Below are 144,179 nucleotides of genomic sequence, written 5' to 3'. Positions count from 1 at the left end.
TGTATTGGCTATTGGTTTTTTAACTACACTGGATGTGCACTTTGGAGAATTGTCCAGACTGTGACTTTACTCAGTGTGAGAGCTAAATATTTATCGCACAAAGCTGTATTTTTAGATCAACCAAGTGAATGTTTCCAGGTGTGCTTATGTTTCCCATGGAAATCAATGCTTACCTTTAACTGAATTGTGCCCTTTGTGCTCAAGTATATGTCATGAACTTAGCCCTTTTTATTTTTATTTTTTTAAAAAAGTTCAGCTTCTATACACAGCAAATAGCTGTTATGCTCTTTATGTAATCCTAAACCAAACAACATGGGACCTATACACAATGTAACAAACTGATAATAATAGGTTTTTATTTAAAAGAAAAAGCTCTGCATCTCATGAAACTCTAAAGATGCTATTCTACCTTATCAATTGCTGTGCAAATGGTATGTTGTTCCAGCATCCCTATGGCTGGAAACTGGAATAGAGATGTCAGACTTTGCTCCCTGCCAAACCAAGCACCTATGGTTAGGGATCATACTGTAAACTTTTCCATAATGTTGTGATGATTATGTATTGCATTCAGTTTCATTGGGCCAGTCACTGAAAGATAAGAGCATAAGAACATAAGCAGTCCCAAGCTGGATCAGGCCAAGTCTGATCCAGCATGGCATCTAGTCCAGCACTCTGTTCACACAGTGGCCAACCAGCTGTTGGCCAGGGACCAACAAAGCAGGACACTGTGCAACAGCACCCTTCCACCCATGTTCTCCAGCAACTGGTGTATATAGGCTTACTGCCTCTGACACTGGAGGTAGCACATAGCCATCAGGGTAGTAGCCATTTATAGCCTTCTCCTCACCCCCAACCTTTTAAAGCATCGAAATTGGTGGCCATCACTACATCTTGTGGTAGTGAATTCCATAGTTTGACTATGCGCTTCCTTTTATTTGCCCTGAATCTCCCACCAATCAGCTTCATGGGATGATCCCAGGTTCTGGTATTATTGGAGAGGGAGAAAAAAATGTCTCCCTGTCCACATTCTCCACAGATTCTACATCCTGACTTGGAGGGTGCTGAGATTTCTCCATTCTCGTTTAAGATCTTCTTCTGGCCACTGGTCTGTAAGTACCAGCTTCTAACTTACATTTTGCTCTCACTTCGATGCTCTTACTTTTAAGGCAGTATTTTAATAGGTGCCATAGTTTCCAATGCTGTAACCTCAGCAGCAGCTGCATTAGCTTTTCACAGACTCTGAGTCACCGTTCAGAGAAACAAAAAGCTTTTTTTAAAAAAAAAATAGAATCCTTTGGGGAGCAAAATGTGTGTCAGATGGTTGGAAAACGTTTGGTTAAAAGATTCGCTAAAAATCAGACTGTCTCAAAAATGGAGCCTTACACCAAGCGGTTTCCTCCCCTTCGTGAAACAACATAAATAGTTTTTAGCTTAAATAAGGCTGACCATTTTGATTATTTCATCACTTCTTCACTGTGTGTTTGCTCAGCTGTGCTGCCACTTCACTTTGCAAAACTGGGTAGCAACCAACTTCTGTTAGCTTGCATAGACATGGGGAGGTCTACCACAATTATAGATGACTAATACTCTCTGTACAACATACCTGGCATTTAGTATGCACATTACAGTTGCAAACCAACTTCTAGAGTCGCTCTTAAGTAACTTTTATAGTGAACTGAGTCCATTGTTTTGGGTTTTAAATTAATCTATTTGATGTGCTCATTGAAGAAAACTGTCCCAACTTGATTCAGGTTAAAAAATAAATATTTATCAAAAGGAAAGTACAAGAAGAGTGTTTTAATCTCCTGTTACTTTAGATTTCAAAGCCATTGTAATCTGCTTCTTAGAAAAAGACAACACAGAATTTATGAGTCACATAAGGGACTTTTATTGGGTCCACTGGCTCTTGTTTGGGAGGGACTCTTTGCTCAGGGACAGAACAGACATTACTTTAAACCTGCATCTAGCAGCTATGTCTTTTCTCTCTTCATTATTACTCTAGAGTAAGCGCAGGGCCCTGATTCAGATCAGGACCCTAAATTGGCTGGGGGAGGGGGCTTTTAAGATCTGGATTGGATCTGCTCTAGAGTAAAAATGAACATCGCTGCTAAACACAGATTTAAAGTAATGACTGTTTTAGCCTTATGTAGCCTTATGTGCTTTGAATGCATAAAGATCCAGGGTCATTTTATGGCATCTCCACTTAAAATGCATCAGGACCAAAGCAGACATGATATCAACTGTGTCTTTGCATTTAATGTAGATGGTGTACAAATGCAAATAGTACCAACTAGAAGGGGTAACAATAATTATTGGGATTGTGGCTGAAGGAGAGTGGAGTTTAACACTTCCTTCCCCTGCTGGTGTCCTGACCAAAATCACTCATCTGATAGGCAACTCAAGTCTTGGAGAGTTGCTGCCAGGACTGGGTTACGTGGTTCTATAATTTGCTTTAGTATAAAGTACTGTCATATATTCAGATGCTGTTATAGTTCCAAAATACTTCATATTTTAAAAGTTAGAACTGACTTGACATTTTTAGTGTGTGTATCATTAGGAAGAACACAGTGTATACTGGTACATACAGCAGGTTGTTTCTGGGTGTGAAGCTGAAGGCATGTCTGCACAGCTCTGAAATGAGATTATTCAGTACACACCCAGTTAAGGTAATCCACATCACATATCGATGGGCAGAATACTACAGGCTCTGATCCAGAGAGAGGTAGAAGTGCTTATTTCAGCAAATGGGACAAATTGTCCACAGATTATTTATGTGTCTGTATTTTCAATGAGACATCCCTGTAATTCACTTTCTCTGGTTTGGGTACACTGCAGTGTCTCCATATAATTACTGACACTTGTTAGTGGGAAACCTAGAATTTGGTAAAGCAAAATGGTGATGACAAAAATCACTCTCATATATATATATATATATATATATATATATATATATATACACACACACACACACACACACACACACTAAATGGCAGTTATGTCTCTCTCATTTATTTCCCAATAAAATGATGCAGTAAAACTATTCAGACATACCTGAAAGGTTCCAGTTACTATAAAAGTTAATAAAACAATCATAATTTCCATATTGTTTCCAAATTTGGGACCTTGCACGATTCCATTGGGATGTTGCTTTGTACCATAATTCCACTCTCCCCATTTTATTTCAGACATAATTGGGAAGGAATGGCCTTCCTCACTGCTAATTAAAAAGGCCATAGTGAGTTGAATTTCAATAGCTCCAAGATATGAATACCATTCCCAGCCCCCAACCCTGAAGGTGCCATTTTTATTGTAGTCTTGTGACTGTCAATGCTCAAATCTACACTAAAATTTAAAAATTACACCTTATTTGAAAGTTTGCCAGAGTTTGCCTTCATGAGAATGAAAAAATTCTGGGATTTAGTTTTCTTCTTCTTCTTTAGATTTTAGACTGTCATCCAAAATAGGAATTCAAAATACATATTTTACTAAGTGCACAATCCTATGCATGTAGTCAGGAAAAAGCCCTACAACTCTCACCAATGCCCAGCTAGCCATGCTGGCTGGGGAATGCTGGTAGTTGTAGGACTTTAATCTGTCTACACATGTATAGGATTGTGCCTTGAGGCATATTTATGAACAGCCATATAACTAATACCAATCTGGTGCCCTCTATATGGTTTGCACAGACAGGGCCTGTTCAGAAAACACAATAAGCCATGGTTAGGCTGCTAACCCTCTTGCAGCAAATGGTTAGTGAGCTTGTTTAAATTGTGGTTATGTAGCCACTATGGCTAGAAATGGTTTACATGACATGCTAAGTCATGGTTAACACGACACACTAGTATATCTCAAAATGCTTAAGCACCATGGCTTAACATGTCAGAATAGTCTTATGATGGGCTTTTCAGCAATAAATTTGTTTATAGCATCCTGAGACTATTCTCTCTCTTTATGTTCATCTTGGATGCTCACCCACCTTGCACCTCTAGATGGTTTGGTTTACAATTCCTACAATGTGACCATTGGCCATGCTGGCTGAGGCTAATGAAGGTCATAGGCCAAAACATCTGTAAGGCACCTGGTTGTCTACCTCTGAATGAATCTGTTAAGTTTCTTATTGTTTATTTTAGGAATTCTTTAGGATTGCTCCAGAGAGAGCATGACAGTGAGTCTGGGGAGAGCAGCCACATGGTCCAACTCCTCACTTTCACTGGCTAACCAGAAATGAACATGGCTAAGCCAGAACAAAGTGGGGACAGGGAGGCAAAAGTGTGCAGCATCTCTGAGGTTCTGTGGCTGCTGGAAAAGTGACCAGGAATGCAGAGGAAGAGGAAAGAAGAGTAGGAGGAACATTAAGGCTGAGGGACCATCAATGGCTTCAGAACAGAGATGGAGATTATGTAGGACTGTAAGATTACAAGGAAGAACAAAGGGGAATCCAATCCTCTTCCTTTCTCCATGATAAGACAGGCCTCTCAGGTCTGAAGAGGTCAACAAGAGATTCCTGGCCATTTCCTTGATGTAATAGGAGGCTGAGAAAGCTCTGTGGGGTTGCAAACAAGAGGAGAACATCACAATATTGATTAATGTTTGATTTAAAATTTCTTTTCATTTACTTTATTTTGCCATCAGCTTCTGAAAGGGAAAGAGTTCAACACATTGACCTTTTCTTTTTCTTTCTTTCATTTCTTTCTTATTATTTTTATTTAAAAAGTTATTGCTTACAGAGCTCAATTTCAGATTTATCAGCTAAGTGTTATTAACAATAGTCTTGAGACCAGATCTGTTTAATTTCTGTCATATAGGAATTTTAGTATTTCAGCCTACTGTAAGGCCAAATGGACTATCCAATGTTTAGGAATCTTCTGACACAAATCCAGCAGCTGGGAATAATCAGATAGTACTGTGGGCTGAACATGCATGTAACCTTAGTTCTCCCAGGGGATGCACTTATAGCAGGGCTACTGAACGCATGAGTGTTAAAGTTGGTTCACTTTTCTTTAAAACAAAATACTTTCCAAATATCTGTCAGACCCCCAACTGTTTTTCCAGAGGGGGACTGTTGAGTAGACAGACAAACAGAAATATGAAAAGAAGAAAAAAGTGACTGAATACTATAATAATATCAAGATGCCTTAAATGTGTTGCTCACTTTGCTCCTCTTTGTCTGTTCTCTCTCTTGACAGATAAGCATTTCTGTGATCATTCTTCAGTGGTTAGAAACCCACAACTCCTAGTAAGTGTGTTGTAAGGATGGGTGAATCAGGCCCTTTCTGTTCTGTGTCACTTTTGATTGCATTCACTCCTCCGTCTGTTCCATCCCTTCATTCATCTGAGGATTTAAAACAAATTCCACATGAAGATTTGCATTGAAATATGCATTTTGAATATTTCCTCTGAAATTCCTACGTGTGTTTTCTCTCAAAATGTGCATTTTTAAATACTTCTCGGTATGGTTTTTGTTTTGAGCTGAGAACTGTATCAGACCATCTGGGAAGTGCAAACACTGGTGGGTAATGAAGTTCTGGTCTACACATTAGTCCCGAACATGTGGCTCAGGTTCATTCATAATGGAATGGCAAATACTGAACTCCTTAAGCATCTCTAGGATGCATCCAAATGGGGTGATTTCCCAAGCTTCACATTTGGGTCTTTAACAATAAACAGGGACTATGAGGTACCTCTTTTGAAAAGCATTTATCTAGGGTGACTGTATGGAAAGAAGGGCAGGGCTCCTATATCTTTAACAGTTGTATAGAAAAGGGAATTTCAGCAGGTGTAATTTGAATGCATGCAGCAAGTGGTGAAATTCCCTGTTCATCACAACAGAAAAAGCTGCAGGAACCCTGCCGTCTTGACAAGACACTACTCCCCATCTGCTGTGTGGTCTTTTGTCAGGGTGTCTCAAAGTCCAGTGGAGGATCACCTGCAGCCCCATAGTGAATATATGTTGGAGAAGACAAAAATAAATGCAGAGTGCACCTGGCCCCTTTCATATGGATAAGCTGAAACATGAACAGAAAGATCATCCATATAATATCTCTGAAACTAAGGGCTTTGCCTTTCTACTTCAATAATGACATAGACTGCCCCAAGGAATAAGATGATATCAGAGGGAGCCAGTCCTATAAAGTATTCATTGGCTAATAAAAACAAGCTTAAAATATTGTGGAATGAACAAAACATTTGATGAAGGAAAAGGCCTGATGGCCGAAGTGTTAGCTAGGGATAAGCTCTCGCTTGCTGTTTAAGCTTGAGGCATACATTCACTTCCGTTATATTTGTTTAAATTGCTTTGAAATTAGACAAAAGGAGTTTTCCCGTCACCTGCTAGTTACATTAACTGCATGTCATCCTTTACTGAGTGATATCCAGCACACATTTAGTCACATATATTTAGTGCCACTCCAATCCATACATGAGCACTCGTTTAATGTGTTCTGTATATTCTGTTGTATTCGGAACAGACCTCCCAAGTGCATTTGAAAATTCCTTAGACTGAATTTTGTTTTCACCTTTAGATCCACTGTTGAGCATAAACAGAATGCGCTACTGAAATGGATCCTGGGAAATCATGAACTAAGTGCCTTCAGGGTCTAAACTTAAAAGATGTAATTTAGAAATAAACGGCTAAACATCTCAAGACTGTGACCCCAGGTGGAATCCTAGCATGGGGACTTCTAGGCTGGTGAATGTTGATGTGGGGCTCTCTATAAAGAGCTAGATAATATTCAAGTCCAGCCAGGGCCAGCAATACCATTAAGCAGAGTGAGATAAACTCCTCAGGTGCCAGCTGTTGGTGGTCTCCCCTTTATTGCAGGACAGAGCTATCCTGTTCCCCTAAAGTTGCCTCTCGCCGGAGGTGTGGTGGAAGACACAGTAGCCTGCTGCCAGTGTTAAGTAAAGCACTTCCTTAAGAGCCAAACTAATTGTTCTGCTTATCATGTGTATGAGGGGGTGTCTTCACGGTGCTGTGTCCTTTGGAAACCCCGTGTCTTCCCTCCCCCAGGGTAGCATTGGGTATTCCCAATGTTGAGGAGGGAGTGTAGGGTTTCTGGGCAGCCATCGAGGGACTGGAGCCACCCTCGCCGTCTTCATGGTGGAAAGCGGCCAATCGCAGGTCACCTTCCACCAGGCACTGCCTGGCCAAGAGGCGAGGGACTGTCTTGATGTCATCTTGTACATCCTCGCCTCACTTCAGAGAAAACGTAGGGGTAAGTCCCTGACTTTTTTTCACTGCAGTTTCAGCAGAATGCCCTAAGGTGGGTGTGCAATTGTAGGTGTGTCATATAATCGATGCCGCACCACCACACACCCATCCTGGGGCTTTGGGGGCATTTAGACAGCCCCATGGTGTGCTTGGCCCCAATTCAGATCAGGACCATAGCAATTTGGGAGGGGGGATTTAAGCTCCACCCTGCCCATTTACCCTGAAAATCCACCCTCTCGTTGGTGGGGTGGGGGAGGGGTTATTTATTTATTTTTAAAAATGGTGCCTTTGGAATCCATCTCATGCTCTAAACCAGGATTCAAGAAAAGTATTCAAAAATGGTTGTGGTATATGGGTGATAGACAAGAGACATTCTCTGCTGCTATAGAAAACTATAAATCCTTTAACAGTTCTTTTTGTATCAAAGGCTCATTTGATACAGAAAGCTAAGATTCAGAACTTATGTTGTCTAAGATCCCAATTATTGGAAAGGTCTAAAATTAGGGTATTTTTACATATGTGTCAGATCTCAGGACATTCAGTTTACCTCATAACAGAGAATAGCACTTTAGGAAAAAGTAACAGAACAGAACATGTGGAAGTTCTGCAGCTGCTTCGTGCAGGTGAACATGTTTTGGGAGGGAGGTTCCAATAATAGCATGAGTGTGTATGTTTGCTGAATGCAAGCTGAATTTACTAGCTATGACATGAAAGTCCTGTCACAAAAATTGGTAACCGTTTTTAGTGCCTTTTTTATGCTTTTTACTACTAGAGAAGGCTTTTCCAACTTGGTGTCCTCCAGATGTCTTCCATGCTGGTTAAGGCTGATGGGAAATGTACTCCAAAACAACTGGAGGACAACAAGTTGCAGAAGGCTGCACTAGAGCTTTTCTGAAATAGTCACAATATCCTTTTCTAGTTACAGTTAATTCATAATTGTGTTCATCCAAATGTCTTGACATGGCAGTGGCTATCCAAGAACTATGTCTTGAATGTGCAGTAAATGATCCTTCCTCTTTCCTGTAAAGTTCTCTATAATGTGATCAAAATTCTATTAGATGCTGAACTTGGTGTCTGTAACATGTACAAAAGAAGCAGCCTGATTATGGTAATTCATCTCAAATGACTTACTTTGCAGTCATATTGATTTTAGTGAGAGTGTTCTGGAGAGCCTTGCATCCTCCTGATATAAAATCTGTGAAGTGTGCTCTGCTAGAACAGGCACATTTATTCTTAGCTTTCACTTTACTTGTGGAAACTACAACATCATTTATAGGTTTCCATTTTTGTCCCTCTGCATTTATACGACGCCCTAGAAGTGAGATATTGTCCAAGAGTGGAAAATCGCCTGGCATTCTGGAAATAGCTCAGGTTCTGGCAAACATGCAAGCCCATCACTCTCTAACACAGAGCAGTATTCCAAAGTCCAACATGAAAGCTTGGGACAAGGCAAAACCTTTTAAGGAAACCTGATTTCAGAAATCCATTTTAGCCCATGTTTTCGAAGATACCATTACTAAGGGCTCAACTTACATGTTGTATAAGAAACAACATCAAAGCCCATTTCTTTTCTCAAAAGCAGTCTTGCAGTGTGATTTAGAGGAGGAAAAGTGGTGGGAGAGGAATGCTTCACCATGACTGGAGATGTATGGATTTTGTTAAATTCTTTCTGTCTGTGTTTCACGGATTGTCAGGGGTCTTTCATTCTGTCATCTGCTCGTTGATGGGATGTACAAGAATTTTGCTCCACTTATGCTGAATCACATTAGCGATAATGCACATTAGTACAATTAGCGCTAATGTACAGCAGCACAAGTGCAAATTTGCACAAATCCAACCCCACCTCCAGTTAAAAAATTGGTCTGAACATCTGCAGAATCTGCACAACTGGGAAAAGCCAGCCCACTGCAAAACCACAGGTCAGATTCATAGAAATCTGAATTCATTCAAATCCATTGCAGATTTCTCCGACATACCTAAATTGACACTCCTGCATGGTTTCAAATGCATGTCCTCCCTCTCAGACATGTTTCTTGTCCGTAACTTCATGGGTAGCAGAGAGACTGGTGGAATGGGAGGGGGGGAGGCGAGGCAGAGAGAGAAAGGGAAGATCTTACAAATATTAAACTTTTGACTCCTTGGAATAGAGCAAATTAAGGCCAGATCTACACCTTATGTCAAATAATTGTTGATGTTGAATAAAAAGCAGGAAATAACACCATGAAGGCAGTATATGGAATGTGGGTTGTGCCGCAACAGTTATCAGTGCACTTCAATATCAGTATAAAGCAGTAGTGTAGATGTAGTCTATTTATCACCTGACCCATTTGCTGCATTATTACTGCAGACCTTCTAAATACTTAAAGCTGAAAAGTCTTCTGATATGTCTGCAACAACCTAAGCAGTAGAAAATCCTTTTCTAGCCTCTACAAATTATAGAAGAGGTGATGGGTGGGGATGGGGAGAGAATATACATCTGTTCAGACTTGCATGTCATTGTACATTGACACAGAGGCGCTCCCTGTCATCACTCTCATATCTCAGTATGAATGAACAGGAAAGCATATAGGGAGGATGCTATGGTCAGGGCAGTAGAAGAAAATCCCTAGACACTCTCTCTGAGAATTTCATGTTTTACAAACCCTATGATAAAAAAAACTCATCCTCCCACATTTCAGCTGGAAAGGCAGCCCACAATTCCTCCCACCTCCCACCCCCGCCCGGCTCTCTTGAGCATATCCTTTTCTTGGTTCTAACACATTGCACTAGTTAAATATATGCATTCAGAATATTAGTCCAGTCCCTCACACTCCTGCAAGACTGAGGAAAATAACTGAGAGTGGGAATACAGAGAGCCCAGCTCAGTTCTACAAATCTAAGAGGGCTTCCAGGGGAGAATAAAAAAAAAACCATTGGTATGGTGTGTGTGTGTGTGTGTGTGTGTGTGTGTGTGTGTGTGTGTGTGTGTCTTTAATTAATGTTAGCCTCGTTCTGGGGCAATTGTGTATTTAATTAGTCCAAAAATGTTTATTTTCATGTATGTTTGGCTGCTTATCTAGCATGCAGAGCACAGACATCCCCACAGTCTCCAAAAGAAAAGGTTGAGACAAGTTGAGAGGTCACAGGGATCATGAGGATCAGAGCGAAGTCGCTATAGTAGTTGTTGAGTACCTTTGCTGGCCATCCACCACCATTGTGCTTCCACCCACCCAGCAGAGCTGCAACCTGAGCTTCCCCTTCTATCCTTGCTGCTGCCTCCCTCCTTGCTCCTGCCTGTCTGTCTTCCCTCACTGGAGTTGATTTGAGGGTGCTAGTTTTTCTGCCTGGAGGCAAAGAGAGTCATAATACAGTGGCCAACCAGTTGCCTGTGGGAAGCCCACAAGTAGGACACAAGTGCAATAGCACCATCCTGCTCATATTCCTCAGCAACTGGACTACAGAGGCACACTGCCCCTGATAATGGCGGTTCAATTTTGTGAAGAGACTGGGTAGAGGGAAGCCTGGGCCTCACTTCACATAGTAGGCAGGAGGCAGGTTTAGCTTTCCTTTCACATGGTGCCCTTTTACTTTGTTCTATATAAGCAAATGGGTGTGATTCAATTTGGCATGGGAAAATACTGCAGGTCTGGGGTGGCCCAGTCTCCATCTACAAGGACATTGTGCTAGAGTCAATCTGTGTACCTAGGGATCTCTGCAGTTTACAGGGCCTTGGTCTACACATATCCTACCCAACATAATGGTAGATATTTTGCTAATACACCATAAAGTCCTCAAGAAATATACAACAATTTGGGTGATGAAAGCATTCACAACTAGGTCTCTTTGAATTTTGGATCCAGTCATCCAGATTAACTCCCAAAGGTTCCAAGTTAAGACTACTCCTGTCACCTCTTTCTCCTCAGGCTTGCTGCCTAGGTCTCTAGCATATCATCACTACTTGCCCATCATGGAAACAGTGATATCTGTCCAGAGTGGGCATAACCAACTTAAGAATTCATTTAGGCTTCTGTCTAGATGACATGAATAGTCAGAAACATCTGGAAATACAAATGTTGTATACACAAGGCCATGGTGATTATGTACATGTTGTCATGTGGGTTTCAGTGGTATGTTAGGCAATATATTTCTCTGTCAAATCCTTTGTGACGCCTATAGTTTAATTTCTAGAAAATATTTTTGAAACCATTTTAGACAACATTTGCTTGGGTTCTATTAATTTCTCTTTGGAATGCCAGCTGAAGGTGTAACACATAGAAAGCTGAATAGATTGGTGCTCTTGGCTACTTTCATTAAACCATTCTCTTTTAAGTCTTAATAATAAAAAAGTAATTTTGCTTCAATTATGACAGAGATGGGACTCGACGCTTGCTGAGCTTCATGAGGTAGTGTGATACAGTTTAACCAATTACAGCTGCATTCACATAGCACGACAGCAATTTTGGCTAAAGCTTAAAACCTGCATCTCATTGTGTTCTATCAGGAAGCATCAATTTATGATTACACTATTCATTTTCTCCTTATTACTTGAGTCCTCTTATGATGTACCATCTGGAACAGCTTAATGAACATCATGCAGTAGAGAATGCAGCTTATATGATCACAATTATTGTTACCAATTGCACATGAAGTCAGCAACCTACTTCAGCCAATTATATATCTTTACACATATAACTGCATAGTCAATCCATGATGTGGAAGCGAGATCACCCACAACTGCCCCACTCCCATGTCTGCTTGATCTCCACCCCATGGCCTGGCTTATCTCTCCATGTTTCCTTTAATGTTAAGTAACTTCTACTCAAACGACATCCAACACAAATCCCACCCCTTCCCAATTTGTCTGGGTAAACAAAGCATTTTATCTAGTTTAGGCATATGAAATAATGCATGGTGTAGAGAAAGAGAATTAGGAGGGTGTTTTTTCTCCCTCTCTCATAATACTAGAACCCGGGAGGGGGGGCAGTCATCCAATGAAGCAGAATGGTGGGAGATTTAGGGAAGACAAAATGAAGGACTTCTTCACACCACGTATATTTTTCCACAGGCTGTACAGAGGGAGATGAGAGGGGAAGCAGGGCCATTCCACTCACCCTGCTAAATGGCCCTTTTTCTTCTATGTCATGTCTTTTTAGATTCTAAGCCTGTGGGCAGGGTCTGCTTTGTTTTACATATTGTATGCAATCTGTGCTGGAAGCCACTGCAGCAGAAGAGCAGGACAAATATACTTAGTAAATAAATAGTGAAAATTAGGGGTGTGCACGGACCCCCCGCTCCGCTTCTCTTCCAGATCCGTGATTTGCGGATCGGGCCACTTCGCTCTGCCCCCGCTCCCCCTATGTCCACTCCGCTCCTCTGCGGAGCTCCGGATCCGGATCGGAGCTCCGTTTCCCCCCCCCCCATAGGCTTGCATTGAAAGCTAAAAAAGTATACAACTTTTTTTCTGTTAAAGTTAGAAACCTCAAGTTTGGCACCATGACACCTCATGGAGGTATACACACGCACGCCAAGTTTCAAGCCAATCCCATCATCCCCTGATTTTGGGAGAATTTTTGAAAATCGGGCACCCCATTCATACCCCTTTCGATAGCGCCGTCAATTTGCATGTTAGAAACCTCAAACTTGGCACCATGATAGCTTATCCAGGGATACACATGCACACCAAGACTCAAGGCAATCCCATCATCCCCTGATTTTTGACGGGGCTCTAACCTTTTAACTCACCCCAAATCAAGTCCCATTTTACAACTATGTCAATTTGCATGTCAGAAACCTCACCTTTGGTCCCATGACAGCTTAGCCATGTGTCCACATGAATGCCAAGTTTCAAGCCAATCCCATCATCCCCGGATTTTTGGGGAATTTATGAAAGTCGGACACCCCAGTATCTGAAGATAGCTCAATGGGGCCATTTCAAAGGAAATCCCAACATGCCATGAATTGGGGAGTAGAGATCAACCTAAATATGAATCTTCTTCCACACTTGAAAAATTGATTTGGAACTTGAGCACAGGAAGGACTTCTCCCCTGAGTCAAAGCAAGACACACAAAAACCATCCCTGCGAGGTGGGCAGGGGAGGAGGGAGGGAAGGCAGGCAGGCAGCAGACATTTCTGGGGGCACAAGAAAGTGAGCCAAGGATCGTTTCAAAGCCAGTAATGCATATAAAATGGAATAAATAAATAAATAAATAAACAAAGGAGGGGTGGAATTAAAAGCAGCAGTGTTGCTGAATAAACAACAAGAAGAATTTTTTAAAAAAGGCTATATCTGTCTTTTACCAGTAAGAGGGGAGTGGACGTGCCCAAGGGGAGGGGGAATCATCTGCCAATTTGACTGCTCCTGTCTAGGTACCAGTCTTTAAGAAGCAAACGATCACTTCAACTCATGTTAGGCATTCTCTCCAGTGATTTACCTTTGGAGGGCTCTGATGGCCCTCCAAGGACAGGAGAGTGCACAGGGCACGTCCACATGCCCTAGGGGAGCTCATCCCCTTGCACCACATCTATTCAGTTGTTCCCCAAAGTTAGGGTGGGTAGCAGTGCTGTGTTTTCTATCTCTTATTATTGGCTTAGTATATGATTTCAGGTTGTGTTTGTGCATTTGGTGGGGCTACTGTTTTAAAAAACATTGGGAAAAGTCCGTTCAGACTAAGAAAGAGAAGTTCCCAGAATCCCAAGTTACCCATTTTACCTGTCCCCTCCTCCAACTTTGGGATCATGTGATCATGACCGGGAGTTGACTCTGCCCCTCAGCCCTTCCAAAAAGGTACATTTTCCCGCTGTTTTACCTGATTTTTCCAAAAATTCTAGCAAGCGAACCGCAGCACGCAGAGAGCCTAGAGTAGGCTCAAAATGACCCCCAGCCACGATTCTCTAAGCACAAGAAGTTTCAGAAAGATAGCTTAAAAAACAACACAGTTATCCCCTATTCTTTTCCGTAATGCAATCCTATGGGCGAAATTTTTCAAAATGGCGATCAGATCGGTCCGCGAAAAGAGAAGCGCTCCGCGTATGGGCGCTTCTCTTCGCCGTGCTTTTACGGGTCCCCGGTCCGCTTCTACTCCGCCTCTGGGCAAGGCGGAGCAGGCCAATTCGCTTCTGATTCTCCGCTTCTAATCGGAGCAGAGCACATCCCTAGTGAAAATCCAGACAAGATAGAGGTGTTGTTGGTCAATAGACAATAGGAGGTGCTATTACACTCAAGTCCTGCTTGTGGGCTTCCCATGGCCATTTCCGTGTATCTTGTAATGTCAAGTTCTGCCCATTTGGACATACACTATAAACTTATTGAGCATGAGATCAAGAAAATTCCTATATGAATAACCTTTTGGGCAATGGTTTTTTTTTCTAAAAAAAAGTTATTTATATATTTAATATATTTACTTGTCTCCTTCAACAGAGCAGTTTTCCCAAGTCAGCTTACATTATAATCCAATATTAAATTATAAGAATACCTTACATTTACACAAGAACCAGTTACAATAAAATAACATTTCAAATATCCAACAACAGTAAATATATTAATATTGTTTCAATTAAAAGCCAGAGAGATGTATTTAGTTTATCATAGTATAATTTAGGTCATTTAGAGAGCTGCTTTTTATATGGCTCTTTCTACATGGATCTACAGCTTCAATCTGAAAACTTGCCTCATTAATTTTTTGGACTAAAGAACTAGCTTCTCTTAGAAAGAGGAACTAGGGCTAAACTCATCTAGATATTTCAAACAGAATTAAGAATACAAAAGTAGAACAGTCATCTGGAATATTATATTAAATATAACTATGAAAACTACTTAGGCAGGTGTTTGGATTAAAATACCTCAAATTTTCATTTAGTAATACTTATAAGTATTATGAAATATGATATGACTCAGGGGGTGGAGTTCGTGGGTGGATATCACTTTTTCTTTTTTTACATATTTGGCTTGGCTTGTGTTTAAGAAGCTGTACTGGTTAATAGGAATAAGTGAGACATAATTTCCTGTATTCATACTGAATGTTGACATTTTGGGTCACTTTTTCTAAAGGAGGAAGAGGAGGAGGAGGAGGAGGAAATATTATATGCTATTTACTAGGGGTGTGCAAAGTGGGCCTCTTTATTTGAATAATATGGGTAATTCACCCCTCCCTGGATCTGCATGTGCAAGTGCAGGAATCGATGGGTCCTATCTCAGGCCACTTGCCTGGCTTTATGGGTGAGCACTCTCCAAAGCCAGGTGAAACAGGGCAATCAAAGAAGCTTGTAAGTAGGGATGTGCTCCACTCCGATTAGAAGTGGAGAATCTTGGGGTAGCTCAGGGTAGATTAGGCAGGTGGGTCTCCAAAGGCAAACCACATCCTGACACAGGATCCTCACAGTTCCCTAGGAGCAGGTCCTCCGGATATGCCAATCAAAGAGGCAGAGCGACTGGGCAGGCTGGGTCTTACAGCCCCAGCCCCACCCTGTCTCCTAAGGCACCAATACCTATGCATGTGTGGTGCCTTCATCCTTCTCCTCCCACCTGGCAACAGTTGCTTCCCATCCAAGCCGTTCTGGCTGGGCGGGTATCAGGTTTACTTGTAGAGAGAAATGCCTAATGAATCAAGTGCAGTGGACAATGAAATTGGGTCTGTTTTTCTTCAGTTGGCTTGATTATGCGGTTCAGATGATGATCAAAACAAACCGTATCCTCCCTGTGTGGAAAATACATTTATATAAGGTATGCAAAACAGGATATGACAAAATTTTGGAGAGAAAGCACAACCCTGCTTGTGCATAGAGTTCTGGTATAAATCAGCTTTTGAGCACAGGGATTCATGTCGGAAACTGTGCCGATTGGTTGTTTCATTCAGTGAATGGTAAGGGAATACGGGAAACACTCAAGAAAAGGAAGAACATCATGGATTTACTTTGTCAAGAAATGACATTGTAGTTACTTGCACTTAAGCAAGAACATTTCCTACAGTGGTTTCCTTAAGGAATATCAGAGCAGTCGTTCCTTAATGTGTTTCTTTAATGAATATATAGCAGTCTTGGCCTGAATGGAGTATATTCTGCATTTACCACCCACCTCTGCCAAGAAGTGTTCTGATTCAGGATAACCCTTTCTTGGCATGTATTTATCTACAATAAAAATTAGGATGTCTGTCTGTCTGTCAGCATGAACCTTAGATACCTGAAACTTGCCATGCATACTAAGGGAACCCTAATGGTGGGCACCTCAGGGATATTTTCTTACGCCTTCTACTCCAGATCTCCTTGTGTTCACAGGGAATGTCTGCAAGGACAATGTAAGTGAGTTCCTGATCACATCAGGTTCTGTAACCATGCTCAGCGTGTGTGAATCACCCTTGGAAACGTTTCCTTTTCTGTGAAGCTTTTTGTAGAACCCCCTAGTCTCAAAGTCCTATTGCAGGGGTGGGCAACATATTAGCCGCATGTGCCCCATCACCCTCAAAAAATCAGAAAAAAAGGAAGAACATTTATTTATTTATTTATTTCATTTCTATACCGCCCAATAGCCGAAGCTCTCTGGGCGGTTCACAAAAATTAAAACCATGAAGAACATAATAAAACAACCAGCAATCTAAAAACACAAATACAAAATACCATATAAAAAGCACAACCAGGATAAAAACATGCAGCAGAAGTTGATATAAGATTAAAATACAGAATTAAAACAGTAAAATGTAAATGTAAGTTAAAATTAGTTGTTAAAATACTGACAGAATAAAAAGGTCTTCAGCTGGTGACGAAAGGAATACAGTGTAGGCGCCAGGCAGACCTCTCTGGGGAGCTCATTCCACAAACGGGGTGCCACAGCAGAGAAAGCCCTCCTCCTAGTAGCCACCTCCCTCACTTCCTTTGGCAGGGGCTCATGGAGAAGGGCCCCTGTGGATGATCTTAAGGTCCGGGCAGGTACATATGGGAGGAGGCGTTCCTTCAAATAACCTGGCCCCAAGGCGTTTAGGGCTTTGAATGTTAGTACACATTAGCAGAATGTTACAGTTTGAATGTTACAGTTCACATTAGCAGTGAACAGTAATGGAAGCTTACTAAGGATAAATTTTGCTTGAAAACAAGTTGAATTTGTCCTTAGTAAGCCTTTGTAGTGATGTTCCATTGTGTTGTTGTTTTTCTGTTGCTCACCATGGGTTGGGGGTGTCATGGAGAATTGGCCAATGGACCACCCTAAAATTGCCACCTCCTGTCCTATTGTAACTAAGTATGCATAATCACAATAATAATATATTTTCCCTTTTTTATCTCTGCCTCCATTTCCCTCCCCAATCTGTTGTCTCCCTTGTGTCTACTTTCTAAATCAGGGGTAGGCAACATGGTATCCACAGAAACCAGTGCGTCTTCAGATCTCTTTCTTGGCACCCATCTACTTATTATTTTCAAATAACAAACTTCCTTACTGGCAACTGGGATCTCTCAAAGCCAAGTGAAATCCTCCAGCTGCTCCCATCTTCTTTTCCCATGAATGAGTTGGACCAAATGTAGGGCTACTTCTCATCTTCATCAGGTGAGGCTGTGGATGTGCTGAACCGGTGCCTGGCTGTGACAATGGACTGGATGAGGGCTACTAAAGTGAAACTCAATCCAGATAAGACTGAGATGCTGTTTGTGGGTGGTTCTTCTGACAGGATAGTGGGTGTTCAACCTGTTCTGGATGGGGTTGCATTCCCCCTGAAGGAGCAGGTTCGTGGCTTGGGGGTTCTTCTAGAACCATCTCTGTCTCTTGAGGCTCAGGTAGCCTCGGTGGCACGGAGTGCCTTCTCCCAACTTCGACTGGTGGCCTCAGTGCTAGCAGTGGTAGCAAAAAAGTGGATTTCTGGGAGAAAGAGTGGAGAATACAGGTTGTGGAAAAATTAGGAGGGGGAGCAGTAAAGGCTTTGTGGTGCTGCAGGTTGTGTACCCCTGGGGTAGAGAGATATGTCCTCTCATTCTTTGTAGGGTGCCATCTATATGGATGAAGCAATATACAAATATAAATTATTATCCAGACAAAAAATTAATATTCTAGCTACAGTACTAAAAGTAGTGTATAGCTAGATTTGGCCAACCATTCTTTTTTTTCCCCTTAACAGTCTGTTTGTTAATTTCAACTATTCATTTGTAAATTAATGTCTGGATTGGAACTCCTTCCTCCTATTTCTGTAGGTTTGAAGCATCCACAATTTATTCTATTCTTATCAAAATGGATGAGGCATACGACCTGCTTCTCTCAACAGGCTGGAACAAGATTTGATTTAATCTTGAAAACAATTAAAAAGATAAGCTTGATCTTTTTTGTTTTCTTCAACAGAAAAAACCAAGACCTAATTTCACAACTGCTTTTGTCTTTTATATTGAAGTTGCTTCGTTGCATGTTAACAGTCCTGGAATCAGACCCTTGGCAACCACACTTTGCTCAGGTCTCTTAACATTTTCTAGAAGGCAGGATGCTTCTGCTGATTTATACATTCCTGGAAATGTTAGACCTGGCCACAGCCATTCATACTTTACTAAACTCCTCCAGACCAGACTGTTGCAATGCACTCATCATGGGTCTGTCTGTCCTTAAAAAACAGTCTGGAACCATATGTTATTATTTTCCTGGTTTTGGGTGGAAAAAAGTCCGACCTTTTCTTGTCACTTGTAACTTAGGTCAACAATGGGAGGCTAAGAGGTCAGAGGTAAATTATATAGTAAAAAAGTTACAGCATAAGTTAAACCGATTGACTATGCCTTTTAGAATCAGAATGATTCAAGCTTAATAAGAGAGTGAATTGAAATCATGTTTTCATATTTTCTTTAATATCTTCTACAAAAATAAGGTAAATTGCAGAGAGTGCAAAAACCTTACAAAGTTCAAGAAAGCACAACATGTCAGAATATGAATGCATAAACGAGTGCAGAAGTTCTGGGACAAAAATGTGGATGTAATAAGAACAACAAAAGTGACATTGTGTCCATATTTTTTCTATTATACATGACAGTATGTTCACTGAATGCTGGATGCCTTCTGAAAGGGGCTTACATGAATTACAAAGCCAGCTGCTTTGAAGATGCATACACAGAAATCATTTAAAGTTAAATCTTTCACTGAAGTTCTCACTGATTGCTGTGAATGATTTGACCAGACTACCAACAAAGCAGCCTTTTAAAAAGTGAATATCTCCTCTTTGGGGGTCAATTCTCTCAAATATTTCTTGCAAACATTTTATTGTGATTAGTGCTTCCCATGTAGATCTAGGCCAGATCTACTCCAAGCAGGATACAACGCTTTGAAAACGGTTTGAAAACTGTATATGGAGTGTGTCCCAACAGTTGTCAATACTGTTATAAACCATTTTAATGCAGTAGTGTAGATCCTACCCTAAACTAAAACCATGTCTTTGTTTTGGGAGTGGGGGAATGAATTTCCAAGATGCTCTCCACCATGTTTGATGCTAGAAACTATAACTTCCACAGGGCAATTTGAAAAGATACATACATAAGGCATCATTCACGGTAAGCATGTATACACTGACATTTTGAACCCAAACAAAACTGGAAACAATCAACAGTACTTACAACTTAGCAACCATGCACCCATACATTCCCTTGGTCGTTCAGGCCCAAATCTAGATGGAGAGGATGGAGTGCCCCACATTGTCCTGGCCCTATATTGCTTTATGAAGCATCTGAAAATTGCTTTATTGCTAGAGGCATCTTCCTGTGAGTTGACCCATGTCTGTTTCTTGCTTGTAAGCAAGCGCAATTTATGGCACTGTACAGCATCATTACTGATCACATGGTATGACTGTTAAGTCATCAGCCTGATCTTCCAATGTGCTGGCTTTGTGGAGCTTAAATTAACATGAGATAAAGTTAAATGTGGTCATAAACTGGCAGGTTTGGGTTTTTTTAAAAAAAATCTGTGAATTTATTATTATACTGTTCTGAAAAACAAACAAACCACCACAAACTATAAAAAAGCAGAAACCAATCATTTATTGAGTAGATGTGTACACATGAGAATCATAGAATCATAGAATAGCAGAGTTGGAAGGGGTCTACAAGGCCATCTAGTCCAACCCCCTGCTCAATGCAGGAATCCACCCTAAAGCATCCCTGACAGATGGTTGTCCAGCTGCCTCTTGAATGCTTCTAGTGTGGGAGAGCCCACAACCTCCCTAGGTAACTGATTCCACCGTCGCACTGCTCTAACAGTCAGGAAGTTTTTCCTGATGTCCAGCTGGAATCTGGCTTCCTTTAACTTGAGCCCCTTATTCCGTGTCCTGCACTCTGGGAAGATGGAGAAGAGATCCTGGCCCTCCTCTGTGTGACAACCTTTTAAGTATTTGAAGAGTGCTATCATGTCTCCCCTCAATCTTCTCTTCTCCAGACTAAGCATGCCCAGTTCTTTCAGTCTCTCTTCATAGGGCTTTGTTTCTAGACCCCTGATCATCCTGGTTGCCCTCCTCTGAACACGCTCCAGCTTGTCTGCATCCTTCTTGAATTGTGGAGCCCAGAACTGGACACAATACTCAAGATGAGGCCTAACTAGGGCCGAATAGAGAGGAACCAGTACCTCACGTGATTTGGAAGCTATACTTCTATTAATGCAGCCCAAAATAGCATTGGCCTTTCTTGCAGCCATATCACACTGTTGGCTCATATTCAGCTTGCGATCTACAACAATTCCAAGATCTTTCTCATTTGTAGTATTGCTGAGCCAAGTGTCCCCCATCTTGTAACTGTGCATTTGGTTTCTATCCCCTAAATGTAGAACTTGGCATTTATCCCTATTAAATTTCATTCTGTTGTTTTCAGCCCAGCACTCCAGCCTATCAAGATCACTTTGAAGTTTGTTTCTGTCTTCCAGGGTATTAGCTATCCCACCCAATTTTGTGTCATCTGCAAATTTGATCAGCGTTCCCTGCACCTCCTCGTCCAAATCATTAATAAAAATGTTGAAGAGCACTGGGCCCAGGACTGAGCCCTGCGGCACCCCACTCGTTGCCTCTCCCCAGTTTGAGAAGGTTCCATTGATAAGTACTCTTTGAGTCCGATTCTGTAGCCAACTGTGAATCCACCTAATAGTTGTTCCATCTAGCCCACTTTTAGCTAGTTTGTTAATCAGAATATCATGTGGTACTTTGTCAAAAGCTTTGCTGAAGTCAAGATATATGACGTCCACAGCATTCCCACAGTCCACAAGGGAGATTATCCTATCAAAAAATGAGATCAAATTAGATGTCCCTGTACTGTATATTCAGAATAGCTAACTTTTGAGTGAACCTACATGGGAAGGCAGTGTAGCTTTTTCCTTTTCTTCTCTCTCTTCATCAGTGACAGTGATTCCCTTTGCCTTTGAAATGACCACACTCTTTATCTGTTTACAGTTTCCTGCTATCCACCCTCCACTGTCAGAATGCTGACAGGAAGAGTGCAATGCAAAATACTGGAGTGCTGCTGGCCTTCTAGCTTCAGAATGAAACTAAGCATGCCCGCCATAACTTTGCCAGCAATTGCTGCCATAGGGGCAGAAAAACATTTCATGGGACAGAAAACCTTGATAACTTTTAAACCACTGCTTAGGATTTCACCCAACCAATGAAAAGCACACCTCCTCTCCAAGCCTGAATAAAGTACATCAGTAGTCTCCCCTGGAAATTGAAAGACATATATAGTATATGCCAAACTGCAGCCTGAGTAAAAAGTATGAATGTGTCAATTTTCTGCGCTTTCTAACTTGCTGAATCTATCAAAATTTGAATCAGGATGGACTGAGGTCTTGCCTGATTGTAGACCTCATCAGGTAAATTATGGATGGTGTCATTTTTATAAGCAGTAGAATTTTGGGACTCTTAATGATGGAAATGTTTTTCGGTGATTCATCTTAACTAAAGGGGCATTTTAATTATTTAAGCAGTCTAACTGTGAACCACTAAGGGCATAACACCTTCTTTGGTAACAACAGTAATAACTTTACTGGCAGTTGGCAGACTGTCAATAACAGGCCTCAGTCACAAAGTAACTGGCATTAGTTAAAGATAATTTTTTCACTTCTCCCAAATAATCTTTATAAACATAACAATACTTAGGGTGACCAACTGTCAGGATTTCCCCGGATTTGTCCTGGTTTTTGTTCTTTCCATGGTGTCAGGGGGGATTTTCTATAATTTTCAATAATGTCCTGGAATGACACACCTTCCCCTTTAAGGCTGCCATTAGCAAGGCAGGAGGGAATGACATGCTTTCTTGAGGCACATCATTCCCCCACCCTGAGCTCCAATTGAGGTCTTAAAGGGGAAAGTGGGTCATTCGTGGACATTATAGAAAAGGCCCCCATTGGAGTGGATGGTGGTGGTGCAGAATGAAATCCTTTCCCCTCCTCCACTCCAATCGGGTTCTTTAAGGTGGCGGGGGAATAACGTACTTTCTGCAGGACTCAGAAAGCTGCTTCCCCACACACACACTAGGTGTCCTCTTTTTTGGTTTCCCAAATATGGTCACCCTACAATACTACATTAACTACATTGCATGACTGACTTATGTATAAGTGGTACACATTTTAAACATTATTTACCTCAGGACTTTGAGATTCCCTACAACTTTCAATAAGGCTGAGCTTATTTTAACAACAACAACAACCTTAACCTTCAAGTGTCCTTCATTCTGAGCAGCTTCCCAGAATTTGTATTTTTATTTGAAGCTAGTTCTGCTCTGAAAAGTCCCTAATACTCATAGCTCTTGAGTCTCCCGCAGTCTTACAACATCTGGATAACAAGTGCAATTTTGACAAATTGTGCATGCCCTTTGCAATGTTACAGACATAAGGATTTTATTGGAGGGAAAAGCTGGAGATTGCAGCTGATGAAGGAAGACAAATGTATATTAAGCCAATAGTGAGAAAAACCTTCCTAAATCACAACCCATGAAACAGCTCCATTGAGTAGACTATAAAGAGTTGTCAGAATATATAAGCCCAGGTGTTTTAATTTAACTCTTAAATTAGTAGTGTCTTATCATTATGAGTAATTCAGGCATGCAAATCCTTGAACATGTATGGATGCTGAAACAAGGTCAGAATCCAGATTTGCCAAAAGCAAAGACTTTTGAAAAACACAAAACCAGATGTGTAGGATGCTTGCACCAGGATTGTTTCTATATCACCCCATTTGCTTCTTTTATCACAGAGTAGTGATAGTTGAAACATCTGTAGAGCTTTCAAGGATTACTTTTTTTACCTGACAGAATTTGGATCTATCTATCTATCTATCTATCTATCTATCTATCTATCTATCTATCTATCTATCTATCTATCTCCACAAAGACAGACACAGGGGACAATAAAACTAACAGTGTAAAAGTAAGAACAAAGTAAAGTTCTAAAAGCTGTAGCAAAAATAAAAGTTTTCAATTGAGCTTTAAAAAAAGTAATTGTGCTTTAGAAAATAGACCAAACAGAAACAGTTATTTCCTCATTGGGTGATTTCATTTTGGCTCAAACACTTCAATATGTTGTTCTTCAATGTATCAGAGCCCATCCCAACCTTTCCTTTTGCAAGCAAGTGGCTTAATTTCAGTGCCAACCATTTCTATTTTTCACCCAAGCTTTTCAGTCTCAGTGACCATAGCTGGCTGCCTATTAAGTCACATACAAGGTTATGTTACTATCATATAAAGCCCTCAACACCTTAGTACCAGGATACCTAGCAGACCACCTTTAATATCAGTAGAGGAGGTCTTGCTGGTCATTCTGAAATGGAAAGAATGCCACCATAACCCAGGCAGTAGGCCTTCCCTGTAGCAGCTCCCACAATTTGGAAAACCATCCCTCATTAGTTCAGTAGGCAGAAAATGTGGCATCTCTAAAATGTGGAATCTTTTAAACCTCTGTCTCTAGGCCCCATCTATATGGGGGATTTACTCCAGTTCTACTGTGCCTCACAAACTATTGTGGCACACGAAGTTCACTTGCCCGAAGGCAAGTGTGCATTTTCATGTTGTAAAATCTACATTTTTGCAAAGTCATTTTATGACAGAATTTCATAAAGCTTCAGTGCCATTTGGGAGTCTGTGTGACCTCAAAAAACGTACCACCTTTGCTTAATATTAATGCTTTGTTTCCCTCCAAAGAAGCCTGTGCTTTGGAATGACTCTCCAGTTCTTCCCTGAAAACAGCCTACCAAACTCAGAAGTAATTCTGTTGACTTCCACTGCACTTACTCAACACAGAGCCGAGAGAGGTGGGGAAAGCTATTGTTTTGAATCTTCGCCTATCCAGAGGTGCAGAGATTCACAAAAATGTAAATGAGTTTAAAAGGTGCTTTGTTTTTCTCCAAATGACCTGCACTTTGGGATGGCTTGAAATCTCCACTTCTGCTCTGAGAACAGCCCACTAAACCTACCTACTCAGAAATAATTTCCAGTGACTTCCACTGAGGTTGCAGCTCTAGAACTGTGGAGGCTGGGCGGGGGATAAAAAGGAAAGGGCTGGGCTGGGGGGACTACTGAATTCTCCTTCTCTAGCCGGGGAAGGGCCTCTGTGGAGCCTGACATGGCACTGCTGCCACTGTAGAAAGTGGCACTGTGGATCCTCTGTTGCATCATCTGCTCATGACCCCAGTTCCCCTGCCATTGCCTCCACCATCCACTATCCATTGGAAGACTACATCTATAAAGGAGAGCCTGCTCGAAGAGCATAGGGGTCCCCCTGTGGTGTGCTGGGTTTATAATGGAAAGAGCTGACACACATACAACAGGCTCCCCTATACAAAATTTTGATATGGGGATGGGGACAGACAGCAGGGACGGGGTCAGCATGTTTAGCTGCACTCCCCTCCACTCCTACAGACTTGCTAATCACAAGAGGGGGGTTAAAGCTTCTGTCTCTTTTCAATCAAATTTCAAACTGCCACCCTACTCTGTTGTTGTTTTTGCTAAGCAGTTTTGTAGTTCCCATTGCATATCCCTTTCCCTTTGAGTTAGGGTTAGGGCCTAAGCCATTAGAAAGTACTGAACAAATGCTGGCAATTTTCAGAGAAAACATGTTGGCCTAATGATTGATAATTGTCGAAAAGTTTTAATAGTGCCATCAAAGAGCATCTTCAGATGAGTGACTTATTGCACATTCACAACTGGCCACTCATGGTTCTTTGCGAGACATTTTGATGACACAGCGATTCTCCTGTGCCTCTCCCACTCCTTCTGTTCTTTTTTTCCATCACAAAATAAGACCCAGAAAATCCATTGGGGATTTTTTTTTTTTTTTGCTATAATGTTACCTGTTGTCATTCCCTGCTGTGTGCAGAAGAAGCCGTGTGATAAAACACCCACTGAATAGGCCATGCGGTTGTTGCTTGCTTCCTCTTTCTTCCCTGTGTGAAGAAAGAGGAAGATCTTCATCCCTATGGTGGAACAGAAACAGGAGGTAAAGTGGCAGGAGGGAAATGTGATTTCCACCCTGTCTGATGATCCTATAGTCTCCATCATCATGAAATTGAATTAGTATGTGGTGTTGGTCTTGTAGTCTTGGCTGCAAAATCCACTGATCTTTTACCAAAACAGAAGCCACGCACACACAAATCTTGCTATTGAGCAGGCTAACAATGTGTCATTTAGGGTAATCTACTGGCATTTTTATTCTCTCTATTCTTCAAGACATATGGGAAGAGCATTGAATTTCTAAAACACAGCACCAACATGAAAAGTTTACAAAGTTCTGTTTAATATTAGATACTGAAAATCTTCCATTTGCTTCTATGTAAATGACAGTTTCTGAATTGCATTTGGTTAAATCAGAGAAACAAAACATTCTTCTTGGGCCTGATTACAGAGATGAAGGCATGGTGCGCATTATGGCCATGAGTTGTTTTCATTCTCCACATTCATATGCAAATTATGCATTCATCATCGGCTTAGCTGAAGAAAAATAAAACAGATGCCTGAAGTGCTTTTTATCATGTATACAATCTAAGCATTCATACCTGGAAGTTCTTTTTGTGCAATACTTTTTTGACACTTTTGATTGGTTTTATATGCAGTTGCCCATGTACATACTATGCTTGCTTGGAGCTTCTGGCATTTAATAAGGTTTTTATTTAAGACAAATGCCATCTAGGTCTGTTTTTCATTTGGACTTTGAATATATGACACTTAAGTTAATGATGTATTCATTTTCCTTTTGTATGCCATCCAATATATTTATCCTGCAGATCTGCTTGTGATTAGAAATTAGCAAATAATTCATAACACATTCAGTTTGGGAAATATTTGAAAAGAGACTGTGAGAGTCCCAGATGTATTTATAGTAACCCATTAAGGGTGCAATCCTATGCATGTTTATTCAGACAAAAGGTCCCACAACTCCCAGCATCCTTTAGCCAGCATTACTATGGCTTTAGTAATTTAAGCAAATAATCATTTTGGGCTATAATTTGCAGGCAATTTTCTTGAGTACTTTGTAGTATCTACAAAGTCAGCTAGTAATTCTTTATTCTGCTGCAAATCTAAATGCTATATCGCTCAAGATGAATGGTGACCCTGTGAATAAAGCTCAGTTTCCCCATCCAAAGCAATGATGTTTTACTGAAAATGCCTGAAATTACTATCTCTTCATGGATGGGCAAGAATAAATAAACCAACTTATCAATTTGCCAAGAAGCAAGGTTGTCTTCCAAGGTTCTGCTTGGTTATTTGCAGCAATGAAAATGTAAGTGTGACTGACTTTTTTCCCTAGGCAAGAATTGCAAATCATAGAATCATAGAATAGTAGAGTTGGAAGGGGCCTATAAGGCCATCGAGTCCATCAGTGCAGAAATCCACCCTAAAGCATACCTGACAGATGGTTGTCCAGCAGCATCTAGCGTTGGCAGCCATATCAAGTGGTAACACTTCCTCACATTTACCACTCAGTAAATCAGTTATCTCTATTAGTAATCCATGGCTGGTGGCATTGAGTAGGGAAGATATTCTCCTGAATCTTTAGTTCTGAAACGAACATCCAATTTCACTATTTCTGGAGGAGTGCTCAGGCATTTTTCAGGTGAGTGAAAAGTGTCTGCGCCCTCCTCATAGCCCAGATCACTGCCAACTGCAATTCACACACACACACCGCAAAAAAATCCCCATTCCAAGAGGCATTCTCTGGTGAGGAGGATCGCAACTGCCACATAAATGATAGCCTCCACTGGAGTGGTATCATATTACAACTCACACTTCAAGTGATACTCTTTAGTGCACCTTAAACAGCCCTGGATTAACCTTTAAGCAATCTAAGCACGTGCTTAGGGCACCAAGGAAAGGGGGGCACCACACCGTTACCATAGCTGTAGCCATTTAATTTTAAGGAATTCCAGATTCATAGAAAGGGCCTAGTGGCATATTCTAAGAAAATTTTGCATTTGCGTTTCCCTACCCCCTTATAACAGTTTTATTAAAAAATGCATTAAAAAGTGATGAAAAATTGTATTATTTTCTCTTCTAAGCTACGTCCATTCAGGCCCCCATCAGAAAACTGATTCTAAGTCCCCTTTCAGAAACATTTCATACCACTCAGAAGAACTTAGTTCTACATCGTAAATGCAACAATAATTTTTAATTAAGAAAAGCAAGAGTGAGTAAAGCCTGCACATGCAGACATGCACTCATGGAAACTCACACATGGTAGGTGAGATGTGGTAAAGCATGCCCAAGGCTTATTCCTGTAGTCAACTATATGCCCAAGCCATGTATGAATTAGCCAAATTCTTTAGATTCTGGTTAGTAGTAATGTTGGTGTCATGCATGAAAGTAAGGGTTGCTTATGTAACATTCCTATGGCACCCTTCTTTGAATTCAGTTATTGTCTTCAGCTAGCCTTTTAAAGAAATGCCATATACTCACGCTCCCCCCACCCTGCCCACAAAGAAATGGCACAACACTGAACTAGTTTGTGATTCATCTGTTAGTGAGTACAATAAACTTTGCTACTGAATAAACACTGTCTTTAAGTGAAAAGAATGAAAATGGTTTTAGAAAAGTGCCATTTTGTGGGCTGTTACTAGATAATCCTTGAATATATTCCATCTCCCAATAAAAAGAAGGGGTATTCTCTGCTTTCAACACAGTGGATATCTTGACACTAGTTTTACAAGGTAACTGCATTGTTATGGGAAACACATTTCAATTAGTGCCAGCTTAAGAAAAAAATTATTAAGATAGGGTGACCATATTTGGGAAACCAAAAAAGAGGACACCTAGTGTGTGTGTGGGGAAGCAGCTTTCTGAGTCCTGCAGAAAGTACGTTATTCCCCCGCCACCTTAAAGAACCCGATTGGAGTGGAGGAGGGGAAAGGATTTCATTCTGCACCACCACCATCCACTCCAATGGGGGCCTTTTCTATAATGTCCACGAATGACCCACTTTCCCCTTTAAGACTTCAATTGGAGCTCGGGGTGGGGGAATGATGTGCCTCAAGAAAGCATGTCATTCCCTCCTGCCATGCTAATGGCAGCCTTAAAGGGGAAGGTGTGTCATTCCAGGACATTATTGAAAATTATAGAAAATCCCCCGACACCATGGAAAGAACAAAAACCAGGACAAATCCGGGGAAATCCTGACAGTTGGTCACCCTAATTAAGAGTCACCAAAAGCAGAATCTCAGACTGAAGAAAATGCAGCATGCTCTTGTGTCTTTCCAGTTGCTCTCAGGTGCAAAAGTCTGATGAAATGAAGTACAGAGTTTCACGATGGGACATGTACCTCAGCTGTCCCTGTTAACTGGAGATGTCCCTATGTTCTGGTCTCTGTTGTTGTCCCCATTTTGTTCCAGTTTGTGCCTTTTGAGCATGCCTAGTTGAAACTACTAGTCTCAATCACTAGTGTTTTCACTCTTCAAGGTTCATCTTCCTTCTTGACATTTCTAAAAATAAGATGAGTCCTGCTGCATCCGACCACAGGCCTATCTTGTCTGGCATCATGTTTCCCACAGTGGCCAGCTAGATCCCCATGGGAAACCCGCAAGCAGGACAGGAGTTGATTTGCCTGATTTATCTGCAATTTAAAATAAATAAATGAAATGCTCCGCAGCACTCTGTTATTGATGTTTCCTTGCCTTCGTCCCAAAGGGAAGTAAAATGTTGTCTCCACAGGGAAGTGTTTAAAGATTGGCAAAATTGATGGGAATTGGATAGTACCAGTCATCAGGTCTTTTCTCCTTGACCTACATTTTTTTTGCAAGTTATTATTATTATTATTATTATTATTATTATTATTATTATTTATTTATTTATTTATATAGCACCATCAATGTACATGGTGCTGTACAGAGTAAAACAGTAAATAGCAAGACTTACAATCTAATAAAATCATAGTAAAACAATAAGGAGGGGAAGAGAATGCAAACAGGTACAGGGTAGGGTAAGCAGGCACAGGGTAGGGTAAAACTAACAGTAGAAAGTAACAGTAGAAGTCTGCACAACATCAAGTTTTAAAAGCTTTAAGAAAAAGAAAAGTTTTTAGTTGAGCTTTAAAAGCTGCGGTTGAACTTGTAGTTCTCAAATGTTCTGGAAGAGTGTTCCAGGCGTAAGGGGCAGCAGACAAAAATGGACGAAGCCGAGCAAGGGAAGTAGAGGCCCTTGGGCAGGCGAGAAACATGGCATCAGAGGAGCGAAGAGCACGAGCGGGGCAATAGTGTGAGATGAGAGATGAGAGAGGAGAGATAGGAAGGAGCTAGACCGTGAAAAGCTTTGAAGGTTAACAGGAGAAGTTTATATTGGATTCTGAAGTGAATTGGAAGCCAATGAAGAGATTTCAGAAGCGGAGTAACATGGTCGGAGCGGCGAGCCAAGAAGATGATCCCCTCCCACCTTGTTCAGGTACACATTAACCCCTTAGCTCCAGGTTCGGTGACCTGTAGCCCGATTCTGCTAACAGTTTTCTCTTGTAAATTAGCTGAAATTTATGATGTTCAAAGCTAGGGCCATTTTTGGCCTCTCTTTGCCAATAAACCCAAGAAGAAGGAGGAGGAGGAGGAGGAAGAGGAGGAGGAGGAGGCATCAGCGCATGAGCATGATAGCCCTCTTCGGCTATTATTCCTCAGCAGTTGGTATTAATTGATGCCCCTGATCCTAGAAGTAGTTAGCCATTATGATCAGTACCCTTATCTTCCATGGGTAACCTAATCTCCTTTAAAAGTCATCTAAATAGGTGGCCAAATTCCATAGTTTATGCAGTGTGTGAAGAAGTACCCTCTATTCAGCTTCATTGGATAATCCTAGGTTCTAGTATTATGTAACTAAATTTTACTAGAAATAATATTTTAAAAAAACTAGATTTAACTTGAAGTTAAATTTCTCTGAGTGTGCATGCATCTCTCTGAATGGATGCACAAGAATACTAAAGCACCATGATGTTTGGCATTTCATACACTGCAACAGCTCGGGTCTGTTTTGAATTTTTAAATACAAGTTTTAAAAGTTTATTTTTAATTGTTGATCATAACACTATTAAGCGTTTCCTAGTATATAGGACAATCTATAGTATATCTTCCAAAATCACTTTCTTGGCTTTAAAATCACATTGAATGAGATATTGCAGAATGAATCAATACAGTATGCATTAGCAGCAGGTGAACTTCTCCATAAATGTGGAAGAGCTAAACCATTTTATGTGGCTTAGGCTTCACTTTCCCTGGCTGCTACGTCCAGGGAGGAATTATGACCATGCCTGCATCCAAGATCACATCAAACTAGGGTGGCCACTTATGAATCGCCAAAAAAAAGAGGAAATGGATCACCAAAAAAAGAGGACTAAAGAGGACTGGGATTTGCATAAAATTTGCATGCGTAGATTTGTATGTACAGATGAACATTTACTACTACTTATTAGAATTTGAATAAAAATTCATTATATCTCAGCATACTGCTAAAGACTGACCTGGTGATCGGTGCGCCTGCACATCCAGGTGCTCACTGGGGATGCGCAACAGTTCTTATGGTCTATCTTTAAACTGGAATTGGACAGGACAGTCCTTCAGAAAGAGAATGCATTCTAAGAGAGAACAGACCTCTATAAAAGAAGACACAAGGCCACCCTACGTAAAACTGTGATTCAGCAACCAGTCAGCCTCTCTGGCTACTAGCTTGGCTGTGCTACACGTATAATGTGGAGAGAAAATGCTCACTTTTGTGCTGGCCCTTTTTATGATGTTGCTGTTATGGAGGAGATTTGTCAACTTAACAGTCTTTTAGCATTTAACAAAGCTATAAAGACTGATATCTTCCAGCAGGCCTATCCAGTGGAATTTTAGGATGCTTTTAGGATGTTTTAACAATGTATACTATGTTTTTAATCAGTATTTTATGTGCTTTATACTTACTGCTGTTCCCTGCCTCAATCAAAATGGAGAGGCAGGTAAGAAATAAATTTAGTAGTAGTAGTAGTAGTAGTAGTAGTAGTAGTAGTAGTAAGTTATATGATTGCTGCAGTAAAAGATAATTACAAATGTTAAAGCGAACAGAGATTTAGCTCAACTACAAGCCCACAAAGCATTCCCAGGTATGCAGCCACGTGAAGGAAGCAATGCCTGACCTAGTTTGGCCACGCTTAGAGAGAGTGTTTGTTGGCACTAATTTGTGTGACTGTATGGCAGGAAAATGTGCCACCATGTCCGTTCAAATTGACCCTGGAAAGTAGTAACTCTATTCATGGATGGACTGGGTCAGTAGAGACTTTCTTAATATGCCCGCATCCCCAGAGATGAGAAGGTCACTCTGTCTGGATATATTTTCAGCTGTGTAAAACAGCCCCGTGTGTGTGTGTGTGTGTGTGTGTTTCCTTTTCCATTCCTAGATTCATTTTTCTGTACTGTATTTGCATTTCCCTATACCATGTAATCAGCTGGTTTTAATTTACATTTATTGCTCTAGAATAAAAGGATTCAGTTTGAAAGGAAAAGGATAAATGTGTGGGAAATTCCTTTTTTGATTGAATAGTATTCTCAGTATGCAAATACACCACTGAAGTTTTCTAAAGGAAACCACCCTTTTTCAAAGGCCTACAGAAATAGCTGGGAAGCGACTTTTGAAGCTGTCGTTTTGATGATCATCGATCCAGGCATCGCATGCTCATGTTCTCTCAGTGTGATATTCTATCATCTTCACACATTTTTAGAGACCATACACTAAACTGAATCTCACAAATATGCACCAGTGCTATATTACCACAATGTTTCACTTTCCAGTTCCCACATATAGTAATGATGATAAGGATCTGATATGTTGGCTATATCCATGGATTTTGTGGAAATTACCACACACAGAAAGGAGATTGTTTCGCAAGGGTGGGAATTGAGAACTTGGATCCAATATGTAATATTTCCAATCATTGCTATTTTTGTATTACTTTTATTATAAGTGGCTTCAACCTAGTTAGTAAAGAGTTATTTATATATGGTCATGTGACTAAAGACTGTGATACATTTTTGCTCATTGTGCAGCAATTTGTAGAGTTGTTTTTTCACAAGCATGCCAGATCAATCCAGATCCACAGTGGATCCAGGGCCAGCCCTACCCTTAGGCAGAGTGAAGCAATTGCCTCAGGTGTCACATGCAATTGCCTCCTGGTCCTTCCTCCTGAACACCTTGTCTATATCCCTCTGTATGTCACACAACATGTCCTGGCCCCATCCTAAACTGGGCTGCTGCCTCAGGTGTGGTGGAGAATATTGTCCCATCAGCAGTATTGAAGTAAGATTCAATTGCCTAGCCTGCCGTCTTCTGTACATGGGATTAGGAGTTGGTACCAGCTTGCCCTTCATTTCAGGCAGCAAAATGTCTTGGACCAGTCCTGAATGGACCCAACTCAGCACAAGCAAAATGGCACTATCCCTATGTGTTTGGGATAGCATTTCTATCTCATCCTTCTTCCTATGAGATCAGGGAGGCATATATGGATTATCCCATTTTATTTTCATAACAACCGATTAGGTAAGTTGAATAGAACTTGTCCAAGGGTACTCAGTGAGTTTCACAGTTCAACAGGGTTTTAAATCCAGGTCTTCTCAGTCTGAGGTAGGATCTACACTAATGCTTTATAATGGTTTATAATGGTATTGACAACTGTTGGGGCCTGTGACACATTCCATATACCATTTTCAAACAGCTTTCAAAGTGTTATATCCTGCTTGGTGAAGATCTGTCCTAAAACCAACACTCTAACCACTACCATACATCCTGGCTGAGAGCTAGCAGAAAGGATATGGATAAATTGTCATCACTTTGTTTTCCATTGCATATATGCATGATGTTGTTCCCTTAAAGAAAAGTGAGTTAGACAATAGTCCCACCGAGTGGTGGCTGGTAGCTCAGATTTTTGTGGGGCTGTGAATCCACTCCAGGTTTTAGTCAGAACTCTAAAGGAGTTATCTAAGATGCTGAACCAATTTTGGCAGTAGGTTTCAGCACTTTGGATAGTTCCTTTAGAGTTCTGGCTAGTTCTGATGGAAAGCCAGAATGGATTCACAGCCCTACCAAAATTGAAGGTACCAACCTCCATCGGTCCCCGCATATGCGGGCTCCTTGGCAAACCTTTGCACATTAAGTGCAAAGGTCAGGTTTCTACATATGTTTGCCTGAGCATGTTTAAAAACTTCCCCCTATGTGGGGACAGTCTGAGCTTGGTTTGCATGCAAGCTCATCCCCCTCCCCACTTTAAGCCCCTGCTTGTTCAGGCAAATGCCTGAATAGGGCTACAGTGGCAGCAGCACCATGATCAAGGGAGCTCCGTGTTGTACACAATAGAACCCAGAAGTGCTGCTGTTGCTGTATCCCAAAGCTGGCAGCTCACGTTTTAGGTTGCTTAAGGAAGTAGGTCAGTCAGATGATCCACAATTTGTTAATTGTTTCATTCTGTTAGTAAGAGCAATATAAGGCAGCAAGAGGAGAGTCCAAAATCAACCTAGTTCTTCTGACAGATCATGTGTTTTGGCTTATAATCTGAGCCAGGTTTATGTTATAGGATGAAGCTTGGAAATACTACCAATTCATGATTGCCTTTTCACCCCAGATGTGCTTCGGCAGCCATGAATAATAGTTTCCCTATAACTGTGTGTGCAAGCCTACATCCATGAGAAAGTGAACAGAGGGAAGCAGGATGCTGTAATAGTATCTAACCAAATGTCACTGACACATTTCCAAACAGTTTTTTCCTCTTCATCCTTGTCATTGATAAAAGCCAGAGTGAAGTGAGTCATAATTAAGAGAGTTCATTTAACTGTTCTCATCAAACACATCTGTAAAAGACTCTTAAAGAGATCCAGTCCCTCTAACTCATGCTTGTGGACAGCCTACTAACTAACTTTACAGACACCTCTTCTTCTTTTTATCCTACTGCTGGGTGATGTATGTATATGCTTTTGCGGTGGAACAAAGTGTGTCTTCTGTCTCACAGAGTAAATAAGTGGAGCCACGGTAGGCTCACATATACACAGATTCAAACCTATAGGAGATACAACTGAAGGGAGTGGATGTGTGATCTCAGAGAGCTTTCCTAAAATTGTTCCAGGTTTGGAACTCTGCATATAGTTAATAAGATGACAACAAATATAGGATTATTTTCAGTTTTAGCAAACCTGATAAAAAGCATGCAAAGACTGCACTGAGAATTCCAAATTTAGCTGCCAGTATTTCATACAATGAGGAGCTATGGATATGGAGGATTCTGGCATGATTTCAGATGCTTCTCAGGTTGGAAGGTAAGGGTGCAGCATCAATGGTGTGGTTCCTGGTTCTATGTGGCTCTTCAGTATTGTATGCACTAGAGAAAATATGTAAGAAGACTATATGGTGGCATTATTTTCCATGCCAATGCTAATTGAATGAAGAAGGGTGGCATTGGAGTGGGAAATAAACACATTATACCCCCCATATTCTACACATTGCTGAAGCAGCTTTATAAAAACAGCAACAATACTTCCCAGGGAACATAGTTTCCAGTTTCTGGCATACTACCTAGTAGGGGTGTGCACTGGCAAAATGATTTGGTTTGAACCCTGATTCGGCCATCCACAAAACAGCCTGATTCAGAGTCCATCTGTCTTCTTTGACTGGTGGTTGCTTTTCCTTCACCTGCAACCTGGTTGGCATGCAAAGCATATATTCAGCTATGGTATCTCCCCAACATATTTAACAGCTGGAAAATGTATGATCTGTCCAACACAGGAGACATCACAATCTCAGTAAGGCACTTATGGCCACCACCATCTGAATTTCTGAACTCAGGAGATACATCACATTCTCTTTTTATGCTCAATTAGACACAAAGATGAAAAGGATAATTTGCAAGAACTAGTTATATCATTCCAAGCAATATACATTGCACTGATCAGCGCAATGGGATAGCCTTGCCTTTCCTTCCTTCCTTCCTTCCTTCCTTCCTTCCTTCCTTCCTTCCTTCCTTCTTTCTTTCTTTCTTTCTTTCTTTCTTTCTTTCTTTCTTTCTCTGCAATGTTGGTACTTGCATCCTGGCCCTCAGAGAACTCTCCTATTGCTGCAACGACTTGAGTGTTTGATAATGATACATGATCAAACTGTTCATAGTTTTTCCCTCTCTCACATGTTGGCTCAATGCCACCATTTACTGTTAATCTGTAATGATCATTGATGGTTCCAGGGCTGACACAGAAGTTGTGTTAACTGACCTAAATTTAACAGGAAGAACAATTATTAAGTCCTCATGGAGAATTAAGTGCTGAATAGTATAGCTTGCTGGTAAGTAGATGTTTCTTTTCTTATCTCCTGCCCCTTCTGAATGTTAACGTGTGTTATTTAGAATAGTTAAATGCTATTTTATATAAATTGTAACATGAACTCTTTCATGAATTAATCAGAATCAGCTGCCACACATATGCAAAGACCACCTTTCTGATAGAACTATTCCCTACTATTTCTGCATCTCCTAACGTGACATTAATTACCATGTACAATAAATTTGTTTCACTTTGTTTTGATCAGAATTTACCCAGTTCCCACCTTCTGAATCATACACTGATTCGAATGCAATCACGGTCAAAATTCAGATATTTCTGAGCTTGCAATGTGATTTGCGGACCAAAAGAAAAAAGAAAAAGTGTTCATTGACATGCATGTATCTGAAGAATGTGCATGAAAAAATGTGACCTTTGGAAAATTGCACACAGATGCTTTAATCAATGGGAGAAGAATGTGTGTATTTCAAAGATTGAATGCATATATTTGGGGAAATATGCATGGAAATATGCACAGATTTTCATCTGAAAAGAAAAAAACAAAGCTCATAATCTGATACTAACTTGAGTGGGAAAAATCTTTGAGATGAAATTCAGAGAACTTTTGGCAGATGTGCATTTTGCTGATTCTACCATGATGATGCAACAGCTAATTTTTAAGTATCACTTTTAAAAGATTTTTTTTAAAGGAACTGCTAGATCTCTGACAAGTTCCTCCCTTTTTCTTAAACATCACATTTGCCTGCTCCAGCCAAGGCTAGGCCAGATATGAGGGAACCCTCTCAGGGTAAGCACATCACCCTTGTGCCTTCCTGATAAACTTACCAGACAGCAGCAGATAACGTCATTTCTTTCCTTTCCTTTTGGCATTTTGCAAGGGGTTAAATATACTATAAAACATAGTCCTAGCAAAGCCTGTACCCCCCCTTCTTTTGAGCAGAATTCCTCTGAGTCCCAAAGTAGCAGGTGGCTGAAGCCTCTTCCAAAGCTTTCCTTCACAGTGTCCTTACCAGCTAGTAAAACATTTTAAAAGAAAGAAAAGGGGATGCTAAAACAACCACCCTCAGTCCTGTTGAGCCTTCTGGGGTCTGTAGTCTCCAGCATTTGCCCTCCCAAGATGGCCATAGATGCTGAGCCTATTTCTCATGTGTTCCATGTGTAGGCTCAAATGTACACTGAGAGCCTGAACAAGTGGAGCCTATGCCATAATATTCAGAGTTTCTTGAGTTTCTTAATGCACAGTGCAGTTCACTAGGGATGGGGGAGAAATCTGTTCAGTTTGCATTTTAATGTGAATGGACCTAATTTTGCAATTCCTATCCACTATGTGAACTGAAATTCAGTCAAACTTCAAAATTCTCACTTCTATGGATTATCCAATTGAGTTTCCCCATTTTTTAAAAAAAATGCATACAAAATGTATATATTTGGGGGGGAAATGTAAGAAATATATTATATTAGAAAAATCAGAGGTTACGGCTATTAATGGCTACCAATATACCTCTCAGTACCAGCTGTTAGCAAACATGAACTTGTGTGTGTGTTTGCTCTTGTGTGTGTTTGGTCTTGTGTGTGTTTGGGGGGGGGGTCTACTGTATTCATGACCTGCTTGTGAGCTTCTCATTGGCCATAGCTAGACTTAAGGTTTATCCCTGGATCGTCCAGGGGTCAAACCTGTTCATCTAGGTGACACACAGGGGATCCAGTGCTCAGGCAGGGGCGAACCCTGGATGATCCCAGGATAAACCTTAGGGCTAGCTGTGGCCATTGTGGCATTTGTTTGGCCTCTGTGGGAAAAGAGTGCTGCACTTGATACACCTTTGGTCTGATCCAGCAGGGCTCTTGTAATTCTTTCTTTCTTTCTTTCTTTCTTTCTTTCTTTCTTTCTTTCTTTCTTTCATGTTTGATCAAATTGCACAAGCGTGTTGGTAATGTAGAGGGGTATAAAAAGGCCATGGAACTGAAAGCTGCCACACACCGCAAACATAATTCAGAATATATATATATGGAACAATGGAGAGTTCCTACTTCAGACTCTAAAATCTGGGGTGAAATTTGGATGAGAATTCCAGGATGATCCCTAAAAGTAAATGTGTGTAAGACACAAAAGTATTTGTTCCTAGGGACCCAAGAATTGTTATTCTATCTCTGTGGGTTGCATTATGTTCTTTCCTTCCATGAGTTCTTCTTAATTTAATAATTACTATTCCAAGCAATGACTTTATTATACATTTTTGCTTTGAACCTCAATATTTCCAGGCGAGGTTTTCCAAATGGTTTGTGTTGCTGCATGAAGCAGATTTAATGCTGCCTTAATTAGCCACCAAAGTATTCTTTTCCACAGAATCATGCTTTGGAAGTCTAGTGGTCTGTTTGCCTTCTCTGAAATCCCAGAAGGGAGGCTTGAGAGAAGCAGCAATCCAGAATTGATTATTGCGGTGAATGTTATTTGGACGTAGCAACATACTGTTGATACCTCAAGCCCTCTTCCAAAGTCATTTCCCTATGTGTTCAAAGAACACGAAGAAGGAGAGCAGGGGGCATGCATCACACCAACCCTGTCCCCCAACGTCCCAATCGGCTCCATGCCGAGCTCCACGCATTGTGAGGAAGGTCTGAAGGAGAAATCTTCCCACATTCGTGAAAGGTGTTTAGGCTTACCCATATAATTGACCCCATGCTCATGCAGAGTTCCTGACTGTGGAGGATTTGAAGAAAATGTTAGGGGTGAAGCAAGCAGAAATGAGGACAGTGGAGGCAGGGGCAACACACATATTCTCTGAACATGTGGGAAAATAACTTCTGAAAGGAGCTACAGTATGTGGGAAGGTTTTTTGTTTTTTTGTTTTTTGCAAGCCATGAAACTTGTATGAGACAGTGGATTGGGTGAGGGGGACAAAACTGCAGTTACCAGAACAGACATTGCTTTTTCATTTTTATTCTAGAGTAGGTGCAGAGGGCCCAATCCAGGTCTCAAAAGCTCTCCTCCCCATGTTAAGGTCCCAATCTGGATTGGGGCCCTTGCACCTACTCTAGATTAAAAATGGGGAGAAGGTGTACTTACTAGACATTCATTTAAATAATGTCAGTTTTCTGCTGTTGGGGAACTAACTGCTACACAGGGAATGGAAATATGGCAAATAAAATCATTAGAGATCAGAGCTGAGGGGCAGCGGAGGTGAGCAGGAACAGCAATGTTTCTAAAATCAGCCTGTAATAAAAGACCTGTCCTTTTAGTCCCATGGAATTGTATGATGTAAAACTAAGAAAGCCTTCAGTCATACCAGAACTAAAGGGTCACAGGAGTGTCCCTTGGGATAAGAACATAAGAATACAAGAAATGCCAAGCTGGATCAGACCAAGGGTCCATCTAGTCCAGCACTCTGTTCATACAGTGGCCAACCAGCCGTCAACCAGGAACCAACGATGCATGACATGGTTCACCAGCACTCTCCCAACTATGTTCCCCAGCAACTGGTGCACAGAGACTTACTGCCTAGGATACTGGAGGTCAGAGAAATCTTCAATGGATTCAAATGAGCTTGGATTTATATGAATCCATCCAGTTGATTCTGCAGCAGACCAGCTTTTTCCAAATTGAATAGATTCCATGGAGTTGCTGACTTGTTTTTCACTTTTGGGGGGATTTTTCAGTTTTGGGGGGAATTTGCACAAATGTATAAGTACGCATTTGTGAATAAATGAAATTCTCATACAAAAAAGTCTGATTCTGTCTAGGAGTGGAGAGCTGAACAAAAGTCTCCTGACAATCTGCAAAACACAGACAGAACAGATTTAACAAAATCTATAGAACCCTGAGTGCCCATTTATATAAACTGAGTCACATGAAAAAGGTCCCATCCTTATAATCCTCAAAATTTTATTTTTTAAAAAATGACACCAGTTGAACTAATACCTTTAAATGTGGCATCCACCATCTGTGTGAAGAGATCTACAATTATGGCAATCCAATGAAAATGCCACAGATACAACTTGTTAGAAAGTGCTGAAAATTGACACATTTGCCATTCTCCCACTTTTTAACCCATCCTGCCAGCTACTAATGTTAGCAACAAGCAGTCATGGGAATCCTCACAGGAGGATTCCTCTAGCAATATAGCATAGGCTTAGATGCTTTGTAAGGCAATGCAGGACCAGAACAATGTGGGGTATCTTTGGTGGACCCAGCCATATTCATCTTCCCTAAAAAAAACAAAAAAACAAAGGAAATCTGTGGGTACATGTATGGGAAGTTGTAGGCAAGCAGAAATTGTGACCTTGCACAACACCTTTACTGATTGCACATCTGTTAAAGCATCAACCTTAACTCCTGATTTCCTGGCTTTGTGGAGCATGACCAAAATGAGATAGCCTTAACTCTGGCCTTATACCGACAAAGTTGTTTAAAATAATTGAACAATGAATTATTTCCGGTTAATACAGGAGCATGAGGCAGAGTAGCAAATCCCCCCACACACACTGCCTATGTCATGATGATCAAGTTATTTTGGCACCTGAGGCAGAAAAACCCACAAACATTTCTCCCCTCTGTGGCAAATATAGTAAAAATACAAATTTTTTCATTGTCTTTTCATGACGCCAACATTTTTCTGCATGAGGCAGCCACCTCAGTCTACCTAACAGTAGAGCTGGCCCTGATCATGAGATGTTTCTGTTGTGAAATCTAAAGTAGCAAAGTCTTTCTTTTTTAGCCTGGCATGACTCAAATACAAGACATGATTAAGCCCTGTGGCCGATCATGCCTTATTGTTAACCTTTTAAACAACAAATTTCACTTTCTCTGAGCCTGAAGCCATCCAAAATGATGGGGAAGTGCAGGCTTTAGAAAAGGTGAGAATTTCCCTCTAAATAATCCCCAGTGAGACAAACACAAATCGCTGCTGATTTTTCACATTCCTCCTGACCACTTTCAAAGTTCGCTTATGTTACCCTCTAATCATCTCTCAGTGGAGGGCCAGTGATTATAGCCACAGGAACACCCTCATTGTTTCCTTTGATGAAGAACCAGAAAGACAGGAGGAAACTGAGTGACAATTGTTAAAGAAACACTAGAGCCTCCTTTGCAAGGTTTGACTGTGTTTTGGTGTTGGGTGAACAGCTATGTAAATAAATATTCTCTGCTTCCTCTCATTATGTTCCTTTCACATCGGAAGCCAGCGTTTGAACGCCATCAAGTATCTTTGATTTAGAGAGCATCAAGTCTAGAGTGCTAAGTATGATTATAGCTCATAGCTGTTTATCTCAGCTAATGACAAGAGGCCTTGCTGTCCTGATTGCAACAAAAGTAGCAATTAAGAAAGCGCATTGCAGAGTATATATCACATAATTACCATTTTCCCATCCAGACATTAGTTTGATGCCCGTTATTATCATTTACTAAAATTATATGCTATCTGACTAACACTCTGCCACTTCTCTAATTTACAGCCATGTCAGCACATTGAAACATTTGGCTTTGAAGGAACTGTAAATAGCCATTAATATATAGGTCACCCTTTACATTTCCTTTGATGTTAATATATCATCCTCTGTTACGATGTCAGAACCATTGTTCGGTAGCACCAGCTAATGGACATTGTTCACAAATGCTACCAATTTTGGATGTCAGCAGACACAATGGGAACACAGCAAGCATTACAAAACTTGGTGATCACCAAACACTGGGCCACATCTACTATTGGTACAGATTGATTTAGATGTCATATTTTATATTTTGAATGTATTCTTCTTCCCACTGGATTTGGAGTTTGATGAAATTATGAAATACTTTCTGTTAGTCTGGCTAGACTACTGAGTGGACAATAGGTTGGATCCAAAGGTTCCAATAGAGAACTTCGTCCAATAGAAGAAGGGTGCTTCAAGTTCTCAAATTCATTGTTACTATTGTACTACTGTAAAACTATTGTACTACTTTCAACTCTATGATTCTGTTACTATTGTAATACTGTAACTAATACTATAGCCCCAGAGAAAACCCATGAATGGAAAGAGTCATGCATGCACATTCCACTGTCCTGATTTATCATGTGAGTTCTCAGTATTCTATTACCAGGGGAAGCAAGAGAAGATTTCTTTAAGATCCATTGCTATCCTATTTACTTTCTTCAACATAAGTGAAATTATTTATTTACATGTATATCCCATCTTTTTCCTTCTTGCAAAGAACCCAAGGAAGCATACATTTTATCCTCACAACAACCCTGTGAGTTAGGTTCAAGCTGAGAGTAAGTGATTGGCCCAAAGTCACCCAGTGAGCTTTATGGCCAAATGGGGACTAGAACCTGGATCTCCAAGTCCCAGTTCAACACTATAATCACTATACCACACTCAATGAATGGCTGTTGATAACTCATATGAAAAAATGAAGAACTGTGCTTTGTGACAGCATTGCAATTAGAAAAATCTGACCATTACTTCCCCGGCAACAGCCCTGCTGGAATGTGAGGTGTCTCATTGCAAACGTTTCTCTCTCTCTCTCTCTCTCTCTCTCTTTCACACACACACACAATTTCACTCTCGCCATCCCTCTCTCATGCACAGATGTACACTGCCTGTCATAATGATGGGCACTTCACTGGTTTGAAATAATTGCAAGGATATTTGTTCTAATTAATGGAAGTGAGAGCATGATAACAGTAGCTAGATTTACCCAAGTGCAGGCAGACACACAGCAAGCTTCAAAAACACTTCAGACCTAGCAGAAATAATTGCCCTATTATCCAAGACCTGAACCTTTGTTAAGAAGCTTATGTGTATATCATGCCAAATTATGTGGCGGTTTTATATAATATAAGGGATAGAGATGTTTACTTGGAAAGGTTAAAGGGATAAAACTCCATTTGCTTGTGATCTCTTTGGAACCAAGTTCATTCCACTAGTAGTGAAATAACCAAACATTTCATCTTTTGGTGACTTAGGACTTAGTTCTATGCACACTTACATGGAAACACACTCCATTGAATAGAGTAGGACCGCCTCTTCCTCCTCCTTCATTCCATCCATGTGCATAGAGCTTTACAGAATATAAAAGGACCGATCCTTGCCCCAAGGGGCTGGCAACCTAAACTTTTTACTTCTGAGTGAGCTTATATAGGATTACTCTCTTAACTGCCAAGTTCCAAATGATGTTGAGAGTTCAGTAACAAATATATCCATGATTTCTTTTTTCAAGGGAACAAGGGATTTTGATCTAGGTCATTGTTTTATTGTATTTTGCAACTTAAAACCTTGCTATAAATCACCTTGGGAGGGTTCACCCTAAAAGGGAACTTATATAGCTTTTTACATAACTAGCACTACATTTTTCAGAAAAACCAACAAGTGCTGAATCAGATGAAAGGTTTATATCATACATTACTCTGGGGGTTGGATTCAGACTGGCTGCTCTGGAAATGGAAGGACTCCATTCACAGAAAAGGCTGAAATTCAGCAAAGGCTCCCTAATGGAGGAAGGGGGCAGTTTTCGCCAATTTCCCCTGCAGTCTTCCATTCTGCTTCTGGAGTGCCCCACAATCCTACAGAACAGATTTCTAAGGAGCTGGCGGACTCCCGGTGGAAGGAAGGATCAGCAAAAATCACACACACCCCTTTGGCAGCAGTGAATTGTAAGTCTTGATCCAATGTTCTGCCTTTAATAGTGGCCAGTTTACAAAAAAACCAAAACCAAAATAGTAATGCAAAACATTAATAAATATGGCTTTTATCTAGAGAAACACAGGTGCCAGGCCACTCATGCAAGGGAGTTTCCTGACCCTTCCTCCCCACTGCAGCCTTCTCCATGCCCCAGAAAGCAGTTCCTGAGGGTCAGAGGCCTGCCTGGAATTGTGTGAGGTGGAGCATGGCAGAGAGTTGTATGAGAACAGGTGCATCTTAATGGGTTCTACCGGCTAGTGTCTACTAGCTCCTGGAATTGGCATAGCTCCACCAGCTATGTGGGGAGTGTGAAAAGTATGACACTGGTCAACCTCAAAGCTGAAGTTGTAATCCCTTATACTTGCTGTGTTTAATGCAAAATGAGAGCAGCAGAGGAAATGGTCCTTGTGGTGGGATTAGCAGCCATCGGCACTGCTGCTCCAGCACTGAGGAAATGTTCTCATAGACATTCCTCACTGGTGGAAACTGTGGTCTGTATAAGGAACTCTGGGGGAGAGATTGGAGAGTGGAAGCAGTAAGGAAATTGTTGGGGGTCAAATTAAGTGGTGAGGGCACCCACTGAGGGTGCACTAAAGGTCACGGGAGACCACATGTACCCCATGGGTTGTGCAATCTTGCCATAGAGGACACCAAGCATAACTTCCATTTGCACTAGGTGAGAAGTGGGATGTAAAAATAAGCAGGACATTTGAAAGCAAGTAGGGGCAGACCTTGATAGATTTAATGGTGGCACCACAAGCCTCCACTTACGCCAGCACCACTAAAGCTGTATAGCAGTTTTGGGCAACTTCAAGAAGTTCAAGGGCCATTTTCATCTGCCAGACCTCCCTTGCGCAGGACACACCTACCCCCTCCACACCCCACAGTGGGGGAAAAATGAAAAATAATAAAAGAGGGGGAAGGAGTTGGGGGTGGGGTGGGGGTGGAAAACCAACCAAGCAAACAATCCAAAAATGAAAAATTTAAAGTTTATATAAATCAAAGTAAAGGGAAAACACAGTGCAAGCTAAGCAAACAGTCAGAAACAAACAAACAAACATAGAACCCAAGCTAAATCCCAATCCTCATCCTATATAAATAAATAAATAAATAAATGAATAAATAAATAAATAATATATCTCCTCCAAAACACAGCTGCAGCACAGAACTAATTCCTATCTCCACGAAGTCCAACCCCACAAAGAGAGAAAGGAAAAACTGTGTCTGGGTGGGTCTGCATTAGCACCCCCTCCAACATTGGGAATGGAGGATGCTTCACATGAGGTGATCACTTCTCATCATGATTGGGAGTTGAATCTGCCTATCATCGCTTGAAAAAAACGTTGCCCCCTCCCGCTTTTAGCCATTCTAAACAAATTAATAGCAAGCAAACCTCAGGATGAAAAAGTCTGAACATCTCCACAAATGACCCCCAACCACCACTCTCTAAGCACAGTAAGTTTCAGGGATGTGGATTTCAAAACAAAAAAGTTATATGCTAATATTTTCCGCAATGCAATCCTATGGGGAAAAATATCCAAAATGGTGGGCAGAGCGCTTCGCAAAAAGCGGATCGATCCGCTTGTGGTTGCTTCTCTTTGCTATGCTTCACTAGCCACCTGACTTGCTTCTCCTCCACCTATAACAGAGGTGAAACACCTTGCTCCGCTATCGCTTCTAAGAACCAAAGAGAAGCGGAGCACAGCCCTAATTTTTTTTTACCAGGAAAGCTTTGAAAGTTCCACCTTGAATATTAGAGTCAAACATGGAAACAGGACAGAGGAGATGCTTGTATTACCTTTTCTTCCTGCATTTCTGTAACATTAATGCCACTCACAAACTGCTGTTGGGTCCCTTAGCATACCTTGCTTTATTTTGTTTTTTCTCATACCAAAATCCAGTTTAAGCTTCTACTGGGAAGCCTGGGCGTGAGTCCATTTGAGGTTTTTAGGAATAGCAAGTGGCTCAGTTTTCCCCATCATTGCAAACCACTTTGCATCATGACGTTTGCAACAATATAAATAATGTGTATGCATATCAAGATAGCTCTCGTATTTGGGAAGAGCAGGGATTGTGTTATTTACTGAATATTAAGAGAGAAGATCTGACCAATCAGACAGTTGTCCCAAGCACTGGTCTAGCAACCAGAAAGGTACACATCAGAATTGCTTCTTCCACCTGTAGCTTCAGCCTCACTCAAACCAGTTGAGGTGGCTTCTTCTTTCTTTCTTTCTTTCTTTCTTTCTTTCTTTCTTTCTTTCTTTCTTTTTCCCTTTTTTTTGGTCTGATCTATTTCTAGGTGAACCTAAACAGGGAGTGAAGGAGTGCAGGCTCAAAATTTTTGAATACCATTTCAAACATTTGTAGTGACGATCCAAAAATTCTAAACCTGTGCATGGCGGTTGCAGATGAGCAGGAAAGTGCAGAGGCCTTTTCAGAAGCTACTACGCAACTAATGGCTGTGCAAATTGGCTCTCACCCTGCTTGTGAAGGGGAAATAAAAACTAGGATGTAGGCAATGGAGTGAGGAGTACCAATGCATACAAATAAAAAGGGCAGGGAGGGAAAGTATGAAGCTTATCCCTAGAAAAATTATTACTGTGTCAGGGAAAGTGTCAGCCACAATGAATGAATGAATGAATGAATGAAAGAAAGAAAGAAAGAAAGAAAGAAAGAAAGAAAGAAAGAAAGAAAGAAAGCATCCTCAGTGTTTTTCTTCATACAGAACCTTATTTCTAAACTTTAATATTCAGATTAATGTAGAGAATTTAATAACGATTGTTAGGGTTTGTTGTTGTTGTTGTATTAAATGCTTTTTTCAGAAACAGAAGAAAAAGTAGAAATTATGGAAACTTTTGTATCATATACTCTATATTAAGGACATATTAAGGAATACCATTTTAGATTTCATTTGGGGAGCAAGTTTCATAGCAAGCTTCAAAGATCTATTCTTGGGACATATTTACAGTATGTAAGATTGAATTGCAAGTATGACTGTTTTAAGAACATTTGGTGTCCTGAGAAATAATCCCATGTCTGAAAAATGGGGAGTGCCCCCTTCCCCTGTGCTTCCTAAATAGTACCTCTCTTTATATTTGTGGACTGCTTCAGAATATGATACACATGTGATTGTATCTTTGGGGTATAATAATGTCAGAAAAATACTTCCAATACTGGGTTAATGTTGTAAAAACACTTTTCTTGATCAACTTAACTTCAAAAAGTTTAGGTATGGCAGAAAGGCTTAGATTTCTTTCCCCAATGTGCTACTTTCTCAGACATTAAGATTAAAAGATGAGACTTGCTGACTCAAAATAAATACCTACTGGCATTGTCTCGAAAACTTTTAATCAGAGCAGTGAATTAGATGATGGATTTACAGCGTCTGGTTTCAGGAATGAAGCAGCTGACAATTAACATACAGCTCCTTCTCGTGCCTCTTCCCTTACAATGCAAGGGATGGGCAAATTGGCCAGACTCATTCTGTCTCTGTTTTCTGCATGTGAGGCTTGGAGAATATTATACCTTGTAACTGTGCAATGAAATGTTGCAGAGATGCTGAATGATCTGCCAGTATCTAAAGAGAAGATGGGGGAAATAGCATATGATCTGTAAACAGGGCAGGCTGTTCTAGCATATTTTGTTTTACAATCCCTATTATGGCAAGTTATTTTCCTTGTCACATGAAGGCTTGCTACGCTTTCTGAAAATAGCACCTTTATAGCCTAATACTAAACCTGTCTGAGCTAGTGCATATGGATGGGATAGAGCTTTAACCGGAGTTACAGCAATGATATGGAATCATCTCTTAATGTACATGTTCAAGTGCACAAATTTAGTAGGACAGCACCAAGTGGTTACCTGACATCAGAGGAAACAGCCATTTGAGATTAATTTTGGCCCCATTTCCTTTAAACTGTGGAAATCTGCCACTTCAGGATGAATTAAACTATCAATACTGTATATTTATTTATGAAACAGGCTATTTATGAACAAAAGCAACAAAGCAGAGAATATCCATTCGAGGTCGCACAGTAGCTCTATTGTGGTTAAGTGTTTTTGGATTCCCCCATACTTACAGGATGTCTAGAATTCAATCTATTCAGGATTCTTGATTATAAAAACATAAACTGACAAACCCAGACAAGAATTACTAGTAGTATATTTAAAGAGGATCAAAAAATAGACAAGGCAGTAAGGCAACCAAGCAGCTGATGACAGGAATACTGTTAATACATTAGCCCTGTGCACTGAGAAAAGTTATTTGTCTCAGAGAATATTTAAATAGCCACAGACAAATGCTGACAGGTGTTTTTTAAGAAACTGTGACTGGAGGTATATGTGTCTTTATCACTGTTAACATCTATTGTAACTGCTAGCAGTAAGCCTTACTGAGCCCCCTCTTCCAAAAATGTATCATCCTTCCAAGAAGGAACTTCAGGCTTCATCTGATGATCTGAATATTTTGGGTTTAATAAAACCAGGTTCAACTGGCTTGACTTTTCCCATACTTATATTTGCCCACACACATTAAAAAAAATCAACCAGCGCTAGGCAATTGCTGTGTTTCTTCCAGCTATATTTAAGCAAATTAGGATACAATCCTATGCACACTTACAGCACAATCCTATGCATGTCTACTCTGTAGTTTGATTTTCCCCTTAATTAGTAATATTAGTCTACAAATTGCAGCAACCATGCCATGGAAAAGGGAGTGGGTCAGCATGTAGAATCCACACATCATATTGATTGATACATTGACTGATTAAATTTATATTGCCAAAAAACAAAACTTTTCTTGTCACCACCAAGAGGTGCTAGTGGGGGGTGATGTGATATAGAAATTCTTGTGTTGTGAAAAAAATGAAGCATGTTGGCCTTAGAGGAGAAAAAATCTAACAGCCATATAGTGCAATACCTTTATTAGACCAACTCAAAGACCAGCAAAAATGTCCAAGCTTTCGAAATCTCCAGATTTCTCCAGTGGGCAACATGAATCTTACCTGAGGATGATGAAACATTTTGCCTGATGAAGTTATCTGGAGGTCTTGAAAGCTTGCACATTTTTGAGATATCTGTGTTGGCCTATATGACTGTTGGATTTTGTGTGTGTGTTATAAGTGGCTTCAAGTATATGCATGTACTCACTACACAGAATGTCCATCTGCTTCCACATTTGGTGTAACATGTGGACCAGACCTTATGTTCTTCCTGATGCAGATTGTGGCAGGCATGCTTGCCATAATTTGCATATATATATATATATATATATATATATATATATATATATGTGTGTGTGTGTGTGTGTGTGTGTGTGTGTGTGTGTGTGTGTGTAGATAGATAGATAGATAGATAGTGCTGCAAGAGGAGCCGAAGTGAGTCTTGACAAAATAAGCCACCACTCTAGGAACATAGGAAGCTACCTTATCCCGAGTCAAACCACTAATCCATCTAGCTCTTGTTGTGTACACTGACTGGCAGTGGCTCTCCAGGGTTTCCAGGCAAGGATCTAACCCTACCTGGAGATGATGGGGTTGAACCAGGGGCTTCCTGCATGCAACACATGTATTCCACCCCTTTCACTGTATACCCTTGGGAGAAGAGAGGCCCCATACAGCACTAATCTCAACTTTCTATGCCCACTTATAAGCACTGACATCACCCCAAGGGAACACATCACCATTCCCCAATGCTGTTCATGTAGCTATAACCTCTACTCATATGAGTCCTATGAGGTTAATCAGAATAAAATTTGCAAAAATATAACTGAACAAACATGCCTTTAGTAAATATTTAAAATTTTATGACACACAACAATTTCCCAGTACAAGTAAATGCAACCATTAGTCCTCCTGAGTTTGAACAAAAACATGGAGTTCTTGCTTGCAGCCAATCCCAAAGTGTCTTTAGTTTTTGCAAGATGCTTGATACTTAGGTAGTTCTTTTGTAGATTTCTTAACTTTAGACCACAAGACAGTCCACAATTAATAACTTATACATTGTAGTTCGAGATATTAGTTCTCATACAAGATGATAAGAGCCCAAAATCATAAATCTATTCTCTAGCATTCATCTAACTATATTATTATTATTATTATTATTATTATTATTATTATTATTATTATTATTATCTTAGCCTTCCTTCTGAGTGAGGACTTGAGCCCAAGGGGGGGGTGTACATAGGCACTGAATATCCCAGAAGCATTGCCATTGCCTAGGAAATATAGCCTTATCTCTGGGGTATAGCCAATAGTGGCACTTCTGTTTGTGGAAGTGTCCCTACCTTTTTTGCTGACTTACCTAATTCCCCATCTGAAAAGTTGCTCCTGAGGAGGGCTAGCCCTTCAAAAGAGGAACGGCTATGATACAGAGGGACTGTAACAGTAGATAGAATAATAATAGAAAACCAGGTGTCCAGAAAATCAGGTGTCTAGTCTTACACAAGCAGAAGTGCTTTCCACTATAGCAGGGGTGGACAACTCGTGACTCTCCAGATATCCTACAACTCTCATCAGCTCTACCCAGCATGGTGTGGGATCATTGGTGTGCGGGATTTTGTGATGGCCACCAATTTGGATGGCTTTAAAAGGGAGTTGGATAAATTCCAGGAGGAGAAGGCCATCAATGGCTACTAGTCCTGATGGCTAAGTGCAACCTCCAGTATCAGAGGCAGTAAACCTGCATACACTAGGTTGCTGGGGAACATGGGTGGGAGGTTGCTGTTGCACCATGTCCTGCTTGAGCATCCCTGGTCAAAAGCTGGTCAGCCATTGTGTGAGCAGAGTGCTGGACTAGATGGACCCTTGGTCTGATACACCATGGCTTTTCTTATGTTCTTATGAGTTGTAGGCCAAGACATTTGGAGGGCCACAAATTGCCCATCCCTGCACTAAGGCAAGTCACCATCAGATACCACTCCCTGAGCCCAGACTGACTGGAAAATTGGGAAGAGGTATGCTCAGAAGGACATATGAACTGGACCATCCTAAACTTACTAAAAGGAGGATTGTTCTGAGAGCTGATTGAGAAACTATATCTCTTTCATTTTGCGTGTAAGAATGATAGGTGCTTCTAATTTTAATCTTGATAGAAAACACTGTGCCAAGTCCAAAAGACTGAGGCCCTAGTTTATAATATACTCGTCTTCAGGATTTTCTGCTGCTCACAATCTCTTGCATGTCTGTAAAAAATTAACTACATAGATGTAAACAATACCAATAGAGTTCTGACAATCCATGTATTAATGTGCCCCGTGTGCACATAAAACGTCCTTAGTCCTAGAAATTTTTTTTATTATGGTATAGTAGTTTTAATGTTGCCTCCAATGTTATGAAGCAAAGAGAATGGCCCAGTGAAGTGTATAAAGTTATTTTAATCACTGTGGTGCTCTGAAAGGTATCATGTTATCTTTAGAAGATCAGAAGACTCTTAATCCTTTGGCTTAAGGAAACACTGGGTACTTGGCACTTCTTTTCACAATCTCAGCTTGCGTTCTGCTATGAGGTAGTATTAAGTTGCCAGTCCCAAGGCCCAAAAGCAAGAATAGAAGAAACAAGATGGCATAAAACATGCCAGTGTTTGCTTGTAGGGTTGTTGTTTTTAATAGGTCAAACATATATGGAATATTTGCTATTTTGAAAGGGACTTCAACATCTGTCTTTTGCCAGCCTAAGTTCTCTGCTGATGTACCATGTAGATTATCATCATAACTAAAGTAAATTAACCTTATATCTTAGAACATTATAATTAACATTGAGCGTTATCAGATGAGCATTTTATCACACACTCATTACTGTCCACTTATGGATGTTCGCAAGTCCTTTTGACAATGATGTCTGCCTCCCATGTGTCTCCCATTCTTTCTGGCTTTCTTTCCATCACAAAATAGACACCAGTAAATTTCTTCTTCTTCTTCTTCTTCTTCTTCTTCTTCTTCTTCTTCTTCTTCTTCTTCTTCTTCTTCTTCTAAAAAAAAAATGTGCAAACATTTCCTGCTGTGTACAGGAAAAGCAGCATGATTAAAAACAGCCACTGAATGGGCTACGTGGTCATTGTTTACTTCCTCTTTCTTCCTCTGTGTGAAGAAAGAGGAAGTATTGTGGGACAGAAGTGTTGTGGGGGGGGAGAAGTGACCATAAGGAAATGTGATTTCCCCCCTCTGATGATGCCCATTATCATGATTTACATAATTAATGAACCATACCATGCGGCTCTTCCTCTCCCCAGAATGACCACCATTGCAACCATTCCATCCGATTCTGTCAGAGGGAGGAATGAGACAGGAAGGCTCCTTCCATTGGCTTGACTGGGACTCAGGCCTGCATTAGGGTTCTGTAATGCTGGGCAGCTGCTGAGGGATCCCAGGCTCAGAAGGGCCTGTGCCTGCTGTCCTCCTCTCAACACTGACATCACCCATCTCCTGGAGAGCACAGCGGTGAAAGCAGGGAGGAGAACAATCAGGGGCCTTCAGCACCCAGAAGTCTGGCACTGGCCCTGATTTGGCTCCCCCTCTCCCAGATCTATATACCATGCTGTATCCACAGCCCCTATTGCAAATTGCCTTGAATGTGAGTGTGGGGAGGGAGGGCAGAGGACACCATACCCCCCCCCACAAAAACAAACCCAGGTACTAGCCCTGATTGGTAGAAAGGCGCATATATATATATATATATATATATATATATATATATATATATATATTAGGGATGTGCTCTGCTCCGATTAGGAGCGTAGAAGCAGTAGCGGATTGGCCTGCTCCGCCTTACCCAGAGGCGGAGTAGGAGCGGACCGCGGACCCCCTAGAAGCAAGGCGAAGAGAAGCGACCATTTTTCGGAGCTCCGAGTTCAGGCGGAGCGCGCCGGTCGCCATCTTGAAAACATTTCGCCATAGGATTGCATTGCGGCAAATAATCGCGCATAACTACGTTGTTTTTGAAGCTATCATTCTGAAAATTCTTGTGCACAGAGAGTCGTGGATGGGGGTCATTTTGAGACCACTCTCACCTCTCTGCATCGTACGGGTCACGGGCTATATTTTTGTGAAAATCGGGTCAACCGCGCGGCTCAAACTGCGTTTTCGGCTTTTCGCCCATAGGATTGCATTGAGGGAAAGAATCGGGGATAACTGGGGGGGGGGTTAAGCTATCATTCTGAAAATTCTTGTGCACAGAGAGTCGTGGATGGGGGTCATTTTGAGACCACTCTCACCTCTCTGCATCGTACGGGTCGCGGGCTATATTTTTGTGAAAATCGGGTCAACCGCGCGGCTCAAACTGCGTTTTCGGCTTTTCGCCCATAGGATTGCATTGAGGGAAAGAATCGGGGATAACTGGGGGGGGGGTTAAGCTATCATTCTGAAAATTCTTGTGCACAGAGAGTCGTGGATGGGGGTCATTTTGAGACCACTCTCAACTTTCTGCATCGTACGGGTCGCGGGCTATATTTTTGTGAAAATCGGGTCAACCGCGCGGCTCAAACTGCGTTTTCGGCTTTTCGCCCATAGGATTGCATTGAGGGAAAGAATCGGGGATAACTGGGGGGGGTTTAAGCTATCATTCTGAAAATTCTTGTGCACAGAGAGTCGTGGATGGGGGTCATTTTGAGACCACTCTCAACTTTCTGCATCGTACGGGTCGCGGGCTATATTTTTGTGAAAATTAGGATTGCATTGAGGGAAAGAATCGGGGATAACTGGGGGGGGGTTAAGCTATCATTCTGAAAATTCTTGTGCACAGAGAGTCGTGGATGGGGGTCATTTTGAGACCACTCTCAACTTTCTGCATCGTACGGGTCGCGGGCTAGAATTTTTTTAAAAATCGGCGGGAAAAATACCTTTTTCAAAGGGCTGAGGGGCAGAGTCAGCTCCCGGTCATGATGATCCCAAAGTTGGAGGAGGGCATAGGCAAAACAGGTAACTTGGGATTCTGGGAAACTTCTCTTTCTTCATCTGAACGGGCTTTTCCCCGTGTTTTTTAACACACCTCGCAGGGATGTTGTGTGTGGGGTGCCCGATTTTCAAAAATTCGCCAAAAATCAGGGGATGATGGGATTGCTTTGAAACTTGGCGTGCGTGTGTATATCCCCATGAGGTGTCATGGTGCCAAACATGAGGTTTCTAACTTGAACAGAAAAAAAGTTGTATAATTTTTTAGCTTTCAATGCAAGCCTATGGGGGGGGGAAACGGAGCTCCGGATCCGGATCCGGAGCTCCGGGCGGAGCGGAGCGGAAGTGGGCGGAGCGGGGGCGGGGCGGAGCGGCCCGATCCGAAAAATGGCGGATCTGCAAGTGAAGCGGAGCGGGGGGTCCGTGCACACCCCTAATATATATATTCATCAAAACAAAATCAATTGCAGGAGAACATTTTAAAAAGACATAAATGGGAATTAAAGTCCACTTATTCTCATTAAGAAGTAATAAGTGTTTGGAGACTAGCTCTCACCTGGTACATTTTCTGATTGTCCAAAAGAAGGGATTTATTTATTTATTTATTTATTTATTTATTTATTAAACTTATATACCGCTCCCATAGCCAGGGCTCTCTGGGCGGTTTACAGAAATTCTAAAATTGAGGTAAAAACAAGTATACAAAATTTAAAACTCTAAAACACAGAACATACATACATAAAGCATTAAAAACCGATTAAAAAACTAAACATGTGGGTAATTAGGATGTGCCGCCATATGCCTGGGCAAAGAGGAGATCTTGGAGTATCAAATGATTTGCAACTCAGTCTGTCAGGGCCATCTCCAGCTTCTGTTCAGGGTGTCACAAGGTGCTGGGGCTCGAACTGGAAGCCTTTGGTTCTGTGTGCCCCATGCGGTGAACTAGTGAACTGCACATTGCAGCCTCTACATAAGCAGATCAAGTACGCCAGTATTTATTTATTTTAAACAATTGTATCCCACTCTATATCGTTACCCTATATGTCCCACCATTGGATCCTCCTGGCCAAAATGAGTATGAGTGTTTGTGTGGATATAATAAACAAGGCTGTCTAAAAAATTCCCTCTCAATAAGACCATTAGGTTCAGGATCTTAAATTATGAAGTTGTACAACTTCCCAGTTGGTAGATCTTGGGGTAGTAGTAAAAAAAGAAAGAAAGAAAGAAAGTATGTCTGTAATTCCTGAAATATGCCCACTCTGTTGAGACCGCTTCCAGCTCCATGATTTTATGAAATAGCTTTCAATTCCACTGACTTCACTGAAAGTCAACATTGTTATCTCCTAGTTCTTTAGTTTAGTTGAGTTGTGAATTGTGCTGTCCATTCATCTGCTTCATAGAAGAGTACTGGTGAAGAGAAATGGATCCCACTTTAATAGCAAACCTGAGTTTACAACAGGAACACAGATGGTCTCAAAAAATTACATTACCTCTGAGTCTTCAAAGTATAGCCATGATTTCACAAACACACATTGTTCTACTCACGATTAAATACATATGGTAACAAAAGGTATTAATTTTTTTTTCAGTCAAAGAAAACCATACTCTGCTTTACTATTGCAGTAATAACAGCTAGTCTCAAGGGTATGAAGATTGCTTGGCTAAGATGCTAACCAGATGCAGTAATATCAGGTCCAGAAAACACACTTGGAGTAGTATTGCCAGAATGCTTAACAATGGACTTTAGGTAATGCAATATATATGCAATGTGTGTAAAAATGTTGGAGCTTGTATGGTGGAATTCATCTATGCACTTCGAGGAAGTGATAAGATCATATCTAATTGAATTACAGAAATTACATGGAAAACACCGTTGGAAAAACCCAGTGGTTTTGTCCGGAGACAAAGATGGAGCCGTTGAGTCCTACTAAAAACAGCTCTACGGTACATTCTGCTCTTCATCAGGAGGCTGTGCTGCTATTCACAGTAGAGCATTATTATTTTCTAAAACACTTTCGTAGATCATTTAAACTGGAGAGAGAACCAGTAGGTCCAGATGGTTCACAGAAATAATTCCTTGTGCTACAATGTAAGTGCAGGACAGACAAATTGTAGTTTCCAGCCTATCTCTGCAAAACTCCTAAGAAAAATAAAAGGCTCTGGGTTGCTTCACATGTTCACTTTATTCTTTGCTTGCAATAATCTGTTTTTGTGATGTGCTAGACTAGACATGTGATATATAGGGTGGCCGACGCCATGTCTCCTCTTGAACAGAGAACAGTCCTCTATTTGAAGAGCTGTCACAGGACTGCCCTCTCTTTTGAAGGTATCCTCTATCTGAAAGGCTGTCCAGTTCAAATGGTTTAAAGATGAAGAACCATCAGAAGGAACTGCTGGGTCCTGAAGTTGTCCATCAGCAGCATCTGGACAGCAGACAGAGCAAGGTAGCCTTCCAGACTTTGGTGAGATGTACTGTATTTGTATTTATACTATAATCATCATTTCTAAATTTGCATCTATACATATAAATTATGCATATTATGTCCTCTTTGGTGATACATTACCTTTTTGGATAATTCATCAGTGACCAATCTAGTTGTGACGGTCTGGGAAAACAATAAAAAATTTGGGGTGAGGAGAGGAAAAATTTAGAAGGGTGGAACCTTCCTATTTTTTAAAAAAATAAAATCCAAAAATCCATGAAAAAAAGTGGTGGGAAGGATCCCAGACTCACACAGACACATTTGGTACATAGCCATTGTGACCGATCCAAAACATTTATTTGCTATAGCTGATATAGTTCATGGTATCTTACCATAGTGTCCAGAAAAGAGAAAATTAATGGTGATACTCTAATATACACAAACATTTTAAGGGAACTTTAAAAAATGACACAATTTAAGCTGGTGTCAGTGTGTGCACATAATGGAAACAATTAAAAGCTCATGATCCAAAAGAAATAAGGGAGGCATTCCTATTCATGGAAAGATTGTTTTTGGAAAGAAAATACTATGAGGGAAAATAGAAGGAACTTCTTTAAACATTTTACATGAAGATTTCCATATGTATTTGGAAGTGGGGAAAATTGATGGGATTGTAGTATAATTTTTCTAAGGATAATGATTCCTGTGCATATTTTTCCTAAGTTCTTTGCTAATATTTCCCAGGTTAATGGCAGCAAAGAGTTAGGAGGAAGCCAGGGAATGAAAAATATAATCCACTGAAATGCTCTTGATTTATCTCCCTTAACAGGGCAATCCTATACATGTCAACACAAAATCTACTCATGTCGACTCAGAATCCTGTACATGTCCACTAGAGACAGAAAAAGTCCTACAACTCTTAGCATTCCCCCAACCAGCTGTGCTAGTTGGGGAATGCTGGGATTGTGGGACTTTTTTCCTGTCAAAGTAGGCATAAGATTGTGCTCTAAATATATTTATTTCCTGTTAGTGAGCTCCCCCATCCCATCCCCTGATATTCTTTTCTTGAAGCAACTGGATTCTATCATGGATTCCAACCATTTATGGCCTCTTACATAGGGATGAGCAAATTCATTAGGGAAATAATCTGAGCCTATTGGATGAATTTTCCAGATGTTGATTGGACATTCAGAAAGAACTGAAAGGTTCCAGACCGGGTGGGGCAACTGTCACCTCTCCTCATGTATTGGTAAAAGTAAAAGGCATCATAACTTGCAATGTCAGGCCAACCTTAATCCTTTCTAGATCATTCCAGTGTTCCGTTTATATCTGCTGGCATTTTCCCACAAATACTGGTGTTTGTGTTTTGGGGGATGGGGGAATCTCCAAAGACCTTGCCAGAATCTGTTTTTAAGCCATAGTATAATGCTTAATAGAGTGGCCATGTAGCCTACTTTACAAAGGACGGTCCTCTATTTTGAAGGCATATCTGTTTGAGCGCTGGCGCGTCCAAGTCCAGTTTAATGATAAAGAACCATAAGGAGGAAGAGCTGCAACCTTGAAGTTGACCAGCAATAGCATTTAGACAGTGGACTGAGCAGACAGGCAGATGTCTCCACTGTGGTGAGATGTCTCATTTTTCTATTTAAATTATAGTCATTATTTATACATTTGTACATGTGAATTAGAACTCCCTCCTCCAAATCTGGATCTCGGACTGAAAGACCCAGGAAAAGTGTGGGTGCACAAAGGATAAGTTGTAAGCAAGCACAATTTGTAACATTGCACAACATCATGACTGGTCACAGGGCACATCAGATAAGGCATCAGCCTTAGCTTCCAATTTCATGGCTCTATGGAGTTTGGACCAGGGTGAGAAAGCCTTATCTTCTGGTCTTTTTAAACTGGCAGGTTTTTTCATGATTGAATAGGTTTTCATTACAGTTAGCATACAAATGTATATGTATAATAAGAAAAGATTATAGGACAACTCCAGGCACTCTTGAATGAAACGGATTATCTAGATCCATTTCAATCGGGCTTCAGGCCTGGTTTTGGAACAGAAACTGCCTTGGTCGCCCTGTGGGATGACCTCTGTCGGGAGAGAGACAGGGGGAGTGCGACCCTGTTGGTTCTCCTGGACCTCTCAGCGGCCTTCGATACCATCGACCATGGTATCCTTCTGGATAGGTTGTCTGAGCTGGGAGTTGGAGGTACTGCGTTGCAGTGGTTCCGCTCCTACTTGGATGGCCGATTCCAGAAGGTGGTGCTGGGGGATTATTGCTCTGTGCCGTGGCACCTAAGCCATGGGGTTCCACAGGGCTCTATCTTATCCCCTATGCTGTTTAACATATACATGAAGCCGCTGGGGGAGGTTATCCGGAGATGTGGACTGAGGTGTCATCAATATGCGGATGATACCCAGCTCTACCTTTCCTTTTCATCAAACCCAGGTGAGGCAGTGGCTGTTCTGAACCAGTGCCTGGGCACGGTAATGGACTGGATGAGGGCTAATAAACTGAAACTCAATCCAGACAAGACGGAGGTACTGTTAGCGGGTGGTTCTTCTGTCCGGCGAGGTGATGTTTGCCCTGTCCTGGACGGGGTTGCACTCCCCCTAAAGGATCGGGTCCGTAGTTTGGGGGTGCTCTTCGATCCAGAACTGTCACTTGAGGCACAGGTGAACTCAGTGGCAAAGAGCACCTTTTATCAGCTTAGGCTGATATACCAGCTGCGCCCTTATCTGGACAGAGATAGCTTAGCTACAGTTATCCATGCTCTGATAACCTCTCGTTTGGATTACTGCAATGCGTTATACGTGGGGCTGCCTTTGAAAACGGTCCGGAAACTTCAACTGGTGCAAAACAGGGCAGCAAGGTTATTAACAGGGACTGGCCGGCGAGATCACATTACGCCAGTCCTTTTACAACTTCATTGGCTGCCAGTCCAGGTCCGGGCCCAATTCAAAGTGCTGGTATTGACATTTAAAGCCCTAAACGGTTTGGGGCCAGGTTATCTGAAGGAACGCCTCCTCCCATATGTACCTACCCGGACCTTAAGATCATCTACAGGGGGCCTTCTCCGTGAGCCCCTGCCAAAGGAAGTGAGGCAGGTGGCTACTAGGAGGAGGGCTTTCTCCGCTGTGGCACCCCGGTTGTGGAACGAGCTCCCCAGAGAGGTCCGCTTGGCGCCTACACTGTACTGCTTTCGTCGCCAGCTGAAGACCTTTTTATTCACTCAGTATTTTAACACTTAATTTTAACTTAAATTTAAATTTTACTGTTTTAACTCTGTATTTTAATCCTATATCAACTTTGCTGTGTGGTTTTATCCTGGTTGCGCTTTTTATACTGTATTTCGTAATTGTGTTTTAAACTGTTGGGTGTTTTACTGTGGTTTTAATTTTTGTGAACCGCCCAGAGAGCTTCGGCTATTGGGCGGTATAAAAATGTAATAAATAAATAAATAAATAAATAAGAAAAAGTATTATCTGTTGAGGAACCACTTCCCATCAAACCCAAAATGTCTACATTGATATGGAAGATACATTGCCTACCTAGTTCAATTCGTTTGTCTTTAGACCACCTTGTGTTTCTACCTGTCAGAGGTTGAATAAAAAAGAAACATCTAATTACACTTACAATTCCCTGAGGCATTTCAATTTTCCTTTCGCACTCCTAAATGTAGTTTTTAATTAAAACAAGGCATTTCCATCCCAGAGCAGAGCAATAGACACGTGTAAGCAATTTGAACCACAAATGTAACTGGTCTGTACTTTCCATTTTCTGCTGTTTGAGGGGAAAACAACAACACTTTCCTTATAAACACTGGCTATATGTTTGCATCCATATGCACAGGGAGAAAAATGAACAGCCACATATGTCTGGGTTCAATAGGTCTGAGCTCACTTTCTGTGGCAGAGCCAAGCCACATATATGTGAAATACAATGTGTACAGATTTTTGCCCTGTATTGAATCCAGCCATAGCATAATGGTACTTATAAAACTGTAGCACTTGGTTCCACATGGTCATATAGCAGCTCACAAATGTCTCTGCTTAAGACTGCAATTCTCTGCACACTTACCCAGTAATAAGCTCCTTTGAACTCAGTGGTGCTTACATCTGAGTAGACCCATATATGCTTGCATTGTAAATCTGCACCACACTTTGAGAAAAAAATCCAGAGAGAGATTTTCTACTGTAATGGAAATGTTTCAGTGATTTATTTATTTATTTATTACATTTCTGAACTTTCCAAAAGCCATGAGCAGTTCACAACAATTAAAACCATTGAAGTGCACTGACAACTGTTGGGGCCCATTGACACATACCATATACTGCTTTCGGGCCACTTTCATAGTGGAATATCTTGCTTGGTGTAGTTGAGCCCAGAGTGTCTCTGAGAATGTGCTCAGCCCAGGAATTTGTGACCAGTCCCACAACCAAGCTCATAAATCCTTTCACACAAAAATCCACTCTTCATCTCCTCCCACACAGAGTTCTTTTTCAGTCACTTAATTTAGGGAAGGAAAGCTTTTTAGGGAGCAATCCTATGCAGCTTTAGACAGAAAGAAGTCCTACAACTTCTGAGAGCTGTAGGACATCTTTCTGTCTAAACCCGCATCGGATTTTATCTTTACCTGTTATTGTTAGTCAGAAACTGTTATCAATCTACTCCAAATCACTCAGAAGTCTTCCAGTAGAACCCGATCTACCGTCTGGCCACCACTCCACTTTCTGCTTTAATGTTTGAAATGGAATTTGTGGATTTCAAATGCAAGCTATTTCTGTATATATCTTTTTTCCTCCTGCTTCTTAGTAATGTATTGTACAGTAAAGCTTTGTTTATAGTTAGATTTATAAGCCACATTTCCTCCATAGAGGCAATCAGAGTGACTTACAAGTGAACTAAAAGCATAACACAAACATCATAAAGCACATTTAAAATGGATTAAGAAAATTTTAAAGACTGAAGTAGCAGCTAAATCCAAGTGTGAACTAGCCTTCAGTGTGGAAGGTTTTTAGACATATTTAATACACCTTGGGTTCTATTTCAAAAAGACAGGGGGGGGGACACTGAAAACAAACTATGAATAAACAGTTGCAAAAAAAAAGACTTGCAAAAAAAAGTGCTATGGCGATATATAGAATTAATTTGAATGTATTTCGAACCCATGCTTCAATGGTACTGGAAAGGGTGAAGGAATTCCTGCATTGAGCAGGGGGTTGGACTCGATGGCCTTGTAGGTCCCTTCCAACTCTGCTATTCTTTGATTCTATGATTCTAATCCAACACTGGAGAAAAATGCTGGGCAGAGTGATGCAAAGTTGTGGATCCACTGGCTGGAGGGGTTTTAACAGGGCAGATGTTCCCTCTGAGAAAGGAAAAGAGATCCAGCCAGGGGCAGGACATTCACCACAGAATCCCCAGTACACATACAGAAAGTTTCACAGGTGCCACTCCCCCCCCTTTTTTTATTGTAAATATCAACAAAAAGAACAGAAAACACATCATGTAAAGAAAAAACACACACATCACATATATAGGAATATCATCATTTTTCATCATGTGTACCGTTCATTCAAACAACGGCAGTGGAGGGGGGGAGTTATACATAAGTTTCAAGAAAAACAAACTAGATATCCAGGTATTTATCCACTCACAAGTTGTGCCTATACAACACCGGTTCAAAAGTTGATAGTGTTATTAGGTCCTCAGACCACTGCATTACAGGAGGTGAGCATTTGTCCTTCCAACGTGATAGTATATGGTTTTTGGCAGCTTTAGTGCTAGCAATGTTTTTGCTAATGGTAGGCCCCAAAATGAGAGTGGAGAGAGCCTTGTACTCAATGGATCCAAAGCCCCTTCATTCCCCTGAGGGTTCTGAGTTCTTGATCCCACAGCTATGGCAGCAGCTGGAGTAGTTAATTTTTTTTTACATTGAAACCAATGTAGTGAGGGGGAGAAAAAGGAAGGAAGGAGAGAAAGAAAGGAGAAAGGAAGGAAGGAAAGAATTGGCAATTAAAATCATCTGGAAGTGCCAGATTGTCAGCTATTTCAACCTAGAAATGAACAAATCTGTCAATTTCGGTTTTTCTCCATTTAACATTTTCCCAATCTTAAGATTGAATGGTCTTGAACTTTGAGAATTTCTCCCATCTCTAGTCAAGTTTGTCCCAAACTAAGATTTTAATTTTTAGTTACATGAAAGTTTTAATTACAGGGAAGTGTACATTTCTCCTAACACATGTATTTTGTATATCTTTTGCCTAATAAATATACATTTCTTTATATGCAATTTCCCTAATACAATGCATCACTGAAAATTAATTTTTCTCTAATATATGCATTTTTTGTATTCATTTTGTGATTGAAGAACTCCATCCCAAATTTCAGAAAAGTGCAAATTTTGAAGGATAACCGATTTTCAGTTCACACAGTGGCTTTAGAAGTATGAAATTAGGTAAATTCATATTAAAATACAAAGCGAATGAATTTCTTCCCAATCTTTACTTCAGTGCCCCCCCACACACACACACATACACTTAGGACTGCTATCTAATACATTATGATCGGTGGTGTTTTATTACTTTTTCTTTAGCATCTGTTCTAAGCTTAAGCCAAATTAAATGTCCCATTGTCCATCTTGGATCTGCAAAGATAGGATGTGACACATACATGGAGTTCTTGTCATTAGAGTAACAGAAATCAGTTATTTCACAAGGATAGAAGATGGCATTAGAAAAGACCTCTTATTTTGCCAGATAGATGCAATATTCTGAGGTCCATAGTTACAGTTCCTTCTGCGTCATTAGATATCTGTCCTGTTTACTTTTGGGGGCGGGGAATGAAGGGGGAAGGAGGGGTAGAATGAATGAATGAATGAACCACCCTACAGAAATAAAAGACAATAGCTCTGTTCCATGTCCATTGAATTAATTTGCTAAACATATGGTTGGAAATAGAGCTATAGAGAATACTGGCTGTTCTTGCCTGCATGAAAATTTTCTTAATATTAATTTAATCAGGAATTATTTTCCTGCATATCAGTCTGTGTGAATAAATGGTGCGGGATGGTAAGCACAAATACCAAACCAAGCATTGAAAGATATTGTTTTTGAAATGTATTGCTGCCCTTTGTCTGTGTTCATTCAGGCTAGATGTTTTCCTGAGGAAATTTGTACTGAGCTTCCTTTTTTCCCAGGTCAGTCATAGACAGATTGAGCATCATTCACTATCTCCAAGCTTCATTTCTAATTCAGAGTATTGACTATTTAATCAAATAAGGTGTTGTTTAAAAAAGAAGTGGATAATATATCTACAATTCAGTCATCAATGCTTTCATTTGCTTTTATTCTTGACTTTGGACTCCCAGATTTATTTTTCAATGTTTATATATTTGGGGGAATAGCATCTTCCCTTCTGGTCTTTTTTGGTTGTTCTAAGCAGTTTTAGGCTTATTTCACAATCATCTAGATGCCAACTGCTAAAAAAAAAAGGTCTGGTAATGTCTTTCCAATATTCTGCCCTTAAACATTAAGGGCACATTTATACAGGCTTTGTTAATGGGACTCAATGAACAACTGATGTATGGCCCCACACTGCGTGATCCTCAGCCCATGCTGGTCCTCTGTGCCAGGGGTACACAACATGCAAATTGCTCTGTCCTCACTGCTAGCAGCATTGGGGAAAATGTGATCTGTATGAGGATCAATGGTGTGATACTCTCATAGGGCAATGTTCTCAGTCTGGGAGAAGGTTCTGCTCTTTCTAGGAATACTGCCATAATTCTGGATTAAAGTGCTGTTTAGTGCTCAGCTTGGACAAGTCCCCAGGTTCTTTGATGTCTCCTCTAGCAAAGCAGAGGAACTCTCAACACAATCAAAAGAGCTAAAGCCATTAGGCCTTCTTAACAGAAAAGGATCTTCAGATTCAGGGTGTAACTTTGGACCAAGCCCCACCTGGCACTTCTGGAAGGGATTGTCCCGCTGGGAACTGAGAAAGGATAGCCTCAGTCCCAAGTACTAAACCTTGTCTACAGATCACTGAAGGAGAATTTGAATTTCTATGTCTTTGAACAGAACCAGAACCAATAATTCCTAAATTTGCATCTCTCTTTAAAATGGACTTGGACTGGACAGCCTTCAAACAGAGGACAACTTCAGATAAGAGAGTAGGGTTGTGCATCATTTTGGGCCCAAATCCAAATTGAAGCAGGCTGATTCCGATTGGACTGAGGCTAGGGTGACCATATGAAAAGGAGGACAGGGCTCCTGTATCTTTAATAGTTGTACCGAAAAAGACATTTCATCAGGTGTCATTTGTATATATAGGGAATCTGGTGAAATTTCCTCTTCATCACAGCAGTTAAAGCTGCAGGTGCCCTGCTCTCTTTTAAATCTGGTCACTCTACTATAGCTCATGCCCTTTAACTGTTGTGATGAAGAGAGAATTTCACCAGGTTCTCCATATATACAAATGACCCCTGCTGAAATTCCCTTTTCTATGCAACTGTTAAAGATACAGGAGCCCTGTCCTCCTTTTCGTATGGTCACCCTAACTGAGGCAGTCCAAAGCACTTGGGGCCACTTTAGCCCAACTCGGGGCAATGGTAAGCCCTTGTCCATGCCCATCCTCAATGAGAATCACCATTTTAAATGAAGATGGGGGATCCGTCATTTCATAGATCTATGGTCACAAACTATGGCAACTGAAGCAGGTCAGCTGGGCCAAAGGCAGCCTGAGTTGAATCGGGGCCAATTTGGGAGCTCTAAATCAGCCTCCAAAGTGAATTGCGGGGGGATCCATGCATCAAGCAGCCCTCTGGCAGCCCTTCTGTAAAACAGGACACAAGAACACCCTAAGAAGTGATTCTGCCAGTTTTCCACCTAGAGCCCTCTCTAAGGAGCTGATTGTGTTTCAGGACAAGCAGCTACCAAAAGTATGGTGAAAGGTAATTAAAGAGTGCTACACCGCATAAGGTTTTTGCCTTGATATGGAGCCAGCTGGCATGGAAGCGCTGGGAAAGAAAGAAAAAAAACGTTGCTTCAACTCCTTCCCCTTGAGCTACTAAAATCTTATCGACTAAAATAAAAATGCAAAAATGGCATTTTTGCAGGTGTTCCTCAGAGGATACAAATTAGCCTTTTGCTATTGTATGCTTAGGGAGGTTTGGGCTTGTTTGCTGAACGAGACAACGCAGTTCCACCCGGGATTATTACTAAACCAGAAAAGGGGAAATGGATAATGCAGGTTTTGTTTAGCAGTCTGTCTGATGATTTTACAAAGGAAGGAGTTCGACCGCTTAGAAATGAAGGGAGGACATCTCAGAGCGGAGGCCTAGCATCCTCTGGGTCTGGATCCAGGTAACCCTGCAGTACCACCAGTCCATGTTCAGAAAACAAGATTTGGGGGCTTGATCTGATGATCTCTTGAAGCAGTTCTGGCTCCAGGTTTTTGAGGGGCCATGAGCAAGATGCCCTCAGTGCGCACCCCCTTTAGTGAGTCTACCTTCTTGCCACCATTATAACCAGCTCCTCTTCCTCTTCATTGCTACCCCTTGCTTGCTTGACAGACTGAGATCCAGTGAGCAAGCAGGCAGTGGCATCAACCACTCCTCCTCCTCCTCCTCCTCCTCCTCCTCCTCCTCCTCCTCCTCCTCCTCCTCACATCACCATTGTCTTTGCCAGAGTGAGAGGGAGGTGCACAAGTAACTTGCAGTGATAAAGAGGAGAAGGTCCAAGGAGTTCTTATTAGTGGGCCCTTACTGGGATGTGGGCCTTCAGGAGATGCCTGACCATGCTTTCCCTTAATGCTGGTTTTGTCTGAAAGTGCTGTTTTCTCATGACCACCCATACACCTGACATGGGTTTTCAAGGTGCTTCGATCATGTGATTTTAATAGTTATCTGTGAACTGCTTAGGAATTTTAATATATTTAGGGGTATATCAATATCACAAATAAATGAATGAATAAATAAAAATGTGGTTTGAATCTTTTTTATTATTATTTTTAGATGTTTGGAGGAAAGTAAATATTAGGGGTGTGCACGGACCCCCCGCTCCGCTTCACTTGCAGATCCGCCATTTTTCGGATCGGGCCGCTCCGCCCCGCCCCCGCTCCGCCCACTTCCGCTCCGCTCCGCCCGGAGCTCCAGATCCGGATCCGGAGCTCCGTTTCCCCCCCCATAGGCTTGCATTGAAAGCTAAAAAATTATACAACTTTTTTTCTGTTCAAGTTAGAAACCTCATGTTTGGCACCATGACACCTCATGGGGATATACACACGCACGCCAAGTTTCAAAGCAATCCCATCATCCCCTGATTTTTGGCGAATTTTTGAAAATCGGGCACCCCACACACAACATCCCTGCGAGGTGTGTTAAAAAACACGGGGAAAAGCCCGTTCAGATGAAGAAAGAGAAGTTTCCCAGAATCCCAAGTTACCTGTTTTGCCTATGCCCTCCTCCAACTTTGGGATCATCATGACCGGGAGCTGACTCTGCCCCTCAGCCCTTTGAAAAAGGTATTTTTCCCGCCGATTTTTTAAAAAATTCTAGCCCGCGACCCGTACGATGCAGAAAGTTGAGAGTGGTCTCAAAATGACCCCCATCCACGACTCTCTGTGCACAAGAATTTTCAGAATGATAGCTTAAACCCCCCCCCCAGTTATCCCCGATTCTTTCCCTCAATGCAATCCTAATTTTCACAAAAATATAGCCCGCGACCCGTACGATGCAGAAAGTTGAGAGTGGTCTCAAAATGACCCCCATCCACGACTCTCTGTGCACAAGAATTTTCAGAATGATAGCTTAAACCCCCCCCAGTTATCCCCGATTCTTTCCCTCAATGCAATCCTATGGGCGAAAAGCCGAAAACGCAGTTTGAGCCGCGCGGTTGACCCGATTTTCACAAAAATATAGCCCGCGACCCGTACGATGCAGAAAGTTGAGAGTGGTCTCAAAATGACCCCCATCCACGACTCTCTGTGCACAAGAATTTTCAGAATGATAGCTTAACCCCCCCCCAGTTATCCCCGATTCTTTCCCTCAATGCAATCCTATGGGCGAAAAGCCGAAAACGCAGTTTGAGCCGCGCGGTTGACCCGATTTTCACAAAAATATAGCCCGCGACCCGTACGATGCAGAGAGGTGAGAGTGGTCTCAAAATGACCCCCATCCACGACTCTCTGTGCACAAGAATTTTCAGAATGATAGCTTAACCCCCCCCCCAGTTATCCCCGATTCTTTCCCTCAATGCAATCCTATGGGCGAAAAGCCGAAAACGCAGTTTGAGCCGCGCGGTTGACCCGATTTTCACAAAAATATAGCCCGTGACCCGTACGATGCAGAGAGGTGAGAGTGGTCTCAAAATGACCCCCATCCACGACTCTCTGTGCACAAGAATTTTCAGAATGATAGCTTCAAAAACAACGTAGTTATGCGCGATTATTTGCCGCAATGCAATCCTATGGCGAAATGTTTTCAAGATGGCGACCGGAGCGCTCCGCCTGAACTCGGAGCTCCGAAAAATGGTCGCTTCTCTTCGCCTTGCTTCTAGGGGGTCCGCGGTCCGCTCCTACTCCGCCTCTGGGTAAGGCGGAGCAGGCCAATCCGCTACTGCTTCTACGCTCCTAATCGGAGCGGAGCACATCCCTAGTAAATATTATTGGCAAGGGAAATAGCTTGCTATCACTATTATTGAAAGATCATGGGTTTTCTTTTTGTCTTGTAGAAACAATCTTCCCTCAAGTACAAGATGCATAGTGGTGTTTGTGGACATGCTGACATGTGAATGATGAAAACTGTTTCTGGTTCTTCTACAAAGTAATATGCAAGGCTTGGAGCTATAACTGTTACTGCAAATTCAGTGGTTTAATAAAAACACATTGGAGTTGTGGTTTTTTGCTTTAGAGGGAGCCAAGACAGGTGATCCCCTCTTGGCATGCTTTAATTGCAACATTACTTCTATTTTGGATTTTAAAGAAATCTCATGAAGGTGCAACAACAGCTCCTAAAATATTATGATCAGTGAGTGTTGGCTGTGAGCTGCTGCAGTGTTTTCTATACCTGTGAGTGGGCTTTTCTGATTTCATTGGGACTAAGAACCAAATGGCCCATTATATTCTGCACTCCTTTGGAAGTGGAAAAAAAACATGCTTAAGGGTGCAATCCTATGACAATAGCTGGCAGCCTCCAAACATGGAAGCTGCTGGGTAGCCAATGAAGGGCGACTGGAGTGCAGAGGGAATCTTTTCCTCTGCTCTCCAGCTGCCCTGCATTTCTGCTAGGGAAGGAGTCTGGGGCAGCCACAGGAAATGTCAGATGGCCAATGCCCCAGTCTCCTCCCCTCCCCTTCCCAAAGTGGGAGAGGTAGCTGGCATGGCTCCCTCCACACTGGCTGCAAGAGGGAGGGGAGCATGGTTCCATGGCTATGAGGTCAGAGCTAGGGCTCTGATCTTGTAGCCAGGGAAACAGACCATCCTATGTGCCTCCCCCATGCCCAACACTTTCTAAGGGCCATAGGATTGTTCTTTAAAAGAGTAATCCTCTGCATGTTTGGACAGATGAAAGCCCTACAACACCCAGCATGGCTGAGGCATGCTGGGAGTTGTAGGACTTTTTTCTGTCCAAACATGCAGAGGATTACACCTTAAACTAAACACTTTTATTTTGAAGGGAAAGCAGATCGGGGGGGGGGGCATTGATCCAGATCAGTGTCCCACACCATTGCTTTTCCTTCAAAATAAGAATAATCAGTTGAATCATGTTTTGTTTTTTTAAAGTGGGATTAACATAATGTGTCATTTGGCCCTAATTGTTTTGAATTTTCAAGTTCTATGTCTTCTTTTGGGGGCTACCTTATACACTAAATTGCAAGATGCCATTAGGCTGCTGAACTTCAAACTGGGAGGGGATCTAGACTAGTATATGAAACATTGTTTTTACAGTCATTGAACATTTTGTTTTTGAACGATTTAAAATGTAGCAGTTTTTAAAACGTTTACTTACTTTTCTCTTTCCGTGGGAATGCATTCCTTTTGGCCACACTAAGAAAAGAAATCCATTTGTTCTTTTTCCCCGTCTGCCAATTTCCCCTCCCACTTCCTCTTCTCTCCGAGAATCCCCCACTTACAAACGATTTCCCCTCCCAAAAGTGAAACTAAAAGTGGCTGCAAAAAAGAGGCTTGAAAGAAAAAAACGGTTCCAACTTTGGGCGCATAAATTACATAAACACGCCCCCCAGGAATGCAATTGGCTAATTAAGAACTACAGGAAACCCATTTAATACGATGAAATCGGCCACATCATACCAAATAGAACGACTTATTTCAGAGAATTTCAAAATAAAAACCGGAGAACAGACAACAATAAAACATTCACAAACTGAATGTCATGTGGCCAAATACTACCAAACGCACACTTAAAAATGGTAAGACATGTTCTAACTTGACTAGTGTAGATCCCCTCTCATAGGGCTTTGTTTTCTTGGTTATGGCCATTGATTTCAATGCATTGAGTTCAATACAGTTGTGGAAACATCTCGTGGTTGCAAATGTAGCCGTGGTGAGTTATTGTTTGTAATTGAACTCATCCACTCAAATGCCACTGCCTGCTTGCTCACTGGATCTCAGTCTGTCAAGCAAGCTTTAAGGTGGATTCCTGCATTGAGCAGGGGGTTGAACTCAATGGCCTTATAGGTCCCTTCCAACTCTACTATTCTATGATTCTTTTGTGCACGTATAGAACACCCCTCACCACCACTCACACTCAGATTCCTTTATACCAGGAGTGGGGGACGTTTTTAAACCTGAAGGCTGAGCTCAATTCCAGTGGGTGGTGGGTGGTGGGTGGAACTGAACGTAAAGGTGGTGGCGTGAAAGGCAAAAGGGGTGAGGTCGAACACACACACACACACACACACACACACACACACACACACCAGCATATTGCTTGTTAAAGCTCTTACAACCAGTAATTAAGCTTTAAGAGAAGCATTTCTACTTTTTAGAATGGGGAAAACTGCCCAAAAGCATCAAACTACCAAACAATTTTTGGGGTAGGGCTGGGGGAAGGAGAGGTTGTCATCTGGAGGTGTTGTCATCTGGCGAACCCTAGAAGGCTGGATTGGGGCCTCAGGAGGGCCAGATTTGGAGTTGAAGTTTCCCACCCCTGCCATATACTCTTTCATTAAGAAAGGAGTAAGCTTACATAGCAGGGAGAGATCCATGTGGATATCACTGCTTCCATGTTCATTAAAACAAATTAACAAACAAACAACAGTTGGGTGAGTGATCTTAGACCAGTGGGCTGTCCTGTGCACACATGCAATGGGGCTTTGGGTTGAGTTGGGTACTGCTTCTGCCAGGTCCATGTCGTCAGTCAGGTTCATCTTCATAACCAAAAGATCCTGATTGATGACGTGGACCTGGCCGAACCAGAACCCAACTCAACACACGCTTCTTAGATAGTTTCCTGCTAATAGGAAACTAACACATGATAGTTTCATGTGCCAACCTACACTTTAAATTAAGCAGAATTTTAAAATGCTTTGGAGATTCAGCGGCCGAACAGTAAGGTACTATATTTATGTGGCTCTTCTTCGTGAACATCTCTCAGTTAAGACCATTGTGTGGTGCTGGGTCGAACCCACAACCCCTTCCCCTTTTGCAACCTCTTTGCTTCCCTGCAGAAGAGGCAGCCAGTTTTTCTTTCTGAAAAAGAACCGCTGAACGACTTAACCAGGACTTCCTTCCTTGGGGCTTTCCAGTGCTGCTGAAAGCTGACCAAGCCATTTTTGGTTGTTGTTGTTGTTAGTCATTTTGTTATTATTAAAAGTCCTTTTAAGAAGGAGAAGGAAAGTAACAACAGCAGCCTTTCACTCACCTTTTAGGAAATTTCTTTTAACCCCCTTCCCCCAATAAATGGCTGAAAATAAATAGATCAAAAATTTGGCACACTGCTAGTGTGAACAAGTCAATGTATCAACTAATTGAAATGTTTTATGAGTTCACAGTATGAATATTTCCCTCAGTAACTAACATCTTCATTTTTTAATGACTTCAAATGTCTGGCAGTTTATGTGACATGCCTAACTCACTCATTTTGTGAGATCATGTATATTACACAATTAGGGTTGTGTTTGTCTTGATCCATTCAACTTGCCTTCATGTTGAATACTGGTTTCTTAGATACGTATGCAAAAGATTTTTTTGGCCACTCTTTTGTGATGATTGCATATTTTGCTCAGTTATAGTCACCACAGCTTACAACAATGTGTATTCCAGTGATAGTAGCCAGGCCCTTTTTAAGCCTCTAAGGGGCCCAGGGACTTGAGATCTTTCTTCCTTGTCATTTGTCTTATGTCAATACCATATTTTTTCCTCAATTGGCATGTCATTGTTTGACAGTGTTCATGTGCTCCCCTCCATGAGTGAGCCATAGGGCAATTGCCTTCCTTGTTCCCATTTAAAAGGGGGCTGAGAACAGCACATGCTCCTATAGTGATTCTATAACAGGAGTGGGAATGTTTTCCTGCCCAGGGGTTAATTTCCCATTTGGAAAGAGTCTTGGAGGCTGCATTCTAGCAGTGAGTGGAGATAAGGAATCAGGTGTGGGGCCAAGACAGAGTAGGCAGGGCCAAAGCAAAGTGGGTGGAACCAGATGTAATTTCTACGAATTGGAGATTTTACCACCAAGTATATAAAGCACAGCTCAATTCTACTCAGGAGAAAGCCACAGAAACAGAGCACAGAATTAAGCTATAGACTTCTAGAACACAAGACCCTGATTTCCATACCTTCCCCTCACAGGACCAGTTTAAATATCTTTACATTTTAAATGTATTTTAAAAGCAGAGCATTTAAAGGTTAAATGCCTTAAAATCCCCCCTTATCTCTGACTGCTGCACTGTACTGAAGGAAGGCCAGCAGAAAAATTGTTCACCAGATGAAACCGCGATTGGAGATAAGGGCAGAATTTCCTGCAGAAGGAGGGAAGGGAAGGGGGAAAGGCCTGCCAAAGAAACTAAATGGATCGATGGAGAGCACCCATGGGCTGAGGTTCCCCATCTGTGTTCTATTACATTGATTCACAGTCTGCAGTCTTTGGGAAGACATCCTTGGAGTTTTGGATCTTCCCCTTCATGGAGAAAGAGAAACTTCTGCAGACCTTGGGTTCTCCAACATCGGAACTTTGACATTAGTACAAGCAAAAGGGGGGCATTCTGTGGTTGTGCTGAGGCTGGATCTAGGGAAAGCCTGGTTCTGCAGGATCCATATCCTTCCCATTCCCCTGACACATCCCTGAATTGTGAAACGTGTGCCAACCCTGTGAGAAATGTTCTTAGAAAATGTAAAGCAAACAAAATCAAGGCATCCCTTTTAAAGTTGGCCTATTGTGGGTCTGGTGTACTCAGGTCCATCTGGCATCAAGGGTAGGTATGCCCAGGCACCTGCCAAGGGCCCATGGTCCAACAGGGGCCCACTGACTTGCTCCTCCTCTTTATTATTGCAACCAACTTGTTTGCCTGCCTCTGGCTCTTGGTGGTAAGGAGGAGGAGCAGTAAATGTCACTCCCGAATAGCTCACTGCTCTCTATCAGGCAAGTAAGTGGTAGGGGAAAGGAGGGGAAAGAGGATAAGAAGCAACAGCAGCTGGTGATAATGGCAGTGAGAGGGTCAACCTGCTGAGGGAAATGGGCCTGAGGAGGGTGCCTTCTTCAAGGCCTTAGTGTACTTTGGAATGGGTAATTCTACTGAAAACATCTGGAACGGCAATGATTCCCATAATCCCACTCCACATTTCACTACAGAAACAGGCCATATTTAAGGAACAGGTAAAAGGCTGGAGCTTCGTTTATTCTATATATGTTTTAAATTTATATATGTATTTTCCATGTTATGCTATTAGTCTTCAAGCAGGCTAAAGCATGTCCATCTAGTGCACAGGGCCCCAACCTTTCTGAATGCATGGGCACATGTGGGAATTTGAGAAACTGTTGTGGGCACCAATACAAAACGCTTCCCATGGAGGATGCCATGAGGGCCCAGCTGATCAAAAGACAAGTAATTCATGTGAGAAACTGAGTTCAAGCAGAGGAGATGTCTGAACTCCAAAGCCAATCCACATATTTGACCTTGCAGAAGCATAAGAAAATGGCTTCTGGATGCATGCATTGAATTCAATGGCAATTACTTCTGAGTTGGCCTACATAGGATTGCTTTGCTCACTATAAATACATACACACACCTCTTTCCCCAGCCCCAAAAGGAAGAAAAATGCTCCCCATCCTAAAAAGGAAAGAAAAAGTTTTCTGTACCTTGACCCCAGGCTCAGCCATTCCATTCCGTACCAGACATTTTTAGCTCTTCTTCTGCCTTCAGAGCCTTAAAGTGGTCGGTCTCTCTCTCTCTCTCTCTCTCTCTCTCTCTCTCTCTCTCCAGAAAACACCTTAAACCACAGCTCTAACCATGGTGAATAGGGCAAAAAAAATTATACACCGTGGTTAAAGGCATGGTTTAAGGTGTCTTCTGAACATGGCATCTGCATATGTGTGTATATAAAGAACAAGAGAAGGACCTCGGAAGGGAAAGAAAAAGAGGAAGGCTACAGGAAGGAGGAAGAAATAGTGAGAGAAATGGTGACAAGGAGAGAAAGAGCAAGGCCAGAGACTGGGAGGGATGGAGAAATAGTGAGAGAAAAGGGCAAACTTAGGAGGGAGAGAAACAGCAAACCTGGCAGGGAGAGAAATAGCAAGGGTAGAGGCTGGCAAGGAGGGGGAAATAGGAAGTCAAAGGGGTAGACAAGAGAGAAAGGGTAAAGAAAAGGATGGAGGACAGAAACTGTGAAGCTAGAGGCTGGGCATGGGGAGAGAGAGAGAGAGCAAAAGGGAAAGTTCTGTAGGAGTGGAAGAAGATTGTGCAGGGTCAGGAAGCAACTCTTTCCTTCTCTTCCTGTCTGCTGTACAGCAGATCAGCAGCAGGTTATGGAACGGGAAGGAGAACCTGGCACCCTGACGTTCAAGGTTTTTTATTATTATTATTATTAAAAATACGTTTAAGGGGGCAGGGAGTGGAGAGTTTTATGGTTGTGTTGCGGACCACTGATCCACTGGACACTGTTCAAGATATGTGGGGAGAGAAAAACTTTGTGTATTTACTGCAGGTGGCAAGTTCATATCAAAATGGTGGCTCTTTGCCCAGATAAACAAATCAGTCATATTTCCTCTCAAGAAATCTGGACCATTTTCAAGCATTCATTAGTCTGTATAGCCTTTGAATAGTTCTGGCTCAAATTCTCTTACTCTCTAGACAAGACATAGAAACCCTAGAATGATTTGGCTTAATTGAATGGACTCCTGGAGAGGTGAAACAGTTGCCTGCAGTTCCACATGGTTCTTGGGTAATGAGGGAAAAAATCCGACTGAAATCCCATTTGCAGACGTTTGGATAAAGAGCTAGAACGTAACAATCTTCTCAAATTTAAGAGTTTGCTAGTTAAAGTAAATGAGACAGTAGTCTGACTTGGACCAAAACACATCCATGTTCAAACATTATGCATCCACTGATCACACAGTGAATAAGACAGAGAAGAAAAATGTGGAAGACTTTGAAGGGGGAACGTTGGCAGTTGCTCATATGTAATTAAAAAAAAAGTGTGCCTTTCAATTAAATATTTCCAAGGAGGTAAACAATAATAATACTAAAGATACATACATGAGTTGCAAACAATAAAGTTATACAGTGTTTAAAAGTAATGTATTAGTGCTGTGTCAAAGATTTCTTCCACATTTTTGTCAACCATTCGGATTCGATTTGATAGAAAGATTTGTTTCAAAAAGAAATTGAAAGGAGAAGAAAATTTCAAACAAATTACCATGGGTTGGGTTCAGGTTTCTTCTGCTTACCTTACCTAAGAGGTGGCCATGCAGTGTACATGCGTGTCCCATCTTTCACTGCGTAAACATATGTATCTCAGGTGGTCTGTAACGTCTTCAACTTCCCACACTTCCATTAAAGCTGAGGTGAAGACATCATGAGTTAGTTTCTTCCGTAGGGCTTTTTCAGATCAGGAAGTGCAGGCAGCAAGTTTCAGTCAGAACCACGATAGCTCCACACCTTGGATAGCTCTTTCAGGGTTCTGACTGAAACCCAGAGTGGATTCACCCCACCCCACCCCACCCCACTGACTTTGGAGCCACCAGGCTCGTGATTCTGGCATCCTTCTTTTTTTTTTAAAGACATTTCTGTGTGAACAGAATAATATTGTTATTAATACAGAACTTTTAACACTTGACCATTAGAATTGTCCCACATACTGCAGGAACAAATCCTTTATCTTGTTCCATTTGACTCTTTGACATGTATTATGGTCAATGGACTAACAGAGATGGTTTCTGAGTAGCCTGCAAAGGTAGCCTCAAGTAAAACATATCACAATAGTCTCATCTGGATGTTGCTGCAGCATGGATAACATTGGCCAGGCTATCTTTGTCTGGAAGGATGTATCAGGTGACAGACAAGCCTAAGATGATGAAAAATGCTTTGTGCCATAGACAATCCAAAGTTAAGGCCAGATCTAACATCACTTCCTGGCTGTGATCCTGAGGGGGAACTGCAACTCCATTCAAGTCACATCCCAGACTCTGGGATGTGACTTGGTGGGAAATTGCTGAAGAACAGGACCATGCACACTATTTTCTGCTTCACTACAGAAATGCTCCAGCTTTGGTGACTTGAAAGTGATCATTCACATGGGCTGTATATGTACATTCATATATGTTGAAAGGGACTGGATACCACAATCAGAGCCTGAGAAAGTTTATGACCTTAATGTTAATGAGGTCTTTGCTGACCAATGATATAGATAAATGCACCCCCTTGAAGTTCAATGACCTAATAGCTGGTTGTTAATAAAGTCAATCTGGTTCAATGGAGAGTGTGTTGGATTCTTACCCAGGATAATTCAAGTTCCTTCCTCAGCCATAGATTGTGTTGCTTTGAGTAAGTCACTGAGTAAGTCATTGTCAAGCCTCAGTACTACTGTGGGTGTCACCAGACAACCTCTGCCAGTCACTTGCATAATTGCTGACACGAGTTGTTTGTAAAGTCTGAAAAAGCTCTTGCACAAGTTGTATGAGCTGTGGGTGCAAATTCAGCATATTCAACTTTTCTATAGAACAGGAGTGGGGAACTTCTGACCCGCAAGGTGTCAGATTCCAAATCCCATCAGCCTCAGCCAGCATGGTCAATGGCCGGGGATGATGGAAGTTGTAGTTCACTTACATCTGAACAGCCAGAGGTTCCCCTTCCCTGCTTTAATTGGCAGACATAACAAGCAAGCATCACTGACTGGTTGCGAAAGAGTCAGCACAAGCAGGCAGTGTCTGCCATTTACAATGTTTGACCCTGCTCTCATTTTCCAGTGGGATTAGCTGCAGCGTCACAGGCAAAACTGTTTAAAGAAGAACACAAGTAAAGTACAATTGCAGAGTAATTGTCTAATGTCTCCACCCTGTAATATGAAACAGTAATGTGTACTTATTATTATTTTAAAAAATCATTAAAACTTCCACAGTTTACGAGACATCAGCATATAATATTACTAACACCTAGGTTTTAAAAAGTTAATTATACCTTTTCAAGATTTCCCTTGGTGGCCCTGGTCACATTCATGTTAGGGGCAAAACAAAGAACTCTTCAGAATGTGTGCAAGTAACAACATGACGGGCAAGAAACTGTCTCCCTTCCACCAGGATGAGATTCATTCTGCACCCTAGGCAATGTTGTCGATAAGCAATAAAAGGGCAGCGTTCTACTGTGATGAGATTTAAATATAACAAACATTCTGCCAATGTGCTGAAATGCCACACAGGTACCTTTTTGCTCATTCAAAGAATAAATGTCTCCCTTCTTTTATGTGAAAATGGCAAATATGTTTACATACAGTTATGTTATTATGCAGTTTTATGTTTTTTCTAGAACAGCCTTCCCCAACATGATGCCCTCTAAATGTTTTGGACTTCAGCTCCCATCAGACCTAACCAGCATGGCCAATGATCAGGATTGTTGGGAGTTGTAGACCAAAACATCTGGAAAAGACCAGGTTGGGGAAAGCTGTTCTAGAAGCCGAATAGCTGGTTGCTAGGGAGAGCAATGGTGTCTCTGTGGGCAAGGGATATCATGATGTGATGGAAAGGGATATCATCTTCATGCCCAGTTTCTGGACTCCTTAGAGGCCCTCCAGATATTGAAAGATTACATCAGGTGAAAACAGGCTACTCACTCACACACACTGCATGCTGTGGCCTTGGTTCCCACTTCTACACACTGCAGAAACCTTTCCCTATTAGCTGACATAAGAAAGAGCTCTACAGGCACGATTATATACACATATAGGGCAGAATCCAACAGGGCACTCATGCCTCCACCGATTCCCTTCTGCAAGCACTGGGCTCCACCAATTCCGTTGCACTAGCAGGACCCACTGCTTACACAAGGCAGGTTTAGCGCTTCCCAAAGAAAGCCTGAACTGAGTGGAAACACTCATTTCTGGAAAAGGCAGGTTGGAAGAGTTGCCTTATGTGATCTCCGACAAACTGCTTCTTTCCAGAAATGAGTGATTCCACCTATTTCAGGTTGCCCTAGAAGTGCAATGGAATTGGTTTTGCACAAGCAATTTGGGCTATTTGTGCAATGGAATTGGCAGAGTGTAAGAGAATTAGTGAGGCTTCAGTGGCCTATTGGATTCTGCCCACAGAATGTATTCATGCATGGGACGACCTGGCCCAATCAGGTTCCTCCCTCAGGTTGAGGAGCTCTATGCACATACATGACTTTTTTCAGAATGCCCCTCATGCCAGCTATGCCCGTTATGCATTCTTTCAACATGTGGAGCGGGATTGTACAACTTTCTTATAGCTATAAGACAGAGTTACACACCATAGGGACAGATTCTTTGTTATGATAGACTGTGCAAGAACTACGAAGCTGAGCAAAATCAAACAAGCCATAGCGGTGACATTCATGTCGGGAAGATGTTTTGCAGTTTGGGCTCCTGTTAATTTAATATTTTATTCCCTGCCTCACAAAAGGATAATCAAAATTTTTGATGTAATCCAAATTGGTTTGGCCAAGAAAACTGTTATGTGGCTGAAGAGTTTACGTGACTCTAAACACAGGGAAATGATAAAGTGCACTCCGAAGCACTGGAAAAAGCTGTCTACTTGGGTACTGCTGATTTTTCTATTTACTTCCTTCTCCAGATTGCAAGTAACAAAAGGGAGGGGGGGAGATAAATAAATCCAGACATAACTTGTACCATTGCAAAGGAGCAGGAAAGACAGCAAAGGATCAGAAGCAAGAGTTCACAGGAGATAAGCAGTGACCATTGACAATCAAAATAAGTGTTATGCAGATCAGTATAAGAAAGAAAGAAAGTCGATCTATGAAGAGGGTATTGGGCTTGGAATGTCAACATTGGCCCAAGTTGTCTCCTACTTTGCTTTTTCCCATAGAAAAGATAGACAGCCATTGTCCCATTGAAGAAAACTGACATGAACTCAGCAATACTATTGTGCTCATGGCTACACCTGTCCCCTGGTGATTCCAAGAGCCTGGAATGAGAAGTAGGTATTCCTCACTTGCCTCCTCAGTATCCTGCTGTAGAGGTCTCCCCTCAGCCTGGGATGTTTGCCCTCAACAATTCCAAACTTGGAGTTGCCTTGTCCCAGTGATTACCAAATTGCCACAATATATGAAATCAGTATGGGGAAGGCATGAGGCATTTTTTCCTGTGTGTACTCCATTAATGGTTATCCATCAAGATGGCATCTGAGGAGGTAAAAAAAATCATTTTACAAAAATCCAGAGGGAACTTTAGCCAGCCAGCCATCACCTGGTTGTCATCTTGTCCTGTGTTTATGGTAAACACCTGACATTAAGACAGCCTTAATTCAGTTTTGGCAATGGGAAATTAACCTTTGGGTGGAAGTTTCATCACATAGGGTCAGATCCTGCTCCCATGTTGACTTGTACATTTAGAGAAAATCCATTGAATTCAATGGGGTTGTTTATTGATTTATGAATAGACGCTGAAGCTGCAATCCTGTATGTACTTTCCTGGCAGTCAGTCCCACTGAACTTAATGAGACGTATTTTGTACAAACATGCATAGGATTGCCCTGCGAATTTCCATTCTTGAAATTTCAAATCCACAGTAGAAGATTGATCATAAATGTGACTTGCAATGAAATCTTGGCTGTAAATTGGTTAGGTTACTCTTACACTTTATCTTGCACCAGTTGAGTGTATCTTTTAACATCAACACAGAGCTTTTTCTTTCATCAACATATATGCAGCCTTTCAGCCAAGATCAAAATAATCATAAACCAATTTCTTTGTACTCTTGACCAAGTTGGTGGGTTTTTTAAAAAATAATTTCTTCTTTGATATCCATTTTTTCCAGAGCTGTCTCCTCCCATGCGCTGATAGATAGAAATGTAATTTCCTTATAAATTTCTTCCTTTGTTTTCAAGATGTGAAGAAAAATAGTTTAAGCCTCTTCAAAACAGCACTAGAAAATAAGATTACATCAGTTAGGATGTAGTGTGAGATTACAAATGTGGCGATATACATTGTGCATATGTTGATCTTACAGATGGTGTTTGCATAAGATGCCGACAATGTGTTTGGAAGGCTATGTGGAATTTTTGAAGAAATGTGCACAGAGAAACCCCAAAGAGCAACACTCTCAATGTGATGGGCAGAAACAAAATGTTGTTCATAGGAATTAATTCTTTACCTTGGTGTATTATAAAGGAGCAGTTCCAGTTCTTCCCTGCAACCATAGCATTCACATAATTTAGATGTCAAAAACACTATAAAAAGGGGGGCCGCTGGCCAGGTATCCTACTTTACAGAGGGGGATTTGGGGGGGCTGGCAGAGGACAGTCCTCTGTTTGATGGGATGGCCAGTTCAAGTCTGGTTTAAAATCAAAGAAACATCAGGAGAGCGAGCAGGAAGGGGCATTGAAGTTGCCAATCAATAATTAGTACATAGACCAAGCTGAAAAATCTGGCCTAAAGGAAAGAAGACTGCTACACAATCCCTGAGATTGATGGAACTCAACCCACACAGGGGGTGGGGTGGATTTTATCCTTTTACATTTAATTCCAGCTTTTTCTTTGTGTTGACCTATGGTCCCTTCCCAGGCTACCACTCAGGAAGGAGGAAGGAAGATATCACCACCACACACGCTCCACCCTTGTAGGTGTCTCACCAGTACCCCAGAAGGGTCAAGTCCTCCTTGCCCAAGTGGGGTAAGTCTCGACCTCACTAGAAAAAAGGGTATTCTATTTACACTGTTCTGCTTTATTCAGAGGTTTTTGATGTTGTTTTTAAAGCAATCTAAACACATTCTTCGGTTATTTAGATTACCCAGCCTGGATACTTGTTTTGATTTTCCATAATTGATCTCAAATTGTCTTTATCCTAATTGGTATCACATTAGAGTTATTAAAATTCTGAACATGATGCCTTCTTTACTGCCTCTTTTAAAAAGCAAATTGTAGGTAGTGATTTTAAGCCAGAATTCAGGAGGAATGGAAGACAGGACAGAGTGAACTGGTCATGGTGGGGAGGATAAAGGATTGGAATGTGGGAAATCCACAAATCCTGACTAGAAACAAGCAAAAGTCCACTTGCCCAGATACCATTGAATAACAAGTACAGCTAAACTGCACAGTTCTGTCATTAAGAGCCTGATCCTTAGGGTGCCTCATGCTTCTTCTCTTCATGCTTCCTAACCAAAAAGTGGAAAGTGGTGCCTCTCCCTTGCAATTGAGTGATATAAGTTCTGTCTGCACTTGGAGTTCACATAATATGGTAAGATTTACATTATACCAAACTTCAAAAGGGGTAGGGAAAATCTGTTTTTTCTGCAAGTTTGTACCATTATAGATACTATGCTGAGATCAAACCAGTTTTTACTAGTTCTATTAAAGTGAACTCTAATGTGATCTGCTACTGAATTAGCTCTTCAGGTATCTGAATGTAAATTTTATTTATTTATTTATTTATTTATTTATTTATTTATTTATTTATTACTTTTTTATACTGCCTGACAGCCGAGGCTCCCCGGGCAGTGCACAATTAAAACCATAAAAATACAACAAGTATACAATAAATTAAAATGTTAAAAGATAGAAGTGCAATATAAAATCAGATAAATTACAGTCCAGGGAAATTTAGGAGGTGTTAGCTATATCACTTTCCACCTCCCGAACCGCACGAGGCAGGGTTTTCCAGAGCATGGGTTCTGCTACAGACAAGGCCCACCATCAAGGTTCTTCATGATGACATTCTGTTCATTTCAGAATGAACACCTCTGCTTAAAACATCATAGTACTGGGAACAGGAGAAAATTGTGATTGATCTCTTTTAAATAGTAAAAAAAAAAAAGTATTATAGTATTTCGCTATTGCATACTCATGATCTTTCAATTAACTTAATTTCACAGGGAATGTACAATTCTCAAAACCCGTTTGCCAAACAGACTTTCAATGCAATCCTATGCATGTCTTACTCACCAGTAAACCCACTGAGTTCAATGAGACTTACTTCCAGGTAAGTGTGTAAAGACTTGCACCTTTACAGCTGAGCAGACATGTATGTGAACCCACTGTTACTTTGTAGTTATGAATTTACGGAGGAAGAAAAGACAAGTAGAATTTAAAACACGAGTTGCTTCAACATTCTATAAAATTACTTTTTTTTTCATATTTTTGATACTGCAAGCTGTTCTAGACATTCCTATTTCCTAATAGAATTTCCAGAGAGTCGAAGCAGGAACTATCTGAATGAAGTTGTTGTGCTTTCAAAATTACTGGCAAGGTTAACTGAAATGTTCCCAACATTCAGTCTAACTGATTTCTGGAAGAGTACAGTTAAGTACTTCCTTTTATATAATATTTGACATAGAGAAGCATCACTGTGGTTTGGCCAGAATGCGGATATAATAAAAAAGGAAACCTGAGTCTATTGCCTGGGAATGAGGGTGTAATATGCTTGGTTATACGAACCGACGCAATTTCGCACTGTTGAATCGACACATGAACAGAAACTCAGTTATCCTTCCAAATGTGCACTTCTTTGATATTTGCAATGGACTTCTCCAAAAATCTACATATAAAAATGCATATATTAGGGAAATGTGCACACAAAAATGCGTGTTTGTGAAAATATCATTGAAAAATAGCATTATTAGGTAATTTGCTTGCAAAAATGTGCTTAATAGGCAAAATTGTATACTAAAATGCATGAATTAGGAGATTTTTTTTGCATTTTTATGCAAACTTTTAAAAAAATCTCTAAGTTTGGGACAAACCAAATGTATGATTGGAAAAATGAGAAACTAAGAGAAAACAAAATTGACAAATTTGCCTATTCCTACAGTTACCCAAAGGATTGTGTACGTTTTTCAAAACACCTTCAGAATGACTCTTCAGGGGGCAATATAATATTTACTTATACTATCATGTTCCAATTAAGAAATTTTCCTACAGTTGGCAGGCCCCATGAACGTGTATAGTCTAATAATAATAATAATAATAATTGTTACCCGCCTCTCCCTCTGGATCGAGGCAGGGTACAACACAAATGCAGACACCATAAAATACATATAATTGATTAAAATATTTTAAACAAATACATTATTAAAAGCAGCACATTATTAAAAGGCATCTTAAAATTCAACTGGATAGGCCTGCCGGAAGAGATCAGTCTTTATGAAGAGGCAAGACCCAGCTCTACCAAGTGTTTGACAGCTTGTTTAGGGAAATAACCCACTTGCAATGCAATCCCAGGTATGTCTACTCAGAAGTAACCACCAATGCCTTGTTTGTTTGCTCACACCCTCCCCCAGATAATTTTCCATCCATGAGGGAAACCATATAGGGTTCCCATATCTTACTCATTATTTCCAGCAGAAGTGGGAAAGCATTTGATTCCGCAAAGTGGAAGAATTTCATGGCTGCTTTTAATTAAAACAATGAGCAAAAACACCCTCCCCGCACTAACTTCAGGAAACAGTTATGCACATATTCCAATTAATGTCTAGTTTGACACGAAGTTTGTGAAATCTAAGAGTGCCGGATTACAAAAGAATGAATGGTATTTTCTACGGAAATGGTAGGGAAGAATAGAGAAACTAGAAAGAGTTTTTCAGAGATTGGAAGGGGGAATGGCTGAGACACCGGCCACAGCTAGACCTAAGGTTTATCCTGGGATCATCCAGGGTTTGCCTGGATCCCCTGTGTGTCACCTAGATGAACAGGTTTGACCCCTGAACGATCCAGGGATAAACCTTAGGTCTAGCGATGGCCACCATTGCCATGCTCTGAGCCCACTTCACCGTCATACGTTTTGTAAGTTTTTATAGAGTGTCAAAAAACAGTAAACCCTTTCTGAACAGTGTTCATAATGGAGCATTAATTAGTATGTATGCAACAGGAAATGATGGTCCTTTCAACTCTTCTAATAGCTATGGTATATCCCCAGTTTTCCTCTTTCTCCAAAACTGGAAATGAGTTATGGGTTTTTCTTATTTGTGTTTTTGCATACACTTGGAAGTCCACTACCAGTGTGGTACCAAGGGCAAGGATTCAGAGCCACTGGCCCATTTCACATAACTACTAGGCACATGTTAGCCATGGGGAAATTGTGTGAAAATGTCCTGTCTGTATGCTGACATCCAGCCTATTTATGCACACCCATTATCATGTGCAGCAAAATCCATCATTAAGTGCACATTGTTAAAAATGCAGAAAGTGGTATTTTTGCTGGCATACCAATTAGTGACCACTTCCATCAAACTGTCTCAACACTGAGGACCAATTAATTAAGTGGATACCATGTGCCAGTAGATACATGGTACCTACTTAAAATTTCCCCTCAAATAGTCACTGCTATGGGTTGAAAATGCTCCCCACAAATCCATAACCCACAGGAGCATCAGCCCAGATTTTTTCCCTGGCTCAAACCCTGTCAACTCGGGTCCTAGCAGAAAAATACACAGATCAGACTCTGTACCACTGGTTGCAACATGAACCACTGATATGAGTACTACAGCCATTGGTGTAGACAAGGAAAGTCATGAGCATAAGAAGGGATAAAGAAGAAGGGGGAATGATAAAGAAAAAAAGTGGGGATTGGGATAAGAGCAGACAGTCAAGGGCTAGGGAAGAAAGGAGGGTGGGCAAAATCAGGGGAGAGAGAATAAATCCGTATTTGGGAAGTTTCAAAACACACAGCTTGCTCTATAAAAATGTCCTAATAGCCCAGAGGAACCTTCTCCAATCATTATAGTTGGAGATGATGGGAGCTGTAGTCCAACTCATCTGGAGAGCACCAGATTGGGAGAGGCTTGTTCTGCTGGAAGGGACTTCTCAGGAGTTCAGAGTCTCTTCCCGGTGGCTTGATATAAGTGACTCTCCTCAAAACAATCCACTCTTTTTGCCAAGAGATAGTGATGGGGTGCCTACCCCAGAAAGCAAGGCCAGCTCTGACAGATAGCATGCACTAGATATGGAAAGCATGCATGACCATTTAATGAAGGCTGGAGAAACCTACAAGACAACATTATACAATGATTTCTACTTTCAACTGGAAAATGTCCATTGGATTCCAACCCATTATGACTATCTTTCAATAGCCTTCTTTCTGTCACAGAACAGTATCCTTAAGTATTTCTGATTAAGCAGCTTCTAGAGAAATGGAGAATGTTTTTAAGATCATTGCTTTTCCGATGACAGTCTTTAATGGTATCGCTTCAGTCTGGATATCCCAGCAGGCCTGCCACTGTTCCTATAGCCTGAAATGACATACACAGATGTGGCTCTAATGTTGCAAGTTCCATATTAGTCTACCAAAGAAATGTTCTTATTTACAGGAAACACATTTTATTCAGTCGAGCAACAGGGAATAAAAGAAACATTCCAAAGTTCAGTGCTGTAAAATGGGAGGAGACATACAGTAGTTGTTTATGGAGGACATGCTATGGGATGTGGAGGTATATATTTTCAAGGGACGCAATCTTTCCTACTCCTACCCTTTTCTCCACAGAACTAAGAGCCATTGTTCCCTAGTTATCTGAATAAATTACCTATGACTGTGCACGAAAGGTACAGACAGCTAGCTCATTGCCTCTTGGGATTTTTTCTGACGTGCTTTTTACCGAATGAACATGTGGCAACAGCATAAAAGAGTGAGTGTGAATTCCAGAGATACTGTTAAACCAACTGATCCACTCAGATAGTTTGGAAATGTCCCAAGCTGACAGATGGATTCCAAAACAACAGTTTTTAATTTGATTAATTAGATTGCTTTAAAAAAAAACACTGTATAGCTGTTCAAGTTAATTTCCTGAGTTCCTTGCTCTCCTCTTGAAGAAATGAGAAGTGAGGAAATAGCCTAGATAAACATAGCTAAATATGATGGAATATTGTAGCACTTTTTTTTTCGTTCAGATTTGTGGCGCATTAGATCTTCAGATATTTTTTAGAAGAGGAGCATTGTATTTCATAGGAGTGCTATTCCTAATAATTTGTGTATGCCAGCTGTAAGTGATTAATAGTAGATGTGATTAGTTCTGTCTGTGTTGTGAGATAACTGTGAATAATGGAATGTATTCTTGGAAGTGAAAGAAAGCTGCCATAAGTGGGTTAGTTAGGTATTTGAAGCAGAAAGCTGCTTAGCTTAGCAAAGATACATTCATCTAGGAGTTACTGGTGTCAATGGCCACATTGAGTAAAATAGGAGTAGTGGTATGTCCAGGTCCAAAACTTAGGAAGAGGTTAACCACATAAGGGTTATTTTAAAAAGCAAAGGTTTGATCTAATTGCCCAGAGAGATCATGGGAGAATGTGAAGCCTACCAAACATGATTATCTAAGCTCTGCAAACCATGCTTGCCAGATAGATAATGATTGCTTTGTTGGTTGAGAGGAATAGAACTTTTACTACAAAATAGGCTAGGCACAATTTCTATTATGCTTCTAATCATCCTAATTGCATTTTATCTAGTAATGTGTTTTGCCTGTTTTATTGTTACAAAGTTTTGTTATTCTCTAATACTGTTTGAGCAATAAATATATATTTTGTGGTACACTTTGTGCTGTCTGGCTTGAGAGGGGTTTCAGGGACCACAACTATATAAATTAATTCTTGAAGCCCAAAACACCCAGTAAAGACTCGTAAATCTATCACTGTCATTGAAGCCATTGTATCTCTCTTGATCAGGTGAATCTCGCATACACTCATTCAAATTTGAGAAATAAGCTAGTCAGTTGGAGCGAAAATGAGTTACTCATCTCAGTAGTTACTCATCCCCGAGAATTAAATACATTTACAACACGAGTCCATACATGTCTACTCAGATGTAAGATCCGTTGAGTTCATTGGAGCTTACTCAAGGGTAGGATTGCAGCTTTAATTACATTCATTTTTGGCCAATGTTAAAAAGTGCATCACTAATGTTGCCAGACCTTTTTGTAAATTTAAAACTCAATGGGACTGATTTCTGAGTAGACATGTATAGGATTGTCCAGAAAAGATTGTCCATTTAGCTTATCATAATTTTTTCTAATTATAAATTCTTAGAAAGAAATAAGCATATGTATCAAACCCTTTATTTACATCATATCTAGAGTCAGGGCATTTATTGTGAAGCTGATACAATAACATTTGTCCTCATAAATTCTTCTTCTTTTTTACCAGATTTAATGAAGACAATATGGGCTATTGAATTGACACAATTAGCATTCATTGTTGCTGACATGTCATCACTAGCCAAGAGCAAATTAGCAAAGAATAAGAAGACTCTTGCATAATATTATGGTGCTTCTGAAAATCCCTCATGTGTGATTTGACTACTAAATTGGGTTTTGGTGAAAATTCTTTATGAGCATCCTCTTGGCAAACAGGAAGAAACCACCCAGAAGGCAGATGATGCATTGGCACTGGGTGCAATCTTTCAGATTTCCTTCATTCAGTGGTGGATAGGGAGTAGTAAGAAGAAACAACAAGTTTCCAAAGACCCTGGGGAAAAGATCTGCTGCCCCACACATAGCATGCTACTCTTAGGGCTTATATATAGACTCACAGGCTCATCTTTTGCCCAAAAACTCAATTGGCCAGCAGCCAAGTGGGATTGAGACAAAACAATCCACATCTTGCCTTCCTTATTTAAGCAATATGGGACAGTCTCCCTTGCAGCTTAACGAATCTTATTGGTGTGTGGGGAAGGGAGGAATTGGCTCAAACCTACATTCTCTGAAGCCCGTTCTCTCTCTTTCTCTCTTTGGGCCGTGTATTGAAAGGAAGCTTGACATGGGCAAATAAGTCTGTTTCTGCATCGCTTTTGCAAGCGTTCACCCATAATTCCATTCTGTCCTATTTCACTATTCGTTTGCATTTAAAGAAAAGAAAAATTCACACACAAACGTGCATTTAAACATGTATTTATAAGCTTCATTTCTCAGTGTGTAGCAGTGAAATTGTGGAATAAAGAGCTGGGGGTGGAGGGTGGCCACATCTCCATCTCCACTTTGAACCCTCACACATTCTTTGGAACACGTGAATAAGGGATTGGATTCGTTGAACACTTGCTGTCCTTCTGCCTAGGTGGCAGCCCTGGCTTGCCAAGGACTGGTGCCTGCAGGGATAGCCAGTCGCATTATGAACCTGGCCAATTATTAAGGTCTACAGGAGAGGCCCTCTTCTCCACCTGACTTCTTCTAGGAAAGTTTTGGGCCAGGGCGTAGGGGTAGGGAAGAGTAAAATGACAGGACCAGGGACCAAACGAACCAGAGAATCTGTTGCTGCCCAATCTCTGACTGCATTGGGGATTTTATGTCATGTGACCATTACACAGACTGCAAAGTGATAGCCCCATGAACAGGCTGTGGAGCTCTCCCTATTCATCATCACAGAATACACCGAGCCAGAGAGGGAGAACGCACATCAGGCAGCCAATAAGAAGAGAGGTGAAAATGTTAACAGCTGTTTGAAAATTCATGGAAGCACATGTTCAAGCTTTGAACCACAACTTGTGTTGTTTTTGCCCACTATATTCCTCTTAATTAAGTGACATATTTGGAATTTAATTGCTACATCTTTTTGTACAGAGAGTGTAAAGTAAGAACAAGTTGTTCTCTAGAAGTCTGTGACAAGAATAATAATGCACTAACTCAGGAAATAGCAGAGACAATGTTAGGTTTCTCTAGAGGGAAAGCCTGAACGAAAGTCATGTTGGTAGAAGAGAAATGAAATAACAACCATCATGGACCATAAGAAAGGCCCATATTTTCTCTGCTCTGATCCTTGTGCCCAGCAGTGGGCTGCATGCATATGTCTGAGCACATCTTCCACAGCAAACAGATAGTGCCAATTGCACGTCGGAAGAGAAGAAAAGAAAAGGGTACATGAAAGGAGTCAGTTCCTCCCTTCTTAGATATTTGATACTGGGTCAGATCTATAGGTGGCCTACTGCAAATGGAATGCCTCCTTCCATTCACATAAAGGATTGTGCAATCCTGGGGAGGCTTCCAGTGGAGGAATGGGTGGAGATCCTCTCTGCAGCCCACCATGCCATTTCTCACACTCTCCTTTTCCAGAGGATCCCCCAATCCAACAGAGAATATTTTCAGGGGGCACAGGAAGAACGAGATGTCAGGGGAAAAATTGCCTACTCCCTACACCCATCTCCTCCAGTAGAAGTGTCCCATAAGTAGGGATGTGGAAGTGTCCCATAAGTGGAAGTGTCCCATAAGTAGGAAGTGTTCCATAAATAGGTCTGGCCGATGCTTCATCTGAACTGTCTGTGCATCTTAGAGAATGCCCTAGAATCTTCTAGAAGTTGCAAGAGCTGAAAGACCTGCCAGCCAATGTTAACAGAATCACTGAAAGGTTAATAACACTGTTCTAAGTGATAGTTGTATTTCTTGCCTTTTCATTAATTGTTTGACAATATTCCACTGGGGAATTCCGTTGTTGTTGTTGTTTGCATTTACATACCACCCCATGGCCAAAGCTCTCTGGGTGGTTTACAAAGATTAAAAGACTGGACATTAAAAATCAATATACAAATTTTAAAACCATAAAAATATAAAAACAGCTAACATTTTAAACAATTTTTAAACTCTCAGCCAGGCTAAAGACATTTAACATATGCTGTTAAATGCCTGGGAGCAAAGAAAAGTCTTGATCTAGCACCAAAAAGGCAAGTGTTGGCATTAGGCAGACCTCATCAGGGAGATCGTTCCACAATTGAAGAATCATATTTTAAACTTCATTGTTGCATATGCCTTACTGTTTAGTTCCATAAAATTCTGATTTTTTACATAATTAACTTATTTTAAGAATTATTTTTAATCTAAAATGTCAAGAATTCAAAGATTATTGTTTAATGCATTGTGAGATGAGCATTACAAGCTACCATGATGTGTATTTCCAAGACAAGAAATATGAATTCTGACAACGGTGCTATTTCTAAGTAAGTAGTTTTCAATGTGGAATAATGTAAAGTGAATTTTGGGAAAGATGTGAAGACTTTGGGAAAGATGAACTGCCCATTTGTCTTTCCCAAAGGCTCCAGAATATCTAGAAATACTAAGCTGTCTCAACATTTTAAAATACTGAAAAAGAGGGGGGGGGACAGTTGTGTTGGCTGGCTGGCTGATACTAGTCCATCAATTCACCCTACTAGGTGAGAGAAAGATGTGTAAAAGCTGGCTGGGTTTTAATTGTTGATTACATTCCTTCAATATGAAAGCACCATGGCCACATGGAACAGAGTAATCACAAAGGAATAAGCCCTAAGTAAGAGGATCAGCAGACATCCACATCAAAAACATTGATCTGCTGACAGGCTTGAACTTGTCTGTCATATCTGAGCTTCACTTCTTCCTGAGAAGGACGATGATACAAAGCAGGGTCCGGAAACGATTCTCACTGTTGAAGAAATCCCATGGGAAAAAAGTCAGTCAGTCTACCCCCTCAGCAGACACAGGACATGCTTGCTGCCTTAAAAAAGCTATGCTTGTGGGAAAAGAAACTACCCAGACCTATAACCTATGAGAACTGGGATGTTAGAAGCATTTCTACAAGCCTTGTCAACTATTTTTTCACACACATTTTTTTTATTGTGTCTTCTTAAATCACTCAATACATTAATTAAATCCAGGCATAATCCCTTTCCCCCCTTATCTATTAGTTGTGTGTTTCCCTGCCTGTCTACTGAACAGTAACCAATGATGTGGAAGGGGAAGGGGAGATACTCAACACAGTGACATCAGAAAAAGTATTACTGTATTACTGTACTAGAAGGGAAGAACTTAGCAAGCTGCCTGATACCAACCCAGACCACTGGTCCACCAAGCTCAGAATTATCAATGCTGATTGGCAGCTGCTCTCCAGTTTTTCAGACAGCAAAGTTCCCCACCCTACCTAGAGACTCCAGGGATTAAACCTGGAGCCTTCTTCATGCAATGCATGTGCTCTGCCATTGAGCTCTGGCCCTTGGGGGTAGGGGGTTGCTGTTTCCAGCAGTCCCACATTTCTTGTAACAAGAATTATGGAATGATCTCCCCAATGAGGTTCCTCTGGTGCCAACATTGGTATCTTTTCGGCACCAGGTTAAGACCTTCTTCTCCTCTCAGGCATTTGGTAGCACCAGGTTAAGATTTCCCAGGTTAAAGTTTTTAATTCAGGTCCTGGATTTCTTATTATCGTTTGTTAAAACTACAGAATAATTAAATTTTGTTTTAAACTGAACAGTTCTAATTTGCTGTTTATAATCTTCTTTCTTTTTACTGTTTTATTCCTATGTGCACCATTCCAGAATCTATTTTAGCTATGGAGCGGTGTATAAATATTGTAAATGAATAAATAAATAAAATTGCTTGGGGGGTGCTGTTTGTTTATAAGACTGTATGTAAACTGTTTTATGTTATACAATATTGTGTTTCTAAGACTTTTATCTTTTTAACTGCCCAGAGAGCTTTGGCTATTGGGTGGTATAGAAATATAGTGAATGAATGAATGAAAAGGATTTCCATCCCCATTTTAAATATTAATTTTCTTGTAATTGAATAAGACAAATAAACTAAAATAAAAAGTCAACTCTGTCTCTTGTTCTTGTTTGAAAGAGCAATAAAAAAGCACTTTGCCATTTCATTAAGCCACAAATATCTACTTCCAAATTAAAACATGATGAAACCACTTGCCATAATTTAGTATTAACAGGCACATTTTTGAAGAGTTAACTATGCTATCACTGTTACCAGAGAGGAAAAAAAAACTGGGAGCCACACAGTTCAACAGAGTGATATCGAATACAAATGAAAACAAATCTTCACTCTTGGATGGCTAGAGTTCATCTCATAACACAATTTTAGACACGAACCAATAAATGGCAATTACAAAAAGTGAGATAACAATTACAATGCATCTCTGTGCTGAGCTTGAAAAATCAGCAGGGATTCTTCTGATGATACAAGAGATATGTTCATACTTGTCCAGGAAAAGGTTTAAGCTCATGTCCCTCCTTCTTTTATTCTGTTTTGTGGATGGGACTGCCCAGCTGCTGCACCTAAGCTTTTTACTCTGCATTTGCACATTCTAGAGCCAAGTACGAGAATTTGAAACTTCAGTCGTCTTCAACACTCACTTTCTAGCTGCATGGGCGCTTGCTTCCTCAAGGTGCAATCCCAGGCAGCTACCTCCGATGTCAGTGGAACCGTTAATCCATTCTGGGTTTCAGTTAGAACGAGCCAGAACTCTAAATGAGCTATCCAAGGTGCTGAACCCTGTCCCCAAATTAGGTTCTGCATCTTGGGCCATAGCTAGACCTAAGGTTTATCCCTGGATCGTCCAGGGGTCAAACCTGTTCATCTAGGTGACACACAGGGGATCCAGTGATCAGGCAGGGGCGAACCCTGGATGATCCCAGGATAAACCTTAGGTCTAGCTGTGGCCTTGGTCAGCTCCTTTACAGTTCTGGCTGGAGCCCAGAATGGATTCACAGCCCTTCCGCCAACCTCCACTTCAGGCAGCTGAGAGAGACGTGGGAATACTAACGCTGAGTCAAACGTTCTCTTTAGATACCGCTCATCCTGAATTTGAGGAGTGAGGGCTGAAGGGGTCTTTTTGGAGGGGGGAAAGGGGTCAAACTCATTGCAGCTGTCACTGGTTTTCTCAGAGCACTTTCCAGTGGCCGCCAACTGCCTGCTACCATTTTTCTCCCCAAATGCTCTCTGGAACAATAATACATGATGAAAGAATAGCTCAAATGCTCCACCACCACCACCGATCTCTCGATCTCTCTCTCTCTCTCTCTCTCACACACACACACACACACACACATATTGAATAGATTGTGAGAGTGGTTGTGGGGTCATATGGGCAGATTCCCCACATTTTATTCCGTTTTTTGTTCCTGCGGTTTGTATCACCATGTATTCTCCTCCTCCTAGATTCTGGGTTCAGCTAGAGATCTGTGCAGGCCTTTGCCTACACATCTGTAGGCTTGAAGTGACTCACAAGCATTCGTACAGCTGAATTGTGCAAGCCCTGCCCACAATTGTCCCCAAACTGCAGGCTGCCAATCAGAACCATGGAGGGCTTTGCAAATGCATTCAACTGAACACACTTTACAAACTTCCCATATTTGGAAATGCTGATAAGCCAAGGTTCCCAATCACAGAGCATTTCTACTAAAGGCTTTTATTGCACGTTTGGGATTAGTCACTCACAGAAGTTTCCAGGTCCTTTACATGATGTCGTCAACCTCCACAGTGTCTCTGGCACCTGTTGAGCTTTATTCCACTATTTAAAAGACTGGAGTTAAAATGATAAGAAAGTTGAATATGAGTTATTGGCAGTCAGGGCCGGCACTACCATTAGGCCAACTAGGCAGCCGCCTAGAGCGTAGACCACAGAGGGGCGCAGTACTGACCTTTAAGGGCCATCGTTTTATACAAATTAGCTGTTTTAAGAAAAAACATAATAAGTTCAAGTTTTGTGCTTTTTATTTTTTTCTACAAAACATCTGTTCTTAAAAATCAAAGTTGGCAATTTTGGGGTGTGTGTATGCAGGTAGCTCGCCTTGCCTAGGGCGCAAAATAGTCTGGCACCGGCCCTGTCGGCAGTATGGAATGATGGCATAATTTAGCCAATAGATGGTGCTGTGTAATGAAACAGATAGAACAGAGTGAAGAAAAATGTTTTTAATTCAAGACAAACCACGTGTCTGCCACATATAGAACCCTAATGTAATTCCTGAAAAAGCCCAAGTAAGGATGTGGGATTTCAGCCTCATGTGATGAACCTCTAAGTCCTTCATTGCCCATCATTTATTTCATTATAACATCCCTCAACTGCTCTCCCCCTACTAGGGTTCAAAACATGTGCTTGTTCCAGAGTGCAACCAGGAACATCCCTGCCATGAAGCAGAGTGAGGCAGCCACCTCAGGTGGCATGTACCTGGGTGGGCGTGGGTGATGGGAGGAAGAGCTGTGTGAGCCACACCGCCTATCATGTGCTCCATAAGCTAGCTTGCTGCCCTCAGGTGTGGTGGAAGACATTGACATGACACCAGTGCTGAAGTAAAATTCACCTGCCTATCCAAGCTGGCTTACATACATGGAATGGGGGGTGGGGGGAGCTTGCAATGTATGGTTATAGTCCAATATAAAATTGATCCTGGGCAAAAAATAACCTACCCATGTTAACACCTTGCTTAAGCTACTGTTGATGCGTCAACATGGGGGACGGGGGCAGAATTTTCACTAAATTGCCCCTCATAGACAGGGTCTATCATTTTAGGCAGACCCTGTTCAGATGACACAATAAGCATTTTGAGCTAAATATTATGGTTTATCATGTGGAGTGAACCATTCCTAACCATGGTAGCCACATAACAACAGTTCAAACATGCTCAGTAACTATTTGCTGCAAAAGGGTTAGTGGCCCAACCATGGCTTATTGTGTTGCCTGAAGAGGCCCACAGTCTTCCAGAGCATGGGACGGGATGAAAATTGTTCTTTCCTTGAAACAGACAGTTGCCACTTTAAAGAGCCATTCCATGCTGCATTCCACCCTCCCAGTCTCTTGGAAGGAACTTTGACAAAAGGCAGAAAGTTATGGAGTAGGCTGTGCAATGCCAGGAGAGAAGAACCACAGTTGCCACTTCGCAATTTGCAGCACTTTGCCAAATGAGGAAAGGATCCCACTGAGTAGGTGCCAAGTGAGCCTCCCTGGGAATAACATTCCCCAGGCCAGGTGCCACAACTGAGAAGGCCAGACCTCCATTGTTTGCCATGAAACACATTTCAAGTTTGACTGCTGGTAATGGGGTGTTGTGTTTGCACTAGAGTGTCTCCTCCTCCACAACAACTTTTGCACCTAAGGTGGAACCCTCGAAAAATTCGGGCAACATTAGTTTGCATCTGGTCACATCGCTTTGTCTGCATGGGCAACCTTAACAGGCAGTGGCCAATTGTGCCCCAAAAAATCCCAAATGCAGCCTCGCCCAACCTCACAACCTCCAGACATGTTGAGTTGCAGCTCTTCCACAGCCACCATGTGTCCAGCACATCTGGGGGAAGACCTGGTTTAAATGACTGTAAAAACGCCACGTGGTTACTTTCTTGTCGCTTGCCTGTGTTCACCACCCGGACCGAAGGTAACTTGAGATCCAGCCGTCGCGCACATGGCACTACCCACGTGGGCGGAGGAATCCCAGGCGTAAAAAGAGGGGCGAGACGTCGAGCGCGTACCTCCACAACTAGCGCCGACGGCGCGCTCTGCCGCCACGCAGTGGGCGCGGAAGAGGCTCACGCACCGCCCGCTGGGGCCGATTCACGCCCCCTTTGTGGCGCGGGGCGCTCCGTCCGTGTCCCCATCAGCTCCTCGCTCCCCGCCCAGAAAGGAGCTCCGTCGCTCCCGCCTGCTTCGAAGCGCGCCGCACGAGCGGCAGGAGGCGGGGAGCAAGCGCGGGGCATGCTTGGCGCGGGGCGCTGGGGCGCGCGCGTCCTCCTCCGGCTGGCCTCGAGGCAGGAGTTGCCGCGTTCGGGGGCAAGGTCTGGAGGCTTGATCTGGGCTGCGGAAACGCCTCCGTCGAGGAGCGAAAGGCTTGCTCCTGCCTCCCGCCCTCCCAAAGTTTCTGAAGAGCGGCGCGCGCGAGGGAGACCCGAGCAGCAGCGGTGAAACGCTCCCCGGTCTCTGATATCACCCCTGGCTAATGTGGCTCCCTCTGTTGGCTTTTAAGCAAGAGATCTTGGATTTATTTCCTAACGGGGGAAGGGGATGAAAATAGTTGGATAGATTCCCGAGCTCCCTTTTCGATTGAATTTCTTTTTTCCCCTTCGCCCACCCTTTTTCTAACGCCCCCCTCCCCCCAATCCGGAGTTATGAATTTCAAACCTGAGTGTTACGGGAGAAGAATCGCAGGCGTTGCTCAAAGGCAAAGCAAGCGCCTTCGGGGTAGGATGTGAGCGGTTGGCTACCTACTCCGGGGCTGCGGTCGAATCGAAGGAAGAAGCGACCCAGGAGGTTTCTTCAGCGGAGACGGGCGACGGGTCCGCGCGTGGGAGGGGGGACTCGGCGGCTCTTTCCGTCTGGAAGACAGGATGGACTTTGCCGGCAAATGTGCCTGATGCCCCTGCCCAACGGTAGGTAATATCGAGCCTTGCATGGTCACAGGGGGACTCCCCAAAGCCGTCTCTACTCAGGGAGGCGGCGTCCCGCGCGGCTGCTGTTGTTGTTGCTTTTGATGTTAGCACGGGTAACAAAAGTCACAGCACGGCATTTGTTGTTGCTTTTGATGCGAAGGTTAAGCTATTCCGGGGAAAGAAGGGGAATGGATCGCAGAAGGCATAGGACTTGTAAATTACCTCTTTTTTTCCTGGCTGGAAGGGTGAAAGAGAGAATTGGAAAGTTCTCTGGTTTTGTTTTGGGTTTGCTGGGTGTGTTGTTTCCCCCTCCCTCCCCTCTGTCAGCCGCTTTTGTTGTGTTTGAAAAGCCAGAATGAAATGTTGTCTGGAAACTTACTTTCAAGGGCTTGGAGGAGGGGCTTCTTACTTTCTTTCTTTCTTCCCTTCCCAGTGAATATATAACTGTAATGACTCCGTGAATTAAGGGGCATTCTTCTCTAATAAGAAGCATGTGCCCTCCACATTACGCTAGGAGTAGAAGGCACAAGCCCTGCCTGTGTCTTAATAACATAACATGTACATCCTTCTGCTGCCCTGTCTGGGGCTGGGAAAATAATCAGCCTTCCTCCTCTTTTTCCTCACCACCTACACATTCTCTCCCGCCTTAGTGAGGGCTCAGGAAACCTGAGGCCACCTTGGGGATAAATCCCTGGACTTGATCCCACAGCCCCTTTCCAGGCAAAATGCGCACATGAATGCCGGAGTCTGGCTAAATGTTCTGCAAGGACTGATACAAGAGGCTTCCGTGCCAGACCGAAGGTGAACTCCCTCTGTCCAGCTTCTCAGCCAGCGATATAGCAGATTCCATGCATCATCACTTACAGCATACAGGGACCACTTCCAACGTTTTCTCGCTAATCATGCTTCCTCTCTATCCCTTGCGTCTCTACCTAAGCAGTAATTCTTAGAAATCTCTAGGGGGCAGCAAGCCACAATATCAACAGGACGGGGCAAGTTGAACTTCATTTTAGAACTGTTTGAAAATGTTTGCAAAAACCGCAGTTCCTTTAATCTGGCATTTACTCTTTTTTTCATCTTCTCATTACTGGAGCGCTAGGAAGACATTTGCAGCTGCAGGATGTCCTTCAGAAATTGGGATGCATCATGCTTCTGACATTCTTTTTCAGGCACTTTACCAACCAATTTATCTTCTTTTGGTTCTGCTGCCAGGTACTTCTGAATTATAACAGTGTATAGTATATCTGTTCCAACAAAGTTTCTTTCCTTCCCATCTGTTGTCACATGATAGCACTTCATGCTCTGTCATTTGCGTCCCCCATGTGCTATTAATGAGAACATTGGTAATCGTTTACCTTCGATTGTTTTGGTACCTGCTGCTCAGTACCCTTGGTGTTGCTTGTTCATTGCTACAACAGTGTCATAGAATTGTATTATTATAGGCTTGTAAGGGACCAAAGGTCATGTAGTCTAACCCCTACACCTCCTGCCTCTCTACAGGTACTGCCTACACAAAAACGACCACAGTGTGTGCCTCAAGCAGAGAGCTTGTGAAAACATTTCAATCATCTTATTAGTTTACTAGCAAACTGATCCACCTTCGCATGGATTGGAATAATCCTTAGTTTGATACAGCAAAGCCTTCAAAGAAATGTATGCAGGTGTCAGAGTTGGATACATTGTGCCTGCCCTATCTGAGTGAAGCCACTGACATGCACACCCCAATGATCCTCCTACCACGCAAGCCAATTTCCTCTCCTGCAAAGATGCACCCCTATAGCACCCCCCCCCCCAGAGATAACATAAGAAGAGCCATGCTGAATCAGACCAAGGGTCTATTTAGCCCAGCATTCTGTTCACACAGATGAGCTAACCAGCTGCCCACTGGATACCCACAAACCAGGACATGAGTGCACCAGCCATTTTCCCAGCAACTGGTGTACATAGGCATACTGGCTTTGATACTGGAGGTAGCATATAGCCATCAGGACTCGTAGCCATTGATCTCCTGCTTCTCCTTCCTCTGACGGGGTCAGCCCCATAGCAGTGGGGGATGGGGGTGGGCAGGTGTATAACACTGTCCCTTAGGTGGCAGACTGCAAAGCTACATGCTGGTTAGGGAAGCCTGCCCCTAGTGGCTGAAGTTACTACTGCAGTTTCTGCTACATGGATGCATATTAAAATTAATGCATTTTATTATTATTTTTAAAAACTGCATGCCCACCCCAATGAACCTCTTAGCATGCAAGCCAATTTCCATGTGTCTAAGTTTCATAGTCTTGGATTTATGGCACTGGCAGACACAGAAACTCTTTTATTATTATAGATTACATTTGCATTCCACCCGGCCTCTGAGCTCAGGATCACATACATAGATTTGCCTCCATTTTATCCACACAATTTTGAGGTAGGTTAGGTTACTCTAAGAAGTAGTGACTGATTCACCCAATGAGCTTCCTAGCTCAGCAAGAATCTGAATTTGGGTCTGCTCAGTCCAAGTTGAACCCCAAATCCACCATATCCTGCAGCATCTATAGTGCTAGTTCATTGCCTATTCTCCCTTAACCTTTTGAGTTTGGATAACTTTCTCACCATTTAATGTCAGTTGGCCAGAGAAAACTGAGAGAACTGAAGTGATGTTTTCATTAGGAAACTAGTTAAGTAAAGGCTATACAATGCTGTGGCATCATCTGCTGGACTGAGCACAGCTGGTTGGAAAACCATGCTGAAAGAGTGCTTAGCATTGTTTCATCATCAAATTAGAGGCTTCAAGTCAGGTACTTCACAGCTTTGTCCTGAGCTCTGCACTGTTCATCATTTCTATCAGTGATTGGGGGGTCAAGTGAATCCTTATCAAATCTGAAGATGACTAAAAACAAGGAAATCTGAGAGAGACAGCTAACACCTCAATACACAATAAAAACATTAAAAATGATCTTGATGAAACGGAAAACTGGGTAGAAACGATCAGAATAAAATTCAATAGAGACAAATGTGAAGTATTTAGGCCACACACAATAATTAGATCCACAAGTATAGCTTAGGGGATATCTTCCTTGGCAGTAGCACATGTGAAAAGGATCTTGGGATTGTAGATGATCAAAAGCTGAATCTGAGTCAGTGTGATACAGCTAGAAAAAAAGGCTATTGCAATTTTAGGGTGCATTAGTAGAACTATAGTTTCCAAGTATTCTGGACTAATCAGACTAGTGGATCCAGTTCTGGGTGCCACATTTTAAGAAGGATACAGACAAACTGGAACAAGTTCAGAAGAAGGCAACAGAGGTGTTCAGTGGTATGGAGTCCTAGGAGGAAAGTTTGAAGGAATTGGGTATGTTGAGCCTGGAGAAGAGAAGAATATGATAGCATTTGTCAACTACTGGAAGTTCTGTCACATAGAAGATGGGAAAGACTAGTTCTCTGCCTTCCTAGAATGGACTAGATCTAATGAGCTTAAGGTAGAGGAGAGGAGAGTAGGAGACATTTCTTGATGGAAGGAGCAGTTTCACAATGGAACCATTGTGGAACTGCTCCTTCCATCAAGGGAAGTCTGGTAGCCTCTTCCTCACTGGAGGTCTTTAGACAGCCATCTGTTGGGGACGCTCTGGATTTCCTGCATCAAGCAACAGACTGGACTAGCTGACCTTCAAGGCCCCTTCCAGCTCTATTAGTCTGTGAAGACAGACTTTCTATCTTACTAAGAGATCATTCACTGCACTCCTATTCCCCTGATTGTGTTTTGTTAACTTCCTGTCCTCTGCAAGAATCCCAGTGTGCTGCATTGGATTTGTACTTGAGTCATATTATGGCCTGCAACCCTTACCAATGCTATAAGCTTTGGCTCTCCTGTCCATCAAGTCCAGTTTCCTAGATTCTGCTGTTCATGGCGTGCTACTTGAGTTCCTTTTCCTGATCACCCATTTTCAATGCAGTTAATTAGATTGGTCACATTCAACAGGGCACAGGGCTCTTGTACTTTTAAAGGCTGTGTAGAAGGGGGGATTTTTGGCAGGGAGTGTTTTTCTCTCCCATGTAGCATCATGGCATGACAAGCTGCATTTGCTGAAATTCCTTCTCCTATGAGTGTTAAGCAGGTCTGTTCACCTGTGCTCACACCAGTCACCAACTTGCAGGTCCAGAAATGGTTCTTCACTCTTTCCATTCCCTACTAGAGAAATTTAACAAGCATGGGGTAACTAATTCAGTGAAGTGCATGAAAGGAGGAGGGAGCGTGCAAGCCTGGGGCTCATTCTAGACTCGTTCACATAGCACAAAGCTATGCGTTTGGCATGATGCCTGAATCAAGCCATTGTGTTTGATGGGAGATGATATGAATGCTTTGTCCGTAGTGTTTGATCTGTGATGACTCCAACTTGATGGCTGCAGTCACTGGGTGGTGAACGTGTGTGTTTGTGGTATGTGAAAAATGAAAGCTGTCCAAAGAACTTGACAACATAAATGAAGGCAATGCGTTTTAGTGGCTCCCATGTAAAAATAGAGCACAGATTTACATCTTTTTATAGAAAGTAATCATAGCTCTTTAAGTAGATGTGATTACCATATCTAAAACAATGCAAATGTGGACAACTTCCTCCTATGGAGTAAAAAGAAACTTTTGTGCGTGTGTATTCAGTTACTTTAACATTATTTGGCAGTGTTCATTTCAGTTCATCAGCTGGCTTCCAAAGGGCAAAGTGTGATTTGTATTTTTGAGGGCTTCAGTTCAAAGACATGCTCGAATGATGCATTCATTTTTATGATACTTTTTATTTTTAAAAAATACATAAGCTTTAGTACAAAAGAAAGACACCAGTTTCAGAACAAAAATCCCATTACATGAATGTGATTTATTATGCCATCATTCTTATTGCATTCATCCTCTAAACATAGAATCAGTGCAAATGTTAGATAGGATCAGACGGGCTTCTCCAATTAAGTGATAAATAGATACCAGCCAGCCACAAAAGTTATTCTTCGTATTTGGTTGTCTGGACATTCCCTATTAAAAAAATCCAAAAACTTTAAAACCCATTATTTTCTAGTTGGCTGTTTAGTTGCTGATGTGCCAAATATTAACTGAGATGGAAAATAATCCAAAAGCACTGTGCATTTTCCATCGCTATACAGCTCTTAAAAGAAAGAGAGAAACTTCTCATCCATCTTTTTTCACTTAGAAGTCTGCCTATGATTTTGAATAGCTACTTATCTTTTGAGGCTACAACTTCTGTTTGGCTCTAAGCAGGAATTATATGAATAGAAGTAGATGTTTATTAGTCCTTTAAAGAAAAGAAAATATGAAAAATATTTAAAGATGACAACTTTCATTAAAGAAACACCTAATTAAATGCAAAATTCTTCGACATGTCACAGAGTTATTTTTTAAAGAAGGGGCAACTCTTGTATCAACCTGACCACAGATATTTGAGAAACCCCTTCAGCCTGATGAAACCACTACTTTGAGTTATAATGGATTGCACATGATGCTGATAGGAAAGGAATGGCAGCCTTATTGCTTGCAGATTTAAGCACTCCCAATGTATACACAAAGGAAAAGCTTTGTGGAGGCTAATGGCTCAATTCTATGAGCCATTGTGTTTGTAGGATGAGGAATCTGTTGTGAGTGTATTACCTGTCCAGTTGCCCTATCATCTGAGCCAAGCTTATGGAGCTGTTACATTTTGGCTTCTCCTTCACTGTTGTGCAACATACTTTTGCCATGTAAAAATGTTTACTGGATGAAAGCTAATCAGGGCATGGTTGGCAGAGCAGTACTTGGGGTGGGGTGGAGATTAAGGGCAAACAGGAAGAGAACAGGAAAACAGACTGGGCAGGATGCAGGGAGAGTTGGGGTCAGCAAGCAAAAGAATCAGAAAGGTCCAAGTAACCTCAGATTGACCTTATATTGCAAGATAGAGTGAAGTTATTATTTATTTATTTATTTATTACATTTATATACTGCCCATAGCCAAAGCTCTCTGGGCGGTCTACAAAAGTTAAAAACAGTGAACATTAAAAAGAAATATACAAAATTTAAAACCATGAAAATTTTAAAATGCAAACAAAAACAGACAATATCCATTAAAAAACAACTATTCTGGGGTCAGTTAAAAAACTCAGCATATGCTGTTAAACGCTGTTAAATGTCTGGGAGAAGAGAAAAGTCTTGACCTGGCACCGAAAAGATAACAATATTGGTGCCAGACGAGCCTCGTCAGGGAGATCATTCCATAATTGAGGGGCCACCACTGAAAAGGCCCTCTCCCTGGTTGCCACTCTCCAAGCTTCCCTCAGGGTAGGCACCCGGAGGAGGACCTTAGATGTTGAGCATAGTGTACAGGTAGGTTTATGTTGGGAGAAGCGTTCCATCAGGTATTGTGGTCCCAAGCCATGTAAGGCTTTATAGGTTAAAACCAGCACCTTGAATTGGGCTCGGAAACATACAGGCAGCCAATGCAAGTGGGCCAAAGTCAGTCTTATATGCTTGAACGTTCCAGTTCCAGTTATCAGTCTGGCCGCTGCATTTTGCACAAGCTCCAGCTTCTGAACCATCTTCAAAGGCAGCCCCACGTAGAGCAAATTGCAGTAATCTAATTTGGAGGTTACCAGAGTATGGACGACTGAAGCTAGGTTATCCCTGTCCAGATAGGGGCATAGCTGGGCCACCAGCCGAAGCTGGTAAAAGGCACTCCATGCCACTGAGGCCACCTGGGCCTCAAGTGACAGAGATGGTTCTAGGAGAACCCCCAAGCTACGAACCTGCTCCTTCAGGGGGAGCGCAACCCCATCCAGAACAGGTTGAACACCCACTGTCCGGTCATAGGAACTACCTACCAACAGCATCTCAGTCTTGTCTGGATTGAGTTTCGGTTTATTAGGCCTGGTGAGTAGCAGGGAGCTGGGAGGCCCACAGTGGACTGGAATCAGATTTTGCTAAATTGGCTCAGAATAAGCCAAGCTATTCGCTTATTTTATAGAGAACTAGGTCAGATTCTTACGAGCCATTGCCACCGAGAATTGTGTATGTGTGTGTGGGGGGTCTATCAGTGGTGTAGGGATGCAGCACCAGCACTTATTGATTAGGGGGGATCCTGATGTCATCTGCCAGCCCCCCTCTGAGATTAGCTGTAATTCTCACAGGAGCTGTGATAAGGGGAGGAATTTTCCCAACAACAATATATTGTTCTCAATGGAAATGCAAAGTTTTTTGGCATCAGTTGGTCTTGCCTGAGTAATTAAGACCCATTCACTTTACAAAAGACCTGCTTCTGGTGGAGATGAAAACGGCTAGCACTGGTTTGTTGATATGAACCAAAACAGCTGCCTGTGTTTTTGGATTCTCCTTGAGGACTTCTCATGGTGAGCACCTGCTCTTCTAAATTTAGCACTACATCACTGCTCCCCGACATATATGTGACCATTGATTGGCACACTATGAGCCTTTTATACTTACTTGCACCAGCCACAACTGGTATTACAAGACAAGATAGAAGTTATCCAGCCATACACTCGTGCTTCAGTTGCAGCACTGCAGCTAAAACTTAATCATTGGCACTAGACGTTTAGGACTGGCTTTTATTTATTTAATAGGTAGTCTTAAAATAATGTATGTTAACTGTTAAATATAAGTGTGTGTGTGTGTGTGTGTGTGTGTGTGTATCCTGGTCCCACATGCTCATTCCTTGTTGCATGATAATATAATAATAATTATGGGGTATATTCTTCCATGTTGTGAGCCATCTCGGTGACGGACTTTAAGAGTGGTGGATCTAGATTACACAATAACTCTCTTCAGGTGTTACTCATGTAAAAGGGACCCACCCTTAATGTCCGCATGTTGAGCGTGGATGTCTGCAGTGTGGAAGCCAGTGAACATAGATCTGGACTTGACTCAAGGTTAATTGGGATATACTAGGGTGACTTGCAGTAGGTTAGCAAGGGTATTTAATTCCCAATTGTCTAACATCTGCAAAAGCTCTCCTGCCCCCCAAAGTTAGGTTGCTGAAAAAGAATGCTTTCAGGCGAAACCAGGATTGGATTTTGTGTGAAGTGACTGATGAGTTTGGTTCTGATATTGATCACAAATTCCTGGGTTGAGCACACATTCAGAGACATTCCGTTTCTTAATTCGTAGCATATATCTGCCTACCTGATCCACAATTTCACACCTGGCTTCTCAAGGGTCTAAACAAAAACCTCAGAGGTCTAAGTCACAACCAAAGTCAATCTTGCAAGCCTGAGTTCTGTCCACCTCTGAAGTAGATCTCTGCATGCATAAGCTTCCACATGTTCTGGAATTGCAATCATACAGGATATGGAACACATGGCAGGCTGTTTTTGCAGAGGTCTATTTACATAGACTATTGGTCTTAGACATAAATGCCTAATATCAGGGGTAGGACCAGAGAAGCTGCATGATAAAAGGGCTGAGTTTAACAGTACAGCTCCGTTGCACCTTTCATTGTTTGGATCTAATGCTGTCAGAATCAGAATATCTGAACAATGTGTTTTGCTTTGTTTTAAAAGACAACGTTGGATATTTGGATACATAAGTTGGACCCTTTGGTAAATGTTATACTATTCAGTGCTGTGATCACATTAAATTTAAGACAATCGCAGGAATACTACAACTAGCAAAATAATTATGTATATATCTGGAGGGTTAAAGATACATTTGCAGGCCTGTTAGACTTTGTCACTGGAACCTAAGTGTTTAGGATGGTAATAGTTGTGCTGACAGATAGTTTAATCTAGATGTTCAAGATTGAATGTTTTGTTTAGCCTGTCTTTCGTAGGAAGCCTATTTCTAGCATCCAAGTTATAAAATTATATTCAGAATCTATTTGTGCATGCTTACATTGAAGAACCAGAATTATATAATATTTAAGCAGTCATGTCTATTTGTTTTAAAATTAAATCCATTCTCTTTTACAAATACAACAGGTATAGTGAAATGAAGACATTTGAGAAGATGCTAACGCAACCACATTTGGGGGCACTATCCGTGGTGCTGATTCTCTCTCTGGGGCTTCCAGAAACCACACTTGCCTGTCCTCACCCATGCGCCTGTTATGTTCCCACTGAAGTTCACTGCACATTTCGGTCCTTAGCAGCTGTGCCAACAAGAATTTCTAAACATGTGGAACGAATCAATTTGGGGTTTGTATTGAAATTTTACTGTGCCGCTTTACATTCTTTGAATATAATCTTCTTACAGTTCATCCCATGTGTTGAATGTCAATGCACAATGCTTCAGCTAGACAACAGCAATTTGAGACCAATGTGGTATAAATCAAAAGCTTTATATAAAGAGGAGTATTAATGGAATTGGTCTAAAAACCTCAGAGATCTACTTCTAATTAGATTTTGGTTACTATTTGGTTAGAACAAGACGATCTCAAATCCTACTAACCTGCCTTCAGTATTAACCAACATGATGTGTCAGTGGTGAATGTGCATAGCATTTGCTTTCCCCCATCTTGTCTCAAACCTGCCTCCTGCCCCCAGTCTATCATTTCATTTTCCGAGAGGAGATAACAATTGTTGTTTCACTATAGCATGAAGGCTCTACCCAAAAAATATAATCATACCCAGTATGCTTCCCACTCACCCCACCCCACCCCACCCCAGGAGATCTATAGCTTCAATTGAATTTGTTTCCCTGCCTCAAATTTCCTGTGCTAACTTGCCACTCTTCTTCCTTCCAAGCTCTTATCTACCTAATTTTATACTCGCCACACCTGTGTTGGTCATGGACTCTTAGAGAACAGACTTTCTCAATATCCATGTCCCAGCAATTTTCCTTTCTTTCCTTGCTCTGGAATTTCCTACTTCCCTGGAGATCATCATAGTTTTAGTACTGCCACTGCTATCGCTGTAAACTTTTCTCGCACCGCTCCGTTTATTCTATCTCCGTTTGTCAGGGTTATGGCTATTGTAGCTTCATGGGTTTCTCCCCCAAATCATTAAGAACATTTGCTGCAAGCATGTACACAGGTTCCTAAAGCATGGTGCAGGCTGCATAGGTCACTTGTGCGGAAAAGCAAGTGGAACTGATGTATAATAGGCTGACATCTTTATACTAATGTGAACCATCCAAGGGCGACTATCTGTCAGCTGATTTCAGTAACTTCAATAAGTTTTAAAATAATAAGATTCTACCTCCTGATGTGGAACTGAAACACTAAATGTCCTTTGTTTTGTATTACCCTTTACACTAATGGTGGTGGCCTATGATCTGTTTATGGATCCTCACCACTGTCACTGCGGGTGATGTGCCACTCTTTTTAGGAGTAAGATGATATATTGGCAAGAGGAGCAGAGACGACTTCTTTTGTCCCTCTTGCCAAGCTGAGATGCTGCATTTGCTGATACAGCAGAAACTCCTCACACTGTAGCAGGTATAGCTGATTTATAACCACTGAACTCCCTGTCTCCCTTCAATTTGTCTCTTGTGTTTATTTAGCTGAGTGATTCATCTGTCCTAAGAGGACAACCAAATGCAGCATGAGTCACTCTAGACTTAGGTTCCTACTTTTGAAAATAAAAGAGTAATTGTCAGTTTGGAACATTTTTAGAAACTAAATCCATTTAGCATATACCTTCTCCTTTCCAAGCTAAGGATTTTTACTATAGGACTGCAAACTTTCATTGGTTGCACCAGTGCATGAATCAACGAGAGCTTTAGTTGATTAATCAGTAATGGCAAATTTTAATTAGTGAGGCTGTGAGTTAAGAGCATACATACACTTATGTTTTAATTTTTGTTCCTGTAGCATTTCTGTAAATAGGGAAAGATACAGAAAATTTATAAAAAAAAACGGAAAAGGCCTTCAGACAATTAATAGTGCCTTTTGTTTATTTACTTATGTTCCCTTCATTATCTCAAAAAGAAGGCAACTATAGTAAAGTACTGGTAAAATACAAAAGTGTTTAAATGGATGGATAAATTGTCAAAGGCAGGTGATTAATCAACTAAGTATTTTTAATTAGCTCGCAGCCCTAGTTTCTAGACACATAGTTTTCCAATTAGATAGACCACTGACTTGTCTCAACAGTTAAATACCTAATTACACACTATATATGCAAATCTGGCAGTTCGACTAATAGCTGTGATTTTCTGCTTCCAGAAGTTGCATGGCATGCCTCCATTTTTACATGTCCTAAACAAAACTTCATTCATTGTTACATATTTTCTTGGTATTCTTGCAGACCTACTGGTTTGCCAGTCTCTATATTAGCATACTGTAGGTTGGATGGAGAACATTGTGGGGAAAAGGCCACTCTAATTGGGATTTCCATGAATTCAAGCTCCAACTGAATTGCATTTATTTGATTTTAATTTAATTTATGACCAAAAGCAGTATAAAACTGACTTTAGAAACCATATATGAAATACCACTTAAGGACACATGGCCTTGTTAAAATGCTTCATTAACTTTGTCAAATTACGTGTATGATTTAGGAATAGACTAAAGTTACCTAAAATGCCAGGTTTTTAATATATATAATGATGATTCATAACAGAATGTGTTTAAATGTGTTTTCTTCCTAGGTTTAACAGCATACAGGCTATATCTGAAAACTCATTTGCAGGACTTGCTAAGCTAGAACTTCTCATGCTCCATGGAAATGATATTCAAAATATACCCAATGGTGCTTTAAAAGACCTGACATCACTTCAGGTAGAGCCAAATTGTTTCTTCTTAAAATAACACTTTCCCTGTTCCCAAAGCTCTGCTGTGTATGAATGGGCTCCTATAAAGACCCAGAGATTGCATGGCCTGATTCTGTTTGGTGTTGGAGAAAGCTATGTGAATATACATGCATATCACAGCACTGAAAAGAAGACCTAGTTCATAAAAAGGGATCTTGAAGAAATTAATTTGGTATGCATTTTCATGCAAACTTAACTAATTTCACAGCTTCGAAACAATGTGCAAATCGAAACTCAATTATACTTCAAAATTCACACTTCTCTGAATTTGCAATATATTACTCAAATGATGCACACACAAATACATATATCAGTGAAAATAACATTAAAGGATATTATATTGTGGAAATTGCTCACAAAAATGTGTGTATTAAGCAAAATTCCATAGAAAATTGTGTGTATTAAGAGAAAAATACACCTAATACATGTGGATTTTCATGCCAAACTTTTTTGTAAAAAAAGTCATTTGATGGATTCATCCATTTCTACATACTAGTGCCCTATAATATTGAAATAAGAATGCTGTTTTTATTTAAGCCATTTTTAGTCCTTATGTATTTTGAAGCTCTTGAGACCATCATATTAGATCACCATGCTCATTTATGTCCTGTTTTTTCAGCCCCAATCCAGATACATTTAGTCATATTTAAGTCCCATGGGAATCCATTTTGTTGTGTCTAAATTAAGTCCCACTGATTTCAACAGGACTTCAGTGTGTCAATCTAGCTGGGGCCATTTTTATTCTCTGATATTGTGTTTCCTGTGCTTTTTCTGTAGTATTGTATCACTATTCAAATTAGTAACCTGATCATTTATCTGACCATTTAGGTGTTCAAAATAAGCTACAACAAGCTGCAGGTTATAACCGGTCACACCCTCCAAGGGCTCTCCAGCATAATGAGATTGCACATGGACCACAACCGAATTGAATTCATTCACCCAAATGCTTTTAATGGATTAACGTCCCTCAGACTTCTCCATTTGGAAGGCAACTTGCTCCAGCAGCTTCACCCCAATACATTTTCTACATTTTTGGTCCTTGATTTTTTCAGGCTGTCAACAATAAAGCACCTCTATTTGTCTGAAAATGCCATTAGAACACTGCCTATGGGCATTTTTCAAAGAATGCCACTCCTAGAGAACATTTATCTTCATGGAAACCCCTGGTCTTGCGACTGCAAGTTGAAATGGCTCCTTGAGTGGAATGAGAAATCTGCAGGTAAGAGATGGCTATATGCAGTAGGAAATGGATTCCAACAGAAATTTGCTCCTAACTGTTACATTCTTTTGTTGTCTACACTCAGAGTTTGGGTTGTTTATTTATTTCTTAAATGTAGACTTCCTTTCCACAGTTTAGTGTGCAAGGAAGTGAACAAGAACTGTAAAATGCTGAAGTCATTTCTTTTGAATTAACTCTGAGTTTTAGCCCCAACCTAACTCATTTGATGAGCAAACCACAGCATTAAAAGGCATGATTTGTAGGCACAATTCTTGTTTCTGACATTACACACAATACTATGTTGGACAGAAACAACATAGCTTAATATGAGGAGGCATTTGTATAAAAGTTGCAGAACTTTCCAAGCCACAATGAAGAGTATTTTGTAAATCTTCTCTCTGGGACAATGACTGAGGTCTGGCATACATACCTGGCAGAACGAAGTGCCAAAATTCAGAAATGCTAGAATGGGCCGTATTATTTCAGGCTGCATGTGTCGAAGAATCATGTTTTTCAATGTTCCTCATGGAAAGAACTCCCTGCATGCAGAAAACTAGCACAGCAGGGAGCCAGCTGGACTTGATCATTTCTGATGTGCTTGTTGTTGCTTGTTTTTGCTGTTGCTTGTTGCAGGCATGTTTTACACGGGAGGTGGGGGTGGGCGGGACATACAAAAATGGTAAGGTTTGGAAATCAAAGGGCTTTTGGGCAGAATTTCTTGTGGTCAGGAGTAGAAGTATGATAAGCTAGGAATGCATTGAAGTGAAACTCTTGTGCTTCTTCTCATTCTATTCTCTATTACATTCAATTGCAGTCAGTTTCCCAATCATTTCTCCCAAACCAGGGCTTGTAAAGAAAGTAGAATTAGTTGATTTCTCTGCAACTTGCTTGTGGCATTGGTTGGATCAGAGTGTACATAGGAAACTGCCTTATTCTAAGTCAGGTCCTTGATCCATCTAGTCCAGTATTGTCAGCACTGACTGGCAGTGGCTCCAGGGTTTCAGGCTGGTTTCTTTTCCTTTCCCTATCCGGAGAATCTAGAGATTGACGTGGGACTTCCGCATGCAAAGCATGTGCTCTATCACAGTGAGCTATAACCCCTCCCTGTAGTATATTCAAATTGTCCAGGTAAAATAATTCCCTGTCATTTTTGTTTTGTTTTTTGTCTTCCAGGTGTCCTTAAATGTAAAAAGGACAAAGCATATGAAGAAGGCCAACTCTGCCCGAAATGCACCTTCCCTAAGCAGTTCCAGAAACAAGATGTTCAAAATGTGAAAGATCTTTCTTGTACGAAGCCCATCACACAGTCCCCACTGAAACAGAACATCAGCCTCAATGAGGAGGAGGAGGAGGACGATGACAGCTCTGAGCTTCCCATGGAAGAATTTCAGCTGTCTCCATGGAATATTACTCTGAACTTGACCGATGAGCATGGAAACATAGTGAATTTGAAGTGTGAAATCAAGAAACCAACAGACTCTACCAAAATTCACTGGAACCAGATCTCTCCTCAGGAAATTGAGGTCAATGCTACCATTTCCCTGGATCTGGAATGCCTAATGAACCGAGACAACTATGAAAAATTGTGGAAGCTTATTGCTTATTACAGTGAAGTGCCTGTCAAGTTAGAAAGGGAACATGTGCTCAGCCATGAACCTAAGTTAAGCTACCATTACAGGCAAGGTTCCGATTATGATGCTCTTTACTACACTGGTGTCAAAGGCAGAATCCTTGCTGAGCCCGCCTGGGTGATGCAACCGTTGATTCATATCCAGTTAAACAGACACCAGAGCACCGGGAAAAAGGTTGTGCTCTCCTTTTCTACCAAGGTATCTCAGATGCTTCAGCCCCAAGAAAACAGACAGCAGAGAAGCAGCTGGGTGATGATAGAGCAAGATCAGCACATCAGGGCAGCTCAGAGTGTAGTGGAAGGTTCAGATGCTCAGCTGAGTTGCAATGTCAAAGCATCAGAAAGTCCCTCCATCAAGTGGATGCTTCCAGATGGGACAAAACTGAAAGCTCCATTCAAAGTGGAAAACAGCAGGTTTTCTGTCCTCAGCAGTGGTCAGTTAGTTATCAAGTCAGTGGCCTATGCTGATTCGGGAGTGTACTACTGTGTTGCTCAAGTGAGAGGTGATGTTGACACAATGTCCTACAGAGTTCTGGTGCAGCCTCCAGTTATTCAGCCACCTGACTCTGAGACAACCAAAGTTGAAAAACATGTGGGGGATTCCATACTTTTGCCCTGCAGTGCAGTAGCTAACCCAGATGCACACTTAAGCTGGATACTCCCAAGCAGCCAGGTTCTTCATGATCTATCAAACAGCTCCATTGGGTACCTGCTAGACAATGGCACGCTGTTAATTCCACATAGCCATGTTAGTGACAGTGGGTACTACAGGTGTGTGGCTATCAACCAACAAGGATCCAATCAATTCGCTGTTAAAGTAACAGTAAATAAAATGGCATCTGACCGATCCTCCAAAAGGGTGAAATTAAAAAAGCATCCTGGTTCAAGAATCCCTATAAAAGCAAGGGGGCATGTCATAGAAGATGATGAGGGATCTGGTGCTGAAGAGGCTTATGATACCCCAAGCAAAAAAATCCATCTGAAGGGGCGTGAAGTATCCCTTAAACAAAAGAATGACAATGTCTCTCGTGTTCAGGTTAAAAAGAATAAAAAGGGAAAGCGCAAAATGAAATTGTGGAAAGGCTTGGATAGAAGTGAAGAGATCAATGTTGCAGAGGGTCGTAGGGTATTTGAATCCCGAAGAAGAATAAATATGGCAAACAAACAAATTAATCCACAGCACTGGGCCAACATTTTGGCAAAGGTCCGAGGGAAAAACCTTCCAAAAACAACAACAGCAGTCCCTTTCTTAAGGACTATGACAGAAACTCCATTCATGCATCAAACCATCAGAGCTCCTCCTCCCATGGCTAGCCCCCCACCAAAGACTGCTATGGAAGTCAATGGAGAAGAGTCTTCTGCAGATGTGTCACATTTGGATGAGGTAGAGCTGTTCCCAGTCACAGTTCTTCCCATTATCAGTACACAGGATTATAATCAAGACCAAACACCTTCTACAGCAGAGAATCCTGAGGCTGAGCGTTCAGTAGAGCAGGAATCTCCAAACACCGCAAGACGTCCATACAGTGTGGGAACACTTCTGGCAAGATATACTCTGATCACTGCAACTGTACCGATGCAGGCTTGGGATCACAGTAGTTTGAGGACAGGGGAACCAAAGCCAGCAGAACCGAAAAGCATGGATAGTTTCACTGAAGAGCCTTCAAATGAAGAAGCCATAAGCCACTTGTCTTATATCCAAAGCACTCTGATAACAGTGGGCAATGAGGAGACAGCCACACGGTATACATTCACCTCTTCAGAACAATCACCCAAAGTTTCTGTCCTTGAAAAAACTCATGTCTCTGAAGTCACAGGAACAGATATATGGCAGAAGAATATGAATGAGCAAGATAATGCTGCAATAATTTCTACACCTCCTGAAATCAACAGTGATCTGAATTTAAAAGCCATGACTACCATTTCCCCTTCTGCCTCTCCAGTGATAGATTCAGTCCCTACAGAAAGTGGTAGCATAGAGCATCAGCAAGTGAGAATTTCTCCTGACCCCTTCTGGCATTCTGAAAACATGCATGTTCAAAAACCAGAATCATCTTTTATTGTAGAAAGTACCACTGCTCCATTTAAAAAGAAAGACTGGCGAATGACTGCTGCAGCCACTAGCAAGATGACCATAGTGGCCACGAGTACAGCTTCTGAAAGAAAAACAGCTACTTCTAACTCACCAGTTATCCAACATCCCCGAAGGCGACCGTACGGGAGAAGGAGATTAAGACCAAATCGGTTCAGGAGACCAAAGCCTATTCTTCCAACAGCCTCTACCACAGAAGAGGTGCCTTTCCTTCAAAAAGCATCTAAGCCAGAAGCTGCTACCAAAAGTTTGCAAGGTTCTACTTTTAGAGATCAACATAAACCTGATGCTGAAACACAGCATGCAAATGAGTACAAACCTTTGGAAGTGAGTTCTTCATTAACTACACGTGTTCCTGCTTTACGAATGTCTACCAAGGCGCATTTTGTGGAAGCGGCTTCAGTTCTACTTTCTACTTTGCTGCCTAAAACACATGTAACTCATACTGCGAAGGACCTGAAAAGTCACATGTTGATATCAGCTCATGACTCACTGACTAGAGCTCCCAACAAACAGCTGCATTTGTCTCACAGCTCAGGGCATACACTGGCAACGCCTACAGACTTTGAAGACAACACCATTACAGCAAAAGTCACAGAAGCCCATACAACAGGCACTTCAGTATCTATAGGAAGTGCCACTAGCCCAGTGTTACCTTCTGACTTTAGTTACTCAGTGATTTCAGAATTTGTAGAAGAATCTCTTCCTATTGGCTCATCAACTCCAGAGAATGGAGTTGATCCAAGAGTAGCACAATCAAGATCTGCCACTGTACAGCATTTGACTGATGCTAATAGCACAGTAGAACATTTTAAGGATCCGCCAACCATAGGTGATCTGCAGAATTTTTCAGAATCTCTAATATTGTCTACAGTTGCAACATCTTTCCACCAAAGAGACACAATGACTCCATCTCGCTATAGTGCAACAGATGATCTCCTTTTCACACCCACAGAAACTAAACAAGAGATCAATCTTTGGCAAAGCAGAACACACATATTACCATCTCCAAGGCACTCAAAGGATATGATCACTCAGTTACATGATCGGCATGATCAGACTGTTGTATACAGAACAGAAAAAAACCATCCCCCCATTTCACCCATTGCACCTGCACCTACACCTTTGGCTACTACTCTTCCTCCATCATTGGCTAGCACTCATAATTTGTCCGATCATTCTTCTGCAAAGAAAAATTACACATCTGGTCAAAGAGCAGAACCAAATAGCAAAGGATCCAATGTTGATAGTAGAAGAGGCAAGCTCACCTCAAGACAGAATGAACTTTCCACTTTCCATTCAAACCACAACAGAATCACCACGGAAGAAAAGCAAAGACAACTGAAAGAACCACATGGTGGCAGATCATATAACAGCCTCTCGCTGAATCCAAAAAGTCCTAACCAGCCCATTGGAATCATACCCATTTTTAATCAGCCACCTGCTTTGGCACCTCCAAAACATATTCCTGTGAGGGGGACCGTGAAACCTCCATATCTCATTGCACCAGGCTTATTTCGCCATTTTGTAACTCATCAACCACCCCTCCATTATACCAATAAACCAGAGATAACTGCATATGCGGCACATACCACACAGGACAGAAAAGCCTCTTCTCAGTCAGAGACTTTTCTCTCCACCACAACAGCTGCTCCGTTATACAGGCCTAAGTTGCACACTCCAAGCAGATTTGGTAGCCAGGGTGAAAGCAGGTACAGCATTCACTCCAGAGTTTTTGCCAACAATTACCTTCCTGAAATCAGAGACAAGCCTGGAAGAACGGTAAATCAAGCTATACCATATTTTCCCAATTCCAGAATTCCAGTGTTGTTTAATAGAACCAAGGTATTACAACATTTGGGAGTAAACTCCAAACCATTGGTGCCTAATCTGTATGCCCCTATAAGCACAACAGAGAAGAAATTCCTCTCTCCAACCAGGCCTATAACACAAAGTACTCCTCTAAAAGTTGGAGCTATCCCAGTGCCTCCCATGGCCTTGGCTACTGCACCATCGGCCTTGGCTACCACTCCTCCATTTATAACTCTAAGAATTAAACCTCAAATGACTTCAACCATGCAGTCCTCCAGAAGCATCCATTATAACAATCCCAACGTGCCATTTGGGCCTAAACTAGGAGGAGTTAAGGCACTCAATTCCAGCATTATTCAGCCATCCACACATTTCAGGACACAAGGAGAAAGGCCTAAGATTATAACAAAAAAATCAAACGTTCTATCCATCTTTGCTGAATCGGATGCTGTCATCCCATGCGATGCCACTGGAGAACCCAAGCCTTTCCTTTCTTGGACAAAAATCTCCACAGGTAAAACTTTTAAACATTTAATTTTGATGTTGTTATGATAGGGCATAAATACAAAAACTTCCTTTTTTTCTCCCCAAAAGGACAGAATCCTTTACTCACAATAAACAATGCAAGAGATCCATGTGCCATGCACATAAGCAGCCGTCTGTGTGCATTGATGATGCAGAATACAAGTGCATGTATACGTTATTATGCTTATCTAAGCCCTATTGAATGTGTTTAATCAGTGGATGGGAACATGTGGCCCTCCAGAAGTTGGACAGCAGCTTCCATTAGACCTACCCATCACAACCAGAGTGAGGGGATGTTGGAAAGTCCAGAAACATCTGGGCAGGCCATATGTTCCCCATCTCTGGGCTAGATACTTCTTTTGATGAGAGTAGGGAAGCACAGCTACATCTGGGTCCATGGGGCATTATAGGGTGACTAGCTGGATTGAGTTTTCATACCTGTTCATCTCCTTAGGTTCCATGGCAAGGGTGCAGAACCTTTCATCCCAAGGGCCGAATTCTATTTTGAAGGAACTCTTGGGAGCCATATTCTAGTGGTGGGTGGGTCCAATGACAAGAAGGATGGTGCAAAAGTTAAAATGGCAGGGTCAAAGATGCAAAATATATTTAGCTTAAAGATCTTACTGCCAGTAACTAAACCTTACGAAAGGCAGTTCAACTTTTCATAATGCGGGGGATGCACAAAACCTGGGAAACTGCCAATCACTGGTCAGAGGAAAGGTCGTGGAGCCAAGGGAAAGGGGTATAGTCATCTGCAGAACTCCAGAGGGCCATATTGGTCACCTCAGAGGGCCATATTGGTCACCATGGCCTGAGGTTTTGCACCCTTGTTCAACAGGATATTATTGTGCAGCCAAAGTGAATAAAGTAAAGTTTTTAGGATAGTTGTAGTATATAATGGCTGTTTAGACAGAAAGAGAAATCCACCAACAACTCTTTTCTCTTCTTTTTCTATCTGCTGAACCCTCCAGGAGCGCTGGTGACAGCCAATACAAGGATACAACGTTTTGAAGTCCTGAAAAATGGTACATTCATTATTCGCAATGTTCAACTTCAGGACCGTGGACAGTATTTGTGCACTGCTCAGAACCTGCATGGCGTCGACAAAATGATTGTCTTGTTGACCGTCTTAGCCCAGCAGCCCAAAATACTGGGCTCCCGCTTCAGAGATGTGACTGTTTATTTTGGCGACAAAGTATGCATGGATTGCCAGGCCAATGGAATTCCAAGCCCACACATTTCTTGGATCTTTCCCGACAGGAAAATATTACAAACTGTGAGCACTACAGAGGGAAGGGTAATGCTGTACGAAAACCGAACTTTGTCCCTTAAGGACACAAACTTCTCAGACCGGGGAGTTTACAAGTGCATAGCCAGCAATGCTGCAGGAGCCGATAGTATTGCTGTGAGGCTTCACGTTGCTGCCTTGCCCCCCATTATTCAGCAGGAGAAACAGGAAAACGTTTCCCTCAGCATGGGGCAGAATGCCAACATACACTGTAGTGCCAAAGCAGCACCTCTGCCTGGCATCCGTTGGGTGCTCTTCGATGGAACCCAGATCCGACCCTCCCAGTTTGTCCATGGCAATCTGTTTGTTTTTCCAAATGGGACCCTGTACATCCGCAACATCTCGCCCAAAGACAGCGGGAGCTATGAGTGCGTTGCAACCAATATGGTCGGGACTGCCAGGAGAACTGTATGGCTGCATGTCAAGAAGCACTCCACAAATGCCAAGATCACTGGGAGCTCACCTCAGAGAACAGATGTGACATACGGCAGCGCCTTGAGGCTGGACTGCAGTGCATCTGGGGACCCCTGGCCACGGATACTCTGGAGGCTTCCTTCAAAAAGGATGGTGGATTCCCTACACAGGTGAAAAAAACTTTGCTATTGCTTTTGGCATAACATTGATGGTTTTGATAGGTTTAATATGACAACTCTGCAAGTCATTCCTATAATATTTGCTTGAGGCTCTTTGATAGGATATTAAATGGCCAGGATTGTGTGTGTGTGTGTGTGTGTGTGAGAGAGAGAGAGAGAGAGAGAGAGAGAGAGAGAGAGTGAAAGAGTGAGAGAGAGAGACATGGTGCACTGGAGCTTACCTCTAAATCAGGATTGCGCAAACTTTTCATCTTCAAGGGCTACATGTAATACTGGCTTGTGGGGGCACATGCACTCACACCCATTCAGACACATACACTTGTGTGCATACATCCATACATACACATGCATGTACACTTCTCTTTCCCAAAAGAAAAGACTGATCTATATGAGGATCTCTGGGAGAGGGAGTGGAGATCCTTTCCTCCATCCCTTCCTGCAGTGACCTTGAGACAGATCACTCTTTCCTCTCTGGTAGCCACAGTAGGAAAAGAATGGTCTGGATCAGGATTGCTGATGAAGAGGGTAGAGAACCAGCTAGGTCCACGGTGGGCCACAGTTAAAGCCTTGGGGATACATCCACCACCCCAGGCAGAAGGCTGTACACTCCTGCTCTATACAATACACATCGTTTCAGAACTGAAACGCACTAGCAGCTGTGTTATCTTTTTCAAGGTATTTCTCTTCCATAAAGTATTACAATGGCATGTTTCAGCTTGAGTGTTCGATCATATACACGTTTATGCAAAAGTAAGTCCCACTGAGATCAGTAGGGTTTCCTACTAAGGAGGTATAGGAATGAAGCCTGGAACAACTTGGTTAGAATAGTAGTTTTCCAGAGAACTGTGCAGTTCCTTGCAATCAGAGTTGCCCCAATGAATAGATCAACAATGGTGGAAGGTATCCCTGAAAGACAACTTGACCATCACTATCAACCTTCCCTTGCCACACACAGCCACAAGAGGGGGGTTTGCTGTGTCATAGGGTGTACTCTGTGTCTGCAGACCCAGCAATGAGGGTCAACATGCCAAATTGACTATGCACCCTATGCCTTGGAAATGAATGCCTTGAAATGCACCAAGAGTGCACAGGGTGGGCAGGACTCCACAGAAAGCACAGCCCTGTGGAAAGGGCTCCCTAAAAATGGGGGGAAATGGAACATGATGGTCTAGACCAGGTTGTATCACACAGAAAGTGCTTTAATGGACAGAGGTGGATAAAATTATGGAAGAATTACTTGAAATAGTTCTAATGAGGAGAGGAGTTAAAACCTGCCTGCATACCTTAGCTTAAATAAATAAACATATTGAAAGGAACGTTGGCAATGTAAAATCTGTTCCATATAAAAAAAATACAGGATGAAATGCATGCAGAGTTAATCATTGTTTAGTCCCATTGATTTCAAGGGGTGGGTAAATGCATGCTGACTTCCACATTTAAATGAAGGGGACTTAAAACATGTTTCATTTTAGCTGGATTGTGGCCATGATTGCTAGAGCAGCAGTTTGAGATCTCATTTCTCTGTTTATAAGTGTATACATTTAGCTAAAAGCCTGTGTTTATGTTAACGTTAAAGTGACTATTTTTATTAAAATACAAATATAATAATTTCTTGTTTTCGAAGAGGTTCAAGTATGCCAAGAAGTTTGGCCTTGATTTCTATTACTACAAATGTTATTTTGCATTTCTTTGGAATTGCAGTTCTTTTAAAACACCTTTTGGTGCATGATATTTGCCATATTACAAGTTATGTAAAAATGATTAGCCTTAATTAAGCATTTAATTCATAGGTCTCAGCCTGGCACTAAAATTCAAGTAAAATTAGTGGCAGGTTTTGTACCTCTTGGGGCATTCCAAAGTTGGGGCAGTACCGTCCGATCTCTTCTCAACACCCAATGTACTTCCCCTAGTGGTGGGACAGTAAAAGCTGCAGGAGCTATGCTAGAGTGGCCAGATACAAAAGAGGACAGGGCTCCTGCAGCTTTAACTTTTGTGATGATGAGGGAATTTCACCAGGTGTCATCTGTATGCATACAAATGACACCTGCTGAAATTCCCTTTTAAATATACAGTTAAAGATACAGGAGTTCTGGCCTCATTTCAACATGGTCACCCTACATGAAACTGCCCAGTGGATGCCGGCATGACCTCTGAAATCACTCAGGGTAGATGGGAATAAACATAGCTCAAGGGTGTCAAAACTCTTTCATTCCGAGGGCTGAATTCAGTTTCAGAGAAGCTTTTGGGGGCCGCATTCCAGTGGGAGGTGGAGCTAAAGGCAAATGGGGCAGGACCAAAAATATTGTAGCTTTTAAAGCTTTTGCTGCCAGTCACTAACTCTTAGGAGAGGCAATTCAACCTTTTAGAATGGGGAAGGAAATTACCATAAGCTGGGGAAACCAGCAAATGATAGGCTGTTAGGGAAAAGGAGTAACTTGTAAGTAACTTGTAAAGTAACTTGTAAAGGAGTAATTTGGGGAACATGGGAGGGCCAGGTGGGGGGCCCAGATGGGCTGGATTTGGCCCACTGAGCTGAAGTTCCGAGGCCTTGATGTAGATGGCTCTATTGCTTGATTCAATATAAGGTATAGATACTGAAGACTGGAATTCTTATCTCTCCCAGATCTGATGAGCTGCCCCAGATTTGGAGACAGCTTGAGGGGCTAGATCCGAGGCAACATTTCATTTGCCACACGAGCAGAACACAATGTCATTTGATGTTTATATCCATTTAAAATAGATTCATCACACATTTTACTGTGGCAGAGAGGGTTATACCCTAATGCATAAAGTAGTTTGGCTATATAAGCTTTTTAAATTGCTTGATGTAAATATTTTGTATAATATTAGCGGAACTGGAATTTCCATCTTCTTCTGCTCTCAGAGTTCCCGTGACTGACACAGAGTACAATTCTGTACATGTCTACTCAGAAGTAAGTCCTATTGTATTCAATGGAACTTACTTCCAGGTAAATAGGTGTAGGATTGGAACCTGAATGCAGACACTAATATATACAACTGCGTTCCATTTATTTAAACGCACAGAATTGTTTTTCCTGCTTATAATCAAAGCAATATCACCCTCTGTGGAATAACATTCCTTCGTTAATAAATGTGTGTATATCTTGTCATATGGAATAAATTGTTGGTATCCTGCTCATTTTATAAACATGTGTGTCCATGCATTTAAGCTTACATGGAATTTATCTATGTTGTATATATGCCGGAGGATTTTTTAAAAAACTGCATTTCCGTGTCCGTGAGTAAATGCAGCATAAAACTCTGTAAATAAAACCTAGATCTTCAGAAGAGAAGTATAAAGTAAATAAAATCATCCTTCAATTAGAAGGAAGTCAATTTCAGGATCGGGTTGTTTGCTTGCAAATGGAGATAATCATTTTTGTTTGTTTTCTGGCTCCAAGTAAGTTGACTTGTGACCATAAACTTACAGCACATGTTTTGTTTTCTCTTTTTCCTAAATTAGTTTGGACAGCAGAATCAAGGTATTTGGCAACGGAACTTTGGTTGTCCGTTCCGTCACCGACAAGGACGCTGGAGATTACCTATGTGTGGCCCGCAATAAGATTGGAGATGACTATGTAGTGCTCAAAGTAAATGTGATGATGAAACCTGCCAAAATCGAACACAAGCATGAGAATAACCGGAAAGTGTTGTATGGAGGGGACCTGAAAGTGGACTGTGTAGCCACAGGTCTGCCAAACCCGGAGATCTCCTGGAGTCTTCCAGATGGCAGCATGATCAACACTTTCATGCAGTCGGACGACAGTGGGAGCCGAGCAAAGAGATACGTGGTGTTCAACAATGGGACACTGTATTTCAATGATGTAGGGCTTAGAGAAGAAGGAGACTACACCTGTTACGCCGAGAACCAGATTGGCAAAGATGAGATGAAAGTGCGAGTCAAAGTAGTGGCTGAGCCTCCTACCATTAGGAATAAAACCTACACAGCTGTCGACATCCCATATGGGGATGTGGTGTCAGTGGGATGTGACGCAAAAGGGGAGCCCACACCCAAAGTGACCTGGTTGTCTCCCAGCAATAGGCCTATCCCTCTTTTGTCAGATAAATATCAGGTGTACAGAGATGGGACACTTCTCATACAGAAGGCCCAAAGATCTGACAGCGGCAATTATACCTGTGTAGCCCGGAACAGTGCTGGGGAAGACCGGAAAATTGTCTGGATCCGTGTCAATGTTCAGCCTCCCAGAATAAACGGACACCCCAGCACCATCACCTCCATGAGAGAAATGGCTTTGAGAGACAGCCGGAAGCTGATTGACTGTAAAGCAGAAGGCGTCCCGTCTCCACGGGTAATGTGGGCTTTCCCAGAAGGAGTGATCCTACCTGCCCCCTACTATGGGAACAGAATCACTGTGCACCGCAATGGCACATTGGATATTCGTGGCGTGAGGCAGACTGACTCAGTGCAGCTAGTGTGCATCGGCAGGAATGAAGGGGGTGAAGCCAGGCTGATTGTGCAGCTTCAGGTCATGGACCACGTGGAAAAGCCCACCTTCAGGGATCCTGTCACTGAAAGGATCACGGCCACGGCAGGCCACAGCATCAACCTGAACTGCTCTGTTCATGGGATCCCTCAGCCCAGCACTGCCTGGATCCTCCCCAATGGCACAGAACTGCAGAAAGGCAGCCATTTGCAGAGGTTTTACCACAAGAGGGATGGGATCCTGCACATCAGTGCCCTGTCTGCAGCAGATGCCGGGACTTACCGCTGCACAGCCCGGAACCCAGGGGGCTATGTGGAGAGGGTGGTCTTCCTCCAAGTGGGGCTGAAACCGGAGATCAGCAATCAGTATAACAATCTGGTAAGCATCATCAACGGGGAGACCCTGCAGCTTCACTGCATCACCCAGCCCAGTCAGCGGGCCCGCGTGACCTGGACGCTGCCAAATGGGATGGTCTTAGATGGTCCCCAAGTGGTTGGGCGATTCTCCCTGTCAGAGAACGGCTCTCTCACAGTGCGCGAGGCATCTGTATTTGACCGAGGGACCTACCTGTGCAAGGCCGTGACGGAATATGGCTCCTCCCTTATGAACGTCCCCGTGATCGTGATTGCCTACCCTCCACGGATCACAAGCGAACCAGCTCCTGTCATTTACACAAGGCCAGGCAATACCGTGAAGCTGAACTGCATGGCCATTGGAATCCCTAAAGCAGAAATAACATGGGAACTCCCAGACAAATCGCATCTGACAACGGGAGCTCAGTCCCGTCTATATGGAAACAAATTCCTTCACCCTCAGGGCTCGTTAATCATCCAGCAGGCTACTCAAAGAGATGCAGGCTTCTACAAATGCACTGCTAAAAATATACTAGGCAGCGATTCAAAAGCAACCTACATACACATATTCTAATGTTCAAACAAATGCCTTTGAATACACACAAATATCTAACATCCCTGCCAAATGAGCACAGCTAGGAAAATACAGTTGATAAATGAAACCAGTCGTATTAAGATGAGAAAAGCATGGTTGTGCCAGAAATAGTGTATCATGCAGCTTTACCTTTGTGAAATACCAAAATGCGATTCAGGCAGGTGACACTTCTGAGAAGACCTCTGAACTATCTCTATGATGGAACAGGGTTTCTCATCATCTGCCTTAGGATGAGAGACAAGAGGTGGGCTTGGTGAGCATTCAACATTTTCAATTTTTGCTTTTGCAACTTGACTTTGAAAGAGTACTTGTGATGAAAAAGAAAATCAGTCTAGCCAAAGTTAAGTCATTTATATCCCACTGATTTCAATGGGAGAGTTGAGCACTGCAGTCAGTGGAACCTAAAAAGTGCGTAACCTTGGCTGTGTTGTGCTATATATCTTTCAGTTCATTACTTGGGGTCAGTTACAAGGGAGAGGAGGTGAACTTGATTCTGGAAAGCCATTTGCAACAGCAGCCCTGCAGAGTATGTAATGAGTAGTCCTGACCTAGGTTTGATTGATAAATTTAAGGCAGTACAATTTAGCATCAGCTGGAGGAGTTCATTCTTTTTACACTTTGTGCTATCTTAAACACCTATGGCTTCCACAATTGGGAATGTTGGGGGAAACAAATTAGAATCTGTAGTTTTTTGGAGCAAATTCAAACTGGGATAAATTTGTTGAGAATTCTCCCTGCCCCCATCCATTTTGGTTCTACCTACAACCTGAAATACTCTGCCCACTGATAGTCTGAATCTATTCCTTTATGCAACAAGCACCTTAAAACATGCCAAAGTAGTATTAAATCTAACAAAAGAGTTGACGCAAGAGAAACTGCTTCCTTTTGTTGTTGCTGTTATCGGACACAAACTCTTTCTTTAATCCCCTGCAATGCTTTGACATAGCCAAGCCTCTATAGAATATAATTACTAACCACTTTCTGTTCATGTTTCTATCAGCTCTCTGGGATCAACTCCTCAGTTAGCCAGTTCAAAAAACAACAACCTGATTTTATTCCACCACCGCCTAGCAGTAATTACTGTAACAATGCAAATGCCTCGCAGCAAGGGAATCCCTAGCTGACTTCAGTCATTCTTTATTTTATATGTGTGTGTGCGTGTGTGCATTTTCAGACATGAGACTGGAAGAATAAAAGTGACCTGTGTCTCTGTGTATAAATTATTGGTCTTTACAAGACTCTGATACTTCTACTGTGTTTTATATAACATTAAGATCAGTATACTGTATGTTTTATAATAAAAACAAATATTTTCCACACAACTTTGTCGCAGTGGCTCTTCCTGGTAATAAAACTGTTTACAAAGCAACATAGATCACCTCACCAGAGTGAGGATATTATAACAGACCATTCCAAAACAGAAATGGGTTTGTTTTTCTTAAGAACTCAGGCAAATGTGCGGGGAGATACCATAGCCTTGTATTGCCATGGTCTGACAATCCATCCTCCTTCCCAAACTGCTGTAGTGCTCAGGATGCATGCCCTGCACTTTAGCAACCGGCATTCCTGCAGCCATTATAATGTGCTGTAAAACATCTATAGTCTTGCCCCTCACAATAACCCTGTGAAGAAGGTCACCAGGATGCCTCCGTTATAGATGGAGAAAGTAGAAGCCTAGAAATTGTGACTTGGCCAAAGCCACAGAATGGGTTGGATCCAGACTTCATAACACTTAGGAATAGACCCCATTGAAATAAATTGGTTTAATTACTCATAAGCAACTGATCTAAGATTAGGGTGGCCATATGAAAAGGAAGACAGGGCTCCTGAATCTTTAACAGTTGTATTGAAGAGGGAACTTCAGCAGGCTTTGAAATTTTTAATTTTAAACAATTGTGTCCTGAACTCTTAGTGTCCTGAACATAGAAGCAGTCATCGGAGTGGTCATCATTTCCACACGAATTGGCTTCTTGAAGTGTTTTCAATTATATACAGAAGGATACTGTTAGGTAAGATACTGAGGTGCAACCCAGTCCTAGAGTTTGCTGCACCAGCTTGGATATTCATAGAATAGCAGAGTTGGAAGGGGCCTACAAGGCCAATGAGTCCAACCCCCTGCTCAATGCAGGAATCCACCCTAAAGCATACCTGACAGATGGTTGTCCAGCTGCCTCTTGGAATGCACCGATAGTAATGTCAAAACAGTGCCACATCACAAGATGCTATGCATATGTTTCAGCAATGTTACAATGGTATTACAAGGAGACAATTAGAGCTCTAGCAACTCTACTCCTTTATACTAGGGGTGTGCACGGACCCCCCACTCCGCTTCACTTTAAGATCTGCCATTTTCAGATCGGCCCGCTCCGCCCCGCCCCCACTCCGCCTGTGCCCACTCCGCTCCGCTCGGAGCTCTGGATCCGGATCGGAGCTCCGGTCCCCCCCATAGGGGTGGTTACCGGGCCCTGCCGCCATCGCCGCCCATGCGGCGACAGCGGCAGAGCCCGGTAAGGAGGAGGGGGGCCTTACCTGCCTCCGTCCGTGGTCCGTCGCCGTCTTCAATTGAGCCCGCGGTTCCACCAGGAAGTCTGGGCCGCAAGTGCGGCCCAGACTTCCTGCTGGAACCACGGGCTCAATTGGAGACGCTGACGGACCGCGGACAGAGGCAGGTAAGGGAGAAGAGGGCGGGGGGCATTACCGGGCCCTGCTGCTGTCGCCGCATGGGTGACAGCGACAGCGGCAGGGCCCGGTAAACCCCACTTACCTTTCCGGCGGAGCTCTGGATCGAGGTGAAGGATCCGCCTTCACCTCGATCCTCTTCGCCACGCTCCGCCGGCCCCCCAATCCTCTTCGCCTCCGCCTTAAGGGCAGGCGAAGCCCCCCGCTCCGCTACTGCTTCTCCGGTCCGATTAGAAGCGGAGCACATCCCTACTTTATACCATTGCTATTTCCATGTGTTTTACATGTACTTGCTCCCCATATACTGGGGTGGTGGTTGTCTGGCCTGGAGCTCCCACATGTCATTGACAGGTGGCAGCTGGTGCGCCAACCTCCCACCCCATCCCATGCTCTTCCATCCTTTTGCTCTCTCTTTGTGCCCAATCTGGTCACTTCTCCAAAGGTGGCCACTTATGCATAGGCAAAACAGAGCAATTGTATCATCCAAAAAGGCAACACAAATTTGCATAACCTTGAACATGCAACATTATGTGTATTTGGTGTAAATTTAGAAATCATAACTAATTTAAATAAAAACACAATAATTCCACAATAGTTGAGAAGACTGACCAGATGATCTATGTTCCTGCTCCGTATGCTGTCCAGGTGCTAACTATTGATGAGAAAGACCCAAATTCTCCCACCTTATGGTTTTTAACTTTAAATCAATCTTGGACTGGGCAGCCCATCAAATTTTATTTATTCATTACATTTATATCCCACCTTTTTTCCTCCAAGGAACCCAAGGTGGTGTACATAATTCTCCTTTCCATTTTATCCTCACAACAACGGCCCTGTGAAGTAGGCTGGGCTGAGAATCTGTGACTGACCCAAAGTCACCCAATGAGGTTCCATGGGTGAATGGGAAATAGGACCCAGATCCCCCAACTCCCAGTCCAGCAATCTAGCTACTACACAACACTGGCTCTCACACCACACTGGTGAGCATCTTCAAACAGGATTGTCCTCTGCCAGCTCTCCAAAATAGAGGGCTTCTGTAAGGTAGGTCATCTGGCCACCCAATCTCCACCTTGCCACTACTGCTGTAATTGGTTCAGGTCCAAAAAGAACAGAAAGAAGGTTGGGAATGAACCAGAGCATCATCCATCATTACTAGATTGGGCCCATGGAGAAGGAGCTCAAATGAAGCTGGAAATAGTAACGTTAAGCAGAAGAAAGAAACTTCATGGGCTTTGGTTGGTAATAGTCCCCTTCCTAGGGCCAAAGATGCCAACCTCTGACAATGGGCCTATAAGCTGCATGTTGACAGCTTTATGAGAAACCATATACTGTAGAGCTTTCTCTATCATAATGTCAGTATGTGTATATGTTTATTTTCCATGAATATCTGCCCTATGCCTAATGTCATCTTGAACACCTTTAGGGACAGTGTGTATAATCTGTGTGTTTTGGTGATCTGCTCCACACAAATATCCATTTCGTACAGTGAGCACTGGACTAAGATTCTGCCTTAGTATTCTTGTGCTATGTGCAAGACTCAGTGCCAATCACTTTGCCACTAATTAGTAGCTTGCAGAAACTTTTTTTATGTGCATGTAAGTGCATCTGTTAAGACCTGTGCAAATGGAGGAGAGATCTCTGTGTGACCCTACTCCCAATATTTGCCCAAACAATTGGGATTCATATAGAGCAGGCTTGTGCACACACACACACACACACAAACTGTTCCAAGCACGCAGTGATCCACCATGTGTATTATAAGAACATTGTTCAGTCGGGGAAAATACCTGAAATACCATGGAATACTTTGATACCTTAATGAAAGAGATCTGCTTTCAATCATAACTAACAGCTTCACCTCCCACTGAATACAAGGACAAAAAATACCTTTCCCAATCAATCACAGTTAATTTGTAACATTAAGATGAATGCTGCCTTCAGCTATATTTATACAGAATTACTTAACTGCAACATGTGAGACCCAAATCCCCCTGTAACTTGTCAAGGAGATTAATGATCTATAGATGTTGTGGAGACACAAGGTAAGCTGTAGAAAGTGGAAGATAAAATGTGAGTGCTAGTTTAATACATATATATATATATATATATATATATATATATATATATATATATTCTTTTGCTTTGTGTCTGAAATAATAGCTTGAACTCCAGTGTACCTTCAGAAAGGTGGCTCATAGCCTTACCGAAGTACGCAGCAAGCTGACTGACACACATATGGGACCGGCTCTGGGTTTTGCAGGCCCCTTGGGCAAGATACCCTCAGTGGGGTCCCATCCCTCAGTGAGTCTATCTGCTTTACCAGCATTGTCACCAGCTGCTGCTCCTCTTTTTCTTCATTACTACTACCTGCTTGCTTGCGAGACACTCAATGAGGAGATGCAATAGCATGTCCTGAACTTGATTCTCCTTCACACCACCACCATTGTCTGGGACAGAATAAGAGGCAGGTGAACAAGCAAGTAGCAATGGTGAAGAGGAGAAGCAAGTCTAGGGAGTTCTTGTCCATAGTCACCCTGTTGGAGTTTATGCCCTTGGCCACCACCCAACCATGCCTATCCTTGATGCTGACCTTGCTGAAACAGGCATGAGTCTCATACCTTCTGGCTGTGTAATGATACAGCCCTTACTGCCACTATTGGGGAAAACTAACAATTAGCATCATTTAGAACTGTATGAAATTATGATTTCATAGCGCTATTATCAGCTGCCAACTTCATTACAGGCTTTTCATGTCATTATTGACATCCGTGAAATTGTCAGAATTTCTCAACAATGTAAACCTTCCCTTAGCATATAAAGTGATGTTATGGTTATACTCTCCCCACTCCACCAAGCACTGAGAAGCTCCAGGCATGCAGCATTTATCGAGCTTTAGTTTCCCTTGGAAAGAAGTCACTGGAAACTTATTGGCATGGTATAATATTTGAAGTTACTTGGGCTGCAATCCTATGCAAATTTAGACAGGAAAAAAGGCAGGAGCAGTGGATGGGTGGGCACGCGCATGCGTGAGAGTGGCCAGCTGGGTTGGCTGGCTGGCTAGCCAGCCAAGCAAGGAGGGAGGGCCAGCTAGTTTGGCTGGCCAGTCAGGTAGGAGGCGGAGATAGAGGCAGTCACTCCCATTGGGGAAAGGCACTGATTAGTATGTGTGTGTGAACATAAAAGCCATGTTGCATCAGACCAAGGATCCATCTAGTCCAACATTGTGTTCACACAGTGGCCAATCAGCTGATAGGAAACCCACAAGCAGGACGTGAGTGCAACAGGACCCTCTCACCTATGTTCCCCAGCAACTGGTGTACATAGGCATATTGGAGATAGCATAGAGGCATCAGGACTAGTAACCATAGATAGCTTTTTCCTCCAGGAATTTATCCCACTCCCTTTTAAAGCCATCCAAATTGGTGGCCATCACTACATCTTGTGTTGTGAATTCCAGAGCTTAACTATGCGCTGTGTGAAGAAGTGCTTCCTTTTATCTGACTTGAATCTTCCACCAATCAGCTTCATGGGATGACCCGGGGGGGGGGGGGTGTCTAGTATTTATTTATTTATTTATTTATTTATTTATTTATTTATTACATTTCTATACCGCCCAATAGCCGAAGCTCTCTGGGCGGTTCACAAAAGTATTATGATAGAGGGAGAAAACTTGCCCTATCCACATTCTCCTCCCTATGCATAATTTTGTACAACTCTTAACATTGGGGGTGGGGGGGGGTGAATGTGTGTGAAATGGATGTATAAGAGGGTGTATGAGAGAGAGACAGACAGACAGACAGACAGACAGACAGACAGACAGAGACAGAGAGGTGTTATGAATGGGGTACAGGAGTGGGTGTGGGTGTGTCCAGGCAAGCACATGCCCTCTTTAGATTGTGCCCTCCACTGACTGCTGGCAATGTAGCCCTCAGTCCAAAAAAAAAAAGTGACTCACAAAGGGAGATTCTCTTCTCTCTTTCTGACACTCCCAAATTTGCCCCAATATTCCAGAGCGGATGGGTGGGTGGGTGGGTGCACAGAGCAGATGGCTGGATGGATTGCAAGGGCTGTATATGGATACAGCTGGATAAACTTCATATTTGTTTCCTTGCAAGGAAAGAGTATTGGAGAGTTGTGGTGTGTTTTCTTATTGTTGTTTACAGAAAGAGCAGGTGTGGAAAGCCCACAAGGCAGATGCTGCTAATCCTAAAGCCGCCCTGATCCCCGAAGGGAGTGCCTTATCAGCCTACAAGGCCAACATTCCTACTAGCTCTAAAAGTTTCCAATCTGAATTTGAAATTTGCAAAATTGCACCTTTTACCAAACACATCATTAGGTACGCATGACTTCATGCTCTTTAACCATGGGTGTAGATAAAGGCTGGTCGGATGGGGCAGTATAGATTTCGGGGCAATTAATTGTGAGCTGCCCAGAGAGCTTCAGCTATTGGGCAGTAAAGAAATGTAATAAATAAATAAATTTATAGAATCTTCAGTGTACCCAAGGAAAAAAATCCTCAGCAGATTTGTATATAGAATCCCAAGGAATAAACTACTGTGTCCTTGAAACCATTACTGTTGTCGAGATTAATTGCAATTGTCCTGTCAAATGTAACAGCTGAGTAAAAAAGAAAGAAATGCACAAACCATGCAAATGCAATTACAGATATATATATATTCCTTAGAGTTTTTTCTGAAGAGTCTCTCCAGAAATGGACAATAACAATCAGTTTCTCTAGTTATAAAACAGATTTCACTTCTGTCAGGAGCTACATAGTTTGATAGAGGTAAGTTTTTATGCTTATTTATAAATAAATAAATAAAAATTGAACTGTTTCATTACAGATACACACTGGTTGTCTGTATTTTTGAGTATATACAGCATCAAAAGAATTATAAATGTGTGTTGTTTTTAAAAAAATCAATTTACATTTGATGTCAATGGCTCATTTCTCTGTATTAAAATAACTTGAATCCATAAAGACATGAAAGATGCACAGCTTCATACACAAATAACCTTTATAAAGAATTATATTTGAAAATAGAAACATCCTTATTTTAATTCATTCACATTTCTGTACCAGGAGAAAGAGGTTTCTAAGCTCGTACTGTTTGACACATCATTGTGATGAAGACATCCCATAGTCTCAGAATGGGAAACAGTTGGAACTGCATTTTCCACAATTTCTGAAAGGAAGAAGGAAACTATGGAGATACTAATGGTCTTTTCTTTGACTGGCTTGACCTCAAATCTACTGTATCCTAGTCAATTCACATAAACTTCAAGACAAAGGAAGCACTAATCTAGATTCTATACCCAGGTCATCTCAATAGACTGAACATGCAATTACATTAAATACCCACCATGGAGCTAACCGCCATAGGAATAGCCAGCGCCTCAATAAAATCCCCTTCCCCCTCATTACTGAAAGCTTTGAGAGCCTTGGGAAGTACAGTAAAGCGCACCCATTCAACAAAAGAGCATTTGGCCTCATGAACCTATGCTGGATGTCCTGCTGTAACATTACTCATTGTATTTTGATTCAGATAAAGTGGTTCTCGCTGTGCGGAGGACTTGCATACAATAAAAGGTTAACCCAAGAGGCAGGAATGCTTGCATTTGTCTTCATTTGCATGTTGATGAGCTGCCCATGCGCTGGCGGCAAAGTAGTTACATGGATTTAGGAAGCAAAAGTGGTCTCACGAAGCATTTAAAAGTGTATATGTGCCATAGCATTGCTCATTCACTGGGCTTGAAAGAAAATGGAAATTTAAGCAAAAACAACTAAGTGCCTTTTGGCACCTTAAAGACTAACACACTTATGGGATAAGCTTTCGGAGACCACATCATCAGCTTCATGAAGACATATTACATTTCATGCATCTGATGAACTGAACTCAAGTCTGCCAATATTTATACCATAATAACGATGTTAATCTTTAAGGGGCCACAACACTCTTTGTTATTTTTGCTACAACAGAATAGCACAGCTGCACCACTGGGAATTGGAAATTTAAGGCCTGTTAAGCAAATAAAATAAAATTAGTTATAAGAATGAAGTTCTCCTGGTGATTTGCACAAATCTGCATAAAGAGGTAGGTGCAAACAAATAACACGAGTCCTTGTGTAATTACATCCAGTAATGAAAGAAAGCCTTTCTTGTGACTGACCGGGTTTGCAGGATCACAGAGGGGGAAATAGGCCATGGTGGCTTATTCTCCCGCCCCGTTTGTGTGCGTACCAGAGGGGTTTGCATAATTCCTCTTGGCAGTGCAGCTTGTCATGTCATGCGAATCTAGCCAGGATGGGTTGTTGTTGTGGGTAACAAGTCACCCAGAACCCATGGGCTATTGTAGGGCAGCAAGGCACCTGGGCTGGATTCATATGACACTGTAGAGGGTAATTATGCAAATCCCCTAGTATGTGACTGGCACTGGGGTGGGTCGGGTGGGTGGGGGAATAAGCCACTGTGGCTTATTTCTCCTCTACATTGTGTGAACTGGGCCACTGTGTTCATTTGTTGGAAAGGAATGGAAAATTCCCACTTTGGTGGATTTTATTTTGTTTTTTAAAGTTAATATCATCCATTGTCCCTCTAACCCTATGGTCCCATTTTAAATTATATATATGTGTGTGTGTGTGTGTGTGTGTGTAAAAGTTAGTTTCCTGAAAATCTCACATCCAGCAGTAAGAAGATGATTGGCTTGGGTGGAAATTCTTTTCACTTTCTATTTAAGCATACCTGCCTCTGCCTTACCTTACTTGCTCCATATTATTCTGTGCCATACCAATGGAAGGCATGGGCCATAACTCAGTGGTAGAGCACCTGCTTTGCATGTAGATAGCTCCCAGGTTCAATCTTTGACATCTCCGGTTAAAAGAATCATGCAGTAGGTGATGGGGGAAAACCTCTAGCCCCAAACTCTGGAAAGCCACCACCAGTCAAAGTGGACAATGCTCGACTAAATGGACCAATAATGGGAGAGGGTGATGGGGCAATAATGGGAGAGTTTGTAGGCTTCTCAGAGGCATTTGGTTTGCCACTGTGGCAAATCAGATGCTAAACTAGATGAACCATTTGTCTAATCCAGCAGGACTCCTGTTCTTATAACTTGATATAAGGCAGCTTCCAATGCTCCCTTGACTGGACGTTTGCACCACCCAACAGCAGTAATTCATGTGGAGGATAATTCAGACTTCTGATTTTGCCCCCAGATGAGTTTATTTTGGGACAGTCATCGTGTACCATTTCTTGAGACATGAGAAGGTGTGTCATATGGCAGGGCAGACTAGATGGCTTGCAAGGAAACCACGGGTTCAAAGATTACATTCATTGGGGGTACAACAAAGGCACTCACCATGTACCTATCTTGTGCACTTGGGGGCAGCAAGTATTTCCAGCAGCTTATATCCTGATTTGCCACAACTCCCTGCCATATGTGCACATCAGATGACAAACACGTGTTTCCTGTTGTGCAACACACAACGTGCAATCTCTGAAAGTTTAAACTATTTTTTTCCACAGCTTTCAAAGGAAAGACAAACTAGGCAACTATTAGTCTCAGTTTAAATGGCCTGTCCTCAAAAGAATTGCATCATAATCTAATCGTAGAAATTTCCAAGACAAAAGAAACATATTGAATTTTGTCATAAAACAGTTTTGTTGATTCTAGATAAGGGCTATAGCAGTTCATTTCAATAAGTTATTTGCCAGCACCTGTTCAAGAACTCGCCATTTTTTGTTTTTTCTCCTCAGGGGGTTCTCCCCTCTATTTTTTCTTAAATGCGTTTTAGGAACACACAGTCCTTTTTAAGAGGGAAAAACAGATGCCAGGCCTGCCAAAACCAACAACTAGCCAAGTCAGTGTGAGCCACTGACTGTCAAGCTCCTGCAGGCTTTGCCGATGTGGAATATTTGTACATTATCCTTCCTTTCTGCTTTTAAAGTAAGCCGAGCAATAGACTGGGAATGTTAACAACCAAGATGACAAGACACGACATGTGCAATGCTTTGAAGCCATCCAAAGAATTATAACTGCCATAAGATCCTTTAATGGTGCCACTCGGATGAATGGCCAAGTTTTCTGTTGGTCTGAGTTCAATAAAATTATCCTGACATAAATTAGCACAGGATATGCCAAAAGGTATTATTTAATGTGAAGTTTATAAACAAGGCACCATGCTTTAGAGAGGAACGATCTCAAGGACAAACCTTTGCTCCAAACAAGATACAGCTTCATCCTATGTTGGGAGGATGAATGTTATTCTGGTATCATGTCTGCTGCTATTGGGGAAATGTGACAACTATACATCCCTACCATAACTTACTTTATTTATTTATTTATTATTTATTTTATTATATTTATATACCGCCCCATCGCCGAAGCTCTCTGGGTGGTTTTCAAAAGTTAAGAACAGTAAACATTAAAAACATACAAAATTCAAAACCATCAAAAACATAAAAACAACAGTATAAAAACAACAGTATCCATTTAAAAACAACAGTTCTGGGGGCCGCTCCGCATAGCCATGTGACACACCTATCTCTTGCATTATACAGTCTAACATGCCCCCTGTACACACACACAAACACACACACACACTCACACACACACACACACACACACGGAGTGCCTGCCTGTACCTGTGTGTGAGAGAGAGTGTGTATCTGCCAACTGCCACTTCATTCATCTGACAATGTGAGTTCTGGTCCAAGAAAGCTTAACCCAGGATACTTTCATTAGTCTTTAAAGTGCCCAGACATACTTTATTGTTTCTGCAGCAATAGATTTGTAAGGCTACACCTCTGGAATTTGCCACCCTATCAAAATTACTGCTGGCTTGCCATGTTTCTTTCTAATTTTGTCATAATACCTTGATCACTGTATATTTTAGAAGAAACCAACTTCTTCCCATTTCCTGTTGCAAGTATTTACACAAAGTCTGTGGGATAGACCTCCCCAATCTGATACCCTCCAGATTTGTTGGACTACAATTCCCATCATTCCATTTTGATCCATGATGGGTGTTGTAGCCCAGCGCATCTAGCAGACACCAAACTGGAGAAGACTGTCATAGAATAAAAGGAAATGTGTTCTCACAAAGCAAACAACTCAATGCAACTAGACCAAATTGCTTGAAGTCCTCTTTTTTACCACTCAGCCAGAAAAGAGTTCAAGAACACATACAGCTATCTACCATGAATCAGAACTGGATTTGTCACTCCAGTGCTGAATAAAAAATCTCTTGGCTACTCTCTCTACCTTCAAAGAATCCATATCTCTTTATAAGGATAAATCCCAAAATTTAGGAATATGCTAAAAGACTATAAGCATATATAACAAACTATTATCACTGTAAAGTCATTTTAACAATCCAACGAGTTTCAAATCAAAATGAAGCAATTGTAAGACATCCCAAGACCACCCCCAAATTATATCTCCAACAACTGGAGATCCATAATCAGCCCTTATTAAACATCCTCTAAGTGTCCAATGAATATGAAATAAACTTTCTGTTTTATTAGCTCAGATCACTGTTTTCAAAACAATCTGCCATTGATTTAAAAGAACAGGATATTTAAGTTCATTATTCCAAAGAAGTGGAAGATAATTAATATCAATTTTATCTATACTGTTGAGTTTCTGATAAATATATGTTACAAGTTTATCTAATAAAAGGTCAAAATCCAATAACAAATGTGGAGTTTCAGAAGCAGCAAAGACATTTGGGACCATAAAGCTCGGGGGGGGGCTGTTTATATGTCTTCTAAGCCCCGCAGTGGCTGCGCAGTGGCACTGGGTCAGTTATATGATGCAGCCACCAACTCACAGCCACCAGGGGGCTTTTCGTCGAAGCTGTGCAGTAAAAAAGTCAGAAACTTATCCCGACTTTTTTCTTCAAAGCGAAGTCACCACAGCCCTTCCACCATGTGACCTTGCTTCAGGGTCGAGCCAGGAGTGGATGGTGACCCTTGATTGGTTGCTGGAAGCCGGGCACAGGACAAAATCGTGTTAATTAACTTCTCTGGTGCTACATAAATTCACCCGAAATTATATCCAAAATTGCATTTCTGGAGGGAGCTTTTCTCCTCCAGTTTATAAAAATAGAGATCTGCTGCGTTCCCTGACAGTTTGCTCTAAGGGGTCAAAACGGGGTGTGTGTGCTCTTATAGGGACAACATACACACCCATTCCACCCCATTCCAGCAAACTGTCAGGGAACACAACAGATCTCTTTTTTTATAAACTGGAGGTGCACAGCCGTGCATCAGCAAAGTAAAAGAGAAAAGCTCCCTCCACAAATGTGCAGATCCTTCCTTCAGATCCTGCCCTGGATAACTTGGGGGGTTTGCTTCTTCTCATAACAGTGGCCATGATGGGGGGAGGGGGAACTATTACTCCTGCCCCCCCAGCGGAAGTATGTTTTTCCCAGCACTGAAAATTCAGGTTTTAGGGACAGCTAGCTCTACTGTATAATACTGAGGGAGCAGAGCCGATTTCATCATACTGCAGAGAATAATAGCAATGTACTTTTCTCCTGTGCTCGTCAAGATGAAGATTGGAATAACAAATGTTTAAATTGAATAATCTGACAACAATCACTCTGAGACAGGTCAAGTTCAGCTTTTAGTGCATCCAAAAGCAGCATCAGAGGGGTGGGTGGGGAAATAATCCAAAATAGTAATACTATGGGAGGTCCAATTTACCCTCCACCTAAAAGGATTTATGGGCTATTTGTAAACTACAGTTGTTTCCCAGCATAAGCTTTTCATGATTAAAAGGGTCAAAACAATGCCTACAAGCCAATACACTCCATATAGATCTTGTAGGATTAAGTGCTAGTAATAAAACAGATACTCAGACAAATAAGGAATGTAGTGCCTGCCTGGATTTCATCAAAGTCAAATCTTAACTTTCAAGTTGTGCCCAAAGGGCAGCTGAATATTGAAGCTCTTTATTCAAGCCCCAAACAGAAGCTAAAATATGTGCCCAACGATGAGCTTGAAAATGTGTAAATTTAAGCCCACCTTCCACCATATGTAACTGCAATTTATATCATGAAAATCTTGCAGGGGCGTGTTCTTGCCAAAGAAAATGATTGAATAATAAATGAATTTGCTTGAAATAAGATGGAGAAATAAAGTTAGAAACGTTTCTTAAAATATAAGGTTCCCCTTGGAAATACATTCATCTCGACCAACATTTTTCTTGATTATGTTTACTCAAAAAGATTCTAGACCAGCTATCTAAATCTTACTTCAGTTGTAACAAAACAAAACAAAAACCCTGATAAATTTAAATTGACTAATTGAGAAAGCTTCCTGGAAACTATTATATCAAGACAGATGAAGGAATCTGGATAACATGTAAACTCCCAAAGTCTTAAGAATGGGAGGAGTCGGAGGACTGTGTGGTATATAAGGTTCTGCTGACTGGTGAGAGATTGAGACTGAGAGAGTGATTGGAGAGACTAGAGATAGGAAAGGTCTGTGTGCTTTGTTGTTTTCATGGATTAGAATAGTGTAGCCTAGAAAGGGTAGAGTAGGCAGGAGAACCTGAAGTTATATTGTGAAACGTTTAAAAGAAATTACTGACTGAAACCATTTTGCATTGTGCTTTGTAACCATATGCTTTTGAACTGAGGGGACCATTAAGCTTTTGTACATGAAACTTCTTGTAAATAAATTACATTTACTTCTAATTGGTGTGGTCCTTAGAGTACCTGGGAAGAGTACAGGTATATGGTGGCAGCGGAAGGGAGAATTTGGGGCTAAGGTCCTGAGCTGTATAGCTGTGGGGCCAAAGAAGAGGAAGGTGTGTCACAGGGACAGTTCCAGCATTCCAAACCCCTTGACACCTGCGCCTGAGCTGGGTCCTTTGATTCAGGAACGAAATAAAGGAGCAGTATAAGGTGGGGGTCATCACAAGCTAGTTTAACTACTTGATTAAAAAACAACCGTCCATATCTTTCCAATAGACCAAAATGTAACCAGACAAATAAACAGAACTCTTGATATCAAGGTAGGCATTGGTCAAATCTGTTTTTTATTACACAACTCAGTGCCAGAGCAAGCATCCAGCTCACAGTTAGAGAAAATAGGAAACATATGAATCATTCATTACATTTGGCACAACTTTGTGAATCGCACTACTGTAGCTGGCAGAGCATAGCGTACATAATCACTAAAAATCAACACTACGATTGTCAGAGAGAATATGTAAAGGGGCAAAAGAAGAAAAAGAAGCAACCCTGATACTCTCGGGTATTTTCACATTAACTCTGAGCATCATGTATGAATGTTGTTAATTCAAGATAAAAAAGCAAGCAAGACGTTTTTCTTTTTCTTTTTAAATCAAATGTACTTTTGTAGGTTTTAGATGCTGGCGATGCAAACATTCATTTAAGCATCACTTCCAAAAACAACTTTGGACATCAACAGATTTTCTTAGAAGGCTGAACTGGTAGGCTGCCTCCACACTATGACCATTACATCCGCTCAGCTGGTATGGCTTGAGCAGGGGAATTGGCAGTTGCAGTGGGGAGGAGGGGAATAAAGGCCTCACATGTAGGCACACATGGGCCATGTGAGGCAGGGGCAGAGCCGAGCCTATAAAGGCTGGCCTGCCCAGTACTCGGCCTCTCTGGTTTTTTGGCTCCCACCCTCTGTCCCTTTTTCTAGTATGGAACTTAGCCAGTCGCTCCCTTTGAGGGGAGGGCTGAGTAGGAATTTTTCCTTCCCATTGTTGGTGGGGAGGTTTTTGCCTACTTCATACTGGAGATTTTATTAGGTGGGTGGATAAATAGGTTGATTTGTTGGTGGGATGTGCGGGAATTTGATATAGCAGAATGGGGACGGTGACACTCTGCTATCTTCTGGTGATTGGCATGTCCAGAGCTCCTGCTCCTCGTGAGTTTTATGGCTCCTGAGTCAGGATATGGTATGCCTTTGGAGATCCTCCTGCCTCATCTAATTAGATTTCTATGGCTTTGAGTGGAGATGACGTGGAGCAGTCTCCCCTCACTTTCAAAGTGTCTCGTAAGAGAGGGGGCGGGTTCACCTGACTCCTGGCTTATGAGAGTGGCTCGCCCATAATGCCAGGCAAGTTGCCTGAGGTAAGGACATATAGATTCCTGCACTTTTCACATGCAGATCCAGGAGGAGTTGAATATCCCTTATTGTTAAATAAAGGGGACCTAGTTTATCCCAGACTCTGGTGTCTGTGTCTTTATTCCATGTTGCCTTCTCCACTCGCAAACCCAAAACAAACTGTCCTCCATACTAATGTGCTCATATATAACTTTTATGTAAATCAATTCTCAGTCTACCTTCAATGACATCATGATACAGGCCAGTGGTAGGTCTGCATTTTGGGTATATCTCCTGATCATTATTTAATCTTTCCCTGCTTATAATTTAATCATAATGCTAATCAAGGAGACAAGGCTTTCAAGTGAACTTTTGTACAACTCGTCATCCCATCCCTCTGGTCAGCATTTTCTGCTGTGGGTTCCAACCTCCAGTGAGTCTTCAGGATGCTCCATGTTAAGTTGTCAACACATTTTTTAATCAGTTGCCTCCAAGATGCTCCCAACCAAAGCAGAGGGGGAGAGAGAGAGGGAGAGGGAGAGGGAGAGGGAGTGAGAGAGAGAGAGAGGGAGGGAGGGAGAGAGAGAGAGAGAGAGAGGGAGGCAGGGAGAGAGGGAGAGGGAGAGGGGGAGAGAGAGGGAGGGAGGGAGGCAGGGGGAGAGAGAGAGAGAGAGAGAGAGAGAGGGAGGGAGGGAGGGAGGGGGAGGGAGAGGGAGAGGGAGAGGGAGAGAGAGGGAGGGAGGGAGGGAGGGAGGCAGGGGGAGAGAGAGAGAGAGGGAGGGAGAGGGAGAGGGAGAGGGAGAGAGAGATTGGAATGAGATGAGCTCTTCTCAAGCTGGGCTCTCTCTGAGATCCTTAAAGCATTTTAAAGTTTATATTGCATAGCTTCCTAGTTCGAAAGAACAGCCCTGCTGTCAGCAATTTTGAAGTAGATGTTATTTTACTCACTATGGACTCCTTTGTGCTCATCATCTATTTATTCTCAGTTGAAAGCTTCATCAGAGCTTTTCTTTGATTTTTGTTTGGATTTCTCGTATAGCAACCCCCCTGGAACTGGCATCTCTTTAGGTGGCCAATGTTTCACTTAGTTTCAAAATTGCCTTGGGTGTAAAATGCCAAGGGACTTGCATGCCAGGCTTCGTTGCAGAGGAAGCTCACAGCATTTCTGTGACTTTATAAGGTTTTTCTTTTTAGCCAACATAAAAATATAGCTAGAGTAAAAATTAGGGTAATTATACATAGAATACTAGAAACCATTATCACTACTTTTTATGAAAACCTTCAGTAGATCTCTTTAAGTTGCCATAGATTTAAATGTTTCTATAAAATAGGGTTTCTGGATTGCCACAAACATTCAGACCAGTAGAGGCTGGTGGGTCCTTTTCAGTGGAGTGCTGAAATTGCTCTGGGTTTCAGTTACAACCACTCAAAATCATAAAGGAGCTATCCAAGGTGAGAAATCAAATTTGAGGATCTCATTCAGCACTTTGGATAGATTTTTTAGAGTTCTGACTGGTTCTGAAACTGAGAGCCGATTCACTGCCTCACTGAAATGGAAGCCATCAGCCTCTACTGATTCAGACGGCTCCATCAAAGCATCTTCCCCCACCCCTTAACATCAAGTTTAACTACTTATTCATTCTGTTGGTGAAAATTTTCCCCTAAATGTTAACAATTGATTTAGTTCCCATTTCTTTCCATAGATACTTTACATTCTTGGGTGTTTGCTACCACAACTAGAACCAAATATCATGATGTTAACCAACAAACATCTACATTCTGTTTCCTTAAGACTTTTTTTTTTTGTCTCAGTATTAGCAATATTTAGTCCACTGTAAAGATTTACTGGAACAATCTCTTCCCTTGAAGATTTACTGGAAAAGAGTCAAATATTCTATTATTATTATTATTATTATTATTATTATTATTATTATTATTATTATTATTGAAACTTATACAAATGCTCTCTCACACAGAGACAAAAGCAAAGCCCAAACTATCTCACAAAAGTGGATTTCCTTTATTATTATTATTATTATTATTATTATTATTATTATCACTTTATAAGATATTGTTGTTCTTGAACCATGTCTCAATATTTCAAGAATTCGTTAAAATGAATAAATGAAAAATAGCTTTATCAAAAGGGATACTGTTGTTTTGCAAATGTCAAAATATTACAGAGCGGAATCCAAAATGAACAACTAATTTAGCTGCCTGTCAAAAGTGAACAATATTGTAAAATGTTGTAAATTATTTTCAAATTCTAAGCTATTTCAATATAGTATCTTAATTACCAGATTTTTGCAATAACTGGTTCAATTCCATTCATTCATGAACTATATTAAAAAACCAAACATTTCGTAATATTTTGTAAATAATTTGTCAAGAAGTGAATTACCTCACAAAGACTTCTTTTCATTTAGGGATAATAATAAAATGAACCTTGTATTCTTGGATTACAAGTCCCATCACACTTACCACTGGCCATGCTGGTTGGGAATGACAATAGCCATAGCCCACTACTCTAGAGATTGTGGAGAAGCATCTTTCAAGAGCTTTGTCATTCACTTGGATTGCAAACAGTTTTGAAATGGATGCCATTGCCCTAGGATCATATTTCTTTTATAAAGCACAGCACGCATACCCTAAATAAATAAAATACTGACGTTCTGTTCATACATGCATCCAGTCACATGAAAGCTGTTCCACATGTCAAGTTGTTTGTGCAAAGCTATGTCATATGCAGGTCAAGGAATTTTATTTATTTATTTATTACATTCCTATACTGCCCAATAGCCGGAGCTCTCTGGGCAGTTCACAAAAATTAAAACCATTCAAAGTGTAAAACAATAGTATAAAAAGCTCAAAATAAAAGCTCAACCAGATAAAAACAGCAGCAATGCAAAATTACAAATTTAAAACACCAAGTTAAAATTTATTTATAGACTGTTAAAATGCTGGGAGAATAAAAAGGTCTTCACCTGGCGTCTAAAAGCACATAATGTAGGTGCCAAGCGAACCTCCTTAGGGAGCTCATTCCACAGCCGGGGTGCCACAGCAGAGAAGGCCCTCCTCCTGGTAGCCACCTGCCTCACTTCCTTTGGCAGGGGCTCACAGAGAAGGACCCCTGAGGATGACCTTAGGGTCTGGGCAGGTACCTATGGGAGGAGGCGTTCCTTCAAATAGTCTGGCCCCAAGCTGTTTAGGGCTTTAAATGTTAATACCAGCACTTTGAATCAGGCCCGGACCTGGACTGGCAGCCAATGAAGCTGGAAAAGGACTGGCGTGATGTGGTCTCGTTGGCCAGTCTCTGTTAGTAACCGTGCTGCCCTGTTTTGTACCAGTTGAAGTTTCCAGACCATTTTCAAACGTAGCCCCATGTATAACGCATTGCAGTAATCCAAACGAGAGGTTATCAGAGCATGGATAACTGCAGCTAGGCTATCTCTGTCCAGATAAGGGCGCAGTTGGTATATCAGCCTAAGGTGATAAAAGGTGCTCTTAACCACTGAGTTCACCTGTGCCTCAAGTGACAGTTCTGGATCCAAGAGCACCCCCAAACTACGGACCCGATCCTTTAGGGAGAGTGCAACCCCGTCCAGGACAGGGCAAACATCACCTCGCCAGACAGATGAACCACCCGCTAACAGTACCTCCGTCTTGTCTGGATTGAGTCTCAGTTTGTTAGCCCTCATCCAGTCCATTACCGTGCCCAGGCACTGGTTCAGAACAGCCACTGCCTCACCTGGGTTTGATGAAAAGGAAAGGTAGAGCTGTGTATCATCCGCATATTGATGACACCTCAGTCCACTTCTCTGGATGACCTCCCCCAACAGCTTCATGTATATGTTAAATAGCATAGGGGATAAAATAGAGCCCTGTGGAACCCCATGGCTTAGGTGCCGCGGCACAGAGCAATAATCCCCCAGCACCACCTTCTGGAATCGGCCATCCAAGTAGGAGCAGAACCACTGCAATGCAGTACCTCCAACTCCCAGCTCTGACAACCTATCCAGAAGGATACCATACCCCTCCTTATTTGATGTAATGAGCCATGAGGGGCAAGAGGCAAGCACACAGGTGGTCAACCGGACTTGGCCAAGCACCTGGTCCACATCCTCGGGCCTCAATAACTGAAACTCATCCAATAAAACTGAATTGGACGAATTCTAAGTGAGCCCAGATTCATTCCAATGGATGGGGACATACATATGCAAAGGCATCAACTCACCACAGTTTCCTTCCCAAGACTGAATCAAGATTCTTTTAAAACAAACAACAACAACAACAACAACAACAACAACACATGTTCTCTAACAATTTCACTGTGGAAAACTACTCTTAACATTCCTCTCTGACTTTATTCTTCATAACAGCCTTGTAAGGTAGTCATCAATTGATCACATAGATTTTATGTTTCTTTATTTATTACATATTTATACTGCCCAACAGCCTAGGCTCTCTGGGCAGTTTACAATTCAAATCATAAAATCCAATTTAAAACTTTAAAATCGCGTAAAACCAGAATAAGTTATAGTCCAAGGAAAACTTGTTTAAAAGATATGATTTTAGGAGGCGTTTAAAAGTTATTACATTTTCTGCCTCCCGAACCACACAAGGGAGGGTTTTCCAGAGGGTGGTGCCACTACCTGGAAAGGCCCACTGTTGAGGTTCTTCACGACGACATTCTCTTCATCTCAAAATGACAAGCAGGGCCTCCTCTGAAGATCATAAATGTCACCTGGGTATATATAAGGAAGGTAGTCTGCTAGGTATCCTGGTGTAAAGTTGTTTAGGGCTTTGTAAGGGAATAGCATGACCTTGTACATATATCAACTTGTGTGTGTGTGTGCATGACTTAGATGTAGAGTTTGCCTGCAAAGGCCTTAGGAAGCCAGTGATCGCCTTTTTGTTTGTGGCTCTATTTTAGAATTTGAAGGATAAATTGCTTTTAGTCAAAAGAAGAAAGAATACAGTAGAACAGAGTCAGCTAATAGACAATAAAGCAGGAGCTTCTCATGTGAACTTGAAAAGATAAATATTTGTGCTATTCCTGCAATGCACACATGTGGTGATGTATATGCAGCCCTTTGGGGGCTATACAAATAAAGATTTAAGTGTGATTAAACTCACTGGAGTACAGTTAGGACTTCCTGCCATTAAAACAAGAGTATCTGCAAAGTTAAGACCTCTCTCTCTCTCTCTCTCTCTCTCTCTCTCTCTCTCTCTCTCTCTCTCGCCAGTTATACTATTTTCTTTCCAAAATGGAGTTGAATCAAAGAAAATGAGACCACAACAAAACATGTTTTCTGTCTCCATACTTTTTCCTGCACCTTCATTTTGAAATCTAATTCTATATATAGTATTTGCAGATTTCTGAGTATATTGAATAGTTTTATTTACATATAAGAAAGGGGCAGAAACATTGGCTTTAGTGGTAAATGTACATGGAATCTCCCTCCAAAGGGATATGGCTTGCTAAATAAGACTCCAATAGTCGTCTAAATCACAATACAATTTCCACATCTCTCCAACCAAATTGATTTTAGTTTGTCAAATACACATAAAAAGCCAATGACTATTAAGGCTAACTTTTGCACAAGCAAAAGGCTAAGGAAAAACTAAAATACCTGGCAACAGGTGTGGACAGTCTTAGGCAAATGCCAGGTTGGTAGAACTCTTGCTTATATAATAGATGAGCACCAGTTCACTGGGATAAGAGGAGTCTGAAGGCCATGAACTTACATATAGAGCACCCTTCCCCAACCTGGTGATCTAGATGTTTTGAACTACAACTCCTAACATGGGTCATGCTGGCTGGGATTGATAAGGCTTGGCATGAAAAACATTGGGCGGCTCCATGATGGGGAAGGCTGGTACAGGCTTTGGTTTGCACATCTGTCAGTCCCATATGCATCTCAGGAGTGAGGTAGAAGCCAGGAGAACAACGGAGAGTTGCTGGTGAGCCCTCACAGCTGTTTAAACTGAGTCCAGTTTGGATTGGGTGCAGCTATTGCCCCAATTACTATTAAAACAGACAGAGGCCATAGCTAGACCTAAGGTTTATCCCTGGATTGTCCAGGGGTCAAACCTGTTCACCTAGGTGACACAGGCCAGATCTACACTACTGCTTTAAAGTGCTTTATAACAGTTATAAAGCGCTTTAACTGCTTTAAAGCACTATAAAACCGTTATAAAGCGCTTTAAAGCAGTAGTGTAGATCCAGCCACACAGGGGATCCAGTGCTCAGGCAGGGGCGAACCCTGGATGATCCCAGGATAAACCTGAGGTCTAGCTGTGGCCAAAGTTAAACTCCAAGCACTAAATCTGCACCTGTTTGCAATCTGCCAGCTGAAGAAACCCACTTCATAATGTGTCATTATGGGAGAGTTCCTGGCTTTGGTCCTTGCCAGCAATTTGCTCAGTCTTTGGACAGCACCTTTCAGAGAGACTCCTTGAACCTTACATCTATGCTTTCTGGAACTCCCTGGCAACATCAGCCTCAGATCCTGCAGGTAGTCA

At 41.7% G+C, this 144,179-nt stretch overlaps 1 protein-coding gene across 1 annotated transcript; it reads left to right on the top strand.

Annotated features, from left to right (window-relative positions):
• Window positions 1-104,540: 104,540 nt before the first annotated feature.
• On the top strand, window positions 104,541-122,131 carry MXRA5 (matrix remodeling associated 5). The gene is made up of 6 exons (XM_063126331.1): window positions 104,541-104,755; window positions 107,151-107,280; window positions 108,141-108,531; window positions 109,705-114,579; window positions 115,562-116,462; window positions 119,956-122,131. The coding sequence occupies exons 1-6, from the start codon at window positions 104,550-104,552 to the stop codon at window positions 121,862-121,864; spliced, it is 8,412 nt and encodes a 2,803-aa protein (XP_062982401.1). The 5' UTR covers window positions 104,541-104,549; the 3' UTR covers window positions 121,865-122,131.
• The last annotated feature ends 22,048 nt before the right edge of the window (window positions 122,132-144,179 follow it).

This window comes from Elgaria multicarinata, chromosome 5, assembly GCF_023053635.1.
Source record: "Elgaria multicarinata webbii isolate HBS135686 ecotype San Diego chromosome 5, rElgMul1.1.pri, whole genome shotgun sequence".
Classification (NCBI taxonomy): Eukaryota; Metazoa; Chordata; class Lepidosauria; order Squamata; family Anguidae; genus Elgaria; species Elgaria multicarinata.
The sequence above is the reverse complement of the archived record's forward strand: the minus strand, read 5'-3'. Positions and strand labels throughout refer to the sequence as shown.

Excerpts from the sequence above, each read along its gene's own strand:
- MXRA5 (XM_063126331.1), top strand. The coding sequence starts at position 104,550 with ATGAAGACATTTGAGAAGATGCTAACGCAACCACATTTGGGGGCACTA. Across the intron at positions 104,756-107,150 it reads GTGGAACGAATCAATTTGGG|GTTTAACAGCATACAGGCTA; the intron begins GTTTGTATTGAA and ends TTTTCTTCCTAG. Across the intron at positions 116,463-119,955 it reads ATGGTGGATTCCCTACACAG|TTTGGACAGCAGAATCAAGG; the intron begins GTGAAAAAAACT and ends TTCCTAAATTAG.